Genomic DNA, 143,610 nt, shown 5'->3' with positions numbered 1-143,610 from the left:
TTTTATTACATCACATACATTGTGATAGTATGCTGTATATTATTATTATTCCTTTTTTTCATAACCAAGTGCTATCATGGTTAAGTAGTTATGATCAAGTTGAATTACTTTGGTTAAGAAAATGTCAGAAAATAGTGAAAGTGCAGTTTCTTTTTCAAAAGGCAGAAGACAAAGATTAAACCAGATTTGGAATCAGAGCAATTGATTGTAAAATCTGAAATCTATCAATGGGTATGACAAATCAACTAACTGATTCAACAATTCATTGTTTCAATGAAGACGTGCAAAAAACAACGCATCTGAAAAAACCCTTTGCTTTGCTATGTAAAACCTGTACATGGATGTACAGTATTCATTCGTGTGTGTGTCTTATTACCACAGGTGATGAAGGTCTCCAGCAGCTGCTCTTTGGTCAGGCTTTCCTCCACCTCCACCCTCACCACGTCACAGCCGAGCCCCCCCGCCTCCTGCTTGGACTGGGAGACGGAAAGAGAGAGAGGGGAGGGGCGAGATGAGCGACGAGATAGAGAGAGAGGCGAGGAGGAAGCACATCTCCATGGAAACAAAAGGAAATCTACTACTACTACTACTACTGTATGCGCAGAGTAAAGTGGAGCAGGAGGAGAATTTGAATGAGTACAAAGGGCTCTTCTTCTGCCGAAGGGAATCACGATGCTGCTTCACTCTCCTTTGTTTCTCCTACTGTCGCACAGCAGCCAGTTTATTAGGAACGTGCAGTCCTGAAATAATCCTCCCCTCATGAAGGTTACGACGTTTGTGTTCATTAAACTCTGTGATCGTAATGTAATGTTCCTATTATGTCACACCACTCTACACATTGTAATACATGTGAACAGCACCACAAACAACTCTTAACTACACATTATCACCTTCATGAAGGATTATTATGTTAGAATATTAGTGTTAGTTAGGTCTCCCCCCCACAGATACTGGGTGTAAAGTCTTTTTTTAAAGAGGACAATGGCAATAAAAAAATGTTTTTACATTCTTTTGAAAATGTATATGAGAACCATCTTGATCATCTTGTCATGTAATCGAGAAAAAAAGGGTATTTCTTCATCTGTTCATATCAGATTTCTGTGCCTGTGTGAGGCCGTTATCATGGTAACACCTCAGGCCGAGCACTGCAGTGATTCTATCAGCTTTTTTATGAAAACACAACCACTGACTGCTATCAGTGTAAATTATGAAATTGGTGATATAGTTTATTACGAGTCCCTGACCTGTGGATGTACTTTACTGAAGCAGGACTATGTTTCATCATGTTGCGGTGATATAGAATCTACCAGTTAATTTGTATCTTATATTGAACAACAGCTGCTCTGCACATTATTGTATATAGTGTTTGTAGTTGTTATTGCATAGTATTTAGTATCTGATTTACTTTAGATCCTGTTTCTATTCCACTTTTATGTTTCTTTTATGTTTCTTTCAAAATCAATAAAGGTTCATCTTATAATAGTGAGGTCTGCCTTTTGCATGAAGTTTCTGTTTCATTGCATCACTATGTGTTCTGGGAACACAAACAATAAAGAAAAACTTTCCAAAAAGTCAGAGTCTACAGTTTATATACTATGCTATACAAAGAGGCTTTGTGCAACATGAGCTGTGTTGAGACATTTGGACTACGGCAGTTTTCAGAGTTCAGAGAAAATGTCCAGCAAATTGGGTCTGAACAGTTTGTCTGCCGTTCACGTGTGGCGAGCGCAGCAGGAGATTGTCCGAGACAGACGCTGTCACGAGAGCAGGAACATTACCAGAACATTCAGGCGAGGGCTGGCGCCTGGGTCGAGCGGCCACTCGCTCGCCGTGATTCTACCGGAAATGTTCCTGTCGTATTCTCACATGGGCTCACGCTGACATTTTCTGGAAATTCTACTGGGGAGTTGGCAGGAAAGTTTTCCGGAAATGTCCACAGCAACATTTGCAGACACTTACAGGCCCTCCAGAGAAGTTCAGGAAAATGTCAGCGCATGTCTGAAAGCAGCTTTTGAGAAATGTTCCTCAACTGGAGGGTCAGACGGAGCGTTACTCTGTTCAAACGCTGCATGCTGCGGACTTCTGGGCCCTGTGTGTTCGCTGGTGGGACGCACCTTGATGCAGTGAGCGACCAGCCCGGCGACGTACTCCTGACAGCTGCCCTCCAGCCCGTGGAAGATGAGGTTGCCGTATTGTTCCACCTGGACACAGGAAGAGACGCAGGTGGACGAGGACACGTGTTAGTACTAGTGAGAATAAATAGTGATGATGAAAAGCTCTTTGAGGGCCATCAATTAAACACTTCAATTAAACCTGTAGCTTCACTGACAGGCATCGTTAGGATTTTTTTTACTATTTATCTTTAGCTTTGCTAACGTGTAATGTGCATCTGTGATCTTCTGTGACATATTACAGCTTCACGGGCAAATAAAAAAAAAATGGAATAAATGTATAAATGGATTCATTAATTGTCCTGTGGCTGTCGCCTGCCGCAGCAGCAATCTCTGCTGTGAAACGAAGTGTCCCCGTCAGATCAGACTCTTGAGTCATTGCAGATTGAAGAATCATTTCACTGCCAAAGACCTCATTCAGTCGTGGACAGTGAGACGTTGGGACATTTACAGGCGCTGCTGCGTAAAAACCTCCGCCCTGACGTTCCTCAGTGTCTCAGTGTGTCGGGATCTGCGCTCGTGGTCGGCCGTGTTGCTCTTGTTTAATGTAAGTGGAGCAGTGGAGCTGTTAGAAAACAGCCCTGTAACACCCCCTCCCACACCGCTTCCTTTCATCTGTCCATCACTTCATCTCTCTCCTCCTCTTTCTCTTATCATTCTCCTGCTGCAGTCCTCTGGCTTCCTCCCGGGTTTTTTTCAACATCTTACTCATCTAATCCCTTGCAGTCCTTTGTGTGTGTGTGTGTGTGTGTGTGTGTGTGTTTGCCTGAATGTGTGTGATTTATACCAGGCGGACGTAGTTGTGCAGCAGCGGCAGAGGGAAGAGAGATTCCAGGGCCAACTCATCGAGACACGACTCCGACAGACCTGTCAAAGAAAAGAAAAAAAAACACGCACAATAAATCCTCGGTGTCCTCGAGCTCGGTGTCATCAGCTGTCAGTCAGTTCAGAGAAGGAGGACACAGAGGAACCTGAGTCTTTAACTCCACAGGTTCAACGGCGCATAACAGCAGTACGCCCCTCAGATGCTTCTCAGCAAACGGATTACAGCATAGAAAACATAAGCACCGAATCGATATTGACAATTAATGAGCAGAATGAGCGGTCAGTGGGGTTATTTAAACTCTTAATAGCTTTTAAAGCTTTATATCTGTGAGTAGGAGGAATTACAGCTATGAGACACACACACACACACACGCAGCCATTTTCTTATACACTAATTCTCAATTAAATCCATTTTGAGACAATAATTACTTAATGTATCTATTATGGCTGTCACAGCCGTCAGATAGAGAATTTGAGTGAGAGACAGTTAAACAGGCAGAGAGTGATAAATGAAGCGCCGGGTGTTTGCTGGCTCGACGCCAACGTGTCGACGTTCGGCAGAAGGACGGGCAGGTCGACACGGACCTAGGAGTCAGGACAACACACACACAAATAAGAACAACCTCACGGCTACACACAGATGCTCCCTCGCTCACCTCACGAGAGGTGTTCCGTGGTAAAGAGGTCAGATAGACGGAGAGAAAACGAGTTACACCGAGTCAAAGACAGAGGTAGAGACAGAGATGATTGAGAGGAAGAGAGATGGCTGCTGCTGCTCACCCTGATTCCCCCCCCGACTCGCTGAGATGAGAAATAAAGCATCTCAAGGAACGGAGGGAACAACGCAGAAGCAGCAGTCAGACAGTAAGAGAGATTATTCCAATATCTACAGAGAGAGACAGTCTTCTGATGTGACTCCATCATCATCATCACCGTCCAACACTGGGATGTGACACACAGTTCTGCTTCAATGTCAACAACACTCAGGGGAGCGCACACCTCTGCCATACATCTGATGTTTCGCATTACGAAACCAAACATTTGCTAAGAAATTGATGGACATGTCGAAAAACGACAGGTCTCGCCATGTTGAGAAAAACTCCCTGACAGATTCCCCCCTCACCCATCCCTCCACCAAGTTTGGTGCAAATCACTGACACAAGACTGATATGAAGATAAGATAAGAAGAAGATACATTATAACACATATTGATGCTGCCTATGATCTGTGATCTGCGTGTGAGCGAGGAGCGCAGCTGCAGTGTTGAGGTCCTGCTCGTACACGTGCTTCGACCTTATTGACTCAGTTGTCAATAAGGACGTTTTTATGACTGATTAACAGCTAACTGGTCAAAGTCATGAACACTTGAACGTACATCAGTACAGAACAGAAACCACCTCCTATGTGCTCACATGGAGGAGGCCGAGTGTGTGAGCTATACTGCGGCCAGCCACCAGGGGGCGATCCAGACGCTTTGGCAACAAACTGGTTCAGTAAATTCTTTTATTTCATTCTGTTCCAATATTACTGGAAACCATCTTATCATAGAGCGGATCGTTCTGAAAGCAGTGCAGTGACTCTTCAGCATTACTGTAAACTGCCGTGGGTGAACTGATTTGGTTTGGTGTGTGTAAGGACAACTTGGCTACACGCGTGACGAACAGCAGCTCTGCAAGTCGTTCCTAAATTGAACACTTGGTTGTGACTGTGTCGTCCAACGGTCGTGATTTGGCTCCTGCACATTAACGGTGGTCCGTCTTCTTCTTGCCTCACATTTTTAAATTGCTCCGCTGCTCTCCACGACCTGTGTAAGCCGTGGAGAGCAGCTCCACATGTGGCTGCCTCGTGTGCCATCCGATTTATACAACAACAGTTGCTGACCTCACGATTCAAGGTTGAGTCAACACATCCAATGTTATTCATGCCTTCGTCATCACTATGGGCCTGTGACGTTTACTCTGTCGACATTGAGTCGACCTTCATCCGAACACTGAACATCTCACAGGCATCAACACATGGATTACTAAAACAATATCATAATAACATAGATGTAATCCATGTCATGAGTGAAACTGTTGTGTATTGATTCCTATTTACGTCAGATTAAGACTGAACATTTAGTAAAATGTACCTTTTTATGTAGAAAAGTCCTGGCTTGAACTTTCAGCAGGCAGATCATATTACACTGGCGGACTCAGGCACGAAGAAAATTTGATAATGTGTCTTACTGAGTGCCCCTCTAGTGGAGAAAACGTGATGCAGTGCCCTATAAGGTGCCCTTACAATGGTCTAAATTTGACATTCCCTATAAGGGTGCCCTTCCAATGGAAAAGGGTGCCATTATGAAGTGCCCTATATGCCGCCCACTACATGAAAGTACCCTAAAGGGTCTCCTTTCCAGTAGAGAAAATGGGATTCAGTGCTGTATACGGTTCTCCTACAGGTGAGAAAACATGATGAAGTGCCCAATTTGGTGCTAGTCTAATGGAGAAGTGGCCCTCCAGTGGATAACATGTGATGCAGTGCTGTAAAGGGAGTCCCTACATGTGGTGACGTATTGGTCAGGGTTTCCCATACATTTGAGAGACAGTGGCCATAGTCTCATTCGTTGCGCCATTTCATCATACTTGATGCAGTATAACCTTTTACGAGTTGGTGGGGCCCCATGTCGTGCAGCAGGTGCCATTTTTTTCCGCCACTGTCCTAGTACATGACTTCCTGCTCCACAGATGCATCCAAGCCGACTCTCTGTCAACAACTGATGTTTGCTCTTGGTGGCGGTGGCTGGCTCGGCTGCCAGTTCTGTACCTTTGAGCCGGATGGTGATGCACTGGCTGAGAGGCTTCCTGACCAGGTCCCAGGGGGATAAGGGCGGCTCCTCACCAGGCAGCCACTCGGTGTCTCCTGGAAGAGCAAAGAGACAGAGGCAGACATGTTAGGATGGTGAGACACGAGCACACCAGCTGTACACACACTCGGTGTCTGAAGCAGTCTGGAGTCCCCAAGAAGTCTCGAGTGGCCGCTACCTGAGACCAAGTCATCAAGGCTGAACACACACACACACACACACACACACACACACACACACACACACACACACACACACACACACACACACACACACACACACACACACACACACACACACACACACACACACACACACAAAGAATACTGTATGGTATACATACAGTACATGCATAAAATAAAGGATATGAATAAATTATAGGCACCACAATCAATAATTAATCTGCATGTATAATGTAGTATATAGACATAAAGCACACATCTGTAACTAGTCATTTGAATCGCCTCGCCTTCTGCCAGAGAGTCATCCAAAACTTAAAAAAATACTATATTCATCCACACAATAAAAAATCCACAATATGTGAGGCTGGAGAAACGGTACAGTTTTCCTCGCTGGATCTAATGAGGACGCGATCATACTGTAAGAGGTGTTGTACTGTTGCTTTTTACGATTACAAATATGTTTCCTGGAAGATGAGCAGCGTTTTTCTTTTGTTACATTGTAACGCCTCCAACAGCAAACACCTACATGTGACCCTATAGTAACACGTCAACTCTTTTTAGTCGTCCGGCGGAGAAGTGTTTGTTCCTGCCTTCCCACTACCACTTGAACTGGCCTCGCAACAACCACATAACTTTGACAAATTAACGTAAAGCACGGATGAGATTTTTTTTGGAGGTTTTGTACAACACAGCTATCAGTCTAAAGCCGTCAGCATCACACGACCAGTGGAAGAAACCACGGTAGTCGTGGTTACGTCATCACTCTCCTCACACGACGACAGTGGCCTACCGCTCCCATCCTGTTTGCTTAGTGACTCACGACGGCAGTGTGTTGCACAGAAACATGCTGCACCAAACTGTTTGCATCATCTACTTCCCTGTTTCCCGATGTGGTGTTACAATCGTTGCACTACACCTGCGGACTCCAGACTCGGCACAATTTGATCTGGTCTGGTCCACCAGACAGGTCGTACAAACTCATGACAGCGGTTCTATGTTCTCATTGAATGCAACGGCAGACCAACATGTCCGACAGGGAGAGTCCTTCTTGTCAACAGAGACAACCTCACGCAGGCGAGTTACAACGACATCAGTCGTGAAACGTAAAAGAGTTTTGACTCTGTCAGCTTTGTTGTGTAGACGGTGACGCTGGGGAAATGAAAGATCTTCTGTAGTCGCAGGGAGGAAGAGTTCAGTGAAGGGGCCGTTCACCTCCTGTGTGCTGACGTTCAGCTTTTTCTTTTGTCTTTTAACAAGTGTGCTGCGAATCCACTGACGCACCTTTGATTCCCACCCCCCCAAGAGAAACCGTTGAGGAGAGAGGTGGAGGTTCTGCTCCCTAATTGGACGTCCAACTTTAAGTGAACATTCACTTCACAGCTAAGTTTGCTCTGTCGTAGCAAGCAACTGCTGCGCGAGTGCAACGGAGCAGGAGAACTCGTGCTGCCGGACGTCGCAGGTTATATTCCCACCAGAATATTTTGTGTGTTTTAAGTATAAACATATTTATCCTGTAAAATAAAATTACCAATATGTCTGTGAATGGCCCATACCGGCTGTTATTATCTGCCAACTGATATATGTCTGGTTCAACTATTAATTTCATTAGTAATTAATCAGCTAATTGTATATATTTTTTTCAGCATTTTTGTTTATAAAAACTGCTAATTGTCTTTCTGTTCTCTGTAACATTTTTTAAGTTTTATCACCTTTATGTTCCATGCCGCATTGTCATGTTGGCCTGGTCACTGTTGAACAACTGATTTTTAACCAAAGTGACTGACATCATGGCAAAATAAAGTAAATCATCAATATTAAAATTGATGCTTAATCTAAACTAATTCTATTCACTATGTGGTTAAGCACCAGTTAAAAGAAGAAACATGTCAGTGCTGTAAGGAGGCTGCCATTAAACTGTGTGGATTCCCAACAGAAGTACAGTCCTGCAACACACACAGATGAGAAAGTGTGAAATCTATGCAGACGTGCGGAGGCAAATGAGGCCCGTGTGCAGACACAAAGCCAGACACCAAAGAGCGTCTGATCCCGGCTGAGGACAGACAGTTTCTCCTAAACTGGCTTCTTCCTCCCCCTCCGTCACCCATTCCTCCCCTGCCTCATCTCATCCATTATGCATTCCTCCTCTGCAAGTGCCTGCTTTCATCATCATCCCAAAAAACAAACACACACACACACACACACACACCAGGCCTGTTCCTTGTTACATGTGAGAACAGTAACAGTGTGAAAGAGACAGTGAACGTACAACGCTGAGCTGCAACACACGCACACAAACACACAGGAGGGACGAATGCAGAGAAAGGAACTGCCACTGACATTTGAGGCAGAGGACATTGATTTCCTTTATTATCAGTCTGGGACTCAGACCGACCTGCACTGCACTGCACACACACACACACACACACACACACACACACACACACACACACACACACACACACACACACACACACACACACACACACACACACACACACACACACACACACACACACACACACACACACACACACACACACACACACACACACACACACACACACACACACCTCAAACCCTAAACCAACCTCACTCTGACCACCAGAAAAACAGAGGCAACATATACACTCTCCACATGTTCCAATAGATTAATTATTAAAAGTGTGTGTGTCAGTCGTGTGCGTGTTACATCAGCAAACAAAAGCATTACTGAACAGGCCGATCAGGCAAAGGCCAGGGGCCCAAAGAGAAATCTGCAGCCTATATAATAATAGCCTATATATAATAAATCTTATATTCCTTCATATAACAACTGCACAGCAAACAGAGACAAGTGTAAGATTAGATTAGAATATTGTGTACACAACCCAGTGATGTAAAAACATTAACTGTGGAATATCAAGCCTTAATTACATATCTTTGCCATAATGGTTTGGTAACAACATTTTAGGAATCATTGCCAATTTTTAACATATGTATCAGCCCATATTATTGGTGTTAGAAAAATGTTCTACTCCCAAATATCGTTATCGGCATGGCCCCCCAAAAATCCACACTGTTTGCTCTCTACATTTAAACATTTCTCAAAAATGTAGTCCTTCTGATTATTATCTTCAATGAAAGGCTAAATAGCTGTCGGTAGGCAACAGACATAGAAAAAAGAGGTAGGAGCGCTGTTACAGTTATGCAACTTTAACTTTTAATTGTTGACATTGCCCTGACTGATTAAGCTCAGCCTCTCCTTAACGACAAGGACGTCCTCTGGTTTCTGTCAGCTAAGCAGAAACTATGTTTAATACAAACACAACATCGATCTCGTCTTTGTCAAATTTATGAAACAACAGCAAAAGTACAGGAAAAACTGAACACAACCGGCTGCTGCCGCTGCCTGAGAGCTGTGGACCTCCAATATGGCCACTGCAGGCGGCCTGACGTGACCTTCAATAGGCTTCTATATGCCACCGTCCATCAATTTAAAACTACTAACACTGACTACAAGCACAGGCGCTGACAACGTGAACCTGCAGTTAAACAAAGAGGGACTCCTGCCAACACGCGACACCTTGTCCTCCTCCGTGTCACATTCAGGTGTCACTAAATGAGAGAAGGAAAACATGAGCTGCTCTGACGTAAAGCACCGCCATCCGTCCTCTTCTGCCGACTGTGAGGTAACCGGTGAACAAGATGGACGAGAGGGAAAAGAAGGAAGGATGGAAGAAGAGAGGTGAGGCTAGAGCAGAGGGAGGGACTATCAGAAAAGAGGGTATGAGGGTGGAGGGTGTAGGAAGGGCGTGACGACATGAACGAAAAAGAAAAAGTGGTAAAAGGAAAGGATGTAACGGAAAAATGGGGGTAGAGATAGAGGAAAACAAGGGTGAAACAACGAGGCAGGGGAGGGGGCAATGAGAAAAAAAAAAGTTTAGTCACCGATTAGGATGGAGGAAATACTGGTGGGGCCGAGGCCCAGCAGGGGGCGTTGCACCTGCGCCTCCTCCCTGGCCATCTGACCATCTCCACAGAGGACGTGGAGGTGGGAGGTGAAGGCGTGGCTGAGGGCGGAGCCCAGCTGGGCCCAGCGCATCGACCGCTCAACCGACACTCGGCACAGCACAGACGGGCTGCTGGTGCCCCACTTCGCCTCCTCCTCCAGGGCCTCCACAGGACACATGGCCCCCACTCCTCCCCCACCCGAACACTGGAGACGCACCAGGACACGGTACGAGTCTGGACGGGGTGAGGAGCAGAGAAAAGGACAGGGTCGTCAGTACCATGACATGGTTTGAGATATAATAATGTCATAGTAGGAGCAGTGATTTATTATTGAACCTGACACTTTATAGGCCTGGGGCCAATCAAGGGATTCTTCTCAATGAGTCAGTTTAAGCAGTCACAGGCGGGCGGAGTTAATCTATTACAATATTAAAAAGAAAGAAAAAAAACATTCGGAAAAGTCAAACCAGATGAGTAAAAAGTCACATCACACCAAACCAATCAGAACTTCCTTGGGACAGATAATGACACGGAAACTGACGTTACAGTATCAGATCTTCCACTGGGTAACTTTCAGAAAATGTGTAAACCATCAGTGTAATAATAGTTTCACAGCTAAATTGATGCATTACTTAACGTGTATAGTATGAAAACTTGAGAGGCTTGACCAGTGCTTCAGTGAATGTGTGCACATAACAAACACAGGATTATTAGTATAGATGATTGACAGGTTACAAACCACTGCTCCCTGGTTTATATTGGGAACATTGACAACCTTCCTACCAACTGCTCAGTGTGGGACTACGCTCAGCAGCAATGTTCCAAAATTATTAACCATAACCAGGGCTCAGAGGAGAACTCATCTTTAGGACACACGCACACACACACACACACACACACACACACACACACACACACACACACACACACACACACACACACACACACACACACACACACACACACACACACACACACACACACACACACACACACACACACACACACACACACACACACACACACGGACACACACACGGACACACGGACACACACACACACACACACGGACACACACACACACACACACACGGACACGGCCACTCACGGAGGTTTTCAAGTAGATCTTTGCAGTCGTCAGTTGCCACGTCATGAATGGTGCGATTACACTTGTCTCTCCTCTCGATGTCCTGTTCACTGTGGCTGCACAGCACCTCCAGACACTCCTACACACACAAACACACACATTAAGATCAGAATTACAAAACAGTATGAGAACAAGGATTTTCTGTTACTTGTTGCATGTGTACAACACCACTTTGAACTCAAGGGTGTGTAACCACACGCAAATTATTTCTGCAACACGAGCTCTCGAGTGTTATGAAAGCATGTATCAATAAGTGGTGCTCATTTATATTCCAGTCAGACGCTCGGTCTAGTGTGGCCTGGTGTCTCCGGCATTCGTTTGAGCCAAGCGGGACGTTTTGCTGAAGTGTCACTGAGAGCTGGTGCACGGCAAATAAATACATAGAATAATGTACACATTTAAAAAACTATCGAGTATACACATGCATAATAACAGTAGAATAACAGTGAAAGTGATTGAGGTTAATGCTGCTAACCTTTAATGCTAAAGTGGCTATTTACACATCCAGCAGCCAGGGACCGACATTAGCGTCATGGACAGTCGACTTTCTGTGCGTCTGTCTAATTCAGTCCAGTGGGTTTTGCACAGTTGCACAGTGCAGTAACTGTGGTTACGAACCCGTGAGCGACCCCTTTGCACATCAAACAATATAATTAGTTCATTCGTTTTTTTCACCTTGAGGCCCAGGGCAGCAGCCATGTGTGCAGCCGTCCATCCGTCACTGTTGGCCTGGTTCAGCAGGGCGGCAGGCAGTGCCAGGCTGCCAGAGGGGTCAGAGGTCAAAGTGGGGTCACCCTGAGGCGGGCGGTGGAGGAGCAGGAGGCGCAGCGTGTCCACGTGACTGGAGCGCACCGCCGCATGGAGAGCAGTGCAGCCGTCCTGCAGCGACACACGGGAGAGAAAACTGTCGGACCGAAGCTCACTCTTCTATTGGAGGTAGTTTACAGCTTCACCTTCAGATGAGGGCGCCACAAGTTTACATTTTTTAATTTGTCTGTAGGGTATGTTTTTACCTATGATGTATTATACCTCCTCACCATGCTTGCACAACACATAAGCAATATATATAATGAATTCTTATGAGTTATGGCTGTGTGTTTTATGAGGTTTGACCACCACATTTTAATGGAGTCATACTTGAGTCAAAGTACATGTTTGTGCCAGATGTAATGAAACTCCCGCCTCCGGACGTTACTGATAGATCCCACTCTCAAAGTGATTTCTGGACTTGTGACCTATAAGGACTGTCCACTCATGTCCCATGCAGGTTCACACTGGGGCTTAGTGGGATCATCCATCTGTCTGCCAACTTTACCCAATAAAACAATTAATAATTTGCTCTATAAATATTGGTCAATAAAGTCATGAAAAATGACCTCCCACGGTCGAATTGAACACAAACCGTTATATTAAAATGATCTGGTTTTAGTTGATGGACAACACCCATCCTGTAAAGACTAAGGGTTTACTGTAACAGGACTATGAAAAACAACAAATATTATTTTTTTTGGAAGCTGGAACCAGTGAATTTTTTACTTGAAGGAGTTACGAAAATAGACACTTGATTTAGCAGTTGCTTGTTGCAGACAAACATTCAGTCAGTCAACTAATAAAGAAATAAAGAAAGCAATTAGCCACATTAATACCCAGAGTGTTTGAAAGGAGCGGATCATTTTAAAATGATTCAATCTCAGTTTGATGTCTTGCTGCTGTTGGAGGAAAGTGCTCATCTGCAGTTTACAGTTTTTAACATCCAACGTGACAATCATAAATTCTCAGACGGAAAAATAGTAACTGACACTAATGGGTCCTCACTGCACTGTGTACTCTTTTAACCCGGCTCAGAGCGCCCGCTCCGTCTTGAATCGTTACCTTTGACCCAACACACTGGCCAACATTTTCTGCCGTCTAAAAATACTCTCTGCGCTGAAGAGGTGGGACATGCTATGGAGACTCTGGCAGCCCTCTGGCTCAGCAGGAGCAAACCGGGCTAAATGTAGAACAAAGCAGGTAACTAAATATAGGGGGCGGGGGGGGGGGGGGGGGGGGGCAGCTGTCGCTGCAAATAACAGCCACCTATGGTTACCATGGAGACCCAGGAAGCCCTTACATCAATGAGCTCGCACCAAGTGGAGACGGACGAGGAGTGATAGTGACGTGGCAATTTTGTAGTATAGGTATAGTCTCAAACTGAAAACTTTAATAAACAATCGAATGTAGATATGTAGGGAAAATGAGCAATCTTTTTTTTTCAAATTAGAAATATAGGTTATAATAAGTATATAGTTGGTTAACATTATCTACTCATATAAGATGCCTTTGAACTCATCTGGAAAATATTGATTCAATAAACTGCATTTCCTGAGGATTAAATCTCCTGCGGCACCAGAGCAGACTTACCGTGGTGGTGCACGAGCGATCGGCTCCGGCACTCAGCAGGACCCGGACGCAGTCCAGTCGTCCTGCCTCACAGGCCAGATAGAGGGGGGTCTGCCCCCCCTCCGCCGCAGGCACATCCACAGCAGCTCCTGCGGCCAGCAGCGCCTGCACACAGCTGGAGGGAGGAGGGGGAAGTTAGCAATGTACAGTATACTGTATATGAAAACATCTATACAAACAAGGCATTAACCCATATACACACGAGGACGACATGCACACTGAGATCAGTCCAGTATATTGGCCTGTTGGTGGATATTATTGATTGATAGTGTTTGTTAATTCTTGTATTGAAAGGTTGGAGTAATAAGAAAACACACTTTCACACATCTGCTGTGACAATGACTTACTTACATTTTCATTTAATTTCACTGATCAAGACATTTTTTACCTAGTTAATATGTTGGCAGTTGGCAAAGAAACAGGGGTGCAGTAATATATGTTTTATGAAGTATGTTTATAAATCCTCTTTATTTATGATAAGTTTCATACATTTTGTTGTATTTGTGTTTTCAGTTATAACTTGTTATCTTTATTACGTCTTAGTTTGAAATGAACTGTTTAATAATAACACTCTGATAATCTTTGAATTTTTGTTTTGTTTTTTTAGGAGTAACTTCAATACATTTCTACAACAGCAAGGAATCTTTCCAATAACACACATTTCTAAGCCCATATATCAGATTTACATAATTATTTTGGTATAGATATTGGTTTTGCCTTAAAGCATTGTTCATGTCAGGCTCCAATACAAGCATGCATGTTTTATACGTACACACCTGCACTCTACATGTATATATGCATACTTAGAGACGACGAAATAAGGGGCAGCGAGTAAACATACGCACACGTTAAAGTGTACACCACCTGCTCAGAGACAAGGGAAGACACCAGTCAGCCCCGAAGCAGAGAAGGACTGCAGCCCAGATCATGTGATGAAAACTGATCCTGTCCGCGAACACGACCACCGAAAAAATCAGTGAACCCCATTAAATAAACTCTCAGTAAGAGTGAGTGAGTGTGTGTATGTGTGTGTGTGTGTGTGTGTGTGTGTGTGTGTGTGTGTGTGTGTGTGTGTGTGTTTCTCGGCATACCTTTGGATATCCCCCCTCTATAAATATCACTGTGATCAGATATTACAACACTGCACATTCCCCAGCTGGTCCTGGGCATCTTGATGTTTGGCAAGCGCGTGCACACACGCACACACGCACACACGCACACACGCACACCAATACATGAGGATCAATACCAATGATCAGAACAACAGTATATGTATTGTGGGGGCAGATGTTTCCCTCATTGTTAATAATTAATGGTGCAAGCCTGGATGATGTTTAAGGAGGAGAAACGACTGATCGGCAGAAACGGAGGCTGCAAACATTAAGAGCAGCCACCCAGTCCCAGTGCTGAACTGGGGGGGGGGGTTCAGTGGAAATTCGCCACACGTGACGAGGAACTAGTCTCAACCTGTGACCAGTGCGCAGAGCCATCGGGGGGCTCAGCTCAAAGCGGCGCGGTGACGGTGCCCGGCAGACATGCTGCCATTGCTTTTTGGCACTGAAACCCTACATGGTTAGCAGCAGGGTCATATTTCACACATGGGAGGGTCCAGCTGTGCTCGTCTCACTGCAAAATATGTGACGTGACTCGTCAGTTGAAAACACAAACTGCTGACGACCATATCAGAAGCTCCGACCAAAGGGATCAGTGTGCCCCACAGCGTTCAAATGGATTTGGGGGTTAAGACTTGTGTTTTGTCAGACAGGAAACAGGTTAGATGATTAATGGGTGAATTAATAAAAAAGGCAATACATTTTTTTTATCAATTAATTGATGTTAATTATTGAGTCAAGACTTCAACACTTATTTGTTTGAGCTTCTTAAATGTGACGATGAGGATGTGATTTTCTCAGTTGAGTATCATTGTGAACTAAATATCAAAGCCCTTAATGATCAGGCTCCATCATATCTTACAGAGCTCATAGTGACCTCACTGTGTAAAGGGCCTTGACATAATGAATTTGGGGTTTTGGCGCTTTACAAATAACATTTTAATTGATCATCTGGGGCAACTTTTTATTTTACAGACTACACTTTTGATACAACTAATTGATACAAAACTAGACTGAAGTGTGGCTGTGAATAGATGAGAGTTGAGGTTGGGCACAAAGAAATTATGGTTACGTTTCAATAAACCTTCAGGGTTATGACTGTAAAGCACGGTGTGTGTGTGTGTGTGTGTGTGTGTGTGTGTGTGTGTGTGTGTGTGTGTCTGCGCTCACCTGCTGTGGCCGTGGGCGGCGGCAAAGTGTAAAGACGTGAATCCATTTTCATCTGAAGCATCAGCAGGCAATCCCGAAAACAGCAGCAGCTTCACACACTCTGACAGAGAAAGGGCGGGGAAGGGGAGACTATGAAGCAGCAGAGGACACATGAATACACATTGTAACGGTATAAAACCTAATCTAAAATATCCAATCATCAACATCATTAGCACTACTACAACACCGCAGGGCAGAAGGCTAAAAACATACCCTACGGAGCAGAGCAACCAGTTTATCTTGTTGCCACGGATACTGATGCTGATGTAATAGTGATGGTATTGTCGGCAAAAACCTCACATCACATACGCTGCCATTATCAAACATCATTTTAGAAAAGCTACTTGAATGTTTTATTGAGTCATAAATGTTCAAACTCAGCCACACAAAGCATTTTGTCATAGCGGGTTTCAAACATGATCAAGCACAAGAACAGCGACATTTTAGCAAATTTTTTAATTTTTTTCAATAACCATCTTTGCCTTCCACTACTACATTTCCCATGAGCCCACAGAAGGGGTCTTGTTGTTGAAAGTCTACTCGCCGCTACAACATTAGAGAATCCATTCATATTAGAACATGGACAGAAAAGCCCCATTATAATGTTACAGACGGTGATGAAAGAGCGATTTGATGAGAATTGACGGTGAACATTGAAAACCAGTGGAACAGAGGCTACACCAGCAGTGGAGCAGGGCTTCAGCTCTCCACTGCTCGGGCACGGAACGTATTCTGTGTACGAGTGGGACGCAACGATTGCACAGCACATCAAGTGCTGAGGGCCCGTTAGAGAAGCAGTACATCACGTCTCAGCAGGAGCGGCTTGGTATATTCTCTTTGCTGTGTCAAGTACATCACTGTGTCGTTATGAGAGGGTTTGTGCAATGTTCTGTTTTCAGATCTTCATCGTCGGCCTCTTGTGGTAAACGTGGCTCTCACAATTGGATCAGATGAGGCGAAAAAAGATAAGCAAGGGGCAATGAAATATTGATGGGAGGACGACTACAGCCTGTGGGTGGGTGTGTGTGTGTGTGTGTGTGTGTGTGTGTGTGTGTGTGTGTGTGTGTGTGTGTGTTTGTGTGTGTGTCTGTGTGTGTCTGTGTGTGTGTGTGTGTGTGTGTGTGTGTGTGTGTTTGTGTGTGTTTGTGTGTGTGTCTGTGTGTGTGTGTGTGTGTGTGTGTGTGTGTCCTGTCTGCGTGGACCCACCTGCAAGCTTTGCGTACAGCTGTCCTTCAGCTGCATTAGTCATGTTCATGGATCAACACTCCTCAACTGACAGTGTTACTAAACGTCTCAGCAGGGAAGCACACGGTGATTGACCTGCAGTGCGTACACGTTTACGTTTGCGTGCGTGTGTGCGTGTGTGTGTGTGTGTGATACATCTGCATGCATTCATTATTTTGGGTGCGTGCGTAGCCCTCCATCTTATTTAGTGGCAGCCAACATAATGGGATCAGGCCCGGCTCCTGCAATTACAGCACGTTTATCTGCACCAGCTCTTTGTCCTCTCACTGCATCTTCTTAGAGCCTGACCCATGTTGGATCTTTGGGGCCGATGCCGATATTAAATAGCCCGGCACCCAGACGAATTCTAGGAGCTCATTTAAATTTGATCTGCCAGAACAGGATCTGGATCCCCTCCATTGGGAAGGGGTTTCCCCCCCGGCAGAAAACTTGCCTGTCCAATCACAACAGATAAATGGGCGGGGTTTATACCGTGACGCAGACGAAAGCGACTTTTGTAAACAACCATGTCAGGCGCTGATGAACGAGCATTTGACTAAAAGTACAGATATCTTCCCATAAAAACGGCAACACTAGAGAGGTCCTCATTTGAGTATCAGTCTGGCTATGCCAGGCTAGACATTAAATATATGAGTAAAAGGTTTCCAATATTGATCATCCGATATTCTTCATACATATGGTGGAGCTAATTTCAACACATGATACATCGACATATTACAATCTGTATATATATAACAAACTGATCATATGTTGTATGTCTACAGTAGATGTAAAGGACATGTGCAGTAGTGTGCAAAGATTCGGGCACCCACAGGAAGATTGCATGTTTTGTTCGTTTGCGCAGTGAAATGGTAAAAAATACAACCCCTGCAATAAACAGACACTACAGACACACTGTCACTTTTTATCCATGTAAATAAATAAGTGGACCTCACAGCCCCCTGACCCGAACATTACTGTGGGTAGATCTTAAACAAGGCGTGTGAGCAGGACAGAATCTGTCAGAACTTTAAGTGCATCTACATGAAGGGTGGGTGAATTATTCCTAAATCAAGAATGGAAACGTGAAAATTGTGTGATTGCTGCAGGGGTTTTATTTCACCCCTTTCCCTTCTGTCCCCGCATCCTTTTTATTTTTCCGATATAATCTGCCCCCTACGTCGGGGGGGGGGGGTCCAAGTTCAAATGTTTCCTTCGCCTCATGAGTCTGAATACATCACCTAGTGGTTCCTCATACATATGTAGCAGATGCTTAATCTTTGACCGACTGTTCCTCGCTGGAGCATACACTATGAAGTCAAGCTGCATGACAGAGGATATCATAAAGCGGCTGTTAAATTCAAAATTTTTTTTAAAAAGAAGCAGTTGGCAGGGAGATTCTGTGGTTACAATCTGTGTTAAAACTGAAATATCAAATGTTTGAAGTCCGGAATATCAATGTTCATCTAGAAGGGTTATTTTGAAACCCAAGATCACCCACAGTGAGGCAGCAACTAAATTATAAAAACAAGAACAACTAATATCTCCTTTGTGGAGGCTTATCATGCCTTTTCAGTTCTTCACTTTCCTCTAGTGTGGCATATAGGTTTTTTTGTGTATGTAAAAGGTTTGCAAAGATAAAAAAGCCCAAAGTCCGCAGTAAACCAAGCTCCTCTCGCTGACGGAAAGTACTGAACCTGAAGCTCCCCGAACAGCTTGTCAGTAGTCGGGCCAATACTTCCGTAACGGAAGTGCATAAGGAACGTCTAGCGGCTAGTCTGACACGCCCCCGACAAAGCCAGGTAAAGCGAGAGCGGAGACCGACACTTCCTGCACGCGCTGGAAGCGATTGACCACTCACAAGAGAGTGGGGCATTTGGCAGACTGGAGCTAAAGCCAAGTGTTTCAGACAGAAGGTGAGAAGAGGGCCGCAGCAATGAAGCGCATGGAGAAAGTGATGTGCTTACTGAACATTAGAGCATGTAATCCTTGTCAAGCAATAAGCCAAACCTTCTATCTTCTGTCTTTCACTGAAACAAACAGAGCAGCTGGTTATTCTTCCGTAATGTTCTGCTTTATATTCACACCGGTTTACACAGTCACACCCGAGGAGAAGGTTCCTTCTGTTGGGCCGTATTCACATGCAGCTCTGGTTGTTTGACGGAGGGGAGAGCATCACAGAGCCAGTGTGTTTGCAGCAGTCGGTTCAAACTCGTGGGCCTTTTTATGCAGTGTGTGTGCAGGAGAGAATAATATATTTGAATCTCTAATGGTATCTATGACGACGCAATTCTCAGGGATGTGTTTGTGGAAACACACACTGTACGAACTGAAGCAAATGACAGGTTCAATGCCCGTGGCAGATGAATTGTAAACATAACTGCTGTTATGGAAAATGATCATGTGTAACTTATTTGTTTATAAAACTACAATAAATGTGCAGCTTACATTTAACTGTGTGTGTGTGTGTGTGTGTGTGTGTGTGTGTGTGTGTGTGTGTGTGTGTGTGTGTGTGTGTGTGTGTGTGTCTGTGTGTGTGTGTACACATATACATCATACCTTGTATTTATGGATTGACTTTACAATTAATATAATGGCGGTGTCTTATTATAGTAAGGAATTCATCATGTATTATTCATTCATGCTTATCAGACATGCTTCACTGAACAATCAATCCTGTGTGAACCCTTTGTTTGTATTTAGGTGAATCACCTTCTGTTTTATCAATCAATCAATAATCAATAAGAGATCCTCTGGGTGTTTCCTTGACCACCGCTCTTTGACAATCAATCAACTAGCCAACCAATGACAGGCTGTCTGTTCTCAGTGGGTCAACCAATGCTTTTATATGTGGATACAACTCTGAGAATGAATCCATCTAACTTCATAACAATATGATATCTATGCTACTGACATTACGCATATGTCAGCCACTGGCAGGTATGACTTGATACAACTGGACGCGTCAAACAAAGATCCAAGATGTCCTATTTCAATGCTTTGGTTTATATATTAAATTTGAAATAGCCACGGCAACAATACACTTCCTAAATGTTTAATTAGCAGATAATAACTCTGACAATTAACCAAAGCATCTGATAAAATGACAAAGCTTGAACATTCATAGACATCTGATGAGCAGAGTTCAGGGCAGAACAGTGAGTGTTCAGGTGGACCTGCTAAACCCAATGTGTCATCTGAATTCAAAAAGGCAGCTGAGATTTAACGAGTCACCGATGTTTTAACTATTTGCTTGACCAGCATTTAGTTTAAGTTTTGTCTGTTGGGGGGAAAAGGAAAAAACGGATGTTTACCCTGCGGATAGCGGGATACACGCATACAGTTGACTCATGCGGAGCAGGGCCAGTGTTAAGGCGAGGTCTGCCTGCTGCTCACAACTGAACGCTTGTGGTGTGAGCGCACTTAGTGAAAGTGGCATCCACATGGTTTGTGTTTAATCCAGCTAGACAGTATAAAACTTCATGGATTTTTTAACAGGACACTGGCGCAGGCAGTCGGTGATGCCGATATTTAGACAGACTGTGACAGACATGTCATTTCCCCCCCCCCCCAAAATTTTTTTAGCTCATCTTATAAAATATCCATTAGGTGTTACCTTTTAATTCTGGAGGGTAAACTTCACCCATATGACTTCAGTGTCCTCCGTGGCCCTGTAACTACAGCCCTGCCTGTGTTAGTAAAATGATCCCACAGCAACTGCTTGTCCACGTCTACTCTCACCAAAGCTGATGCAGTGTTGATGAATTGTCAGTTACCTGTGTGTCCGTTCTGAGCAGCAGCAAACAAGGCAGAGGTTTGGTTGTGGTTGTGGTAGTGGTGGAGGTCTTGGTCAAGATGAGTGGGCTCGTTCTCCATGGCGGTGGTGGTAGAGGTGATGTTGGTGGAGGTGGTGGTTGTAGTAGTAGTGGTGGTGGTGGTAGTGGTGGTCGGGTCGGGTTGGTTAAGCAGCATTGACAATAAAGTGACATTTCCCTGGGAAGCAGCTTGGAGGAGCAGGGGGCGCCCGCCGTCCAGGGCAGCAGGCCCACCGCCACTTAGTGAGGAGACTACGGAGGGACACCAGCCTGCAGGGGGAAGGAGGAGCAGGAGCAGCACAGGTTAAACTAGGAGGAGGAGGAGCCGGAGGAAGAGGAAGCCACTAGAAGTGCTGAGCATGGGAGAGTAAGGGTTTCAGAAAAAGAGGTGGACGGGTTGAAAGGGAAGGAGAGCAAACTTCAGATCCATTCAGACAGACTCTTTTGTCTGAACAGCAGGCGTGAGCGAGGTTAGAGTTGTAGTCAAACCATACACATCAGTGGTTGAATCAACACCAGTGGACGGCTGCTTGTCTAATGAGCACCAGCTCATGTTGAGCAGCAAACCCACTTCTGTTGTTTCATTCCGGTGAAGGTTGTACATTTTCAACAGTGGGAAATGTGTAAGACGTCTTCAGTGTTTCTATTTGATCAACTAGTTCAGTTGCTAAAAAAAAAAAAAAGATGAGTGGGTTTGAATTACTAATATTTAACTGCATTAGTGGAGGAAGTATTTAGAGTTATTACTCAAGTAAACCACCACATTGTAAAAATACTCCATTGCAAGTAGTTTGTCCTGAATTTAATTAATTAAAAAAAAATGCACAATGCAGTATAATAGCCCATATGGGGCATACTGTACTATTATATAATTATTATTAGGGCCCGAGCTCCACTGACAAAGTCAGAGCGAAGACCTATGAAATTGAGTGAATTATTATTAATATTATTATTGATTAATGTTTAAACAGAAATTTACTCTTATGGTTGGTTGCAGTCATTTTACCTTTGGTGTATAGGACTGCCACTAATAATTATTTTCATTAGGGATTAACCTCCTGACCCCAAACAACTTTTCTCATCCAATTTGCCAAGTTTAATCCAAATTGGATGAGAAAAGAAAAAAGTATAACGTAAAAGCAGCACATTTTCACATGAAGAACTAAAATGAGTTGACAATTAATTTCCAGTCGACTAATGTTGAGAAAAAAGGCTAACCCAGCAGCGGGGTCGGCAGAGTTTAAGAGGAAACCACATCACATAAGTATTCAAAAGTTGCATAAAGAATATCTTTGGTTATTTAAGTTATCTTAGTCCTAAGTCAGAACAGGACAGGACATCCCAAACTCAAGCCAGATGTTAACAGTCTTGATGCGTTTCATTAAAACCAGATTTTATATATATATATATATATACACACACACTGAATAATATACTGTATTACTCAGTAGTAGCAGTATTTAAACTTTGGAATTTGCTTATTTTTTCCCTGTCCTGGAAAAAGCAACTTGAATGCAAAGCTTTTCCAGGTGTTGCTCGCGATGCAAGAAGCCTTAAATAGCCCTTCATATAAAATGCCTGGAATTTAATCAACATGCTGCAGCCTGGACAAAAGAGTCTGTCATCGCATCGGATTATCAGCCTTCAAACCACAAACAGTGATCCACATTTTTCACACAGTTCACAAATACCAATATTCACATTATCTAGTAGGATACTGTTTCCACTATACAGCATCGCTATAAATGATTAAGCACAACAGACACACAAACAGATGAAGTCAAAAAAGCCTTGAATCAAAAAAACCCAATCATTTTGCTATAACTGTCAAACCGTTGCAGCCGAGGAGAGAGAGGTGTCATGCTAGAGTCTAGAGGTGCTGCATTTAACCATGGCTTCATGTGGCTGGTTCTAAATTGGGAAAGTTAAAAATGACAAAGGCAGAATTTCAGTGCAGACATTAGTCTCTGACTGGAAAAAGAGAGACACAAAAGAGAGTAAAGGAAAAGTCTCGGGGACAAGGGTTATGCCAGCCCTTGTGGTTGCGCCCCCCCCCCCACCCACCCACTACGTCTGAGCGGGAGGTGGTGGGGAAGTGGAAAAGTGCAAAGGCTACAAAACTTTTGTATGGCTGCTGACAGGTGAGATTGTGGTCTGGATTATAATTGTGATAAATGTGTCTGGGAAACCGCAGAATTTCCCCCAAAGTACTTCAGATTTGTACCACAGAAGACGTGTACGAGGGAGAGGCGCTGCAGTCAAATGCAATGAAATTCTAAAGCTTTGCAATTGTATTTTTCCTCAGGATCAGTGTGCAGTAACAAAAACATTGTTATTTCAGTCTGACCGGGACTTAAACTGCACCTTCAGATCAGTTCTATCGTGATGGTAAAATCTGGCAAAATCCACAAGCGGCGTATTTTGCATGCAAAAGAACAGGAATTTCAAAAATGCAAACATGTTTTGTCACAGGTGTATTTTGAGGATAATTCCAGTTTATAACATTTTGGTTTTGATGTCAAAGTTTCACCATCGTTCCTTTCAGATATTATAACTCCAAAACACAGACTGGGCGAGAAACACAAGTTGTTACACTACGGCAGATTATTTGGAGGAAACAGTAGATTCATTTTGGGTTGACCTTTGTCATTGCTTACCTGGGTGTTTGTTAGACTGCCCGTGTCTCTTTGCCCTCACCAAGTCCCTGATCGGGTTTTAACATTACTCACAGTAAGAACAACGTCGCTGTAACTAATCGCACACCCCTGACGTAGGAAATGATACCCAAGGTGAAATAAACTGGCATTATTCTTCAACCATTTCTACACAGTACAACCGAGCAAAGCACTACACGCACTTCACAAGGTCAATATGAATGCTACCATTTACATAAAAAAAATGACTGAATCACATACAGAGTGCTGTCAATGACTCGGCGGGCGGAGCGGACAGACGCTCTGAGGGACAAGTTAATGGAAGCTGAGACAGGGAGAGGAAGAGGTAGTGGGAGCGGGGGCGTGGCATGCTACGAGAGGATGGTGACGGGTGAGGGAAGGAGAGAGCAGCCTCTGGCACCAGCTTCAGAGAGGACAGGGGTTACTGGTCGGAAGGCCCAACTGATCCGAGTGTACGAGAGAGGGGGAATGTCTAGTTTGCCTCAACCTCACCCTGACATGCGCCTTCTGCTGTGACACATCACACGTGTTAGCGACATGTTGTCAATGTCCGCGGCTCATACGATCGACGCGGCTCAAGTGACAACATGGGAGGTGAAGGTCGCCCAGAGGGAGGGCACATTAAGGGCAGGGGAAAGAGAGATGAGCAGAGAGAGAAGTGCAGTGGGAGACACTGGATCTCAAGTAAACTGAATTGACCCGTGTGCAAAGCGGCACTGCATTCCTGTGGGCAGACCGGTTTCCCTGTGACCTGATCACTATGCTAGGCTAGCGCCGTGGAAAGACAGTCAAAGAGAAGAGGCAGCGGGGAGGACTGAAGGGAGACGGAGCGTGGGGGAGCCCCTTTACCTGATGCTGTTGCCAGGGGGCTGCCTGCTGAGGCACAGGGGCTACGGGAGGATGGAGCACTAATGGAAGAGGGGGTGGAGGGGGGGTTTATGGAGGACGGGCTACTGACAGTGATGGCAGGGCTGAGGACGGGGGGGCACTCTGCACATGCTGCTGCCGGCTGCCGCTGCGGGCCCCGGCCAGGGCCCGGGGAGCGCGAGGGGGGGCAGGCACCCACCTGAGAGGCCGTCAGGGCTGGGACCAGGTCCAGGGCGGGTTTGGGCGGCAGCTGGGGTGTGGCCGGTTTCAGGCCCGCCCCAGGGGAGCGGCTGCTGTCCCCCACCACCTTGATGGGCGGATGAGGAGGAGAGGGGGTCTGGGAAAGCCCTGGCTTTTTGGGAGGGATGGGGGGGGGGTTTCCCCGGTCGATCCTGGCCACAGTGGGCGACTTGAGGCCGATAGGGTGGCTCAGGCGGCCGGGAAAAGGACCTCCCTCTGAGGCGGAGTGGGGCAGGCCTGGGCGCAGGGGTCCAGCACCTCCTACTGGAGGGCTGGTGAAGCGCGAGAGAACCTGCGTGACTGTGTGACGGGCTTGCTGCTTGGCTGCAAAGTTGTCACGGTTGGTGGGGGAGAGGTCACGGGCTGGAGGACTCTGGGACGCCGTGCCGTTTTGGTCCTGTTCCTGGAACTTGTAGCGGGCCGCTTGGACACGGGGGCTGACCCCGCTCGGTACGCCGTGGGGTACTTGGCCCTCTGAGCCATTCTCTGTCTGTGTCAGTCCTCCTGAGCTGCTGTGGACGATACCCCGGCCGGACGTCTTTGGCAGGCTCAGGCCCACATAGTTGGCAGGGGTTGGTTTGACTGGTATAGAGAGGGGGGTCTTCCTGGAACCTTCCAACTCAGTGGGGGGCAGGTCCGTTTGGCAAGATGCTGTTTGAGAGCTGATGGGCTCCGTGGCTACAGAAACCGACGTCAGAGCTTTAGGTGTGGGTGGTGTGCTGGTGGCAGCAGCAGGTTGGGCGGCGGCAGCCTCCTGGGCTTCGCCCTGTTCAGTCCTGAGCTGCTCCACCTGCTGCCGCAGGCTCTGGCTCTCACCCTCCTCGCGGCCCAGCTTGGCACGCAGCTGCTCCCGCTCGGTGTCGAACTCCGACAGCTGTTTCTCCATCTTGGCCTCCATCTGCTGGCTACGCTGCCGCTCGGTGCTGAGCTCCTCCTGCAACCGGCCAGAGGTGCGACTCTCCTCGTCCAGGCGAGCCTGGAGGTCGTCAAAGCGCTGCGACTCCTCTACCACCCGCGTGGCGAGCTGCTTGCACTCTCGCACTAACATCATGACGATGTGCTTGTTCTTCTCACGTTCGTCTTTGAGCTGCGCTGTCAGCTTGCGGTGTTCCTGCTCCAGACTCTGGAGCTGAAGTTTCTCCATCTCCAGCTGGAAGAAAGAAACAGACGCAAAGTCAAGCTACAGCATAGAGCAATAGCAACGTTTCCCAAATACACACAAACATGGGGAACAGGGAGACCATACATTGGCTTTAGTTATCTCCGTTGGACTTGGTAAACTAAAAAAACAACCCTTGTGCTGAAAATATTAGTTAGATAATCATTGACAGTTCATGGTCCACGATTTTCATGATCATTTTTTTTTTATAGCTACAGTGGAGCACTTGCTTGTTCCAGCTTCTTCACTGCAAGAGGAATCTTGTCTTCTTTTTTTAGATTAATTAATTGCATTTTTTTGAGGGGATGGCATCAGGTGTATAAGAAAATTATTATAACTCAACATTTTTAGAAAACATTAAATATACCCCCTCCCACCAAAGACCAAGCATTTACCATTGAAAAAAATTAAGTAAAAAAGGAGAAAAAGAACAGGTTGGAAATCTCAATATTACTTTTAGATATTAATTTACATTTGCTTTAACCATGTTAATAATGTCTTGACTTACTGCAATAACAGAGAAATGTTTCATGCATGCCTTAAGTATAGTGATCTACATATAACCACAGCATCCATATCATCCAAATTATAATTCATACAGGGCTGCACGGTGGTGTAGTGGTTGGCACTTTCGCCTCACAGCAAGAAGGATCTGGGTTTGAGTCCCTGTTCAAACCAACCAGGGCCTTTCTGTGTGGAGTTTGCATGTTCTCCCCGTGTATGCGTGGGTTCTCTCTGGGTTCTCCGGCTTCCTCCCACATGCAGAATGGGGTTAGGTTCACTGGAGACTCTAAATTGACCGTAGGTGTGAATGTGAGAGTGAGTGGTTGTCCGTCTCTGTATGTGGCCCTGTGATAGGCTGGCGACCTGTCCAGGGTGAACCCCGCCTCTCGCCCAATGTCAGCTGGGATTGGCTCCAGCCCCCCCGCGACCCTTAAATGGATAAAGCGGTAGACGATGGATGGATAATTCATACATGTGGCCTTAGTCGTAGGGAAGCACCATGAGACGATCACAATAAGACGATGAGCAGCTATCACAAGGAAAAAAGTCTCTGGTAAACGTGGATCAGACGTTTAGGGTTAGGGTAAGACATTTATGAAACATCATCACATCCTCTATCATGAATGATGAAGAAGGCGAAGACCTCCAAAGTAATGACATTCCTCTGAGAGCAAAAAGACAACTGAAAGCAACACCGTGTAGTTGCCTTGATGTGAGGCTTTTAGTCGGACACTCCGAAAATAGCTACCCCTGCACCAGGTGGGACCTCCGCCCCTGTGACTACAGAGATTATGTGAAAGAAGAATTTGGTGCAGAACCTTGAACAGTATTAAACTCAGACAGGCACACGACGAGGAGGGGTTGACACCTTCTCCCACCAGTTGTCGTCCAGCCCTTCACTCAACACCTTCTCCCAGACACACTTAATGTGATTAAGAGTGTGGTCCTTAAAAGATAACATTTGGTTATATATCCTCGAGATAAGTCTTCCAGATGTCAGGGGAGTTTCAAAGAGACTGAGCATAACTGTCTGTCTATGACAGAGGGCATAGTGAGTTTTGGATTTTTGAGAAATGGCATACCATTTAAATATCACCAAAATATTTCAGTCCACCTCTGTTCCACTGCCCAAAATTAGCATCAAACTTTGCAGGGAAACACAAATCCTTACTACAAATGAGTCTCAGCAGTGAAAGATCTAAAAAAGGGGAGGGGGGTTTACCAAACGACTGAAATTGCTAACATGAATCTACTTCCCTCCCGTTTTCAAACACAGTCCACTAGCAATCAATCAAACTGCCACCGGCACAGTCTGAACATGCTGTACGAGCTCCGTGGACCTCGCATGTATCTGTCAAACATCTTATATCTCTGACAGGCATATTTCACACGTATCATTTGCTACCCTCGAGCCCCTTGTCACACCCACAACCTCCTACTTACTGCAAATCTTCGTCCTGAAAACATCACCCATAGTCTGATTAACACAGAATTTTTTCTTCGATATAGTCATTTTTGCAGTGTTGGACAGACAACTCAACTGCTTGGATTCTTGAGCAATGCATCCCTAATCTGAATACTGAGTCACCTGTTAGTCATGAAGCTAAAACAAGCCAGACAGTATCAACAAATCTGATTAAAATAAAAATGAGATTGGTTTAAATCAATTAAACAGACAGGAAAGTTAGATGGATAAGCAGAAGACCCTTTAATTATCCACGGGGTGGCTTAGGGAAAGAGTCAAATGTATCTATTCACAGTGACTGAGTATCTTCATACGGTTGAATTTCGATGAGTGGTCAAAGCCGAAGCTTCTATATCTGGAGTGTTGCTGCTATTGTTGGCTCAGCGCTGGCTTCGCAGAGGGTGAAAGGGCTTAACTGCGGCTCCGCAACCATTTGCTCATCGCCCTAACAAGCCCCGAAACAAAAGAGTCGACACAACGCCAACCCCGTCTTACACGAGACGGCCGCCCGTCACCGCCACCCCCCGCCCTTCCCCGCTGTCCTCCTCCAACTCCTCCACCTCCCCTGTTGTAAACCATCAGGGAGTACGTGTCACCACCAGCTGATGCCGAGGAGGAGCGAGGGGTCTGAGAGCGGGGGGGGGGCAGCGTCGAGGGAACGCCAGTTGCTGCTCAAAAGGAGGTGCTACGCCGAGGTGCTAATTGGGTGAGGATTATGACTGTTGTAAGGCGGCCTAATGCCGCCGAAGAACAAATTCAGGGATGCTGTGAAGGTGATTACACAATAGGCAACAGACATTGCTTGTGTGCAATTAAGTACAGAAAAGGCCACCAGTGATGACACGATGACCCAAGTGCTGGAAAAGCTTTTGAAATTCTGTCCACTACTTTGTTGTTGAAAATGGGGTCAGTATGCTTTAACACAAACGTCTAAACTGAGCAAACAGGTTTTTTCGCGGCGTTATCGTTGGGCTGCGTTGTCTGAATGCAGAATTAGGATCCAAAATCATAATGTGTTCCTTAGAAAAAACCTCTTCTGAGAAGGTTGTCGTCGTTTGATGGGTTCATCCAGCACCATGAAGTTGTTAACCTTCCTCAATGTGTGTGCAATGATAGAGACAGCAAAGCTTGTGTGTGACAAAAGTGTCAACCATAAACCTAAGCTCAGTCTGCTGTCATCCTCTGGAACTGTTTTTTGTGGAGATGACTTGGAGTCACCTCAGGTACCATTGTTGCTCCCTGGACAATAAAGCAGCCGATCCAGCTTTTGTGGAGAATTGGTGATGAGAGAACCCCGAGTGCCACGTAAGGAAAAGGGAATTTCAGCACCGGTGGTCTCTAAACTTTGCTTCCAAATTCCGCCTGACAACACAACGTCAACACCACTTTGGCAGCATGTTTACCCACAAAACTGACAAGTACAACATTTCTTCCTCGCCGGTGTGAGCGCTGGTGCTTGGACGCGGCGGGGGCTCCCTCCGAAATTCATGACTGATTCATGGCGGACGAGATGAGGGCGTGGGGGTGTCTTCATTGTGCCCACAAACCGATTCAGAGTGTTACGTACAAATGCCCGCCTGCCTTCAGCTTGCCTAAGACCTCATGGATAATTCAACAACTCACTCACCAGAGGATGACAAGAGTGGAAACGGACGGAGGGGGGATAAAGATAGCACCGGCAATCCGAGTGAAATTCACTCTACCCAGCAACCAGAAGATCCCTCTAAGTACGCTGAGCCCGAGTCTGTCAGCAGTGTCGGTTTGTTGTTTTGTCATTGTTCTATGTAATTATCCCGATGAGTCATTTATATCCCGTTGTTAAAAGTTTAGGTGCGACTGTGCAATCAGTGGTGACACTTGTTTTGTGCGCAAGAGGGCAAACCGCTGTTTTGTGGTGGCTGCCTCGGGTTTGCACAGATGTTTAGGGTCAAAGGAAGCAAAACCTCCCAAGGTCAAGGTTGGTTTCCATAGCTATGTTTCTGGTCATTGTTGTGGAAATGACTATGGGTTTCCTTTTAGTTTTTACCAAACCAAACATCTGGGGAAGGAAGTTCTGAATAACACTGAAAACATAAGTCAGCTCACCATCATCCCTGTCCACACCGATGAAAATACTGTCAGCCTTTAAAAGCTGAAAAACTTGTAATTGTTGGCATCAACCAAAATGTGGCATTTTCCATATCACAACACCTTGACTGTCACAGAAATGTATGTGATATCACGCATTGATGTTACTCAGATTCAAGAAAAAAATTCTTAATGTGTGGTCAATATCATGTCATCATGAACAAAACCAAATCCTGGGGGAAAATGGATGGACATGGTTTGAAAACAGTGTTTCCAAAATGATCACAGACCTAATTTGATACTGGTTCAACAGCGCACTTAAATCAGATCAGACAAACATAAAAGACATGATATACAACACGGCTTAGTGTCTTTTTTTAGCTTCTGGATACAGGATACAAGATACAAGCACAGCATAACACCATCCTCTTCGTCTAGTATGAAGAAATTGGAATTGTCTCTGTGAATGGTTCTGCAACCTTGGTGGATTTTTGATTTCCATGGGGCGGAGTAAACAGTGGCAGAACCAAATGCCTCTGGAATCTTTTGGATGATCCTATGATTAATCAGCAATGCATCATTTGATGCCTCAACAAACCACTCATTTTCTAAGTGCAGAAAACAGTTTCAGCTCATTTAATACCGTCGCCACAGCCGATTGAACAGACGTCTCCTTATCAGCGGCAGCCCTCTTTGTGGACGGAAACGCTTCCGCGGCGCTGCTCTGTGTCAAACCCAAACCATTTCAGATAAATGGTTGTGATTGGCCTCAGTGTTTCGGGGCAGATGGTAATGCGTCTGAACAGTTGGAGGGTACGACTCATCAGTCCTCGTGTATAGACACGAGCCCGGTCAGGTTTTAGTCTAGAACTATTTGAGCCGTGAACAGTCCAAACTGCACAATTCCTCCAAGTGACACGTGTAGCGGTGTCGACTGACGAGTGCCCATGGGACCAAATATCGAAAAAGCATCAAGCATTAAAATTTGCATCAAATAGTTTTTGACAGATTCTTGGGCCCTTAAGTTATTACATGATCTTATTTCCTGATTCTCTCAGATCAAACTACAATATACTGTATGTTACATTGGCAAACCTCGAACACATATTTTTGTTAAAATAAAAAGACAATACATGTCTTTATGCCCCAGAGTAAGGTAATTGAGAGTGAAAACTCAGAGTAAAATGATAAGAGGATGCACAACTGAAACTGTACAATCACATTTTATGGATGGAAGCAAAAACAACCTTAAGACACATTCAGTCCCAAAATCTATTTAACCAGCTTTCCTGTCAAACCAGGCAACTCTGAACTCTCCTGTCATAGCTCCTCATCCTCCGTGTGTGTGTGTGTGACTATGAAGCTTCCATTTGGCTCAAAACTAAATCATCTCTGTTATTCTTACAGAGTTCATGTACAGGACACACACACACTATTTTCTTTATTACTCATCCACATTCATTCTGCCAGCCTCAAATCCAAACACTTTGAGAGGAGGGGAGAGAGAAGGGGGGACAAAAGCCATAGCAGACATCTGGCTACTATGGCGCATAATCCAAAAGAGACCCGGGACAAACACACATACACACACACATATAGTCAACCAACTGAAATAGATATGACAATAGAAAATAGGAATTGAGCTCACACAATATACACACACTGCTATTCCTACAGTCCAGGTTCGGTTCATATAATAGCCATTCATACAGCCAAACACGAATACTCACAGACAGGCATGCCATTTTCTCTTTCCCACATCTTTCTGCAGCCACAGAGATTTGGGCCGAGCGTAAATAAACACAATCTGGTCAAACGGGAGATGACGTAAACACGAGCCATATCCCATTTCTCCCTCACTTCCTCTGAAGACTGACTCACAGCAGTTACTCTGAACTGGTATAACACACAAGGAGATACATGCAAATGAATTTCGACCTGGTTCAACACAGAGGGAAATGTGTCAGCTGTTTGATTAAATCTGGTGATTCCCCCACTTTTACCAGCAGTTCATAATCTATCTTCTGCTTACGGCAGGATACCTCAAACACTAATGACAGAATTCCTACTAGCTTCATCTGCACTTTAAGATTAATTCCGAAGGCAAGAAAGTCAAACACAATGGGATTGGTGTTGATAGGCAAATGGTGCGTTCAGGGGCCAGAAGTATGACATGGAAATGCCAACGTAAAATATGAACACTGATAATTGGCACTTCATTACCTGTCTTTACTTCACTTGTTTATTACGTGAGTGTGGAACTTCAGTTTAGCTGAAAAGTGCTCGTTAGTTTTTGGTCCCTTCTTTATTAAATGTTGTTTTGACAGCATGCTGCAGTTTTCAGTCGGACTAAATTCAGCTTCCTTTCTCTTTGCTGGTTGAAGAGACTACAATATTGTTTTCCATGACACAAAGGGTAAAAGATAATAGCGCAATGTTCTTCTGGGGAATGAAACGTTCCCATCGCACCAATACAGGTGATACTCTAGTTTCACTTTCAGGTCTCTGTTCCACCACTAACAGAACCCCCCCCCCCCTCCTGCTCCCTGGCATCTTACCCTCTTCTGGCGGCTCTCGGCGGCAGCCAGCTGGGCGGACATACGCTCCTGCATCTTCCTGCAGTGCGCCATGACGGCCTCCAGGACGGAGATGGGGCTGGAGCCCATGGGCCGCCGCTCTGCGGCTCCTCCGGGGACGCCGCATTCAAAGTCCCGCTGAAGTGCCAAGAAGGGGTCGGTCAGGCTGTAGTGTCCGTATCGCTCCTGGAGGAACACCTCCTTCCTCTGAGCCTGGGGAGAGAGGAGGGGAGACGGACAACATCATTTACGTGTTCACTCTGTGACTCCATCCTAACCCCAGTTAGATCATCGATTCTTCAAATCTGAATCACCACATCAAACTAGAATGGTCACACTTTGTGAGTTAGATCGTTTCAAAACCACTTCTGATATTTTATAGGTATGTTTCAGTGGGCGTGTATCAGCGGTCCTTATGGAGGTTTCTGTGTTGACGTATCACAGTGTAGTTTTTCATTCTTGTTACTATAGACTTATTTTATTAGTCTGACATTTCCTTAAATGTTAAACACCCTCAGTAAGTGTCCCCTGACAACAATCAAATAATGACAGCGCATGCGCATATTTATGGTCATAATAAGGCTAATAATGGTGAGACTTCTCAGCTTCCCAGCCCCTGCCTAAGCCTCGGGCCTCTCCTACTCCCTCCTCTGTCCTGTGGTCCAGCCCCTGAGCCCCCCCACCCCCACCCCCACCACTGACCGCCGTGAGCCCGCCTGCCTGACTCCACAACCACTCAGCCCCGCGGCAGGCACGGCTGCTCTCGGGTTACACGACGAGACGGAGATGGGAGATAGCGTCGCCTGAGCTGGCGCGGAGGTGAGAGCAGCGGGCTTGCGGTGTCATTACAGTGTAGTGTTCAACAGGGCGATCGCGGCCAGGCCACGTACCGTGGGTTGGTCCAAGGCCTGAAACTGAGCACCTGCCAAATGCTTTTTTTTTTTTAAATCCTTTCGTGGGGGATTTAACTCTGCAAATGTCCACCACGGCTGAGAAATTCTTCAACTGCACAGCTGCAACTTCAAATGTTCACCATTCATCTTCCGGCCTCGACTTCCAAGAGAATGTAAACAGAGTGAGCTTGTGATGCTTTCTGATCAGCATGTGGACAGAGCTGCATTCTCACCAAAGTTCAGAAGCAAACAAATATACCTCTTATCATTTTAGCTTTTCCCTTCTTTTAATGGTTAAATAAAAGTGATGTGAAGCGGCGTCATGACTCAGGTAACTGGGTGAAGGTTCCCATCAGTCCCATGTGGGGAGACACAGTAGGTGTGACACCAAGTTTGAACAAAAAAGAAAAGAAAAGGGAGACAAAGATAGACGGACAAAGGAAGTTGGCAAAAACAGATCCAGTGTTTGGGTCAAAAAAGAACGTTTAACTTCAAAACTCTCCATCCACAGTTCTGGTGTAGATTTGTTCTATATTTTAGGTGTATTATTTAAATTACTCCGATTTTAATATTATTCACTATAATGTCCTATTTAGTTTAACTTTAGGTCTTACCTCATCTTTTTTTAAGTTTTTAGCCAGATCCAATGTCTGAGTCACACTCTGACCTGTAATTTGATTGGTTTAATATTTTTGTCTATTCTCATTGGTTAAATAAAATAAAATAAATAAATACATTTTATTTATAGTGCCCTTTTCATCAAAAGATCTCAAAGGGCTATTGGTTGATCCCCCGGCAACACGTACTCTGTGTCTGGACCACTCCACACTCCACAAGAATGGAGTGTAAACAATAAATAATTACACCTATATACAGTAAAGGCCTGAATACTATATTTTTCTTTTTTTTTTTACTTAGAAGATGCATGTTAGACACTCTAACCAGTACATTTTCATGACCCTGGTTTGGGATCATGATGACATTCACAACCGTCCATCATCCTCAATGTCGATTCACAGATCCTGTGAGGAAGCTGCCGTTGAAGTCCAGCGTTACTCAAACTGCTGCCTCAAGCAGAAGCTTCCTGCGTAGAGTTACGGGAACATTAGCCCTCTCGAAAACCTGCCCTTAATCACGCCGACCACAACCAGATGACCACTCGCAGTAATCCAACGGTCAGATAATACCCGACCAATACCCCACTTGGCCGCAGTGCAGCAGCTGCACGGACACCGAACACTCCGACCATAAGTGGTGGTGAGGGAGAGTAATTCAGACTGGGGAAAAGGCAGAAAACCTCCAGACAAATTCCATGCACGCAGACATGTCGAGTTAAGAGAAGGAGAGGGTGGTATGGAAACACACTGATAAAGAAAACACTTTATTGCATTGATTTAAAATTGACTCTACCGAGTCGACTCTTGTCAAGGCCAAATACTTGTTACATCTCTACATTCTCTTTCACAAAGCAGGGCGCGGGCGAGTAAATAACGGTTTGTCTGGAAAGAGTCGTGATTCACATCTATCAGCAACAGATGGTTGGTGAGGGAGGAATATTTAATAACTGGGCGAGAGACATTTAAATTAAATGTGGAGGCGAGGGAAAGACAAAGCGCGAGAGGCTGAGGGAGCGACAGCAGGGACGGAGAGGAGCGGCCGGCAGGAAGGTGTTGCGGGAGGCTTTGCCAGAGAAGGGGAAGAGTCAAGTTTTACAATGCAATACAATACACATTTCAAGGGCACATCCAAAGAGCACAGGAGCACCAAGACTGATGGTGCCGCCCGAGAAGACCGAGTCGGCGCTCGATGCTGATGTTCTGGCTGTGAGAAGGGGCCAACATAAACACACCACAGAGGGAAGATGGAATCGAATTGAGTGTGTGTGTGTGTGTGTGTGTGTGTGCGTGCGTGCGTGCGTGCGTGCGTGCGTGCGTGCGTGCGTGCGTGCGTGCGTGCGTCGACAGTCAACCATTTATCACTTTAGGAACAGTTGAAACTACACTCGAGGAGTTGTTGCCCGCACCAAATACAACCCCAGCCAGTCGACGTCAGGAACTCGAGGGCTGCAAATAAACCTTTCGCGGTCAAATAATCAATCTTTTGCTACAAAAATGTCAAAAAACGCTGTAAAAAGTCCGCTACACTTCCCAAGTTGGTGCCTTCAAATTACTTGTTTTATCCCACCAACTGTTCAAACCCCCGGAAATTGATGATTGATTCTGTCAAGAAACCAAGAAAAACTGCAAATCATCACAAACGAGCGGCGTAAACCAATTAATGGTGTCCTTGAAGGCACCATCGGAACCATCTGAGAGCGGTGATCTGCAAAGCTCCCGTGTAAATAATCAAGAGCGACGTAAGGCCGTCTTTTACATCGCCCTCCAACTCTTTTAGGATCTGCCTGTAAATATTTACAGAGCCAGAACCCGTTACAGCTCAGTGAGCCGGCCGCGGCTCTACTTCCACATCCGGATCGTTACTTATCCCACTGAAGGGGTTTGAGTGTGTTACTTGATGTGTATTCACGAAAGATAAAACATTCTTTTCCCCCAAATACAATTTCTCGTTTTCTTTTGTTAAGCAATGTTGATGATTAAAATAATTAGAAAATGTCATTCGAGCTGCAAATATTATATAGATCGGAAATCAACGTTCCAAAAATATTTATACCGCCAGTCTTCGCTTCTCAAACGAGAGTATTTGATGGTTTTCATTGTCTGCGCTGCCGCCAATGGATTTCTATTGGCCTCTCGTTTCTCTTTCTTACATTACTGCAAAACTGACATATGAGGTCAGTGTCATCGTTTGTTAATATTTTACAAAATAATATTTTACTAAACCTTTTATTTTTAAAAAAGCGAGTTCCAATCTTTCCTAACTTCACTCTTTTGGACTCTCTCTTCATGCTTGGAGCTCTGGGGAGGTGTGATGATATCTCCTGGCTTTGAGCCTCAGGGTCAGGGGTCACCCTATTACATCATCTTGGTCTAGGGCCAGAGGAGCTCGGTCCTTTGAGACCCGATCAGCTGTCGGACCCTCGGCTCTATTGATCCCATAGATCCATCGGATGTCATTAGAGCAGAGGCTCTAGAGTGAGAGAAAAAACTCACTAGCATTACAATTCATATTTCTGATGTTTGAAATGAGATGGGATGTAATATCTAAACCGTAAATGTCCATGTTTCACTTACAGTGCGAACCTCAGCCGAGCACATTCGAGCTCCAGCCATCACCATTTAATGCACTTTAAAGAAGATGTTCATCCACTGGTTCGGGAGGGGGGGGTTAATGTCAGTGTATTTACAAGAGGAGAAACAGTCACTCGACAGTATTTACAAGTGCAGCAGTGGTGGAGGGCTCGGAGTGAGATCTCAGTCAGTATTATTAGCATCAACCTTTACAGGCATGCACTCAGTGGTTGAGAGGGTTCAGGGACCACAGCCAGAGAGAGAGAGAGCAGAGAGAGGGTGATTGACGACTGCGAGAGAAGATGGAAGAAGGTAGAGGTGGGATGAGAAGGGTGGAGAAATGACAAATGGCATCTGTCCTACTATGCATGGTAGGACAGAAGCAACCATTTATAAATATCAGATGAGAGAGAAGTCAGAGACAGAGCGGCGATGCTGTGGGGGGAAAAAGACAACTGGGCCAAAGAAGGGCCCCTGAGGAAAATGAACAAGCTGAGGGTACTCCAAACTTTACATGGCAGAGAAAAGAGCACCATTTAATACGTTCAAGTGTCTCATTTAGCTCTATTCATTGACTGTGTGAACATCTCGTCAGCAGCCGGCAGCCAATCCAGCCGCAAAATTCACCACGGCAAACAGAGGAGCTGTTCATGTCCATAAAAAACACACACACCAGCAACCACTGAATGGAAAGAGAGGGACGAGCCTGAGGGTGCTCAATTCAAGTGTCTGATGCTCGAGATGTTTCCAAAAGGCAGAAGGTTAGGGGTGACGGAAGGAAATGGAAAATGTGGGGATCATGGAAAACAGAGTGGCTGACAAGGACTGCAGTAGCTGTTGTTGAAGCGAACCTCACAGCCCAAAATAATTAGAGGTACACTGGTTTTGGCCAGATAAATTAAAGATGAAAAGAAAAGACTCTTTTCTTCTCGTTTTGTATCCCGCCGGATGCAGGAAGACGGCCGTAGCATGACATGAATGCGCTCTAATCGGTCCCAACAAACGCTCTAGATGAATCCTGACATCAGCTCAGCGTCTCTCTCTGCCAACTGTTCATCACAGAACTGCTTTGTTTGCTTTCTAAAAAATGTACTGAGTGTAAGACGTGAACACCCCCGTCCGAGCTCTGTACAAACATCCTGAATCCCTACAGAGGAGTGTCTGAAGATTTCAAGTTGTCCAGGTCACGAGACGCAAGTGATGTTCATCCAAGACAGTCGACCGATCCAAAGCGAGTCCAGTTGCCATATGTACTCAGAGAGCTACTGCAAGACCTTTACCTTCAGCGCCAGGTTGAAAAAACAATGAACTGATTAGTACATTGGATGATTTCCAAGATCAAGTTTGACCATCAATTCATAGTTTCAATCTTCTATTCTTCCATCTTTGCTTTTACCGGACAATACACAAGTAGACATGCAACAAATACCCTTGGCTGGAACTGAACCAAGAATTCTTATTTATTCAATTGATCTGGGATAGGTTGAGACGAAACATTTAGATGAATTGAAAGGATAATTAACAGATGGATAACAATGAAAACAAGTCTTAGTTGAACCTCAAATCAACAACAAAACTAGTTGATATTAGGCCTGGGACGCCAAACAACTAGATTAACGGCCATAGTTTAAAAAGGAAGAAGAGAAAATCAAACAACAACAATGGCGGCAGCAAGTGATACCACCGGCAGCGGCAGCAGCGCAAGCTGCAGCACGAACACCAAACGAACAAACCAAAAAACACGACCGGCTCTGGGTCGGCTTGGAAAGGTTTGGGCGCGAAGGTGGCGAGCGGCTCCGGCAGCGAGCTTTACAGCGCCCCCTCGCCCGGACCTCGCCGCTTCCCGGGGCCGTGGACTTGGTACTCGCTGCGCCTTCAAATCCAAATTGTGGTATTGTGATGTATTGTTCTGGTAACATCTGTATGCATCTACAGTAAAAGATGGATATAATGGTGTCCTGTTAATAATGATCCATTTATTCAGTGTAACATCCTGCAGTCTGCAGTGAGCAGTGGTTCAGTAGAATTTGATGAAAGTAAACGGAACCGGCAGAGAGCCTGGAGGAGCACAATCCCAGCTGCTGAGGCTGCAGCGGTTTCTCCTGCAAATAGTCCTAAGTGGTGCCCGTTCCCAGCCGCAGGGCTTCTAATCAACACTTCCTGTCAGCTGCCGGTCACGTCTGTGCCGCGGCTCGCCGGGAGGACGGCCGCGTCAATACATCGACCTCTCCCTCTGCGGGCTCTCGTTTCAGTATAGCACGGGGTCGAGGCAGTGTTGTCGACGGCACCGCGTCCCGTCCGTCCTCTCTACCTTCAGGCTGAAGTAGCTCCGACCTCCGTGATCTCTTTTCGGGACCGATGCAGTGTGTGACAACAGGGCTCGGTGCCTTGCTCAATGAAATTTGGCATTGGCACATTCAGACGAGCTCTGAACTTTGGGATTGACGGCTGTTCTTTTCAGTTCAGTGTTTCATATCGTGACTTTTATTATGAGGGATGGATGTAATCACGAAAGAATTTCACAATCAAACAAATGATGTTCTTCAAACGCCGTTGGACCCAGAATGGATCACAGTTTGCCACATTCAGGATTTGACAGAAAAGCGTTGAAGGACTTAAAGATATGACAACAACCATATAACCACAGGAAATGATTCCTTTTTTTGGACAAAAAAATTTGGACAACAGGGATTTGTAAAATAAAAACAAAAGATTATATCACAAAAATATGATTTCATATTGACCTAAACTTGAAAAGCCTATGCTTAAAAAGGAACAAAAAAAGGAAACAGGGATTTCTTGAGGCCAGCAACTGTGTCCCAGAAACTAAAATTGGTACGTTCCTGGGTTAATAAAGAAGGCTTGTGGGTTTCTGGGAGATGTCACGCAGCTGAAAGTCCCCAAATTAGAAAGTGAAAAACCCCTTGACGAATACAGGGAGAAATGCAGTGAACCCTCTATTTATCGTGCTGAATTTACAGACGTGCACTTTGCCTCGCGGCGTCTTCTGACGTACTCACAACCACAATCCTGTGCCAAGAAGAAATGAATGAAAAAAAGATTAGACCTCGGAGCATCGACGGCTCAGCGGCTCCTTCCAGTGGTAGCCGACCTGATTTACGTTCCCACCCCCGAGTCGCTTCCTCGTTGACTCCAATCTCCATTTGGTTTTTCTGGGTCAGAGTAGAGACGCGCTGGCGAACCGCATCGAACGAGGGGCCAATTAGAGACGCCACTGACTGAAGGTAAGGATCCTTCTCTGGTCTCCGGAGATATGGAAGACCCAGAATCACAGGAGGGCCCTTCAGTGGATATGTGTGTGTGTGTGTGTGTGTGCGTGTGTGTGTGTGTGTGTGTGTGTGTGTGTGTGTGTGTGTGTGTGTGTCAGCAGGGGTGTATCTTCCCTTGATGCACTGTCCTGAGGCCCCTCTGTCACTCACACAAACGCGCCGATTAACTCATTTCTGCTTCGCCCCTTCACTTCGATCATCCCAAATTATCAGTGGACGAGCTGCGATGTGGCAGTGACATTTAAACCCAGCAGAGGGTGACACGCTGGACACATGAGATGGACAAGGTGACACCGACAGCTCAGAAGTAAATGAAGAAAAGAAAAGGTCCTCAACCATGACGATAGGTCTCCTCGGGGAAACAGTCACAGCAGTTGACAAAAACGCAAACGGTGACATTTCACTGCACTATCTTGCCTCTTTATGTACATTTAGGCTTACAATTTACAGTTAATCACTTAATTCTTTTTTCTGATAATTCGATTCATTGCTCAGTCTCTAAATGTCAAAAATAGTGAAAAGGGCCCGTTGCATTTCATTCAATGTCTTGAAGGTGCTTGTATTTTTCAACCAGCTGTTCAAGTTGACTTTAACAAAGTCCTTTGTAAGTGGCTGTACCAATAAACAGGAAAAGCTCCTTGATAAGAAGATTAGAAACTTTCAATTATGAAATAAAAATAACACATGATGGGGGTTTTGCTAGCCTGGGATTTAGACGTATTCTGGGAGCTCATTTAGTTTGCTCTTCCAGAATACATCTGGATCTCCTCCATGGGGAAGTGACTTCCCTCCTGCAGAAAACTTGCCGGTCCAATCACAACCAGTTATCTGATAATGGGCGGGGTTTATACCACGACGCGCAGAGAAGCGAATTGTGTAAACAACCAAGGCTGTCGCGGATGAACGAGCATCAATAGGTGATTTACCGTAGTATAAGGTCCATTAAAAAATGTTGGTTGTGATGCTGAGCGCTGGAATTAAATTAAGTGTGAGGCCAAACTGATTCTAAAAATCGGTGCATCAAGCCTGTTTTTCAGATTTGACAGAGTGATGTCTTTGGGAGCTTGCACACATTTTGGCCCAACTGCTGCATTTGGCATTAAGAGTTTACAAAGTACCATAATTGTGTCCTTTGTGCGACTGCTGAGCCTGCTGGTACACATCAGCAGGTCAAACCACAGTTACTAACTTCCAGTTGTGTGGAGAAACCCTCTCCCCCTCGTCAGCTCCCGAACCCCCTGCCCTGAAAGACGGGGACATTGCTATATGGCTGCCCACATAAATCTCAATCGGTATCTAGAGTGGTGATGGTTGTCTGTTACTGTAACTCTGAATCAGAGAGCTATCCTAGCAGCGAGTGAGGGGGAGCGTATGACACTCGATGACCTGCAATCATGAGGGATTTCACTTTGCTGGGGGGAAATCAATATGCGCAAAAAAGATTTGATCTGACAAAGAGAAACAGATAACAGAGGGTGAGCCACGGATGGGGGCGTGCGGAGGACGTTCAGCATAAATTAGAGATAAAAGGGAGGAATATGGGTTCAGAGGGAGAGAGAGGAGGAAGAGTGAGAGAGAGAGAGAGAGAGAGAGAGAGACGGGGGGGAGAGAGATAGAGAGAGAGAGAGGAGGAAGAGTGAGAGAGAGAGAGAGAGAGAGAGAGAGAGAGAGACGGGGGGGAGAGAGATAGAGAGAGAGAGAGGAGGAAGAGTGAGAGAGAGAGAGAGAGAGAGAGAGAGAGGGGGAAGAGTGAGAGAGAGAGAGAGAGAGAGAGAGAGAGAGAGACGGGGGAGAGAGAGTGAGAGAGAGAGAGAGAGAGAGAGAGAGAGGAGGAAGAGAGAGAGAGAGAGAGAGAGAGAGAGAGGGGGAGGATAAAAGGGAAAGATGAGAAAGGGTGAAAACCAGCAGAACAGACGATTCCTGCCTCCTCTGCTCGGCTGCCTTCACACAGGGCGACAACCTGCCCTCGTACTTGTGCAATGCAAGGCCATGTTCAACGTGTCACCAAGACTGAACTGAAATGATCTTTTTAATCACCCAAAACTCGACCACAACAGAGGGGATGTTGAATTCCATCTTCTCCCGAAGGCCACGGTCGGGAGGTTAATTCAATTCAATTTTATTTGTATAGCGCCATATCACAACATACATTGTCTCAAGGCACTTTACATAGTGAGGTCAATATTACAATATTACAGGGAAAACCCAACAAATCCCACAATGAGCAAAGCACTCGGTTACGGTTGGGAATTCCTGACTGGAGGTGGAGTGAAAAGCCTTTTAACTCAACGCAGGGCCGCAGCCGACTGAGAAACTGTGTGTGCTATATTCACCTTATGAATCAAGGTAGTGCAAAATAGAACAGTGACAAGACAGGGAGGAGTCTGTTGCAATTTCTCTTGATTACAGCGTCTTTATTTCGCTGTTTTTAATAAAGCTCATGTTTAGAGCTACATAAATACCAAGTCATTATGAATTTGTGTTTTGATGCTGAATAATTATGGAGTTTAAAGGGTTCGTTAAAGACCGGAGCCTGTCCCTGCATCTCTTACTGTGCACATCATGACAAAAAGACCTGGAGCTGATTCTTTGTCTTGCTGATTTTCTGATTGAAAAAAAAAACGTTATGTGCGCCACAAAATCATCTTCAATATTTACATATCAAAACTTCCTTCAACCTGCTTCACAATAAAAGTCATCATCATTTCTTTGCTTCAAGGCTTTTACTGTGAAAGGGGATGTGGAACTTCCGGATGCTCCAGAATTTAAGACCATAGCAACTCAAAAAAACAGAAAAATAACAATTTGCCAATCTCAAATAATGCACTGTATGCTGTTTCTGTATTCCCTCTGTTCAGTATGTTCAGTATTGACAGACAAGCTAAACACAGAGCGCTTTCAGCAGCGTCGGAAAAGTACTATTGATGCGTCCCCAACAACAAATGTGTCACCTACTGGGAGACAGTTGTTTGTTCTTTTGTCTTACAACTGGTTTATATGAAGTCTGCGAGAGAAGGAACACGAACACACACGAACACACACGAACACACACGAACACACACACACACACACACACACACACACACCAATGATACTTTGTGGTCGCACTGCACAAACTGAAACCACAGTCTAAGTGAAATGTACAAATCAGTGGATGCTTGCGGCGTCACGTCTGCAGACCATTTCATTTGACCGGCCACAGTGGGAGCGATTCCAAAATCCATCACTCAATTTATATCTCTGCGATCGGTTGCGAGGGGTGGGGGGATGAGGGCGGGGGGTTAGACTGCCCGGGGCGTCTGTGTCGTCAGCAGGGTCAGAGTCCTGACATTACACTGACATCAGTGAGGAAGCAGGCCGTTCTTATGTAACAGACCCGGCAGGGGAGACTACACCATCAACAGGACCGGCAAGGTGAGCTCATTTTACTGTACAGTGGTCGGACTTTAAAACAACACATGCCACGGCAAAGAATTGAGTGATGCTTTCATAAAAAGTATCTATCTCTCGCAAGATAGTTTGATAGATTGTTACATTAAAGAGAAATAATTAATTAATTATATAAAGAGAATTTAACCAATAAACTGTAGGAATTCATTTTTTTTTTAAAGGGTTTTAGGGCTGAAATTATATGTCGATTCATCAATTAGCTGATAATATTGATTGAGGTCATTTTTATCTTTTATTCTTGATTAATCAAGAAAATAATGTATATAATATAAAATGAGTACAGCTTGACACGTCTGGTATCTCCACCAGAATTCAAAATAACTTCTGTGGATTTTAAAAAAATGGGAAGGAAGAGGGGCAAGGTGTGACCGACAAAATATAAAAAATATAAAATAAAGGGGGAAGATCCCTTTCTCAACTCAGAAGTATCAGCATTTATTTCCTGAAGGCAGACAGAGTACAAACGCACACATGCACTCAAACACCTCGACTGTTGACTGATGTGTTACTATGCAGAGTAGAGGCTGTGGGAGGCCAGAAGTGGTCATATGTTTTTTACCCAGAATCCCACTCTCCACTCATGTTTAATGAGCTTGGGCATCAATGAAATTTTGATGAAGCCCAAGGTACTGTATGCACGAACACACGCACGCACACACCAAAATACAAGCACACTCAGGGGGCAGAAAACAGACACACACACACACACACACACACACACACACACACACACACACACACACACACACACACACACACACACACACACACACACACACACACACACACACACACACACACACACACACACACACACACACACACATTCCCGCAGCTGAGTTATCTGCTGTGTGAGACAGTAGCTTACGATCTGATGATAAGTAATCCTCATGTGAATGAGCACAGAGACCCACTTTATGTGGTCATGTGATGTTTCATCACCGCACACCGAGTCCCCTCGTGCCCACACAGACGCACTTAACCGATGAAAATCACAACGCCACATTCCCAGGACTTCCTCGCCCTCCCCTCCTAAATCTCTCCCTCACTAACAATAGCATCCCCAATAAATCAGGACCATTTCAGGGCTCCGATGAGGCGCTGGACGCCAGCCAATCGCCCGCTGACAGGGGAGACGGAGCTTCCTCCTTCACCGCAGCCTCTGAAGAATTTGAAACCTGCAAGGAAATCCAATTTTCTCAGGGCTTGTTAAACATGGGCTGGTCATGGTCTTTCAATGGCTCCAGCCTTGGGAGGATTTCATTTGTCTGTGTTTCAGGAGAGCTGCAGTATCCCATGATGGTCCGAACTGCTGTTAACGGGGATTTTCCACCCTGAGGTGAAGTCAGGGATGGGAACGAAAACACAGCATAATTGGCGTTTTGTGTGTATCAAGTGCAAAGTTCGTGATAAACTGCCGCTATTTTTTACAGCTGAATTGACGAGGTTGGGGATAAAGCTCTTTTTAGATTTTGTGTGTTGGCGCAATTAGTTCAGTTCAACAGACAAAAATAAATCCCACCCGTGTACTCAGTCTGACTGTCTGAAAAAGCTACTAGTTTGTAGAAGACCATCCAAACAAAGCAGAGCACAAGGGGCTCATATTGTTTTCCTTTTTATTTCTGATATTTGGATCTACATAAGTAAGTTCCTTACTTAGACAAACAGTTGAACTTTTTCTTTCAAAGAGTTAAGCCGGGGGGGGGGGGGGGGGGCGGCACTTGGCTTAGCTTAGCACAAAAGACTGGAAATGGGGGGAAACAGCCTCTGTCCATACTGATGGGTGAGCTTTAGTGATGTAGAAGCACTGGGGACCCTGATTAAAGGCTTAATGAGGAGTGAGGCTAAAAGAGTGTCGGCTGCAGCTTCATACAGGTTTGTTAATACAATCTTATCTTGCTCTAAAAAATGAAGCAAATAAGTGTTTGGTTTGGTTTAATAATGATGTACTGGGGGCGGCAGTTTGGAAAATAAATAAAGTGTTCAACGCAAACGTGTCAAGACAACAGAAGCGTTCAAAGAAAATTCGCTGATATTTCAAATTTGAATGGCTGCGAATAAAAGCTACTGAAGAACCCACAAAGCACGACTTGGAATTCCCAAAAAAATTAATCTTAATGCATATCTCCTGTGCGGACTCACCACCACACACAAACACACACACACACACACACACACACACACACACACACACACACACACACACACACACACACACACACACACACACACACACACACACACACACACACACACACACACACACACACACACACACACACACACACACACACACACACACACAGATTTAAAGCCCACGAGCTTTGCAATCCCTCAGCGAAATGCAAATATTCTTTCTGAAGACATAATGCAGGACAGAGCACTTCCATGAAAACACAGAGGACAACACATCAGAGCAAGCACACAAACATGTAGTCTAGTTGACACACACACACACACACACACACACACACACACACACACACACACACACACACACACACACACACACACACACACACACACACACACACACACACACACACACACACACACACACACACACACACACACACACACACACACACACACACAGCATGACTTGCAGCTGTGTGGAGGGGCCCGGCCGCCCAGTACACTCAGCTCCTTGCAGACTATTTTTATCCATAATGCCACAGTAAACCAACACAGGCCTGCTGCTTGATTAAACCTCATAGTGCCTGTGGGCAGAGGCACAAAAAGCCCCCCAACATCTGATAGGGCCGCAAGTGTGTTTATTTCTTACTTTGTGTGTGTGTGTGTGTGTGTGTGTGTGTGTGTGTGTGTGTGTGTGTGTGTGTGTGTGTGTGTGTGTGTCTCAGAGTTTGTGGAGCAGGCATGCGCATGCATATCTATTTTTCGGATTAAATGTTTGACAGCACTTTATGTCCAGCTGATTTAACCTCATGCTGGGAGGAAAAATATCTGTAAGCACAATCTCTCTCACACACACACAAACATGTGAGGATGTTTTATCACTGGTTCATGGATGAATACAAAATTTTAGGATCCAACCAATTAAGAGCGACGGGCACGCACAGACACACACACCTCGGTATATGTCAACACTGGTGCACTAGGCCTGAATGTGTGTATTACCACCTGCTTGGCAGGAGAGGTGAGATGAAATAGGCCGAAGTACAAGCCAAAGGAACTGTGTCCAACTGCTCCTCTGATATCACATCAGTTGAAAAACACAGAGCTCAGCAACCCTGACCCACCCACACCCACACACCCACACACACACACACACACACACACACACACACACACACACACACACACACACACACACACACACACACACACACACACACAGAGAGACAAATATAGACTGAAAAACAACACTGCGATGCTCCAAGTAGGAAAAAACAAATTGTTTGTCAAAGGGCAAAAGCAGTGGGTAAATGCTGAGCGTTCACCATTTTGTCAGACATTACTGATTAAAAAAAGTGCAAATGTGATGTTATTACAGAAAGGTTGGAATGAAAATGGGCAGGGTGGAGAAGAAACCGGAGTAAAAGAGTGACATGCAAGGAAGGGGAAGGATGGAATTTCAGGGGCCTTCGCTCAGAGACCGTTTCCAACTCTCAAGTCTTTAGGTATTAAGACCAAGTCAGCCCGACTGACGGGTCATTAAGATGCCCGTTCCACGCAGCCGCTGAATTACGAGTCAGAGTAAAGAGCAGCGGCGCATCGTGGGCCGAAGACGGAGATAATGTCCCAGCGACACTTAAGCCATCGCCCACTCAAGTTAAATTAGGCAGGTTGTGAGCGTGGGCATTAGTGTGGTTTTTAAATTCAGAGTTCAGAAGCGTTCCCCTTTATCCATTTCTTTTTCTGGTACATCTATGACTTGTAAGGCAGGACGTGGTGTTACAGCTGACGGCAACATTTGAACAAAATTCACTGGCATACATATGGATTTGTTAACTCCGGATCATGTGCACTTATGAAAATAAGGTTTAATGCTCAAACAGAGTGTGATTTTCACTCCCCCTGTCTTCGTGTGTCCCTTTAAGAAAAAATAAAAACTAGTCCATCACTCCTCCGCATGTTCATTAGATCACAATTTTCCTTCCAGCCGCTCAGAAAATGTCACACACAAAGGGAATATTCAACCGATACTATTGATTAGCCCAAAGTCGCCTCTAAAGGGCAATGAGCAGGCTAACACAGACTAACAGGGAAGCTATAGGGACACATTTAATCCCAAGGCACAGCTGCTGCAGTCATTAACAATCATTGCACAGAAATTAATACATTTTGCCTCATTAAAAAAACGTCTCAATTCACATTGCCTCACTAGAAGAGGCCACAGTAGAATATACTTCAATTACAAGATTACAGAGAAGAATCAGAGTGACAGTGACGCTCCCTGTCATACTGAAACGAAAAGGGTCGGATAAAGGAGGAGAACAAGAGGTTATAAGAGTCAGCAGAGAGGAAACTGAGTGGGGGGAGGTGAACCCCATCGACGAAGGCATCGTGGTGGAAACGGAGCGGTACAAAAAAAGGCATCGGCTCGGCCGTAAAACTGGTTTAAACGTCTTCTCCGGTGTTTTCGGCGCGAAGGAAAACTATCAGCTCTGTGTTTGACATTGAAATCGCTCTGAAGGTTCATTAGAGGTATAAAAAGACAGGAACAGTTGTGTTCCTTATCGACTGATCTATGAGAAAGTCCCTTGGAGATGCCACAAAGCCCAAGGTGATGGGTGTTATTCCTTTCAGACCCTACACAGAGATTTTCAATATACAACAACAGAAAACGGAAAATCTTATTTTGAGATCATGGATCTGGATTATCATACTTTCTTGCCTTATTAACTAAATAAATCCATATTATTACTCGACCTATCACTCCAGCACTAACTTGATGCTCTAAACACCACTGATACTGATGTAAAGTACATTTTCTTAGCTGTCTCTTGAATAGCCACTGGATCATTGATGCCTGCAGCTCTACACGAAGAGTGGCTTTAGCTCCTCCAGTATGATAAAAAGATAATTCGAACCCCAAGTATGTAAGCAAAGATCCTGAGGTGACTTCTGATTTCCACCAGTAACCCGTAAAGAGCACTTAACACCCTTTCTTTTGCCAATGAGCATTTTAAAAGTGTTTTATCCAATTCTGGGATCAAACTCCTCAAAACTTGTCAGTGTGGACCGATGTTTACAACCCATTTATTTTCCAGTTTGACCAACAACCATGTGTTTGTGCAGAGAAATGGTGAATCAGAATTTTTACGCAACTGAGCTTTTCCCCGTCCAGCCCCCGCAGCCAGGACCCAAACCCACCCTGGCACCTTGGCCCGGTCCTGCCAGGCGGCCGGTTGGGTCACTGGCAGGGCCGAAGCAGCAGGTACGCCCTTTAATCTGTGTCCGCCGTGTAGAGAAGTGCCGGCACCCTCTGACTGCGGTTACTCTCAGCCCAAGCACCGTCGCGGACCCAGAGTCTGCAGGTTTTCGTTCCCACAATGCACCACACTGGCTGACTCCGCTGATGAGCACGTCTTCATCCCGGGAGGAGGAACTACTTAGTGGAATGAGCTGCACAGAATAAAATCCTGCTCACAGTCGGGCCTAAAGGGCATCAGCATGAGAAACGCTTCTTCCGAGAACAGAAACATATCCCTGGTATAGCAACACCCAGATTTGACATAGCAACACCTAAGCAACACCAAGAATGTAATGTAAAAAATCGAATTTAATGCTAATGATTATTATTTCATTGACTTTTGGCAAAAACATAAAACCTCGCATAGTGTGACCACGACGTAGTGTGGCGACAGCGGTCAGGGGTCCTGACTGATACATTTATCCTAATAAATCAGCAGAAACGACCGCAAAGTAGAGCAACGGAGACAGACAACCTGGCCGTTCTCCCTGTGGGAGGTGACGGAGCAAAACGGTGAGGATCAGAGTCGCTGGGAGCCGGATTGGGACGAAGAACAGGTGCCCACAGGGCCCGCATCATGTGACGACAACCCGCAGCAGCCCTTTACCCCGTCACAGAGGGGGGGGTCCATTAATGCACCATACCTAAGTGTTTGGTTCTCACTTGGGGCGCACACTATCAATATCTGCACTGACAGAAAAAAATGAAACTGAGAATATAAACCCTGCTTTGTTCGGTCCCGACAGGTGGGACCTGCTGTCCCTCGTCAGCCACAAAATGCCCGGCGACTAGAAGCTGCGGACACAGAAAAGTCCAATTTCCCCCACGCAGAAAGCTTGTTTTCTGCCGATCCGACCAGAAATTGCTGTCAAGGGCGAGAAATGTCTAGACAAAGCGGTGGCTGTGTTGCAGCAGGAACACTCTCTTCACCCACATCAGTCCCGACCTCCAGCCCACCACCCAGGGCAGAGCACTCTGGCTCACCCAGAACAGGACGGCACCAGGAGCACACTTGCAAGCAGCATGAAAGCGGAGACGGGGGGAGGCTGTTTGCTAGCGGGCCGTTGTCTAGGAGAGGGATGGCGAATATGAGAGCAAAAAATGCACATGGAGTGCACTGCAGTAGCTGCTGAATGCTTGTAAATTTAATTGCTTGGGCTCGAATGCATTACTGCGAAGCCAACTGGGAGACAGTAAGTCGCGCTGGAGAGAGGCGCAATCGATTAATGGCAGAGGGGGGGTGGCTCACACCGACTCAACTCAAACCTTAAACACTCGGGACCATCAGCATCGGATATGAGCATAACCTATTGTGAATATGCAACAAACTGTACAGTTTCCCGACATTTATGTAGATGTTAACCTTTGAGTCGCTTTCACACCGACAATTCTCTGCCAGGTTACACGCGTTGCTCGGGTCAGTAGGGATTTATGGGTGCTGTATCAAATATGGTTATCACAGCAAATGACATGCACAGCATTCAAATGAGTTACTGGTCTATAAATAAGGTTCTATTATCAACTGGAGTCAGGATTAAAGCAAATACATTTTGGAATTGGAAGAGACTAATTGTGGTGTATGAGATCAATTATTTTAGGAGCACGGTACCAAGGGGACGGGCAGGATTCAGGGTTAATATAACTAATTTGTGGATTTCGGGGTAAACAAGAGGTATAATTTGCTAATTATCAATAACAATAACCGGTATTTTGGCCATAGATCAAAGTGTGTGAAAAAAGGATCACAAAAAAGATAACACTACATGCCGAGAGGGACATGAATTTTTTTTAATCTTTTACCACATTTTAAATCAATCCATCAAAAAGGTGTCAAGACATTTCACTCAAAACCACAACTGTCAACCAAAGTGAGCGGGACTCATCCTCAGGGGATAATGAATGTCTGTAAAAGATGTATTACAAGTCCATCCAATAGTCACCCAGACCAAATTCTTTGAACCGACTGAGCGACCAACCAACAAACCTACACATCCTCGGGGCCGTCTCTCTTATCTCACTCTAACATTCTGTGATCGCTTGGCATCAGCCAACAATCCCACGCCCATCCTCATCTTTGCCCGAAACAGCCCTCTCTTTTTTTTTTGTGTAATGACTCAGACGTTCTTTGACATTTCGATCGGAGCGTCTCTTCCACTCACAGTCTCTCACTCGCCTCCTCCTGTCATTCACACATTGAGACATCGGCCGCCATCTTTCCGTCACCATCTCACGCCGTAGCTCGAGCAACCTGCTTCCTGACAAGACACTCGGTGACGCGCGCTCGGTGCTCTCGGACTCTCTGCAGCAGGTGGCTGGTTCGTTGCTTGGCTCAAGGGCACTGAAGCAAGGATGAGCCAAAAAGAACCCGGAAACCTTTCGCAGAACCCTCGCTTCCTTTTCCCGTCTATTTTTAAGACTCCACCAATGGAAAGAAGTGAAAGATCAGGGTTGAAAAAACATTAAAAGTGACTAATCTGTTGGCAAATTTTCAAATCTTGTTGTAAATGTAAATGACACTGCAGTCATGAAAACTCTCCCGTGTCACACCCTTGGAACTGCTGGTGTTGATGCATCTAAAAGTTCAAACCGCTCCTCCCATACACCGGTCATTGTCGTCATGAAGGGAATGTAGCACCCTCTTTTGCTTTAACTGAAAACGATTATCATGCAGTGATATTGTGTATTTTTAAGCTTGGTGCTCTACAATGGTCCTTGGAAATGCTTTCAGCTAAGCTTTTACTTTGGAAGAAAGGCGTCCTCATCCTGTTTTGTGCGATAAAGCAATACAGAGACACCACCTTAGAATGTGAAATAGAGCAGAAGCTGAAAAGGCTTATTAATAATCATGATAATTATAGCCTGGCTAATACTGACATTTTGAGGCGCAGCCCAATTGAAACCATTTAGATTTTTAAAAAATTTAGTCAGAATCTACTAAATCTAAATGTGAAGTTATTAAAGGAGACATATTATCCGACGAAACCATTAAAATGAGGTCGTTGGTCGATTCACTGCTTGTGCATGCGTATTGTCACGTTTCTCCTGGAATTCTAAAGATGGCCGGCCATCGAGGTAACGTAACATTCAATGCATTTTCCATGATTTTATACTGATTTTAATGCAGCATTTATCTCCAATCAGGTTAGGGTTCGTTGTCATTTCAGACTAAAGTGAACATCAAGTGAAAAGGGTCATTAAATATGTTATATTGTGATTATGTATCAATTGCTGCTTTTCTCCTTTCTACCACAGCTAATAGCAGCAAAGATCTGCATCTGTTGAGTTCTTGCAGCTGGAAAACTCCCACGCTCCTCTCCGCTGCCTCTGGCCACATCAGCATCATCAGCAGCAGGAGAGAAGCAGGTTAACAGGCTGAACAGAGAACGACATGTTGTATTTGATGTAGAACGACGGAGAAGAGAGAAGAGCTGAAAAGACGGAAATCATTACAGCGAGGTCTCTCATATTGTTTCTTTCTGCTGGACACCATCTCTGCCGCACGCACGAGTGTGACACTTACAGACACGCACAGCAGCCAGGTCCTCACATCAACTGACCGAGAGACCCTGAGAAAGACAGAGGTTGGAAGGAGACCGAGTGGAACAGAGAGACTGGCCACTGATTTACCTAGAGAAATATATAACTATATATGACTTTTATATCAGTGATATATATTCACTTAATAGGTTGATCGTGTTTAAACTAATGCAGTCTTTTACAACAGACCATCAATAAATCCCCCGTCGTGAAGGTTATACTGTTTATTCTTTTAATTTCAACTGGGTTTAAAACAAAAGGAAAGGAGAAAAGTAGATGATGCAAAGGCAAAACTCTCATTTTGTCATGGATCCAGCTTCTGAACCTCGAGGACTTACTGCTTTTCTCTTGTCTCTTAATATCTTTGGACAAAAGAAAAAGATGTTTAAAGATTACAAATTGAGTTCTGGGAAAACCAAGAAAAGAAATTTAAAACATTAAAATTGAGGAATGAGCGTCAAGAAATAAAATGTTCTGATTTTATGTTTGACCCAGAAACATAACACATACAGACGTGGGTCTCGACTTCACAAGAACACCCCCAGCTACCAGTGAAAACCTGCTAGCAGAGCAAAGAGCTGATCACTGCCAGGGTGGAGGGTTCGACTCCCACCGGGGGCCGTCCCATTTTGAGATGTATGCACCGCAAGGCACGTTAGATAAAAGCTCCACTAAGAGGCATATGTCGTATAATTAAGTAAAGAATGGAGAAAGAGAGAGACTGAAGAGTGAAATGTGGGCCTATGGGGGGGGGTGTTACAGTGTGGCTGAGAGCGAGGATTAAGAGAGAAAGAGAGAGAGGGAGGGATGGCTGCTATGACCTACTTCTTGAGCACTTCACCAATCGCCTCATTTCACAGCCAAGACTTTTTTTTTTTTTTTTGCACAAGACACACACACGCAGCATGTACATGCAAAACATACACACAGACTGGATTAACACACGGGAGATCCGTGGACTGAGATGCACACAATTTGTGGACCGCAGAGCACATGAAGAATCCAAAGACCAGTTTCACATGCAGCAAAGCATTAGAGACATGAAGATGCAGTCAAACAGGCTGAAACAAAGACGTTCTTCCAGGCGCACACTCACATGCGGAGCAAGAGGAAAGGGTAAATCATGTAAAAGCCTTCAAGGTCGGACATAGAAATGCTTTTCAACGGAGACCAGTTTTGACCAGTGAGTCTTAGTTTGGGCAAATGGAGCCTAAAAACACACGTCCTTATACAATTATATCCACGAGAAGACCAACACATACACACAATAATGTTAAAAATATTACTACAATGAAGGCCATGAAATATTAGCCATACAACTGACATCATGCAGTATGAGACAGCCTCATAAACAGAGTTGGAAAAATTCCACTATCTCGTCAGAACCAAACCGAAACCAAACCCGTCAATGTAAAATTCGATAGGTTTTTCCTCAGCATTAGTCTGTATACATGTTCTAATGGCTCTGCCCATGATAGCCTGTCCATTGTTTCTCATCACTGTCTTCATCACTTTTTATCGGTCGGTTAATCTCTGTCTTTGAATCAACATTCCAAAATCACTAAATATTCAGTTTGCAGTTGGACATGACAAATGGAATTACAAACTTCTGAGACACTGTGAGCAGCAAATGTTTAGAACCTGAGGTTGAAAATGGAATAAATCATCTAATGAATTGTCGACTAATCATTGCTGCTTTAGTTTTCTTCCTCGAGCAAAAATGTCCCTACCCAAAAAAATCCTACTCCACGTGGTTCATACTATTTTCGGCACTTACATTTATTAGACATCAACTCTTAATTGAGTAATCCCAAAAATATAAATGCCAAATTTATCAATCATTTAAAGGAGGTCCTACATCCATTTTACATGCGCACACACTCAGACTTGCTCTTTCAACTCTGAGACAGTCCACCCCCCTGGGAGAGAACCCGTCTTCTGGGTTGACTGACAGCACTTCACAAACCAACCCCAGCATAAGACAGAAAAGAAAAAAGGACTGTCATAAGAAATGGGCTCTCCGGAGACGTCTGGGCGATACCACCTTCCCACAACTGGGGGGTGTTGGTGGTGAAGATGGACTCGGAGTCCTCATTCCTAAGTGGCATGTCAGTGGGAGGCAGTGAAACATGAGCTGGTGAGCCTGTGAGGGAGGGTCCAGGTTGGGGGGTCTGGTTGCTAGGCAGCCAACCGCTCAGAACAGGATGCTGATTGGCCTGTATGTGTGCGCGCCTGCGTGCGTGCGTGCTCTAAAGAAAGGGCACACCCAAGAAATGTGCACCTGATTTTTAAAAATGGAAATGAGAAAAAAGAGGAGAAAAGAGACAGAAACATGTACACTAGTTGTCTTTTAAACCCCGGCTGAATGTACATTCACATTTTCAGGCATTATACACACTGGTGGTTATTGTGTAGTGTGTTTAACCCATTTGTTTTTAGTTCAAATGTCTAAAAGTTCAGATTTATTGACAATAGTGCTCCTGAAGGACAATGATGCCTCCCACAAATGATGGGTCAGGTGGGGGGGGTGATAATATTGCTCAGTATTTTGGTCGGTTTGGAAAGAGAGAGAAACAATTCCCTTGTTTTCTACGGTCACAATTTTGGAACACATTACTGACCTCCTCGAGGAGGCTCTGTGAAGCATCCTCCTCTATGTGGAAACAAATAAATAAAACTGAAACTGCAGCTCTGGGAGCTGCACTGTGATTTTTAATATATTTCGGATTAAACGCGCGGCCCGGAGAGAGGGAAGAGATGCAGCAAGAGGAGGACCGAAATTCAAAGATTCCAGTGGAAGGAGAGAGATGGCAAGACAGTAATGATGAGTAATGAGCTGCCACAGAGTCCGTCCTCAGAGATAAGAACACAGGTAGAAACAACGAAGCAGCGAGCGACACAGTAAGAGAGCGCAGGATGTCCACAATGTAGAATATTCACAGGAACAAAAAGAGACAAACCGATACAGAAGAAGCCCGAAAGTGTTGAGTGTGTACGTGTATGTGTGTGTATTGAGGGGCGATATGTAAAGCCATAGCAACAGGGCATGCCTGAAATAGCTAGATGGTCGGAGATAACGTGACACTGGAGGAAGCCTGATGGCTCTGGGCATGTGTTGTGTTGTGCCAAGCATGTTTGAGCCCGGTGGTGACAGGAGCTTCATGGGCTCCCTTAGTCATATGGCAGATCACATGACTCCCCAGCACGCCTGTCGCCAGTGGGCAGAAACGCAGGCAGCCCAATCAGTGATTAATCAACTAATAACTAATAACTAACAAATTGCTGCAGCCCTGCAAGAGCGCCGTGCAAACATACGGGCATCATGGGAGGTATGACTATGTGGCAGCATCAATTTGGTTACTCTTTCCACAGTTATTGACTCCACTCAAATATATGAAAGTACTTCACATTTAGCTCATAGCTTGTCATATTGGTCCCTGGCTTCAATATAACTTTGCTATTGGGACTTGAGAAAAACACACTACTTGGAAAACAAACAACTTAGTCATGCACCAAAACAGACTGTAAGAAAATAACTGTCTGCCGTGTACAGCGTCAGGCTCATAGAGAGACAAGAGACTCTTAAAGGTGACATACTTTGCAAAAATCACTTTTTCAGTGTTTGTGCACATAACTGTTTGTATCTGTGGAGCCTGCCGGCCCACAAACTGTGAAAAAAGACCACCCTGTGGTTTATCCTGAGCTGGCTTCACCCTACAGCCTGGCTCTGAACAACTGGTTCAGATTTCTCTCCCACTGTGATGTCACAGTTGAACTCTTTTGTGGTAACCCCGCCTGCAATCTGAGAATCTCTACTCTCTTTTCTACACATTTTGAAATCGGTTGACCAATCACAACAGACTGGGCCAGCTGGCCAATTAGGGCAGACTGGGGTTTTACCATGAGGGGGGGCTAAAATAAATCCAGGCGTTTTATGGTGAGGGTGAAAAGAGGAGCTGCAGGAATGGGCAGTATGAGGACACCGATGCCTTTTCTGAACATAAGAGCATGTAAACCTTTTCAAGTGGTAACACACATCAAAAGTATGAACCTGAATATGAGCAGAATATGTCACCTTTAAGATCTAAGTGAACGCACTAACACTCTCTAAGAACTTGTCATCAACTAGTCTAACGAGGCAATAAGCTGCTTTTTCATTGCCCCCCCCCCCATTGATCATGATGGTCCTCGCCGTGTCATTTTCACAAAAGCACAGGCAGGCGTCCAATCTGGACACCGCCGTCTGTCCAATAACTCTCCCCCGCTGAGCCTGACAAGAACATAACTGCCCACCAGTCAGAAACCATTTCACACTGTTCAACCGTCCAGGATGGCTCGTGCCTCGGGCACACTACACGCTTTTCAGAGTCTTTGATCACTGTACCATTCATACTGCACGACGTGCTATCTTGTAATCGCAGGCTTGAAGTCGTTGTTGTTCGCTGTTCACACTACGTGACTCATCGGCGACAGGGGTTCACAAACTACACAATCCTTCACGGGGAGAAATGTCTCCAAAGTACTTCTGGCCCGAAAACACACACCAGAAGAGACACAGGGCCGACCATTCACGTCGTGAAGTCTTGATGTCAGATCGTCTGTCTCCGAAAGTCACAGTAAGGGTGCAGCTTCAAGCTTTGGGAAGCCAGATTTTGTTCCCATGCACTGGGCTACAAAAAGGCCGACAGCAGTCACCTACCAGTGCCCCTGGTGGCTGGTGTATTATTTTTTAAATGCAATGACCTTGACATGTATGGCTTCCATTCTGTGTGCGGCATCAAAGCTGAACAGCCTGTAAGCACAGTGTCTTTGTGAATCAACTTCTTTGTGTTCTTTTGGCTCTCAGATGTATCCACTTGGACTCAGGCTGCTGCTCAACCGTCGCTCAGTCACAAACTACCGCTTGTAAAGGAGTGAAGGCAGCTACATCGGTTTAGAAATGGACCTTGTACCTGTGGCTTCTCGATACAGATGAAACAGTTTCAGCTTCACGCTATGAGACTTGGGTAAAGTTGCTCTCGGCGCGGAAGAAGACGTGATGTCGCTGTCATTGGGCTAATCCGCCCGCGGCCTCCTTTCTTTGTCTCCAGGATGAAACCCGATACGGCAGCTCAGCCAGCTTTAGCCACACGCCAATTAATCTGCAGCGCCAAAGCCTCTTAATAACAGCCAAACGCCACAAACTGTCGCCGCGGTTGTGCCAAGTCATGGACGTTTGACTCACAAGCCATCGGTGTGGAAGTCTGATCTAAAACTGTCAGGGCTGAGGCTTCCCCCCCTTGTGTGGCTCATGTAAGTCAGCCACTGTAGTGTGTTTTGTTAATGCAGGCTAATGAGGCTGGTAAGTTTGATTTGTGATTTGATTTTAGAAGGGGGGGGGGGGGGTTTTCCAGTGAAATTGATTGCTCCGAAGCTGGTGGACAGACGATGCTTTTATTCGGGCTACTCGGGGGGAGCTGGGGAGAGAAGTGAAAAGCGAATGGATGGGGGAGTTGGATTAATCCTCTCTGTCACACTGTCCCTCTTCGTCAGACACGACGCCGGGCCTCCATTTTTCACTCTCTCTTTCTGCATCTCACCCGCCCTCGATCGTCTTCGCTCTGATTGAAACCGACGATCGGGGCCTCTCACTCTGGATCTATCTTTCTTAACTGGGTCTTTTATTTTTTCATCTCCCCCTTCTTCATGCCCTGCTCCTCCTCCTGTCTGACTCGGTCTCCCTCCCTCTCTCCCTCTCTCTGAACGGGGCTTATCTGCAACAGAACAAGCCGGCTCATTGTGTTTTTGCAAAGCCATGAGGGCGGCAGAGGGGAGGCTTATTTTATTGAAACCTGGATAGGATATCCATCCGCAGGGGAAATGTGGCCTGCAGGGACTCTAAAAAAGATGGGTGAAGTGGCGGTGAGGGCGGAAGAGAAAAACAACCAATACCCGCGGCAACACAGCGGGACGGGGAAGAGGTGACATTGGGACGAAGACTACAGGAAAGTCAAAGAAAGGGAGACGGCAGAAATAATAGATGAGGAAAGGTAGATTGACTGGAATAAATAAAGGGGAGGAAGTACGCTGCAAACTGAGAAGGTTCATATTACTGTCTGAATTCCAGCAAAACTGAAGACTGCAAAGTCACACAATAGGCTCAATATCGGGAAAACTGAACAAAACGTGTGCAGATTGAGAACCTGTCAACAGCTAAAGAAAAACACAACACGACAAGGAATGGCTATGGAGGGCCGCCGCACGACCAAAAGGTCACCGGTTCGATCGCTACAACGTGTAATCAGTGTTTTGGGTGCAACAGAGCAAGACACTTTGTGTCCTTTCAGAGAATCATCTACCAAGCCCCAAAAGAAAACTGAAGCATTTCATCTGAGCGTCCCTGTTCCCTCCCGGAGCCCTAACACGGTGACCAAATTGCAGGGTAAAAAAGGGCCTCGTTTAAAAGAAAAATCTGAGAAGACAGCCTTAAAGTAGAGCGTGGACAAGCTGAGCCGACCTCAATACAGAACTGCACGGAGCGAGGGACTTGCAAGGGACTGTTCAGAAATAACTCTGAATTCCTGCCCCTGCAAAGAACCAGCGACCTCCAACACGAGGGAACACAGAGTTATCATCTGTGCAACATCAGTATTCTGTAGCCACAGTCAGTTTATTAGGAACACCTGCCAAAGCTAAGGTCTCATACAGTCTAATACAACAGCCTTGCAATAAAGAAGATTATGCTATTCAGTTTTCATTCAGTGTTAACTGCATGATCAGGACCTGTCATCCTATCACAAATGCACTTCGACAGTACCACAAAGTACATTTCGCAAAGATGATCGTGGAGGTCAGTCAACCCCGCTTTCACAGAGTTCCGACACAAACTCTGAAACCTTCACAAGAAAGATTTCTTACGGGGCCGTTGTATCAGACTGCACTGGTAAATATGCGTGTTCAAAATGGACACAAATATAGACAATGTTCATATACTGGAAGGTGGAAATAGATTCATGCTATACAACTTTACAGCAACTTATCGGTTGTTTCATTCACAGAGTGCTATAACCACAGTATAATGGCATGTCGTCCATTCTGTCCACACTGTAAGCATAAGTTCTCTGTATGTGTCAATCCATTTTACTCTGTAAAATGATGTGCACATGCAGAGCACTGTAAGATTTGAAGACATTTCATTAACATTATTGCTTTAGTTTCTAGCTGGAGCTATTACATTCATTATTGATTAATGGAGATTCAATTGCTTTGTCTGTCAGAAAATAATGAATACTGCATATTATTGTTGTTCCACAATCCAAATAGAAGCATTAAAATGAAATGTATTATTATTATTATTATTATAAATGTCTTGGAATACAAACACAAACATATCCAGTTACTTTCATGTAAGACAAAGATGAGCGTCAAAGCTCAAAACATTTGAGAAGCTGCAACCAGTGAATGTTTGACAATTTTTGCAGTAAATGGGACTTCAGTAATTTGTATATTTTCTGACGACTGGCAGCACTCAATCAGCTAATCGTTGAAACTCTACTGTGTTTTGAAAAGTGTGATATTGTGTCTTATATTCTTCAAACCACTGCGACATACATATTATGGCGCAAACAAGTCCAAAAAAAAGGAATCTTACAGTTAACAAGAAAGAAAACCTTGTGCATCCATCTCAGCTGATAGGGCTAGAAGCCAATAACATTACAGAACAGATAAAACTTCAGCACAATGGGAGCCAACCAACTGAAATGGCTGGTTGAGCAGACTAACCACCGTCGAAATACCCTCAATACATTGATCAACAGTGTTCACAAGGAGCCGGTGCCCAAAATGTTCCTTATTTCTCAAGCTTCAAGAGTTTCACCAGCTAATAAAAAAACGAGTTGACCTCAAGCAGCACCTTCCCCCCGTTAGTTTTCAACAGTCACTAAAGAACAGCAGGAGCTTCAGTCATCTCTTTATTACTAAGCAGGTGGTGCCGGATGGAGACAAGGATTTGATCACACTGGCCTTTCTGGCAGGAAACAGAGCGTTAACCAGTCAGCTCCCATCCAACAAAGGCAATTAGAGAGACTGCTTATCAGCGGGTAATTACAGAGGGAAGAAAGAAACAGTGGGGCAGAGTCTTTCAGCATGGACACACAATTGTTCTGCATATTTCTGGGACAGAGCCACCGACTCAGATTTTGTGATATCGTATTAATTTAGCAGCTTTCATCACCATTCATCTTGCATTACAGCGAGTGACGCCAACTCGGTTCTGGGTCACAATTACAGCTAATCGTCTCATCTCAAGCCGTTTCACAAAGGCAGTCTGTTCTGAACGGGTTGTGTTCAATTAACCTGGTGGCAGTGGTTTAACTGGGAAGTGTTGTCCGGACTCACCCTCAGGGCCTCTATGACCAGGTCTCGGGCCTCCAGCTCTCCCTCCATGATGCTCAGCAGGGTGAGCAGCTCCGGCTTGCTCAGGTTATCCATGTTGAACTCACATTTCTGCAACACAGACCAAAGAAAGGCATGTCAGAATAATAACAACTGTTCATGTTTTTTTATGTTTAAGTTTTAAGGTATCAAACGTTGAAGGATAGGTCCACAATGTGTCTGACATACTAATTCAGTGCACACCTTAGCACGGAAACTGGTTTCCTAATGTGCTTGCTCTTAAATGAAAACCTAAGTGTTGATGGTCTTTTGTCCTGGAGTCATTATCGACCCCAGTCACCAGTTAATAAAGACGGATTTCAGCAGCGACGTGCGCACACAGACAAGGGGTAGAAAGCGTCCCAAAATGAACAAGGGCTTAGGAGGAGATCAACATGAGAAGTCGTTTTTGTGCCTAAAACGGCATGAATTGCAAAGGTAATGGGTGGGAAATGTTCATTATCCCGAGAAGTAAAACCGGCTTGTTAGCTCACAGAGCGGAATGAACCTAAGCTCAAACCATCTGGTCACAGTTTTGCATTTCATGAAGCCTGTGGAGGGTTTCACAGTGAAACTGCAGAAATAAACAGCAGTTCTCGGGTCAGACGGCTCCCACTATGTGTTTGATTAATGAATATTCTGTGCTTGGCGTGATTTGAGTTCCTAGGATGAGGATCGGTTACAATCAACTGGGAAGCAGACGATTACTTTGAGAGTAGAAAGCAGGATTGTCATACATGCTAATGTTACAAATAGGTTAACCACCGTGGTTTTAAAAAAAAAAGTATTGATTCACCCATAACACCTCCTATTTGACGGGTTTCCAGCAGCTGCTTTCTGTCCAAATAGTGAAAATGATAATAAGTTTTAACGTGGAAATGTTTTTGGGGGGGGGGCATTTAATTCTTGAGTAAACAAGGATTTAGAAAATATTTGCAAATTGCAAATCTATGTTGATTACAACAGTTGACCACAATCTTGTGACCTGCTACCCAATCAATTTTATCCCAGAATACGCATGCGCCCAGTAAAGTCTGTAAATAAGATTTTTACTGAAGAAATATTTTGAAGGTCACAGTCCATCACTATGCAAGCGTAGCATTTAGAAATCACTGAAAGTGTCCCAACTCATCACTCTCCATTTTACCTATAATTAACACCAATTTAAAAGGTTCCATCCCCTCATACCTCTTCAGAGATGGATTGGAAATTAAAGTTGCATAGATTTCTGTAACCCAAAAACAATGAGTTACAAACAGCAAGTTGCCACACAAAGGTGGACTCTCTCCGATTGTGGTTCAGGATGACAAATTGAGGTATGCTGACGTTGACTAGAAAAAAGTCGACTCATTAGTTAGTTTCAAAGATATTTCACATCGGAACAAAAGAAGTAAGACTGTCAAACCAGCTTTGGGCGGTCATTGATCTACTAGCCAAACAAAAAACCTTAAAGCCATGACACAAGGGTATATATAAAGAAACCTCTTTATAAATTCAATGCTTTTTATTTTTATATATAACCGACTGCTTTCAGACCTTTGACCGTGTAACACAAAAATCTGGCTATGAAGCTAAAAGCAAAAATTGCACAATCTATGTTGCCCCCACTTTAAGTAGACTTTGGGAAAAAGTTGCTTCCATGACTAAAGCACCACTTACTCCCAGTCTCCAACTGGTCTTGTTAAATGCTGCCCTCAAATTAGGCTAGATGTCCAGCTACCTCCAAGCCATTAAGTTCTAATTACATTTAGCGAGGTCATTAGACACCTATTTGGTCAGTAGCGACTGCAGGGCTCACGCGGGGAGATGACTGTAATTGGGACTGACCAGACCACTTCATGCTTCCCTTCATGTCAGTTAAAACCTTTCTTCCGGCCTCCTTTAAAAAGCAAAATGGCTGTGTTGCCTCGGTCTAGTCCACTTTACAGAACAAGGCGTGACTTATTTTTAGGTTAAGTCAATTTCATCACCAACAGTCTGACAGTCAGTCGGACTGGGAATCATGTTGTGCTATTACACAGGACATGTGTAGAACTAGAAATGGGGGGGGATTTTTTCTGGGGGGGTGCTAATTTGATTGTGTTCTTTAATGCGTCATTTATTCCATCTGCCTCTGAAACTCAGATGCAACTCACACAATGAACACATTACAATCAAATCATTTACTTAATTATAAACGGTATAAAAGGCTATCTAATTTCAAGTTAAAAATAAGTCCTAAGTGTGATGGTTTGTGGAAAAAAAGTTTGAACTACCTCAAAACATACAAAGCAGAATACTATGACTTTCTGTATATACAGTAGACTATTACTTGAGGTTTACTTTTAACCAGGGAGGATTTACTGGGGTTTTTTGGTATTTCATGTCTATAATAATTTCAAGATTTGGCGGTTTCAGATGAACCCAAATGTACTTTTGGTTGGACATTTGGATATTTGAAAGGGGACTTTGCAGTAATTTTTGGCAGTTTTTTGGCCAGGTGGTTAACTGAGAAAATAAATGGTAGGTTAATTGAATAATAAAATAAGAATTACTTGCAGCCATAATTTTGTTTTTGATTTGAGGAACAAAAAGTCTAGGAAAAGTAAATGAGGGACGGTTGAGTGGCTAACTCAAAACATGAGGTAAGTGACATAAGCTTAGCCTTTCTACCAATAAGATGTCAAATTTAACGATCTCCCAAGAGGCATTTTGTCTCGAAGACATCCTTATTTTGGTCCTATTCAGAGTGAGCTTCCTGTGGTATCCCGTTCACATCTCTAAACATCACGGCGGCATCTGGTTAGTCGACATTCCAAAGCCGAGCGTCAAATTGTTGTGTCAAGGAACATTGACGGGCATTGTCCTTATTCACAGCAAACACCTAAGTGACCTAAATGAGTGAAATTCTTGGCTGGACAGCCAAAAAAAATGACGTAACCCCGTCGCCAATTACCACGTTGGCGACTACTGCTGCAATCTGCTGGGAAAGCCACATCCAGCTGCATTCCCAATATCTGGAAGCTTTCTCACCAGGCGCTTTGTTCCATGAAGCTTTAACAAACCAAAGAGGCAAATGGAGGAAGTGCAGAAATGCGCTGCACATCAGGCAGATTGCTACCTGCTCTTTCTGGCGAAATTCAGTTGTTCGCCGGCCACTTACGCTTGATTTACAGGCCTACATCAAAACCTCCGCCAAGATAATTCCATTTCAGCAATGACTCACACATCTGCAGAGGTCCCTCGTGCAGAGTGTGACTTTGAACAGGCCGGTCTGAGTTTTTTTCAACAAGCTGCTACCTTCGATGTGTCCTTCACACGCTCCTGGGAAATATTTATTTCACCGCAAAGGGGGAAAAGTTCATGCTCAAACAACTGGAACAGTGGTCATAAATCCATATGAAAAAACAGGCCAAAGCTCTCTCCTCAAAAAGCTTTTCTTCAGAAATGTGATGTTTTAGCCAGAAAAGCTTTCTCAAGACAGGTGCTGACACATCCCATGTTTTATGCCCCCCCCCCCAAAAAACCCAGCTTTTATCAAAGGACGTTTTGTGGCTGGCCACACCAATATGGACCTTCTTCTTTTCAGAAAATGGTCTGGAAAGTCTTGCGTCAATCACGTTTTAGTTTAGGCAAACTCCGTTTTTGGTCTGGTGCCATCCTGGAAGTAAAAGCTGGAGAGATTCCGAGGCATCGATTCATTGGCTTCGAGCCTTCCATTTGATCCAGAAGCCCCCTTCTTCCCGGCAGCATTTTCACCACTCCAGAGAATGAGAGGACTCTTGATGGACAGCAACCTGAGCCACACTATTGTCATGGAGCCTTGGGTGGTGGGTAAGGTCAGGTGAGGGGAGGGTGGGGGTGGGGGCTAGAGTGGACTGCCACTCCCTCTCTGGCATTTCAGCACAGTGAGCAGGTGAGGGAAGCAAACACTAATCCGTTCCATGAGCCGTGAGCTGTGCGCCAAGGGCACGAGCAGCCTGGCCGGCGTTCAGAGGCTCGCTGTTAGCCCTGGTCCACTTAATAAGGCCCATGTCATTTCACCCGGAGCCACAAGGGACGGGAGCTGCTCGCTCTGTGAAAGTTCCCTCGCCGTGCACTGCTGGCAAACGCCTCATTACGCCTGTGGGTCGCACACAAACTCATGTCCTGCTACCGCGAGCACTAAACTGCACAATATGAAAGCCTGTAAATAAACACCTCGGAGATCTTTTGGACCACTGCTTACAAGGAAAACGCCACCGCAAGTTCGGGGAAATTATAGCAAAAAAAGTTTTCCTTTGCTTCTTTTCATATCTTACAATGCAGATAGTTTTTGGGTTCAATTGTCTATGTTTTGCAATAGCGGTCTCACAATGTTTCTATAGAGCCTATTTCTAACGATCTGTTGCAACGTCTTTGCCAGCCGTCCACACTACTCCAGAGTTTTTGAGCGCATGAAATTGGGAACTTTGGAAATGCTCTGGGCCCCATTTTATTTCGAAAACTCCAGAGCTGCGTTGTAGTATGGACGGGCAAAAACGTTTGGGAATGATGACACAGTCATTAGCATCCACTTCCTGATTGGTTCTTACCAGTCACACAACTTGACTCCCAGCTAAAACGTTGTAAAAACGTACTTTCAGAACTAGTTTCACCTCGTAGGCGGTTGAAGGAAAGCTATTCCTGCTCTTACTTTTCACCACCGTTGTTTCTCATTCGTCATATATGATACTGTAACTATGCAACCAACTGCAAAGTAGACAATCTGCTCCCTGTTCACGCCGATACGCACATGCTCAGTGTACGTGAATGGTCGCGAGGCATGCACTGTCGGGTGTGTTAGTATGCACAGGGATTAAAACTGACGCAGAAAGCTAAAACGCTAGCAGGGACGGATATCCTTATAGTTTCAAAACACAGTTTTAAAACTTTAACGTATTCATATGAGTCTAGGCTTATTCCACTCTGTTGACCTCTCCGGCTTGTTTACAGGGTTTACCATCTCCAACGTGCCACCACAAACCATATAACCACTGATGAGCACTCTCAGAAGTCCATTTCACAATAAGCCGACCCAAACACTAAAAACAAAGTTTGAAGATGGGGTTGCACTGGACAAACCAGGGTCTATTTTTTCATCATCCCGGTCTGTTACGGGAACATTCTATATGAACTTCATTTAAATACTTCTTAAGGGGTCTAATGGGACAATCAGGCAGCAAATTTATTAGACTTGTCTAGAATGGAAAAGAGGGAAAATGTGAAATTTGTTAACCTTCCTTTCCATTGTAATCCTTTGTCCTTTGTAAAGATTGCAAACGCCCACTTCCCAAAGACTCACCAACCACGCATGCCGTGCAAAGCATTTTCGATGCACAACAGATTCAAACCAATACTTGGAGGAGTGCAGCTCACTTTAGTTTCACCTCAAATAAAGATTTTATTACGTCAACGAGAGGTTTGTTTACGATCATCTCACTGCCCGTGTTTCCGCTCTAGCTGGACTCCCTTGTCCTCAGTTCTCATCACTTCACGTGGTTTAAGAAAGATAAACGTGAACTGCAACAGCAAAAGAAAGAAGCAGGCCATTTTAGCTTTAACTTCTGTTATGCACACGGTGACTGTCACACTAGCATGTGCTATGGTAAATGAGTGGGAGGTGACCAGCGGAGTGCCTTTCACTGACCTCTGACCCCTCTCTGGACTCTGGAGGACCGGCCCTCCAGAGTCCTCGCGAACAAGAAACTTCCCCCCACCAGGGGTCAACAACGGAGGGTCTGACATGGTTGAGCAAAGAGCAAAGTGCTTTATTTAACCATGGCAGGCACGGCGGTGGTGGTGGTGGGGGGCAGGGCACGGAGGCGGAAGCCCCCTTTCGTCGGCTGGAGCCAGGAGAAGGAAGAGTGCGCTGGCAGAGTGACGGGCGAGCCGAGGAGGCTGCCTGGCTCCCATGTCTCCGGAGCACCTGTTCGCCTCGCCGCTAAATGTAAAGTAGCCTCGAGGCAGTTCTGAGCGTCCCTGACACGGTACTCCTAGCTATGCCCGCTGAGTCACTGAAATTAAGACCAATTTAGAAAGGTGTCTGGTGAACAGGGCATCCACCCCCTCCTCCAACGGGCCGCCTCTGCCCCTCCATCCACCCCCGCGGCTCTTCTCCCACCTCTCTCTGTACGATCTCCGCAGCTCACCGGCTCAACCCACCCCCACTATCGCCCACCCGCCCACCTCGGGGACCGTGGTTCTTGCTGTTCTATTCCAGCCACTCCAAACGTTTCAAACCGGCCGACCTCTTCAATCCAATGCTCCGAACGAGTACCTTTTCTTTTGATGTTATATCACTGGATGTTGTACAATAAAACACAATGAGGGCAGGAACAGTGCCGGGAAGGCACCGATGTCCCATTTTGCGATAGTCGTCAGGTCAACAACAGCAGCCGGACAGGTAGCATCATGGAGCCAGCTGCAGGAGGGGAAGGGACGGATCAATTTGAACTGAGGGGTTGGCGAGCCAATGCCACGGCAACCCGTGAGAAATCACAACTAGGTGTGTGTGTGTGTGTGTGTGTGTGAGTAAACATGTGAAGCTCAACAAAGGGGCACTTCAACAGATACACTGTGTTGACTTGACTTGTCTCGTCTCGACCCGGCCTCCGGCCTGACAATCGGACGCAAACCTGTGGAAGATCAGTTCACAGAAGGATGGAGGACTCGCGTAGAGCTGACTGGCGGACGACAGAATCAGGACCCAATCAGCTCCACAGGGCCGGCTGAGATCATTTGAAAAATAAATTAATATATTAAATATATATTTATTTTTTAAAAATGAATGGTGGAATGAAATGTTGTCACCTCTAAGGGGGGGGGGGGGGGGTGACATCAACCACGGGGGAAGCTTCTATATTCCCAGATGAGAGTGTGGTGCGTGTCCGTGCGTATCGGCCCGCTGACTGAACCGCGCGCGAGCTCCAACCTTCTCTGCGCGCGCACACAATAACACTAACACAATAACACAACAACACAATAACACAACAACACAATAACACAACAACACAACAACACACTACCAGCTGCGCGATGGACGAGAGGCGGAACAAAAGAACGCGTCGCGCTGCTCGACGTGACACGAACGCGCACCGTCGTGCCCGGGTCCCGGGTCCCGGGGAGGGGGGTTCCACGGAAGCCTTGCGGCCCCTGTGTCGCCCCCAGCCCCGGCAGGAGGAACCCCCTTGTTGTTCCTCCAGACGTCGTCGCGAGTCTCCCGCCGCCCGCCGCCGTTGCTTCGCGAGACATGGATGCGCACCGCGCTTCTCCCACTTTCCGCCACTTTCCCCCGCGAAAGCCACGCGGACGAAGCCCCCCCCCCCGCGACTTACCGTGTCGACACTTCCCAGCACGGCGGCTGCCAGTGTCTGCACCGGCGGCGGCTGCTCTCCGCTGGCTCCCTCCGACGCCATCTTCGTACTGGAGCGGTCTGCTGGAGCGAGGGCGCATCCGGCACTCGTTAACTATTGCGCTGCTGATGGCAAATCCCACTGCGGGCGGCCATTGAAGGGGATAAAAAGGAAGAAAAGAAAAGGGGGGGGGGGGGGTTGACGGACTGGGGGAAGTGTGATGAAGTGGGGAGGACAGGTCTCCGTCCGCCGTGCAAAGCCTCCACAGCCGAGTGGTGAGACGGGGGCGAGCGCGCGGCCGCGTAGGCGTGGACCGACCGACCGACGCGGAGGAATCCAGATGCAGCCCCGGTGCGGTGCGGTGCGGTGCGGTGCGGGCGGACTGATTGACGGCAGCATTTGTCGGGGCCCCGGTCGCTGGAACACTTTGGCACAACGTATTGTCCCCCAAACAGCGGGGCCAGGGACCCCCAGGGGTCTGCGCAGCAGTACAGTGACAAAACACAAAAAACACACACTGATAAATAGCATTTTTATGACAAATACACTATTTTGGGATTTCTTTAATTAAAAGGCGATTGGTTTTGCAAATCCCATTAAATGTAAGCATGCGCAACTTCATGCAAGGCAGTAACCAACATTTTTGAAAAACCTGAGGTCAAGAGCCCCCAGCCCCCCAAAAAAATGAATAAATAAGGACTTTTGAAATTGCATTTGATGCTCTTCTATAGATGCTGTCTGTTTCCAGACAAGGAGCAAGAGGCACACGCAAAGTAACGTTAAAACAGCATTTCCACAGTGGGAAAAAAAAATGATCCAAAGTAACTATTACCCCTAGATTTCTGCCAGAGTAAATGTGCAGCAGAATAACTTCAAAATAAAAGAGCTCATCGTGCACAATGACCCATGTCAGTGTTATTGTATGTAAATGATATCTAGCGGTATAGGAATAGTATTGCTGGTACATTGTTATGCCATCTGCAGGTTGATGCTGGTCAAGGCATCGGATTGGCAAGAAATAGTAAACTGTTTGAATCACATATAGTGATATAAAAAGTCAACATTTCAAGTCCCCTTGAAATGTTGTGAAGTAGAAGCATAAAGTAGCACAAAATGAAAATAAATCAGTACCAAAAAGTTGTAGCGAGGTACAGTACACTAACTTCACAGTTTGTCACCGTGTCCGTGTTTTTGTTTAAACTCCTCACAGCTTCTTCGCAACTGCACTAAATCAATCGTATAGATCCGTGTCAAACAATCTCACCGGGTTTGCGTGGCCAAGTACTCGGACGAGGTCTTACAGAGGTCTGCGTATGTCTCATGAAGGGAGGAAGAAAAAAAGAGGAAAAATTCAGCATTTTTAGACAGATTGCTGTTTATTTTGGACAGTTGCACTTCCATTTCTGCTAACATCCCGGTTATTGGTCCTCCTCCAAGGGGGTTTGAATGCCTTCACTCCATGTCACTTTGAGCAAAAATGTGTGTCAAATAGATCCAATGTGATCTGAGTATGAAAAGAACGTATGTGGGCAGATTATGTAGGTTTAAATGGCTCTCTCAGAAAACACAACAACCATTAAAAAGGCCTGAAATATGCCCTCACTTCCGTTGGCCATCTTATTTGACTGCAAACAAATTGGAACCACACAGCGGATCAAAAGCCCAATGTTAATCTTACACGAGTCGATGCGCCGAATTCAAATCTCTCTGCTCTGGGTCTGTTTATCCCAGTAACGCAGAGAGAGGATGGGGCCCCTCTCAACTCCCAGATGTGGCGTTTAGGATTAACGGACGCTGATCCATCCTGGTCATCCAGAATGAGGTTATTAAGTCTCTATTTGGGTCAAATGTTGCACGATCGATGTTCACTGGTGACAGTGAGCGCTTGGCCGTGGGTTGGCTTGACGGATGTGCGATGTTTCTTCCCTCACCTGAGAGGTAACATGTGGTAAACGTATATATCTTTCTAGAAAATCTACAGTTTTTAAGCTTAAAGGGATTACATCTTTCTCTGAGGGTTAAACAAACCCTCTGGAAAATGTCTCAGGCCATGTTGGACAGACTCAGAAGTCCACCCTTGTTAGAATAAGAATAAAAAAAAGCTTTTTCCCTTTTTGGAAGAGCAGCTGAAATCTTTGATCTGCGAGGGTTTCATCCAACAACAGCTGTATTGTTGCAGCAAATGTAAAAGAACAAAGACAGTTGGATTCACAGTTGTGAAGAGAAATACATCTGTTTTCAGTGCAAACAGCTCACTAATGACTTGGTGGTACATTGACATTAGATGTGATGTATGTGATTCAGATGTGATTGCTTCTACCCCACAATGCTTTCAAATTGTCCTTTTTTACACACACACACACTTTACATTGTATCGGCCACTCACATTTTGGTGATGCACGGGGGGATATCAGATGTGAATCCCTGTCTCTTTCCCACAGAGATCTTTTTGTTTTTCTGTCTCGTCATGTGTCAAACCCCAAACTCGTGTCTAAATCTCAGTGAGATCAGCGGAGACGGAGCTGTCATGTGGAGATAATCCCCCCTCCCCTCCTCTGACAGGAAGCTCGTCATTAGCCGCTGCTTATGGGGGCCTCCGGAGATGTAGCACCGGCTCCTGAGTTGAAACTGGCTGTAACTTTTGAAAGAAACAACTTCTCCCTGAGATTCTCTCATTCGGTGAGAGAATCTCATTCTGTTTTGCCGAAGAAGTTGTGAGAAAGAGGTTTCCTGTGCAACAGTGCTATAGGGATGGCACAGGAGGAGAGGAGGCGGAGGAAAAGTGCGAGCCATGACCCTTCACTGACCCCAGTACATGTCCTGTGGCAGTGCTGCATTCTGGTCTTTTCTCCCGCTGCTGTGAATGTGGAAGTTGGTCTCTGACTGGGTGTGGACTCGGACAGTCTGTCCTATCCCCTTTTCCTAACCATTTTTTCCTTGTCCCCAATGGAAAACATCATGAGGTCAAGGAAAGGTGCAAAGGAGGAGTCATAGGACTTGGGAAAAGCCGACAGCGGTGGTTTTGTATTATGTAACATAGTGACGTCGTTGCCGGGCATTTCCTTAACCAATGCCATTGACCCCTCGGACGAGTTTCCATCCTTCTGGGCACTATGCAAATTCAACACGCGCTGACTTGACAACTTGACATACAGTAGGCCATTCATCGCATTTTTGTCAGCGTCTCGTCGCCGCCACGTGTATTGTTTGACGCCTGTGCAACACTGCAGGTTTCCATAGCAATAGTGTCGGCAGTTCTTGGCAGCCGCCGAAGTCGGTCCCGCGCAGAGCATGAAACATAAATGAGCAGCCCGAGCTGGAGAAACAAGCAGGCACGCACATGTCTATTGTTTGATGTCACGCACAACACAGCAGACGTGTCGGCCACAGTTACGGTTACGGCTTATCTATGTTTATCCCCTGCATTCTGGTCATTGGGTGATGGAGTCAGCTGAGCATATTTGCTGCCTTGGTCTTTTTAATGCAATCTGTTGCTGTGGCTGGAATAATGCCATGACTGCTCCCCCCTTCAGCTTTCCATCTCACTCTCATATTTGCATTATAATCCCAAGTGCTCAGAGTGTCAGTGACCATTTGATCTATTTGCGTCCACCGATGCAAACTGTGCTGTCAAGAAGCAGCCAAAGAGAGCCACTGTTTGCTCACCAGATTCAAACCGAATGCTGACTCAGTGCCGAATGTGACAAATCATGTTTGCTGTAATTGGCCTGACCGGTCGGGGCGACCACAGGCCCTCGCAAGGGAGACGAGGCAGAGGGTTTATGGGTAACCTTGCCTCCAAATGAGTCTCTGGAATGAAGTTACGACCTGAGGAACATCTGTGACAAAGAGTGTGAAAGCATGTGAATGCTAATATGAGTAAGTCCCATGCACATGATGAACATGGGATTCAGCACAGGGCGAATTATCACAGCGAGGGGGAGTTTTTTACCTCCAGGGGGTTCTATATTTGGTCTCATTTATAAGCACACAGGCAGAATTAGCTTTTTCTAAAGGATATCATTCAAATAAAACAAACCATATCTATATTCTAACATTGCTGTGGTGGAAGTCATCCGATCTTTCACATAATCAGACAAAAAAACATCAGTATCACAGTGTAAAATTACACAATTTAGTTGAAGTATCAAAAGTAAAAGTGTGCATGCCGTCGTGGTCGTAGCTGTGGAGGGGAAATTAAAACTTCACCTCACTTTTTTGTCGGCTATTTTAAAAGGGGACACGACTGAAATCGGTGTGAGAGCACCAACTGTGAATTGACCTGGTGAAGAAGCTTCCACGCGGGGGAGAACGGAGGAGCCAGTGTGACAGAAGCCAGGCAGTGTCACACTGTCGCATTTCCGTGTCCGCTCCACCGGTAACACTTTTGTTAATCAAAACTTACAACTCAAAGTGTAAATCAAGTGAAAGGCAGTGTGGCACCGCCCCTGTCTCTCCTACTGGAAGCTTCTTCCACAGGGGTTTTGACCAGGGGAGTCACATGGGTCATCTACAGAATCATAATAAAGCGCCTGTCCGCTGCCAGGGCCCTGTGCCGGGGGAGTGAGCAGGGATGGAGGACGGAGCTTTCTCCAGGGCTGCTCCCAGGCTGTGGAACTCCCTCCCCCAAGAGATCCGTGACTCCGACTCCCTCACAACCTTTCAGTCACGCCTTAAAACCCACCTCTTCTCCTCTGCATACCCCTAGCCCCCCCCCATTACACTTTCTTCTTTTCTGTTTTTTCTTTTTCTTGTTTTGTCTTGTTTTGTATGAGCGCTTTGGGTACTTGACTTTTATAAATCCAATATATTATTATTATCATTATTATTATTATTATTATTATTATTATTATTATTATTATTATTATTATTATTATTATTATTATTATTATTATTATTATTATTATAACAGAAAAGAGAAAAAGGAATGCGACCGGAGACACCACCATTGGGTGTCAGGAAGCAGGGCCCAGAATCCCCCCCCCCCCAGCCTGTGTAGGGATACTTGGCTCAAATGACCCACCCTTTGTCGAGGCACACAGCAGGCACAACGACTCCCTTTTTGTGGACGGGGGACGTGTCCAACTGAGAGGGCAGCCGGGCGGCCGGGCGGCCATCACTGGGCCCTGTGTGCTGGGGCTCTGAAGCCGGGCCGGGCCGGCGGGCAACCAGGAAAGAAAAAGGGAAACGAGCGGGACGGCAAGCCCCGGTCGGATCCCGTGTCCTGGCTGCCGCTTTGAAACGGGAGGACATGGAGGGTCTCGATACAGGGACTCCACTGACGGAGAGAAAGGACGTGGAGGGAAGGATGAGGAGGAGGAGAAGGGAAACTGGGATCTGGGCCACGTCTCCGTCTGATTCTCCCTGAGGGGCTGCCAGTAGCTGAACGAGGCCTCTATTCACTCACTATCCCTGCTGATCTGAAGCCCCCCCCCCCCCCCCAGCTCTAACCTCACTCCCTCTCCATGTCCTCCCTTCACTTGCTCCCTCACACTGTCTCTCTCTGTTTCACCACCATCCCACGGTTGTGTGGCAGGTGCTTCTACTAAATAGTGAAAGGTTGCAGTCACTGTTCTTGGTCTTCATTCCAAGGATCCACCCATGCTGTCAAACCAACCAGAGAGGAAACGTATAAATGGCGTCGTTGGATTTTGAAAGTGACAACAGTGAAGTGTGCCTTTGTAGAAGTAAAGTAATTCAACGTCACATAAGATACAAATTATTATTCCAATCAAAGTATTTTTCAATAGCGTGGGACATTTTAACAGAAATGTGTATCCTTTACCTTACCAACTAATGATCACACTAATAAATCTCAGTAATGGAAAGCAACAAAACTCCTTCACTCGTCTACTTTTTTTACTTTTGAGGCAGAGAGGGATTGTTGGAGTCTGATTGTTGTTAACATTGTCAACATTGACCTACTTTACTGTTGTGACGTTTAAGAGCTACTTAATGGCATCAGTAATGAGTAATTCACTACCATAACTGTAACTACTATAACTTCAGTCAATTTGTGAACACAGGACTTTTATTTGTGATGAATAATTTTCACACCACTATACTTACCTACACGCTTACCTGTGTCCCACTTTGCACTGGGTTTAGTCTCCACACGAATAAAGCCCAATGTGACAGCGTTCCAAGGTATTCCTTGGTATCCATCTCTTTGTTCTGGGGGATGTTAAGAACTAGCAGCACGTACCCACAGTGCACTGAGGGCTTCGTCGGCGTCCTTCTTTTGAGATATTGTTTACACATTTCAGAAGAGTGGTCGGAATACACACTGATGCAACCAGCATCTTCAGACACTCGCCTTGATATTTCATTAATCTGAAGAAGAGAAAAAGGACGGTGAACGTTTGAAGAGGAGGAGACTTCCAACAGAAGCAGCCTCAGGGGGAGGGGTGGTAATCTGCCTCGATCACTTGGGGGCCCCCGAGAGAGGGGAGAGGTGGGATGAGATCAGAAGTAAGCCTGGATTTAGAAAGTGAGGTGATCACCGGGATTACATAACAGCATGAGCTCTTTAATGTATACGATGGAGCTTTGGGCCACTCCGGTTCGACCAGCGTATGGTTCGGGGTCACAACCCCGATACTTGGCACGCGGCATCAGGGAGGAATGGCACCCTTGTTAAGAACCTGCTCCGACTTCAGATGCCAAGATGAGTCATTCTAGAAACTTGATGACTTCAGCCTGTCATCCCCTCCAGCACCTTCTCCGTCCTGAACGTTCACTGTCATCTACAGGTTCTGCCCAAGTGTTGCCCTTGTTGAACGCCAATGACATCTTACATTGCAAACACTGACAGACCACTGCGGCTGCTTCAAGTAGTTATTATACAATATTATATCATTATATATTTTTACGTAATTATACAGTTATTAACATCATTACTATACCAAACTAAACTACCATTTGCAACAACTGGTAGTACTATTGTCAGTACTACGACTACAACCATAACAGCTCCCACTACAGACACTACTATGACCAAGTCAATGTTATTTTTATCTGGATTATGCGCGTGACCGTTTCAGAATGTCAGTTTTCCATGAAGTAGCTCGACAAAACCTTGAAATACTTGAGTGTATGCCTGTTGTATTAAGGGGGGGCTCCAAGACAAAGTTCATTTCAAGAATATGCTACTCAAACTTTGGATGAAAACAATATTTGTTCAAAGATTAGTATAAAACAGCAACAGAAAGTCTGTTACATAGTGAAGCCGAGTACCAGACAGGGAGAGAAAACTGCTCCGACTAGTAATAATGGAGGGGATACTGTCTTTTTAACCTTTAATACAAGAACGTAAAAAAAACCAAAACGTTTTATTATCTATTGGAGACGAAAAGTCCGGATGCCGCCGTCTCTGCTGCTTTGATTTTGACCCTTGCTTTGTTTATGCGCAATATAAAATCACTATAATATCCCTTTAGCCAACTTTGTTTCTTCAGTTTGGAAAAGACAACAAATTGGTCTCATCAAACAGACTTTATGTATAATTTGAAGTCTGATTCTGGAAATTATTTGATGTGGGGTTTTTTTTTTGGTTTCTTTAGTTGATTTTTGTAATATTGTTCTAAAATGCAACTGCGTGCAGGATCTGGTATGTATTAATTATTTAAATTTGCGGTGTTTTATACGCTCACTGGGCACACTGTACTCGTAGGTGCGATTATAACACAAAAAATATGATTTATTTCTAATTATTATTATTACTGATTATACAGAACTCCCCTGCTAATAATAAATGCCACAAGGCTCTTAGGAAGTTTCCTCCTGCTCATTTCACTCAACTACTGCTCATATCACAGAAGCATGTACTATATCGAGTACTGCATAAGACATACAGTGGTAGTGGCTGGGGAGGTGGAGAGGATCGTCCACATCCAGAAGGTCGGTGGTTCGATCCCGCTTCCCCGGTCAGCATGCCGAAATGTGTTTGGGCAAGGCACTTCAGCCTAGATTGCCTTGTGCGATCATCTCACACACTTTCACCAAAAGTAATATAGTTTTGAGATTTTTTTAATTTCAACTCTATCTCATTCAAATATGTATAAAATCAATAAAAGATTTTTTTATAAATCTTTCAACAGATGACACAAGCCAAATCCTCCTTATCCAGCAGGATGTATTCAGTCTGATTTCTTCTAATATTGATTTAACCCGGGGCATTTTGCTGAGATGTCCTCTGTCCATGAATAAACGGCTATACACTCACGTAGATGCACACATTCACTGTCTGATCGTTTATGAATGATATGAAGTTAAGCCTTTCGTGATGAGCCAGCATGACGGCAAACAAACAACCGCAAAACAAGGAAATAGCTCCTTTTTTTCATATCTGTTATTTTTGTGTTTGAGGATTAAAGGGTGTACATTAGGATTATTTCATGTGTTAAACTCTGTCAGAAGGAATGATACACTTTTCAGAATTAAAGATGCCAAAAGGTACATATCAAATGTCTTGGCTTAATGGCTTAAAAGAATAAAATAATACTGCATAAGTAATTGAAGCTGTGGGTCGGTCAGAACTGTGGGACTGTGTCGCCTCCCAGTGGACAATAACTGTACAACAACGTGTACGAATAAGTGTTGAATGTTGAAATTACCCGGAAATCAGAATCTGTTTTAATGTAAATAATTCTGAATCATGTATACCTATCATAGATATGTAAATTAATAAATAATTAGAGTGCATACCTCAGCCAAAGCCCAACAGTTCCCTGAAATTCAATCAAGCCGCATCAAATTGCACACATTCATATTCAGTCGCCTGAATGTGCCTGATTTTTTCATCAAGATCCATGATTTATTCTCTGAGATATCGGTGAAAATAGATTTTTTTTTGTAATGGCCAAGTCAGCGTTCAGGCCTTTATTCGCAGGAACCTGTTGGAGGACACGTCCCGTCAAAGCAGATGTGCTTGGCGCCTGGGGCCTCAGTCAGTCCACTTCCTTTTTGAGTAATAACAGAAGGAGAAGATCGAATTAGACCCACATCATGTTTGGATTTATATCTGATGTGTTTATTTTCAAAAAAACGAGTCACATACCCTCCATTAGGTTGTAGATGAGGCAGTACTCCTTTGGACTGTTGACGGTGGAATCATTTGAAACGGAAGTGACCTGTGTAGGAATACAATACACCATTTAATGTGCATTCAAATGTTGGATGCACATTTATGTGTGGCCTGGTTTACTGTGCAGCGGCGTCTGGTTGTCGTGCCTGCCAGAATTCTGCAGGAGTTTTTTTCCCCTGAAGATTTCAAGTCAAAGTCGATTTCCCTCGTTTTGTTGCTGGCGGGTGACGTGTGCTGGACTCTAATGTTGGGGGCCAACTCCTCCAAAATCTAAAAAAAACCACACAAAATGGTAACCTTCCCGACCTGGATCGGCTCATTTTCAATCTGCAGCATGTAGCAGCGTTTGGAAACTGACGTTGATTCTTTGTTTCCCAGAGTAGAAAGGGAACATGTTTTATTACCATAACTTCACAGTTATGTATGGGCAATAAGTCACACTTAGATGCTTCAAGACGAGGAAAAAAACTCCAGGGATAATAGTTCAACAGCTAAAATATTTGGCTCTAGATCTGAATGCATCCTTGCCAAATCTAAATCATTTCTCCTCATTAGAAATACTAGTCTTAGATTGGAGGAGTGCTATTTTTATGTCACAATTTGTATTATCAATAAACACTTTGCTGACCAACTTTCCGTTTTACATTGCAATGAGACGAGTTGTGCTTAAGGTGAGTGTTATTGAGTTTCCAGTAGCCTCCTCATTGTGTTACATTCTTAGTTTTAGGTGTTAGGTCAGCCTCAGCTCTTTTACAAAATGAGAAGGGGTCTTTCCCCTTCATCACATCATCCTGACATTGGATGGCGTGACAGAGGATTTAACTCAAAATCCACCAAAGAAGTCTAAAATACAAATAATTGGAGGGAAGAAGCACAAAATAATTAAAAACTTTGTGTCCTATGTGTTCATTTGATCAGTTGAAAAATTCAAATATTCATAAATCGTCACATCGCACAACCTCAAGCTTGTCTGACAAAGAAGTCCAGACCAGCAGCCCCCACGGCTCCACTGGACTCACTGAATCCAGGTACCATAAGATGCTGAGGGACAGGTTGTCATGGTGATGGACAGCAGCGGCGGCGGCGTGGCCGAGGTGAGGAGTAGAGGTCTAGAGTTCATCTCGGGTTGAGTCTGGCGTCTTCGGGAGAAGAGTGGCCCGTCTCTTCTTTAAGTCCTTCGGTCTGCTGGCTCATCACAGGAAGACAAAGAGGCTGATTGTGAAAACACCCTCAGGGAAATGATGTTAACAGTGATTCGGGTTTCTTCAGGCAAACTCATGACCACCAGACCACATTTTGAACAGCCGTGACGGGACATGGCACATACAGATGAGTTTGCAAAGGTCTTTCCTTTTTGCACTCAACCTAGTTTTTTCTGTCATGGAAATGGGAGAAATCTGTGTTCTTCAACCCGTGCCCATTTTTTCATGGTGACAAACGGCCAATGGTCTTCGACGTGGTTGAGTCCGAGCTTCTGAATCCAAATTGAGTCTCTGAATTTACACTGTCATTTTGATACTTTAAAGTTTATGTACGTTTTCACAAATGCGTTGAGAAACATGGCAAAACATGAGTTTTCTTATTTTCTTGTTCAGTTATATATATTGTCAACAACAACAACAACGCGAAAGGTCAGAGGAGAGCGGTGGGACAGGTTGGATGAATCGGGGATGGTGGGTTCAGAATTTGGCATCAACAGCATGAATCCATGGACCCGAGCTGCCTTGTGTCAACAGACCAGGCTTCGTACTGCAGAAGGTTTTGTTTCCACACATGCTGCGCCCTGCTACTATCAATCCGTCATGGTTTGACTGCCACACCGAATCGGAGCATCTGTCGGGCGCGTCGAGAGTTAAATAAGCGAGAGATCGCAACCGCTTTGAAAACAACTTGAGAACAAAACAGGGTCACTCAGTGAGACCGGCTGACGGGTTGCTCTTGTCCTGCATAGTTTCCAACAGGATTTGTACAACCAAACTAAAACGATGTCATCAGAATTGTTTGCTTCGGGTCGGACCTCTGGACATGGAAATGGCAACAATATGATCCATTTTCTTCTACTTATCCCGTCAAAATTGAGTTATTACCTTCATCTGACTTTCTGACATCAGTTCTACAATAATAAAATATTATATATAAGTATAAGTGTATAATTTCTGCTCACAATTTCTCATTTGTCAGAAAAGAAAGTCAATGTGCAGCTCAGGGCTGTCTTCATGAAGTCATAAATATAATGCCTGTTGTATCGCTTCATGACTTCTGATGCTGGAAGTGAGCCCAGACGTTAAAGCCACAAGGATGTGGAAGCTGTTGATGTATCACGAAGGGACATTTACACAGGATTTAATCTGGTTGGGATGTATTTGAATACAGGGCAAGGTAAAGGTACAGTAAAGACGTGGCCGTGCCCTTGTGGACGACTCATTTTGCCTTCATATGAAGAAAATCAGAACATACTTCTGGTATTACACCGGTTTACTGGTTTCTTTTCCAGAGTTGCCCACACTGAACTTTACACCATCACAGTGCTTCAGAGATTTCATATCAAAGCCCTTTCTGATTCCTTTTTTTCCGAGGATGCAGCTTATTGTGTTTTTGTGTGACAGAATATTCTGCTGAATATTTCTTCATCCATTGGTTACCACTTCTACCACTACTACAACTAGTACTACTACTGCAACTACTATTTATCTGCTCATCACTTTTCTCAATCCAGATTACAAAGTGCCCTACTAGGCGGAATTTAAAACAAATTAGTCATTATCTAATCATAGTTGTACCATGTAATGGTAAATGGACTGTATTTATATTGTGCTTTTCTAGTCTTATCGACCACTCAAAGCACAAGTCACATTCACACAGCGGATTCTATTTACTGCGCTTTTTCTCTCATATTCACACACTGCTGGAAGGGCCGGCCCTAGGACATAAAGGGGGCCCTAATCCGAATTTGATCTCAGTTCGCTTATGCCTTGGGCCGGCCCTGGTTAGGTGTCTTGGCCAAGGACACTTCGGCATGCTGACTGACCTTCTGGTAAGTGGACTTTTTTTTTTATTCACATAAAATCAGCCACGGCTCTCCAATAAAAGTTTGATTGACTGATCAGCCGACCTGATTTCCTCAGGCAGAGTGTTCCAGAGCCTCAGGACCCTGACTGCAAATGCTCTGTACCTTTTGTTTTCAGCCGGGTCTTCCCAAGGATCTATGAGATGGTGAGTAGTAAACTAAAAGGTCAGATACATAACAAGGAGATGAGCCTGAAAAGTGTTCAGTAAAATCAATTCTGTAACATAGGGAGCCAGTTTTAAGAGGCTAAAATGGCAGTGATGGGGTCACGTCTCTTGGTTCTTGTTAAAGGCCTGGCAGCTGAGTTGTGTTTTGGATTCAGGCAGCTTTAAAGGCTGTCCCATGATAAAATCAAGATTGAATGTCCTCTGCTAATTCAGTATGTCCCCATTGATCACTTGATCCCAGAGCAATTAGGATGTTCATTCTAGAACAGTATCAGCATTAAAATACTCAAAGTGTTGGAATTTAGTTCAGCCCCCTGCTCCTGTTTTAAGTCTATCAGGTGACGGATATCAAAGGAAAAACAAATCCAAATGTGAAACACAGTATTGGGAATGTCATGTTCCATTTCTTCGATAGATCCCTCTCAACCTACACACTGGAATTTAAAAAAAAAAAGGCTCATTACCTTTTGATATTCTCAGCGTCTGCCATACAAAACATCTCCATCCGATGTCACGCTTTCTGTGTGCAGGCGGTGAGGGGCGCGAGTGGTGACGATAACAGCGACGCTGAAGGAGACCCGACTGTCACAGAGCAGCTGGAGAAAGCCAACGAGAATCTCAGTAAGGCACAGTGAAATGCATCGTACTCAAACAACACAAACTATATATCTATATTTAAAATCCATATTTAGAGATGAGTTATACAAGTCAAATCAAGTCAAGTCAACTTTATTGTCAATGTCTGCAATATGTTCCAGACATACAGAGGAATCGAAAATCCATTTCTCTCCGACCCACGGCACAATAAGTACAAAAAATAAGATAAGTAATATGTACAATAAATGCATTCTAAATAGTGCAAAAGCAAAAGTAAGGCAAAACCCAACGGTACAGAAAAAATTATAGAAAGTGAAAATATGCGATGGAAAGGAAATACTGTACAGGATGTGAAATATACAGGAAACTAAATAAATTGAAGAAATTGAAAATGTGCAAATGTATTACGGTTGAAACCATCACTTTCAGGTCCTCAGTCCCATCAGGCACTCTAGACATCACAGTGTGACAGTGGACCTAAATGTGATGATCTTCAGACGAGCTCTGATCTAATAAGGAACGTCATTATGTGTATCATAAAGTGTGTATAGGTCTGAGTAATGGCTGAGAGTGTGCTTGTTAGTAAGATTTTACATTGACTATGTGCAGCATGCTCCGAGCGTGGACATGGGATGTCTTCACTTCTAGGGAAGAAGATTCAAGTGTACAGGTCAAGGTCAAATTTGTGTGAGTTCATGGTGCGGTGTATAAACTCTTGCGTAGCTCTGTTCATTATCGAAAGCTCCTCGCAGCATGCAGAGGGCCTCGATCCAGATCTGTAATAAACAGTGTCTGAGCTGCCGCAGGGCCCGACCGGGACGGTATCCAGATCATTGGGGACATCGCCGTGTCTCGCCTGCCCAACCTGAGGAACGCCGACCCCTGCGTCCACCGTGGATTCATGTGGCCCAAATCCCATGACGGCAAGGTTTACGTTCCCTATGTCATCGCTAATACTTCCTGTAAGTACCCCCATAGGTTCCCCGCAGACTGTGGGCCGGAAAAATGTTGGTTTGCATTTGGTCAAACGTTACTGCCGACGTTTACGCTATGATCTACTGGATACAGAGCTGGAGTTCATAACAAGACATTTCATGTTCAAAATCCTGTCAGGTAGTTCCTGCTAAGTGTTAGTATCCCGGGGAGCACTGACTTGTGAAGTTTTGGTTGCACAACTATGGTATTATTCTGGCATGTATGCAGAGCTCAGAAGTAATGGTGGATTCACTTTTAAAAGATCTGTAAAAGTTAGAATCCATACACTTCTAATCTGTATCTTCCTTATGGCCAACAAATATCACACACGACCATGAATTGATCCGACTAACAAGTATGTGTTGAGTTTTTATCCAAAGCCTGGTCTTATTACTCTGCAGCACAGAGCTGCACTGTTGTTCACAAACAGAGCAGAGCACCAAATGTGAATTGATTCGCTGCTGAAAAATAGTTCCCAACAACTTCCCTATTTACCCCCGTTTTAAAAAACGTTTGCAAAGAAAACACCCCACGGTGACCAGATGTGTTAAGACCACAGATGACGTTTTTATGTATTAATACGCTGACTGACATATTGGTGTTTTCATGGATGCAGCTAAATTAAAGAACGATGCCTCTCTCAGCCTTCCTTCAGTCCCTGAAAGGGTGCGTTACTCGGCCTTTGACCCCCACGATGCGTCACTGACACGTCAGTAAGGGACCACGCTCCAGCGTGACCTGTTTTGGATCTAATGCGGGGGCTTTCTGTGCTGCACCATCGTCCCTGCAGATGCTACTCCTACGTGGGTCGCCAGGGTAATGGCCAGGCCGTGTCTCTGAGCCGTCCGGGCTGCGTTTACCACGGAGCCCCGGGGCTTCAACCATGAGCAGTGCCGCTCTGACAGGGACCAGCACATCCGGGTCCTGCCCTGAGAAAACAGGGCCCTCGCAGCTTTTGTTCTGCTAAATCAAAGGTGACCTGCTCCTCAAATCCATCTCTGACGCAATTGAGCTTTTCATGCCAAACAACAACTGATTGACAACAGATCTGTGCATCACAGATAAATCCATTTCATTATTTTTGATTTCTTTATGATTTGATGACAAAGCTGAATTACCTCAAGTTCCGTTTCAATCACTTATTTTTCTTTCCTGAACAATCACAACGTGGCTCAATGTAATTCTTTGTTCACTGCGTTCACATTTCATACTGCGACCACAATAATGTATGTCGAGTGACAAATGATCTAGTCATTTTATCAGCACTTCAGATTTCACTTTGACAACCTACAATGCTTGTTATAGAGGCGACTTCTGAACATCATACAAAATTGGTTGAATCAGCTCCACCTTGACCTCATATCAGCAATAGATACACAATATTATGCAATTATTTACGTTACACTTCATATTCTACACTTCTGATGGGTGCCATTCAGCATGTTGAATGCTTCATTTGCTGACCTTTGACACTTCACGGGACTAATATGACTCGATGAACCTACCTGTGAGTAGAGCATCTGAATGCTTCTTCCACTGCTGCAGGTCAGGAGCACAACTTCAGAAAGATCAACACCCCGTATGACTACAACTCCATCGTGCACTATGGCAGGTCAGTATCACAACGAAGACCCACCGACTTCACGTGAAATTCTCCATCTAACCTGCGGCGTGGTTCGTCTGCGTGGTGCTCAGTGTCTGCCCTCCGGGGGTTATGGAAAGACTGAAGACAGTATGAAATCATGTTAATGAGTTCTATAATGTGTTTGGGCTGCACTGATACCACAGCCAACAGCAGGTTGATTTTAAAATGAGCATGTAATTGTTTGTGATAATTCATTCACAAAACTGACAGATTCATATACATATAATAACTTATATATCTGTATAGTCTGCATTTCTGGTAACATGAAGGAGTATGTAAACGGTAAATGGACTGTATTTATGTAGCGCTTTTCTAGTGTTATCAGCCACTTTAATCACCTTTTTTTTTACTGAACAAGTCACAGAGGGAATTTAGGGTTTAGTGTCTCATCCAAGGAAACTTTTCAGCGTGCGGTCTGCGGGAATCGAAACACGACCTTCCAGTTTGTGGACGTCCTCTCTACGTGGGACTGAGATAAAGTAAACTACAGTGTGTGTGTGTGTGTGTGTGTGTGTGTGTGTGTGTGTGTGTGTGTTCAGGGTAACGGTGTGGCTCGTTTATGGAATAAGAGATTCCGGGTTTAGGTACGATGCACAATACCTGTCAGTCGGATTGATTCGTTGATGGTTTTAATGTTTTCATTGGATTCTTTGGCACTAACCCTTTCAGGACCAGAGACGTGTATATGAGATCACATCAAAGTACTCACCGACTCTGGTCGTGTGTCATCCCGTCTTCCAGGCTGGCTTTCTCCAAAGACAACTACCACCCCACCATTGCGGCTGTTCCCGACGCCAGTGCTGTGTTCGGCACGGCCAGGCAGAGGAGCCAGAACGACCTCGACCGCATCAACCTGCTGTACTGCGCCAACTAGTTACACATTCACTGCTGTCAAGTGCGGTGGATGCGGAGGTCTGTTGAGGACATTACCATTTGTGATGAATCGTTTACGATAACGATGCAGATGATTGTTCATTGGTAAATGCAATTCCATGACAGATGCCTTTAAGTATCCATTTCACTATACTCTGTTTCCTCCCAATCACGGAAAGTCAATGATTCATGTTCATGAAAGATTTTCCCAGTTTGCTCAAAGGTGGTGGGAATCGCACTTCCAATTCACTTTTATCACTTTAACCAATAACTATTCCTCTAAAACATATTTGCTGATTGTCCGCTCATGTTCATGCATAAACTTTATTGACTCATCTACCTGATTTATTTGCGACCATTTGAAATTCATCACTTAACAGTACAAAGAGATTATTGTCAAAATGTACAGAGATTGACCAAACGGGAAAAAAATTACTTCATTCAGGAAAAAACAGAGACACTGTGAGCGCTGTATCATATTACTGGATTATTTTAAGGGCGCGTCAATATTTAATAGTATTTTACTGTAGGTAGTTGAGGTATTTATCTATGTCAACTTATCATATTTGATCTGTTCTCTCTGAAATGCAGCGAAGTAGAACTCTATAGTAACATAAGATGGAAATACTCATTTAAGGGGTCTGCAATGACGTACGGCACACAGACCATGTTGTTGTTCGGCACGCCTCTCACTCTCTGTGTCATAACTTATATCATCCTCGATGAGGAGCCCATCAGATGTCAAAAGTAGGATTACAGGCCGGCGTCATATGGAGGACCAAAGACAGATCTTTTTCTTTTCTCAAAATCAAATGGAAAAAAATCTTGACATAACCAAGCTCCTTGTGAAATTACAATTCCACCTTTTCATTTCCCACGACAGGCCCGCATTCTGCCCAAGTGACAGAAGTGTCTACAAGTGCACGACGAAAGAAACAAGGCTTCAAACATGAGGCTTGCTTGTCAATTTAATGTCCTGAACTGTTTTAAAGAGTGGGAAACGATCCTCAGTGTTTTAAACGGCTGCTTTGATGTCGGATCTGGGATCATGTTGTCAGGGCTGGTTTCACCACCTAGTCGGGGGAAATAACAGATTTTCTCATTGCGCAGCCAAAAACATGGTATGTATGTTTAGCAACAATAGTATAGTGTGTAATGTGCATATGAAACTCAAGTGAATTGCACACCTCTTACTGTTTAACACTTGTACAGCCTGTTCAGTCTGGCGATGTCATTCTTGCTCATCTCGGTGGACGTGCCAAATTCAACATTAGCGTTGGGGATGGGCACCATGGTGGGCTTATTGTTCCCAGAGAAGGCGTATCTGAAATTATGTTGGGTTTGTGTATTAAAAAGCGTGGGTTTGTCAGCTTGTTCCCACAGTGTGGACATCTTGACCATGTCAACCATGCAATACATTTTTACTTTGATCATAATTGTGCATGAGTGAGACCAAAGCTCTGCAATCAATAGAAGGTCCTTCCAACAACGACAGCACAGAGATGTGTGAATGAACACCGTCGGTCAATGATTAGCTGCTGAAGTAACAGACGCTGGTACCTGTGGTACTGCATGACAGAGTTGTAGTCGTACGGAGTGTTCAGGTTCAGCGTGTCGATCTTGTCGAAGGCGTACTCCCAACCTGAGAGATGGAGAGGCACACACAGGGTCAGGAAAAAGTCAAGACCTGTCCCTCACTGTGTCCGTTTAGACCCATGAACTTTAGATGTTAGTTTTAGGGCTCGAAATTTTGAAACTTGTGAGATTAACCAATAGCAAGCCGTCTTGACAGCGATGAGCCGGAGAGTCTAGAATGCAGGAAGCTCACATAGCAATCTGTTGTGCCACTCGTTTTTACTCAACCTCCTCTATTTCTATTTCACAAAAATACACAGATTCATTTCATGGGGCCCCTTTCTGTTGTGGACGGACCAAGGTCACTGTGATCTCATGTCCCTCCCATTGACGCGTTATATCAGAAACAACTGGAGGGTTCTTCGCTACATCTGGCACAAATGATTATTTGAACTCAAAGATGAACTGATCAGAATGTGTTAGGTCAAAGGTCAAAGTCAGTTTCCCCGCAAAACATATTTTGGGCAACAACTGAAGCAAATTATCAAAGCAAGCTACCTGAAATATCACATCATCATTTAATTGCAAAATGATGGTTTCATAAAGTACATTAGATGAATTGGTAATCAAAATAATTATTAGTTGCGTCCCTAAATGTAAACGTTAGCGGCGCTGACCCGACTGGATGTTCTCCCACAGGATGCGGATGTGCTGGTCCCTGTCGGAGCGACACTGCTCATGGTGGAAGCCGAGGGCGTGGAGCAGCTCGTGCTGGACGGTGTTGTGGTAGAGGCAGCCCTGGCGGTCCAGAGACACGGACTGGGCAGAACCACGGCGGCCGACGTACGAGTAGCAGCTGCATGGGATTTAACAGAAAAATGAGCGATGATCGAAGCACGCAGGGACAGATTAGTGGTTCAAATTGCTTTTCCGTTGGACTCACTTCAATCCTCTAAATGTAATAAATGTCTCCGCTGTTATTGTCTGATATTGCCATCCACGTGAAAAATGATATGAGGGAAATATTAGTTTATGTAATTTAGGATTTTAAAGGGACAGGGTGAAATATTTAGGAGAAATGACTGACAGAAATTGAATATTTTGTCCATAACTGTATGCAGCAAAATGGTATTCTCTATGGTTTGACTTTGAGCTAGTGCTGTGGGGTCGCTCCATGTGGATTGCTCTTCCTCCTCCTCCTCCTCTCCCTCCTAGCTGGCATTAGCACGCAAAGCGGCTAATTAAAGTTGTCAATAAAACTCTACTGTTATAAACAGTAGGAAACAGCAATGTTCACGATCTGACATTGTAGCTATGACCTACAGTTTCATACATAGTGAATTTTTCTGGTGAAGTTTCCAGTAATATATCAATTTGCCCTCATCACTCGACTCAACTCTCGACGTAGTTGTAGAACAGGACGCAACTTCGCCACCAGATGGCGCCAAAAATCACACTGTAGCTTTAAGGTGTAATTTTTGTACTTTTCTGGTGGTAAAGTTGCAAACCGCAACCACCTGAGCACCCGACAGGAGACATTTTATGGTGGCGCACAGCTTATTCCATTTCTGGTTTCCCGCAGCGCTGGAGTAGCAAACATGGCGACTTATATGGAGGTGGGGTCCCCCTAATGTTACTATATTTAACTCATTCAAAGTTAACGAAAAAACATTGGTTCTTTGTTGCAGGTGATTATACATATATGAACACACAATTATGGACAATATATTCAATTTCTGTGTATACATTCTTCTAAATATTACACACTGTAGCTTTAACTCATTCATCAATAATCTGGGACTGTTTATGTGTAATCTGAGAAGTTGTTTTAAATTATATATCTGGCCCTGAAATAAGACTTCATGGTGAAATGAAGCAAGGCCTGTGCTTAAAAAATAGTAAGCCTTCTGAATGCGAAAGAGATGTAATTGGCATGAACAATACCGTGTGACAAAAGTATTTTTCAAAGCTTAAACATATTTAATTGAATTGTTGTATAAAAATACACAGCCATATCTATTATCAATATTTCATAATTCACGCGCACGCACACACACACTCACACACACACACACACACACACAGATTTCTTACCCATTGTGGGACTGGATGCTCAGGTAGTCTCTCTGGCCGGTTCTTTGTGTGAAGCGAATGCATGAGACGTCGTGGAAGGACTGCAGCCCTCGCTCGATGATGGAGCGCTCACGGGAAGCTGAGAGGACACGTGCAGATGAGAGACGACATACTGTACATGTACAATACATACTCATACATACTCATACATATTTGTAAATGTTTTCTGAGTGTGTTCAGTATTTTGCAGCTTCTGTCTCGACACTAATCTCTACTCACCAGGGAAAGTTTGGATTTTGCTGGATAAAAATTGATTAGATTAAAACTAAATCATGAGAAGAAATTGGAAAATTCTAAAGGATAATGGTTTAAAAAAGGGAAGAATTGAGAAGACATGCTGTATCGGTTTTCAATGATAATGGGCCGACAAGAGTCAGAGACGGGCCTGGTTTTTTACTTTCCCTCCAATTTTATATTTCTCATTAGTTTACTTTTTTAATGTTTGTTTTATAATGATTTGCGGTAACGTGTCATCTGAAAACTTTAACTACAAGAAAAGTGAAAAGATCCTATCGGATACCAATGGACTGTTGAGAGTTCTTATTACTATAACTACAAGATGACTTAAAAAAGATGGAATAATAATAATAAATTAATATCAAAATTTAACCAACCATACAGGATACAGGGTTGGCTGTGTCAAAACATCCCAGAAAAAAGTGAATTTTTACAAAGACTTCAACCCACTTGGTCAGAGACAATGAAAAAAAGCTGCTGGTCTACACAACAAGTAATAGAGAAATGATGTATTCAAAATTATAATTGTTTTGTAGAGAGAGGATACCTGATATCCAACAACAATAAATATACTACACAGATTCCACCTTCAATATTATTATTTTTTGCATCAGATGTGTAGATATAGTTATTTTATAGAATAGCTTATATATAGAATATATATATATATATATATGTTATAATAGAAGCTGTCGCTTTTATCTCCACAAGTTAGATGCTTTATCACAAACTCCGGTCACTTACAGTAATGTGAGGCGATGGTGTATGGCACGTAGACATTTCCATCAGCAGACCTGGACCACAGGCAGCCGCGCGATGTGCACTGATCTGCGTTTCTCTCACTCACACTGTCATAGGCGATGTCATCCATGACAAAGGGCTCTTCTTCTGTACGCACTGTTGGGGGAGAATGTCAAAGGCTCAATCTGGCTGTACTGAATGAATCAGTTCATCTTTTATGATTATATCAATATGCTACAGGAGGGTTTGACCGAGATTAAAGATTGATCCTGTGTCTAATCTGATTATGATTACAAGTTAAGACTGACTTCAGTGATGTTTGAAAACTCAGGTTTTTTCGGAGAAGTTGAAGTTAAAGTCTTTTCTCCTTATTTCTTTTTAGTTTAGTTAAGCTTACTCTAGTCATTTTCATACAAATCAAATACAGATACACATGTAAATAAGTAATAAAGAAATAAGTAAGTACAAGAATAAATTGACCAAAATCTATTAACATATGTATAAAACATATCCCCAAAAGTCTCTCACAAAGATTCATACACACAGTTGTGGTCATCCCGCAGTTTTTTTGTTTGTTATGTCCTTTTCAAAACTGTCCCTCAGGTGAAATCTCTGTATTTGATTTAAGTCCACGTATTGAAACTGTCACTATATTGATATTTTATTTTACACTCTCACTTGTTATTTGTCTACATGGGAGCGTGAATTCACTCCTCAAATGTCATGGCAGCCTAACTATTATTTATTATCATGACCTAGTGCATGTGCACATTTGACATGTAGGCCAGGAGGTGGCGATAGAGGGACGTTCATGCAGCATGAATATCCACAGCAAACTTTCATGTCAGTGTTTGAATTACAACACTGGATTCCAAATATTCAAGAGAAGTGATATTTTTCTTTCTTCTCTGCTAACGTGCCCCGCCTCACATTAATCTTGTTTACTCTCCTGGACATAATAATAGAAACGTCGACTCAAGCATTCGCACAAAGGTTGTTCACGTACTTCTGGACATTTATGTAGCTGATAATTACATCGGTCAAAAAAATGTGAATTTTGCAGATGTTAAATTCTGTATGAAACAAAACTCCTCATGTTGAATTTGCGCCACTGGTCGCTGATCTGCCCACAGCTTTTTCACAGGAAGCAACACAGCAAGGAAACTATTTCATTCCCAGTGTTCCTCTGCACAGACATTCCCGCTTAATTTACACAAAAGATTGCACAATGAAGTTGAGGAACACTCATAAAGCGATTGTTTAAATCCGCTGAAAGACTTCTTGTCACCAGGCGAACTGAAAAACTCAGCGTGTCTATGCAAACAGGATGTTCAGCAGTATCGTCCTACAGACGATAGATGAAACTGTCAAAAATTATCATTGTCTGACTACTAGCGGGATGAGTGACATAACCAGATCCTTCTAGCGGGCCAATAATAATCCACACTGAGAGTTTGAGCCTGTCAAGTTTCTTACCAACATCCTTGTTGGCCTTCCACAGGAGCTCAGCGACGGACAGATCCTAGATCAGGGAGAAGACACAACTCGTTCGTGAGGACGCTTATGAAAATGACGTGTATTTCCAGGTGCTGAAGGAACCCAGATCACTGTGCTGAGTGGCGACTCTTTCTGGTTGCTTTTGTCTATTTGTGATTGTTTTTGTCTTTGTGTGGAGTTTTTCCTATTTGACCCCCTTCCCACCGACATGGAACGGGCTCTGTTCTGGTTTACGCACCTCATTTCGAACTGATTCGAGCCCTTTCACTCTTTGCCGGAACCAAAATGAAATGCAGGTGATATATTTTTCATATTTGCGGTGGGAATCAGTGGGCTTGTCACATTCTACCAGTTTGGAAAGAAAGGATGAAGGAGGCAACAATGTAGAAGACAAGTGAGAAATTTGTCAAAATGAAACATGTTCAGTAATCTACTGACAAATACAGCGTCTGTAATAACACTTCCAACACGCAGAGGTAATCAATCCTTTCTTTGTAAATCAAAACTGGAGGAAATGGGGCTGGTTCACGAGGTAGAACCGAGAATTCCTGAACTGAACCGGTTCAAAATTCAGAGCTAATTCGGTGGAAAAGGGGAAAACTCAGTTCATTGTGTCTTTTAGTGACTTTTTCTTACTCATTTAGAGTCTTTCATCAGCATAATGCATGATTTACATTTTTTCCATGTCCTTTTCTTTTAAGTCCAATGTAATAAGACATTAATCAAGGACTGAAGTTTGTTAGTGTGATATTTGACTCCTTCTCATGCCGTTATCAAATAAAAAGATATTTATATATATTTCACCAGCATGATTGTAGTGTCTATTTATTCATATGTTTAATTTAGAATGCTTTGGGTTTTCATACATCTTGATATGCAGCTACATGGGGTCCAAATATCATTACAAATATTTAACCATAAAATTAAAAGTTTCTTGAATCTTCCATCAAACGTATTATATACATGTTCCCTTTTCATTGGATTTAACATAAAATCAAACAACAGTTGTTTAGTGTTCTGGGGGTTTGTATTGGGATTTTAAAAGCTTAAAGAGAACGGATCCACGATGACAGAATTATCTTGATGTCACTGAGGAAAAATAGGAGAAAAAATCCAGCATTTTACCACAAATGTAATCCTTATTTTATCTTTATGTCCAAATGGTGATTCTTCATTTTGAACACATTTCCTCACCTTCTCTTCAGCCCGGGAGCAGTCGGAGGCCACGAGGAGGATCAGGAGGCCGAGTGTGCACTTCAACAGAGCCATGTCAGCAGGTGAACAGTGTTAACACCTGGATCCTGCTGCAGCGCCCGTTTATAAGCGACAGTATATCTGCTAACTCCTGAAAAAAAAAATAATACACCTCTTTGCTCAGCGATAAGATGCACTTTGCCTTGGAAACATGCTGCCCATTCCCACCATAACCGAAATAAAACCTGCTTTGGGTAGCAAAGAACGTACTGGCCCTTGTGAGAGTGTTGGCCCTGAGGACACCTGGTCCTGGACTACCTGTTGAATAAAGGATAAAACTCAGATGAACTTCTCCATTATTGTTATTTTCAGCAAATTGTTTCTTTTTCGAGGATATGTCAAAATGTTGTTTGGAGAAGATCACAGATTTGGCAATCTTTACCCATATATATATTATTCAATACTACCCTCTCATAACGGAAGACAATTTTACCGAGAACCTTTTTTTTTCTTTCAGAAAAGGGCATCCATACCAAATCCTACATACAGGCAATATAGTATTTTTCAGACTAACCTAAAGATTTTTTACCTGACTTATTTTATCAATTTGACTCAATATGATTAAATATTAAAACAATCTCATAATTTTGCCCTGGTGTAAAATGTTCTGTCGAGACAATGAGTGTTTAACCCAGCAACAAGACTGGGCATTGCATAGGATGGAAAGTGCTTCAAGTTGAACCTCTCTATCAGACATTTTGAAGTTGTCAGGTCAAAAAGAAAACGTTGAAGAAAAAAGGAAAGAAAAGTGCTAGTGGACGGGGCTTCTTCCCACTGGTAAATAAGGAACTAATTCCAGGGTGGAGTTTATATATCAAAGAAATAACAAATGACAAACTGCAGCGTTAGGCAGTTTCACTTATTTATTCTATATAACCTCAAGGTCACGACTCCCTGTTGTGGCTAGTGAGTTCCAATGAAAGTGGAAAAACTTCATCGGTCGGCCCAGACACACATTCTTTACTAGAAGTCGTCTCAAAATCTGATTTCAAATAATCACGGCAGCCAAACCTCTCCTGGGACTCTTTTCTCCAACTCTGCATTGCAAATACAAGCCCAGTTTTGCGAAATAGAAAATGATACGGGCACAGTTGTGATATACTGTTCAGCCTTCTGTGTCCCCTTGGTGTGGCAGAGACGTTGATACCAAATTCCTTTAAAACTTAATTTTATGCATCATGGCTTATTGGGAAATGGGCATTTTCAGTGCAGGGAATGTACAGAAGCAGGCAGGTGAGTATGCTGTTTGTTTATTTCATCTTTCCATATAGCACACATACAGCTCTGAAATTATTTTGCCCAAATTCATCTGCCTCAGAGGACACATTTATTGCTTCAAAGACGTCGCAAAACCACAGATCTGCGTGAGCTTCCTCTACATCAGATCTCTTTCAGCAGGAGGCCGTAGGGGCGGATGGCCCTGTCCACCATCTCCTGCTCCTCTGCGTCAGAGGTTCCCTGCGGGATGGGGATCAGCCAGTACCTGTCGTTGTAGTATTTCTTTCTGTACTCTGGGTTAATACGATTCTGCAGGATCACTTTGTACTTCTTGCCATTCGTGCTGGAGGTGAATGTTTTGGCGTAGTGGATCGCCTCAGACATGTCCGGGGTCGAATAAATCCCCCTGCCATACACCTGCCCTGAGCCTGGCTGTGAAACACAAGCATAATCGACATTTATAGTATAACAGTGACTGTATTACAATACGATCTTTCGAATATTACATTGTTTTAGGTCTATAAATAGTATTCACATCGTGGTCTTTTTCTTCTTACTCTTTCGCTTTCAATGTTTTTGTGATGGTTTGCAAATACATTTTAGCCTTAAAAAGCATTGTTATTACTGTCTAGAATAAATGTTATCACTGTCTAGAGACACTGAAAACTGAACTGGAGCCAGTCAAGCTCTTCAGGGGAAGTTAAATCTAAAACTCAAAAGGACGTTATGTCTTCGAGCAGCACACATTGGATCACATCCACCTCCTTTGAAATGGAAAGAAGGCAGAAATGAATAAGATGTTGACATTTATTGTGTAACTCATCAATGCAGTTACTGGGGTGTGATGGTGCAATTCTACTGGATTCACACTGGTAATAATCCGCATATAATCAAACCTTGTAGTGGTCTCCGATGATGCCCTCAGCACCTTTCTTTGATGTCCCGTGGTAGGACACGGGCCACTCCCCTGGACAGGACTGGGTGCTCCGGTATGTGGTTCCCAGCCAGGTGTTTCCACAGTACTTGTCCAGGACCTGAGACAAAGTATTTGAGCTGTTTTGGTTGGTTTCTGACTACGTAGCGATGTTAGTTAACTCTGTGTCTGTCTGTTCATTGTTCATGTGGCAGCACAAAAAAGGTCTGAAGAGATTTGCACCAAACTTGTTGGAGGGTTGGGACATGAGCCAGAGAAGAACCGATTAAATTCTGTTATGGTTCTGGTTAAAACACCTTACTCCTCCCCCCCACATTAAGATTCACTCACAGCGCCAAACATCACAAGAACAATTCCAGCCACCTCTGCATTTCTTATGAGGATGAGGAAATGTGACTGAATATTGTAGATGTGGTCAGACGGACTCTCTAATCAGACCATGTGATGTCTGGTAAAGATTTAACCATTTACAGGCCAGTTATGAAGTACTTGCTGTTTCACAGACATTGTATATGACAGGCCAAGTACCTGTCATTCAACAAAAAACAAAAACCTTTAACTTCATTAAAGTCTTCAGATTACATTGGCAAAAAGTTTGAAAAAATTATATCCTTGGATGAGGTGAATGGAAATGGCAAAAAAAACCAACCCCAAATTTGCAGTGAATTAATAACAGCTGATTTTCTTGTTGGGTTAAGGGTATTTTTTTAAGTCTCTGCCTAATAAACATGCCTCGTGAATTTCATACATCTGGGGCATTTATTTCTTTTTAACTACCGGGGCCAACAAGTGGTTCAGTGTCAGTGTTTCCAGCTGAAGACAGTCAGGGACTTAGCAGACGAAGGAGCTCGATACTCACCTTGAGGCCAAAGCGGTACCAACCACACGGGCGCTCGTACTTCTCTCCGCCCCTCCAATAAGTCTCGCTGTCGGTCAGCTTGGTGAAATCATAGTCAAACTGCGGCGCAAAGAATTCTTCCTCATCGATGATGTGGTCCTTCTTTGGAACAGCCACCACGGCCAGCCTGGGGAAGCCATCTGCCGGTTCACTGCTCTCCAAGATGGCTTGGATGCGGTAGAAGCTGGATCTGGACACCTGGCTGTAGCGTGGGGGAAGGAGACGCCGTTTCAAAGCACATTAGCCGTCGTCATTCACATCTGAAATGTAACTAGATTGCACGTTCACAGCATTTTGTCCAAATACAAAAATGCATTTCCTAACCGTACCATTTTTCAAACTACCTTGTCAGGATTGAGGGTGACAAAGGCCACAGCTCCAATAATTATTTGTAATTATTTAATTAATAATAATAATTACCAGGTTTCATCTGCATCCAAGACAGAGGGGATGAGCTGCTTGATGAACAGCTGCTCCTGTCGTCCTTGAAGGATGCACACACCAGGTTGTGATCTCTGTTGCTGAACAGACGTCACATTGGCATTGCAGAGCACACCCAACGCCTCCAGTGCAATCCTTCTATCAACCATGTTTTAAGTCGGCTCTAGTTCTGCAGAGGCAACAAATTGTCTTCTTTGAAAGTAAAGTGTGAGGTTTCTAAAGTCCTGTCCTCTGGCTGGGTGCAACAAGGAAACCAGATGAACTGAACGTGGACCCGGAGCTCATATTTATACACGGGTCAAGATTGTGTAAGGCATGTTGCAACGGGTGTGGTAAATAAATCACTTTCACAGTAACTGCAAACAGGAAGAAGTAGTAAAAGACATAAAGGGACAGTTGATCGGTTACGTGCAAGTTGTGAACGAAATCTGGCCGTCCCAAGACGTTTGACCAGCAGTGTACATGTGCACAATCATAAAGTTACTTGTTGTATTTAGTGTGTACTATATAGAGTTAGAATGTGAGGAGCCGCAGTAGCACACCCACCAACTGCCGAAAGGAACAACAGCAGCAGCACTGGCACACCTCTGTCTGATTTATATCACTGTTCTCAATAATCTTGTTTCCTCATTGATCAGTGGATCGCTTCAGTGGAACTGTGAGTCACATGCTTACCGAGAACCTTAGACCAGAAGAGAAGACGTCAGACGACATGATGTGTCCGACCACTGAACTGATCGAGGCAGGAGGAGGTAGAGTTTTGTGGGCCTGTCTGGCCACATGCTGCCAAGCGGACCAGAGTGGTTGTGGTCTACATTGCTGTGATCTGTAGTCAATTCATATACTGAGTATTTAAGTATTCAGTATATGAATTGACCTTCAAGCTGCAAGTCTCCCTTCATCAGAACTGTTCATCTCATCATTTGAATGACAGCTTTGAACCGCGCCCTCACCACATCAGAGGTAGAGATCTGTGTTCCCATGAATTTCTCATTGTGCAACACCGAAGATTTTCCAGGAGAAACGGTCTGAAAATGTGCTCAGTTATAATAATAATGAATCACTGTAAGCCACATATATGTTATTTTAGTAAACTCCTACATAACCGTAGTTGTTTTAAATGACCGTTTTTAGGTTTGGCTTTGAGGGCTCAGAACAACACACAAACACGGGAACATCAGAGATGACAGTAGTGACACAAACAACATTTATTCAGACATTAATAAGAGCAGCGAGACAGAGACAATGAAAAGTACAATCAGGTGCAGAAAAACCTCAGCAACCTCTGAATATTTTCATAATTTAAAACATAAAAACTCTGATGCTGTAAAGACTAAACTGATAAAAAAACTTTACTGTTAGCCGGATTATTACTAGAGTTTCCGGAGACAGAAACCTGCGAAGTCCAGTTCTCTGCAGAGGCCGTCAGATCCAGGTCTTCAGGAGGATCTGGATCAGAAGGAGAGGTTGATGAGCAGAGCGTTGTTCTCCCTCTTGTCTTCAGGGCTCCACTTGATGAGCGGTGAGGAGAGGTCGATCAGCTGCGGAAACAAAAACAACAGAAATTGTAATTTGTCATTCCTAGCTTCTTCTTCTTCTTCTTCTTTTTGTATTTAACAAAAGTTAAATTGACTATTTTAATAATTACATATTACTTAATCTCCTCCAAATCAACTTGGGTAAAAACATTATCTAAATGGGGCCGACAGTGCATGGGGGTAATTCTAAAAAACTGTAGACAGAGCTGCACTATGAAAAGAGTTTATTCCTTATTCTACCCCCAAACACATAAGCAGTGTGGTCTCCTCAATTCATTTGACAAAAACAAATGTCCGTAAAAAAGTTCTTATGAAAGGTATATTTAAAAATAAGTTAAAAAAAAGGCATCTGTATGAGGCAAAGCTGTCTTGTTGTTTTTCTTATAGTTCTTTGACAGAGTTTATAGTATGTTCCTAACATCTATTGGTATTATGTGTAATTCTGATTAAGAAAATGCTAATTGTAACGGAGGTATTCCATGCAGTCAGAAAGTGAGCAGAGTTCAGTGAGGAGGTTCGACTCGTGGAATTTTTCCTCGTGACACTTTTGAATCAAAGGTGTGTGTTCTTAAACATGACAACGGGCTGAAGTGGATGATCAGATACATCCAGGGACACACATATGCCAAGATGACCAGCTAACCGGCAGTAATGTCACTAACAACATCACTTAAGGCTGCATCTCCACATCAATCTGAAATATGACAAACAATACATTGATTATCGATTTACATTAGCTTGCTACAGCGAATACTGAAATTAGAATGATGTCCTCTCTGTTCTGTTCGTGCCCTACACAGATTTATGGCAACACCAGCATCAGTCCATTAAAAAACACTTACAAATCCATTAATTAATGGATTTAAATATTATACCAACAGTTTTAAAGAGAATAAAAACCTTTAAAATTGAACAATTTTCCTTTAGGTATAAATCAAGTGGTGGAGTTCATAATATTTGGTCCGTTTTAAGGGGATTTACTAGGGTTGTACACAGTTGCACAACAGTCTTTCTTGATGCAAAGTCATCAATCACATCATCAAATTAACTCTGCCCATCAACTGCATCTTAAAGGGTTATCAGTATTTATAGATCCCTCTTATCTATAAATATTGGCAACGCAGGCAGGCGCGCACACACACACACACACACACACACACACACACACACACACACACACACACACACACACACACACACACACACACACACACACACACACACACACACACACACACACACACACACACACACACACACACACACACACACACACACACACACACACACACACACACACACACTTAAAATTCCATTAAGATATCTTCTTCACTGAACCATTATTCATAGGTACATTAACGTGATTTTTCTTGGGGCAGTGGAAACAGCTGTGAATAAAACACCGTCTTATGATCACATTTTAAAGTTTAATGAATTCAGTTGCTTTTTCTACAACAGCTTTTCTGAACTTTTACTCTGGAAAGAGCTGAGTGTGTCAGCCACATACTTTTGGACAACTTTGATAACTTTGATATGGTTATAGCATTGTCTGTGGACCAGGTGTGAGGTATTACCTGAGTTGTGGTGCAGGTCTTGCCGCCGGTCCGGATCAGGTCGGGGGTGTTGGTGAGGTCGATGAGCAGTTTCTCTTGAGGCTGTGGAGTAGGAGCTGGGAGATCCAAAAGGAGAACCTGAAGAGACAACAGAGAGTGATGAGGATCTGTGAGGCTTTGCTGAAAGATTTGGCTGACTGGATGAAAATTAAGATTTAATCAATGTTAAAAAAAAAAATTAAAAAATAAACTCTGAACCTGGTATTTCAGTTTTTGACAGAAGTAAGACTAAAATTTAGTTCCTGAAATTAATTCACAAAATCAGTGAAGGGACAAAGCTCACACTAACTTTCAGGAGTGTCACCAGCAAAGATTTTACACATCGCCAAAACTAAAAAAAATTGTGATGCTGCAACTAGACCAAAACCTCTGAGGAGTTTACAATGCAGATAACCTTTGTATTCATTCTAAAAAAAAATCCACTTGGGAATTAAATACTGACAAGGATGCAAAGTTCTCCAAATTTACAACTAATGCCATCACAGACATGGGGTAGGTGATGAAAACTGCTAAAATTGGTATCCCATGTTTTGTTTATGACTGTGACCTCTGACCTCCGGTGCCTTGCTGTTGATTTCCTCTGCAGTCTCCAGTTCGATCAGGTTACTATTGGGCTCTGATTGGACCTGACTCGGCGCCCCAGGGTCCATGCTCTCAGGCTGCTCGGGCTGTGAAGCGGCGCAGGGTGGGGCAGCAGGGGGCTGCTCCTCCTCCAGACAGAAGGGCTGGATGTCCGGGGCGTCGACAGGCTCCTCCTCTTGCATGTCTGCAGGTCCGGGGCTACATGGAAACATAAAAACAACAAAGGGATAAAAAAACAAAAAAACAGAGTGAGACCTCAGCATATGTTCTCATCGCACCTTTCTGTTGGTCAACAGCAGTTGGAAGTATCTCACCTGCAGCTGCTTTCCATCCTGGTAAAGCTGGGGGCGGGCTCTGCATTAGGGGTGGGTGGCAGCCTGAATGTCCGGGTCTGATTGGTGGGTGTGGGTGGGGGGATGCCAGACATCCTATGCCTCACTGGGGTGGGGAGGGCCGAGGGCCGACGCGCCTTCACCTGCAGGGTCCTGCAGCCCCCAGCAGAGGGCGTCAAAGGACCTGTGGAGGGCTTCTGAGGAAGACTGCGGGAGAGGAAGGTGATTACTGATGACAGCAGTGATCCGTCAGAAACCTCCAACACACAAAACTACAGATTTCAGACTGATGCAACAAAGAGTGCTGAATGTTGGATGATGTTCTAGGTGTTTTTTGTTGTATTTATCTGCAGTTTCACTCGTCACTGATAACGACGACGTAGTCGGGGCTAATAATCAGCTTTTTTTTTTTAGAATAAAAACTCTCTTGGGAGATTTCTTGCAAACAAGGTTATGTTTACTTACACAAGATTCGATCCAACACACCGAATTGCGATACAAGGCTACCTGTCCCCGTGTTATTAACAACTTACATAAGAGTAAAAAGAAGGATTTCACCAAGCAACACTAAGCAGTTATTTGAGGTATTTTTCTAAACCTGAATGATGTTAATGTACAGCTGATGGAACGTTCAAAGTGACGGTGGTGTTTTTTAGTATGACGTTACCCACCCGTCCAGGCTGCTCGCTGACACCAGTCTCTTTGGCTTCAGCATCTTTGAGATGTCTGGCGGTAAAAGACGACAAACACGGGTGTCAGAATCAAATACGGAAACTTGATTCAGTTAGAAAAGATTTCTTTAAAATCAAATCAGTCCTGAAGGTTAAGAGCAGCAGGGGATGTGCAGCCCATAAAAGGGGCCAAACTCTCAGATTAAATTTGGGCTAGCCCCTTCAAAAACATAATGCCATGGCTAGCTTTGACATATCAATAAAGTGCAAAGTACAGGGGGGGAAAGTAGATTAAAAATGAATATTTTCCATGACCACCCTTTGCCTTCTTCTCTGTATTTGGGCTTAGTCAAAGCAGCTCTGTTCTTAGTAATTAGCATGCTAAACAGAAGAATTGCATTGGAGCAAACTTTTGGGCCTCTGGTGATAACATGCTGCAGGGTGTGTTAACACTCCCCACAGAGTTTTGTTAGTCACAGTGTGGAGGAGGACTTTAGGCTTCAGGAGCACAATTCCTATTTTTTTTCTGTGAACATAAACAGAACAACACTTTTCTGAGGAACCTCCAAAATGATGAGGGAGTAGACGGACATTAAACTGACAGCTGTGACGTCCTCAGCATCTCTCACCATCTCCCTGTTGGATTCCTCTGTTTCCTCCGCTGGGTGTTGGTACCACCTGGGCCTCTGGTTTGGGTTTGGCCTTCAGTCCACTCTGTGGGCAGACCAAGGCGGTGGGGGGGACAGAGGCGGTCCTCTCCAAACTTCTCTTGGCGGGGGTCACCTGGAGGGTCGAGGCCTCGGCTCTCTTCAGCGGCGTGGACCTAATGGCTTTGATGCGCTCAGCCTCAGACAGCTTCCTGGCCTGGGCGGATAGCGAGCGCCGGCCACCGGCGGCGGAGGACGTTGGCTCTGCGGCGGCGTAGATGGTGGAGCGACGTGGTCTGCTTTGATTGGCCGGTCTGCTGATGTTGCCGGGAGCGGGGCCGGTGGAGCCACTTAGACTCCGGTTCAGAGAAGAGTTCAGTTTGCCTGAGTGGAGAAACAACATCAGCATCCCTGCATGTTCTGATTGGATGATGAGGGCAGAGTAGTTACAGTAGCTGGTTAGTCATTTGATGGTTAGTAAACTATTTAGCCGTGTATAAGATCCAGGGGAGCTCAGGCCCCTTCTTCAGCTAGCACCTTTTGATTTCGCTCACCTGCTTTCACTGGTCAAAGAGCATATGCGTAAATTTGGATAAAACTCACTTAGCACAACTTTAAATCTGGTGAGACTCAAGTTGAATCATGTAGCCACACAATTCTCGCAGCATTGGGGGTAATGCTTGCCGTGTTGTTTTGCGCTCCCGTAATATACGTGCGCATATTTTTAGTCTAAACAAACGCCATACAGGTGTCAAAGTATCTTTATCCTCAACTTAACAAGTCCTACTTGTTAAGTTGAGAAAGGCTCAGCAATGAAGAAGCCACTGCTCCGATTATGCCACTTTTGTAAATGGGACATTTCACATTCTTAAAATAAAGATCTCAATTGACCTAAGACAGCTGAAGTTTAACTGCAATATATATCAGGATTTGGCAGAACCTGAGTTTAAATGTATTTGGCTAAAGCCTAGTACACACTAGACTATTTTAGCCCGAATTCAGTGGCAAAACCCCCAGATCTGAGCCAAATCAGCTTTCGATCGGCAGTTGCCAATCGCTTTGAGAACTCTTCAAAGAAGTGATTTGAGAGGCTCGCCAACATGCCTCGACTAGATTTCTAACAGGGTAAAAATCTAAAGAAGGATCAGCCTCAACTACAGCCAATCAGAGCGCAGGACAACAGCGTAGTCAAAGTTTCTCCTGGTGAAAGATTGTGCAGTGTATGACTCACAACAACAGCAAATTGTCCAGTGTGAACTTGGTGTAAGGTGTACATAACGTTCAGACTAGGTGTTTATGAGTAAGATGGTAAAAATGAGCTGTGAGCAGTACCTTTAGCTGGGGACAGAGACATGCTGGAGTTAAAGCTGGACACTGAAGACGAGGATGAGGATGTGTTCCTCCTGTCTGCCACCCTCCTCTTCTGAAGGGGAGGAGCCTTCACACCTGACATGTTCCTAACAACATTCTGATGAATAAAATAAAACAAATTGCTGAAGAAGAGAAAAAATCACCAGTTTGATTAAATGAGTTGGCTGCACTGTTGGACTCCAGCCAACAGGTGGAGCCGTTTGGCCAGATTCCCATGGTGAACTGATCCGAGTTAATTTCGGCACCTTTGCGACAGAGGACAGATGTGTTACCTTGGTGGGTGGAGCCAGCGAACGTTTCCCCAGCAGGCTGGAGTTGAGGGAGGAGTCGCTGAGGTCAGAGGCCACACTCGTCGAATCGGAGAGTAGATCCTCATAAGACTCCGCCCTGCTTGAGGGACGAGAGGACGGCCTGGTCCAGCCTGCTACCATCTGAAGAAATCGAGCCAAGAGGCGACATTACAGATGACCAATAGGAGAAGAAATAAAACTGTTCTGTAACCATCTGTATCCTCTTAAAAAAAAAAAAAAAAAACTTTGTTCAAGGTCCTTTGAGTTGTTTTTCTGGAGCGTTCAATTGCGTCTTGGTAAAACATACAATCCATGGCGGTGGAATTTCACCTTTAATGTCAAATTGACACCATTCTACATGGCCTAATACTCTGATTCCCAGTATTTCTTGGGAAATTCTCCCATTTCCTACAAGCAGAAGCCTTCTCCAAATCATATTAACTCGACCTCATGAATGTGCTGCTGAAACACGTCTGTCTAGTTGGCAGTGTCTTTATTGCTGGAGCAGGACAGTATCAGAAAATTGAATATATGCATTATGAATTTATTCACAGTTTGGCGTTTAAAATCGAACTTGATTATGATTATTAAGTGTGAGAAAAGGGTGATATATTTCAGGGATGTGATATTTTAAAATCACAGGTAACCCCTGGTCATACACCAGAAATCAAACAATTGCAATTAATGGTGAAATTGTCCTTTTTACTATTTGGTTTGTGAGTGGTTTAAACAACTGAAGTGCTGGGAGGTGGATCTTGTTACCCTGTCACAGTTGGACCAGACTCTTCCCCTGCTAATCTAACTGGCTTTAGTTTAATATCTAATTATAATACGAAAGCAAATAAGAATATTTCACAAAATGACTTCTCAGGAGCTGACACTAAACCCAAGATACTGCACACACACACACACACACACGCAACCCAGGTACTTGCAGGCATCGGCAGCAATGCAATCATCTATCATTATTTATGGTGCAGATTCATTGTTTCACATAAAAAAAACAACATTGTTCCTACTTTGCTTGGTGGTTGTAGTCTGGTTTTCTCCACTCTGGTCTTGCTGGCTGAACAGGAAGTTGTTGGGGCAGCTGGTTTGCTCGGCAGCGCGATGCCAACACCCAGTGCAGCCTTTCCCCGCAGCGACATCCTGGTGGCCTGAGCCCTGGTCACAGCAACCGGGCTGGAGGTGATGTGTCTGGCAGTGGGGCGGATGGATGACACCGTAGGGGCAGGGCGAGCAGATGACGCCGCATTTGTGGCAGTGGTGTGCTTGGACGATGCTTTGTTGATGGCAGCGGGGCGGTTGGATAAGGTTGTGTTGACACTGCTTCCTCTCAGCAGGCGTCGCTGGACAGCAGGGGGCAGCTGCTTCATGGGACTGTCCTGCACACAGAAGGTCTGGCGTTTGATGGGGCTGAGCACACTGGCGGTGTTACCAAGCACGTCCAGTTTGGCCCCGGTGTCCTGGATGAACTCCTCCCTGCGGTTTGTGGCTTCTGTGGTCACACAGGTGTCCTCGCCATCCTGCGGGCTCGGCTCGGCACCCTGCAGCTGGGTGGCTAGTCTGTGGGCTTCATGACACACAGCGTCCAGCTGATCTCCAGTCAGCGGGCTCCAGCTCACCCGAGTGCCGCCACCGCCATCTTCGAGCCGAGACACCACGTTAACGGAGACGCACCTCTCTTTGTGGCTAACCGGACCTACGAACACCTCATCCTCATCTTCATCACCTTTGGAGCTGCAGAGAGAAACGTCACGGCTGAGAGGAACAGACAGATCGCAGCAATGATGAAAAAAAAAAAGCTCTCACAAATCAGAATTCCAGTTACGATATAATGTACTACTGTATGTATTCATAACACGGAATACAAAAAACAAATCCCACTGTGTTGCACACTGCCCTGGCCTGCCATAGGTGACGATGAGGAGCACAGTGGTCTGTGCAAATACTGGAATTAAAGGTTGGTTTAAAAATGACCTTTGATGATACTTTATTAGGAATACTTCGTACACCTGCTCATTCATGCAATTATCACATCAGCGGCAGCAGTATCGTGCATATAATCATTCAGACAGTTCAGGAGCTTCAGTTAATGTTCACATTAAACATCATGGTGGGAAAAATGTAGTCTCAGTGACTTTGAGCTAACATGGTTTCGGTGACCGGTGGGCTTGTTCTAGGTTCTCGTGTTTCTGAAACTGCGGATCTCCTGGGAGTTGGTACTCGTGAGGAGAAACAACAACAACCATCCAGTGAACTGCATTTCTACAGACAGGAACACCTCGTCAATGGGGTTCCCTCCTGCATGTTTACCATTTCAAAATTCCAGAGTTTTTCCAGAATAATATATCCTTCTTCTTGGTAGATTTTTCAGAAGATATTTGACATCCGAGTACAAATAGCAAGATGTTTAATACGTAAATATTATTATTTAAAATCCAACTGTTTACATATTACATTCTGACTGTGTAAGCCACGGTTTCTCCAGAAAGATGACTGTGATGTTGCATGTGCGGATTGATATTGAATTGATACTTCCAATTCTGACGTGACCTGTTCTAGGACTGATTCTCATAATAAAATATTGACATTTAAACATTTTATATTGCATTTTATCATCAACGGGGGAAACAACAGTACAAAGTAACTATCTATCATCAGGATGATCTAAATAATGCCTGGTTGATAAGAACTACTGATCCTTCCGCCGATCATAGTCATATACAAACTACCACTCAGTAGATACAGTAGTGGCTGTGGCAGGTACAGAGAGTGTGTCGCTATGGCGACGTTAATCACTAACCGTGGAAAATGATTCGGTAGACTACAGAGATTGAGACGTTAGTATTCTAGAATCTTTGGATTCACATCATGTCTGCAAAGACAAATATTTTCCCATGCCCTCTTTTCTTTCCCCCATACATTAACAGACCTGGAAAAATGACTAAAACCAAATTCCATCCCCAGGCCCAGGGGAGAGGACAGAGGAGAATGGCCTCACTGGTCGGAGTGAACAGAAAGGCTACAGTAAACTCAGATAACCACTCTTTACAAGGTGGATGAGTGAATGAACATTAGAAAGAAAGTTACACTTTTAACCAAAGCATTGATTTGACATAACTGGTGTTGACGTCACTCCTACGTTTACGACATGTATAATGTCTAGGGTATTTACACAAGAGTGTATTGTGTTCAAATGACAGTTGTGTTGGGCTGCAGTCCAGGGGGTCAAACTCCACAGGGCTGCTAACGGAAAACCGACATGTGCTCCTTACCTGGCAGGTGACAGAGAAACGTCGAAGTCAAATTTCTCATCGTGCAGAGAGAACAGATCTGTGCAGAGACACGAAACAGGGTTGAGAAAACACGTCAATGAGTCCCAGGAACAGCGTGTTAACAGGGAGCGTTAGCTCACCGCTGTTAGCTCGACAGTCCATCCCGCTGGTGGTTCTCCTCTGTGGGAAACGGGTCGACCCGGATCAGACCTGCAGTCACACAAACACTCAGCCCTGACATCGAACCACAACAAACCATATTTTACACGAGCGGAGTTTTAATAAACACGGACTGTAACCGTCACGCTAACGTTCACGTTAGCCTGCTGAGCACGTCAGCTCTCCCTTCAACATCAAGCAGAATGTTCTCCATTACACAGTTTGGTTCATTCCGGACTCGCGCCGACACATTTTCATTCCAGTAAAAGTTACAAACCTCAGGTAACTCTGAAACCTCACAAATCTTCTTTACTTGGCTCCGCATTCAAACTGCGACACGACAACACACGGATACGCAAACAATTCAAATCTGCTGCGCCCGTGGCCACGTGACTCACAGGCACTCAGCCATTGGTTGACGGGATATGACGAGGAAGCGAGGGGAGTTATGGGTATTGTGGTCCTTTAGGGTTAAACCCGTCACCTACAAGCTATTGTTAAAAAAGGTTTACATCTGATTTAAAAGTTTGATTCCCATTAAATAACTTCAAATGAAACTTCACAGATGTGATCTATCTCACTACAAAAAAGGAAACTTTTGTTGGATGTTTTCATCACAGTTTCTATTTGTATCAATAATCCCAATGTTTATATCATTCCTAAACGTCAGGACCAGACGAGAAGAGAAGCAGTAGACAACAATCACAGGATGATCTTATTGAAAATGATAAATATACATTTCTACTGTGTCATTAATAGAATTTCGGCTTAAGAAAGCGGAAACTTAGTCAGAAAAATAGAAGAATAGTGCAGACAATACAAAATTGCTTTGGTCAGTGATCCCTCTTATTTACACACATAGGTTTACATTTATTCTAAGTATATGTTATCAGAGTTATTCACTGATCTAATGTTCCTCTGGGTGCTGAGGTTATTTCGGACAGAGACAGCCTTTTTCCACCTGCACAATATTAGGAAAACTAGAAATCTCCTATTTCAAAAGAATACTGAAAAACCAGTCCATGCATTTATACCTCTTGACTGGAATACAGCAATTCATTATTTTCAGGATGTCCTCATAGGCCTGTGAGAAGCCTCCAATTAATTAAAAAATGCAGCAGCTTGAGTTTTGACAGGAACTAAAAAAAAGAGAGCGATCATATCTCTTCTGTGTTGGCATCTCTGCATTAGGTCCCATATTAAATGCATAATGAAATTCCAAATCCTGCTCCTCACCTATATAGCCCTTACTGATAGAGCTCCATCTTTTTCTTAAAGAGCTCGTAGTCATAGGACAATAACAAGCAGACTCACAGGAAATAAACAATGCGCACAACAGGCAAAAGAACACAAAAGGACAAAGCCTGTCCTAAATCAAAAGGTATACTGAAAAGTTAATTATGCAGGATCCCCTCTATACACTCATGAAGATAATGTCATTTATCTTAACATAATTTCATTGGAATGTATTACAATAAAGGCTCTGTACTAGGGACATACATTCAATCTAACCTGCCCTCTTTTTATATTGTCTTTTTATATCTTTTTTTACACAGATATGTGACCTGAAAACGGTATTATTGTTGGAAAGCTGATTTTAATTGTCTGTGATTTGTATGTTTTTGTGAAAGCACTTCTCTTCTGAAAGGTGCTATATAAACAAAATTATTATTATTATTATTATATTGGGAAATCTCTGTGACAAACTGCCAATAAAAGGGTCTAGTATGCTACACTTGCATGAAAACATAAACCTCCAACGAATTTACCGGTTGAATAAGATATCACACAATAAACGCAGTGAACTTTTAAATTTGATTATCCACGAAAAACGTTTATTTCTATTTTTAAATCGTGCCCTCACATTCTGTCAACTTTCGTCTGTCTATGATCCGGAACCAGCCAGGCGCCGTGGGGGTCTGGGGGTCAGCCGTGACTGACGACCCCTCCACTTCCCACCGCTGGTCGAGGCGACGGTTGGACGGTTGGACGGTTGGGGCTGGTGAGTTTTATGCTTTCGGGGGGGATATTTCATTCAACGTCGATAGCCATGGAGTTCACCTCCCCTCAGCTCGCGGCCTGTTTGAATTATTCTCACTTCCTCAAGTTCTTTGAGCAAACGACGAGGACAGTACGCGCTAACGGGCCGCTGGGCGCGCACCTGCGGTGATTAGGGATTGCTAGCACAGCAAGCTAACTGCAGCTAAGTTGCGCTTCACGCCGCAGACAGTGTTGAAAAGAAACCTCACGAACAACTTCAACATAGTCGAGCCAGTCGCTTCATCTTGTCTCTTCTTCTTCTCCCCCATCAATGGTACAATGCTCCAACTGGTTCCAGCGGTCCCCAGCTCACTGCCTCCGCTCCCGTCCCGGGGAGGTGCGCGGGGCCCCCCCCCATGTAGACTGCTGGTGAGTCAATTCTCTTTAGAGATCTGTTTGAATGAGCCCCCACCAACATGTCCGTCCATTGCATAGTGTTGTCTAGCTCAAGGACTCCAACATTGTCCAACATGAATATTCTGGAAGCAACAGGTGTCAAGGTGGTCACACATACACAAGTTATGCAAAAAACATTTTTATTTCATTTCATTCACATCTGTGTTTTTTTTTTTATATATATGCAAACGTGAAATTGATAATGGATAATTGAAAAACAAATCTTTCTAATTGCGCACAGTTCAACAGCGGTTTGTGATTCGGTTACACTTGCACCAGTCTGGTCATATTTGCCAGACCTCTTATTGGCACCTGTCAAAAACCTGCAATTAACAAATTAATTGTGAAAAGGCAAATCTGACTGCAGCCTTAAATTAAAAAAGAAAAAGGAAATACTTGCTATGGAGTCTTTTGAAACATGCATCTATGCAGAAGTGACACAATAATTCACCGAGCAGTGGTCATTTTGTTTCCTTTCTATGTTAGGCTTTCATATGTCCATATCTGTAACTAGACTTCTGACTCTTCAAAAGAAAATAAAAACCATCTTAACCTCTCACACATTGGCAAACGTTCATACACACAGCTTTGAATACACGCCGACAATAAAGTTTTCTATGCACCACTGTCAACTTAAAAGTTAAGAATAAACTTAAAAAAAAAAAAAAATCTGGCTTAGGAACATTTGTAAGAAAAATAATAAAATTTAATGCTTCCTGTGCAACCGATGCCCCGGACATATCCAGGCACAATTTGTGCTGGGTTACGCAATCACTCTGCAGGGATAGTGCCAACCTCTGTCTTCACTGCATCCACTAGAAAACTGAGCTCGTTGCACAGAGTCTCATAGCGGTACGCCATGCGGATTTGCGCCACGTTTGTCCGCCGAATGTCGTTGCCCCCTGGTCCGTCCTGTAGATAGTTCGAACCAATGAAGTGTTTCTTCTCCTGTGGGCCAAAAGGTAAACAAAAGGCTTTTTATTGGCAGACTGCCAGTTTTACAAAAATGTCAATCTGTGGGGTAATAAGGTAGAAGCGGGATGTAATAAAAAAACCTGTTGTACTATACCTGGTGTGAAAGGCCGCTCTGTAGCACGCTGTTCCGCGCTATCTCACACAAATCACAAGTGCTCAGCTTCCACAACTGGCCTGCGATGGCATACTCCTCCATCAGAGCCTCCTGAAAAAGGTTCAAATGAACATTTGGAATAAGGTGCCACCGGGAAAGTTTGAGAAATAATTTAAAGCTCAGGTAGAAAACCTTTTTTTTTAGCTAATTTCTATATGTGTAATTTTGGATTTTATGGCAGAAGACACATGAGTGCCTGTGGTTCTTACCTTGGTGTAGTGGAACTGCATGGGGTCATCGGTGGACAGTGACACACACAGGCCTTTTTGTAGAAACTCTCGCAGAGGGTTCTTGGAGTACTCCAGGAACAGGCTGTTATTGCTCAGTGGGGACATGGCGATCGGGACCTGGGCAAGGTAGTACAGGTACTGCAACACTGGACTCTGCAGAGGAGGCGGAGGAGATGTTGACCAAAGTAATATGAGTATTGGAATTTCCCTTTATGAGGTGTGTGTGTGTGTGTGTGTGTGTGTGTGTGTGTGTGTGTGTGTGTGTGCGTGCGCGTGCGCGTGCCAATCAGCCACAACACTAAAACTGGCATTAAATGGTTTTAATGTTGTGCCTGATCAGTGAAAATGTGTCAATGTATTCAACCTATGTTCAGTTCATGAATGCTCTTACAATGGCTCGTGCACAACAAGGGATAGATTATGAAAGTTCCTGTCAACAGCAACAGAAAATAATTTTGAATAAACAGCAGAATTGTGTAGCGGAGACAATCAGAGTTAGCCACCATGGCTGAACAGAAAATCCCACCTATAGAAATTCTGATTAAGTGATAAAGGAGAGACATTAAGTATAATTAAAGTGGAAATAAACAAATCTTTGTCTTAAACTTGTTGTTGTTAAAACTGGTTGCACAGTGTAATGGTGGTATATAAACGACACTTTTAGCTTACGAACCTCATGCTATCTCTCATTAGTACCAAAATGGTATTAATTACAGTCCCAATATTGGAACATAATATCACATATCTGTATTGGCACCCTAAGTTATCAAAATGTATCGACCTCTTAATTAAACCCTAGTGTAACATCACCTTCTTGAGGTTGAGTCCATGGGAGATGTTGTCAGCTGTGAGGAAGGCGGAGACCAGGTGGGTGATGGAACCAGCCTCACCACAGTGGGGACGGAACTGGAAGGTGTTCAGTCCTCTCTCCCTGGGGTAGGGCAAATATTAATACAGTGTAATACAGTGGTTAGGATATATGTAGCATTTCATAATATAAGCCTGGGGCTTCGGCTTCGTCCTTTTTTCGGTTATTGGCTTGAGGACTGTTTGTGAAATTGTATTAAATACTTTTTTGTCTCTTACAGAGTATGTAACCAAAAAAAGAATCAGCCTAATTCCTTTCAAGGTATTCAATACACTGCACATTACCAGATAGGACAAACTCTTCTGTAACACTGAGTAAATCATGCGTTTGTATTGGTACTTAAATCTCTGAGGAAAATGAATTTTCCTTCACTAACACACGGTAGTTTTATTTATCTGGTGGATCAGAGTCATGTAGCTGCATACAGTGCTACTTTAGCCCAGCCATACTCGTAGGATGTCTGAAGTGAATGGGTCACTTGTGGTCGTTTCACAGCATCTCTACTGAGTTAAGGGTTGTTATTTTTTGCAGTTTTGGCTGTATATACGACTAAGTCCAAAAGAGATCTGGTGGCCCAGAGTTATTAAAAAGAGTAACCCAAAAGCAATGCACTATGCCCCCTCTTACGGAACATTGTATCATCAGAATGCATATACTGTACCGCAAATGTTTGAATGATATATTTATTATGTAGAATAGCAATGTGACGATTTGTGTGCTAGTAGATTAAAACAGTTGAAATAGATTGTTTGTTTTTAAATCTAACCTGGGTGAAGACAAATTTATACATAAATGGAGATAATTCCAGCCGGAACTTGTTTGTCAGGCCTGTGATTAACTTGCAGCGTGTCCAGATCACCCCATGACCCATGTGTGCCTGGAAAATAGTGGAATATAATGTGGCAATGTACTTGACCATGAAGTCTTTCTATACCAGCAGTACTTACTTGCGCAAGTTGTTCAGCACCATGATGTTGGCGTACATGTAGAACAGGTAGTAGGTGTAGGGAGGGTTGTCGTCGGTAGTCCATGCCTCAGGCTTTGGGCTTTTGTAAGAGAACATGTGGTCACTGTGTTTGGACTCGTCATCCACACTGTCAAATCCTGTCACCTGCGGGAAAACTAAGCTCATTCAAGGACATACAGTATATGAAAAAGCAATGCATGTTTATTGTACAGAGTAGTAAGTGTCAGTGTACTAACATGTAGTTTAACAATAACTTTTACTGTTTGTCTGTTCCCAGAGATCTGAAGTTTTCACCCTGAAAGTTTCCTATTCATTATTGATTCCATCTATCATGAACGTACTTACATATTTTAAGAACACATGTATTTCTTTATGCTGCTGCGGATTGACCGTTGCCTCAAAGAGGGGGAGGAAAATGTTCTCCAGCATCTTTGCGAAGTTTGGTACTATTTTCTTTGACCTGAATATATCGCTGCAAGATAAAATAAAATCAAATTAGTAAATCAGTCAAACAACAAACATTTTAGCATTTGTTGGCTCATTTAGAACAGCTCAGTGAGTAATGGCATTTGAGTATGAATATGTATGAAACTGCCCTTCTTCTGCATGAAGAGCCAAAGTTTTGTCAACAGTGACATTAGAATTTATCTACTCAGGATTTTGTAAACTATGACGAAAAATTAGACACTTGGAATTTCATCTCTCAGCATTTAAAAGATAAAAAGAATATAACACTTAAGATGAATCATTGATACATCTTTAACCATATATAGGACCACATTTGTCTTATTGTAAGGAACCTGTGCCATCTCATAGTTGGCTTCTGCTCTGACCGAGAACTTACTAGATCCTGGGAACTTGGATCATCCATTTCATGTTGGTTGAGTGGACCTTGTGCTGGATGAACCATGTTGCCAGGCTCTCCCACTCACTGGGAGAGCGGCCGTAAATTGACAGACGGGGCTCGGCATGTTGGTACTTGCTCTCCTCCAGCTCTTTAGCTACTTCCTGAAACACACGCCAAACCACAGAAAGTTGGTGATGTCTCTTGATAAAGCGGAAGTAAGCATTATTAATCACTGGACTTGACAGATAAAATATAATTCTGTCATGTTTGTGCTATTTCTAAATGCTAACAAAGGAAGTGTTATTTATACTCCAAAGAAATAAAAAACTTCATTTACACGAGTAACATTTCAGTTGACTACCACCAGTGGGTGCAAGGCAACTACAACTTGTCTCACAAGATACACTAAGAGAAACCAAAAAAACAAAAAACACACAAATGCACATGCCACAGAAAATAGAACAATTCTACTTTTAATAATTACAGTAAAATAAATTAAATGCTCTATATAGTGTTGCTGTCTAGTTTTGTTGCAAATTTTTTTTTTTAATGCACTAATCTAATATGTATGATTGTTTTTTCAAACAGCTTGATGCTATTAAATGCTCTCTTGGTTTGTTTTGTGTGCTCTGATCCTGAAACAAAATCCAAGCTCAGCTTTAATTTCTATAGTTAACTGACAACCTGACTGGTGTTTTCCTGTGAAAAAGGGCCTATGAGACCAAACCCTGAGAAAACATTTTGGAAGAACGACGCAGGTTTTTAACATTACCAGTCTTTCTGTGGTGACAGTTAGCCAGCAGGCACAATACCATGAAGCTATCATACATTTCATTATTTCCACATAGCAAAATATTTTCAGTCAGAAGAGCATTTACTTAATATTCACATCATATAGGTGAGAGAAAAAATTGACCTGAAATAGAATGTGTTTTTTCTTTTTCTTTTTGGTCTACAATTGTCAAAAATCTATTTTGTAGTCACAGAAATAAATAGGTGGACCTCACGCCAGTGCAGTGCAGCACCTGGACAGTGTTTTGTGCAGTCTCTAGAGTTATTTTGTTGGTGTATTTTGGATTTAATAAATTAATAATGAGTTGGGCGAGACAAAGGTGCAATATTTTGTTAATATTTAATACACCAGACTATCTCTAATCTCCAGCACTTGCAATCATATTGTCCAGTCAACAGACACTGTGTGTGCCACTTCACGAAACTTTCAACCACCTGGTTGGGTGAGGAGAATAACTCAGTTTATAATCTGTTTATTTTCAAAAGCCCTGTGCCTGTGCAGAGTTGCGGACAAGGATGCGTTTCAGTAGTAGTGGTGTTGTACAAGAAAGATAGTTCTCCCCTGCTGGAGTCATAATTCTAGTGACAGCACAGCAGTGTGTATATTCTCAAAAAGGCAGATGGCTGTAACGTGCTTCCAGATTAATACAGTTAATATACATATAAAATTCCTCTAATAACTGACCCCTGTTTTTTTCTATATGTCAGACAGTAAGTTGAATCAAAACCAACAGTCTATTCTGAATTAAATTGTGAGATTTCTAATCATGAATATCTCTCTGATCCTTATCATTATTATTGGTTTGTTGAGTTTGTTGGCTGACACTCAATCTTTCCTCTACCCAAATTCAACCTGAGCTGAATATCTATTTAGACCACATGAATGAAAACACTGTCGTGCAGAACCACCTTAGAGTGATATATGAACTCGTACTACACCTTGATGAGACGTGCAAAGTATTCTCCATTGATGTAGTTGTCTGTTTTCAAGAAAATCTCCCTCAGTTCGCTGGCTCCCACAGGGTTGTACTTGGAGTTGAACTTGTCAAACCGGTGAAATGTTTGTCTTCCCTAGAAGAAAATAATTCGTGAGAGAGGATGAATCTTATTGATGATCACATTCTCATTCCAGCAGAGTGACTGTTTTGATTATTTTCAGATTACACACTGAAAGGACCTCGCATGGAACATTGAAAGTGATTGTGTAACACTGTATGAAATGCACGAACACTCATAATTGCATCCTTGTGTCAATTAGCACAGGTTAGTGAAATGTGCCGTTGTTATTTGGAAACAACAATTAAATCTTTGGCAGGTCATTATTTCCGAAGGTAAACGTGATAAAGGCTGCATCAGTATGGAAGGAATGATACTAGAAATTTGTAGTATTTTAACAACAAACTATTTCAATTGTTCTTACAGCGTGCACGTCCAGCGAGTCTACGGTGAGGTCGTACGGGTCCATGTGGAGCTTGTTGAAGACTTCCTTGAGAGTGATTTTCTGACCGCCTTTCTCCACAACCACTCGATCTGCCTCTGTATGGTATGTGGTCTTTATAAATTTCAGTAGATGCTTCTGGTTCATGCAAGCAGCAGCATGAATATGTGTGTCCACCTGTGTTGGACATAAAGGAATTTTATTGGACAAGTTATAATAGATCCATAAACATGAGTTTACTTAGAGCACTGAAGTTAGAAAAGGCTCTTTATCCCCAGCGCTCAGGTTGGAGCTGTGTCAGCTCAGGATTGACAAGTTACAATTTTTTTTGTACAGAGATAACTGGGGTAAAAAAACTTAACAACCAACCTTTCTGACGTTGTAGAAGTCTCTGTGTGAAACTCCTTTTAGCTCTTTTAGCTCTGCCATTTCATTCATCATTTCATGAAGGTAGAATTTGGAGGCCAAGAAGTTCAACCGTCTGTGACAGTAGGTTTTCCTATGAAGCAACACAACAGAAAATCAGCAGAACAAATACAAATTAGAACATATGCCATTTTTACAAAACTGCTTTAAAGGTCCACCCTGCCGACTTGGGTTGGCTATCGTTTGTGTTTTTGGTGATACCGGTGCTAAATTGATTCTAAATAAAACAGTACTGCTGCCTAAACGGTGCCAGAACCAATTTTTTTTTTCTCTTAAAAAAGCACAAATCATCAGTTGATGATAACAATGGCTTGTTTTTTTTGCTGAGGCATTAACTGTTTTTAATAGGCATTAATATTAACTGTAAACAGTTAACAATATACTTATATATTTAAATATACAAATACAAATATTTCATAACATCTCAACTGGACTACTGTAACGCTCTATACACCGTCATTGATCAATAACAGCTCCGCCGCCTGCAGTTGGTTCAGAACTCAGCCGCCCGACTCCTCACCTGCACAAAAAAGCGCGAACATATCACCCCGGTCCTCGCATCACTCCACTGGCTCCCCATCCGCTACCGCATTGATTTTAAACTTCTACTGACTGTTTACAAATCCCTCCATGGTCTGGCCCCCACGTACCTGTCTGATCTTCTCCACCACCACATCCCCTCTAGAGCACTACAGTCAGCTGACCAACTGTTGTTGGAAGTGCCCAGGTCCAGGTTAAAAACCAGGGGGGACAGAGCCTTTGCAGTAGCGGCCCCCAGACTCTGGAACTGCCTCCCCCTGCACATCCGTGCAGCCCAGTCTCTGAATATTTTTAAGTCCCATTTAAAGACCCACCTCTTTTCACTAGCCTTCGATTAGTGTCTCCTTTTTAAGTGCCAGTGCATAGTGTTCCCTGGTTACCTTTTAAATTTTCTTTTTGCTTTACTTTACCTATTATATTATTGTATTATTCTTTGTTTATTGCACTTAAGCACTTTTCTTGTGAAGCACTTTGGTGCGGCTCAGCCGTCTGTAAATGCGCTATAGAAATAAATTGACTTGACTTGACATATTTGGTCAAGCGGTTGTATTATAATTTGTATAGGCTGCCACAAGGGTGCTTTTCATAGCAACACCTGCTGATCAGTCAAACACGGTGCATCCCTCTGCTTTCAAATGTATCCGGTGCGTCGCCAGGTGCTTCATTTAGTCTGACATGTCCCTTCATTACACGTTATTGTTTCAAAACATTTGCTGCATGTCCTGTGGTGGAATCCTGGCTTGTGAAATACAGCCACACTTTCGACCATTTAACTTCAGGCATGTTGTTGTCTCATTGACTCATGTTGGAGTAGCTACTAGCTAAATGTAGGCTAATGTTACGTGCTGATGTAGAGAGTGTGTTGCCATCAGAGTTAAATGCAATGTTGACTAGGCACGTGTGGTGATGTTTATGTTGCCTGTAAGCAGGGCAACTTTCTCAGTAAATAGCTCAGACACCAAAATCTGTGTTGTGATCCGGCCGTTACCAAATCCCATTGCTGACTTTTTCGCTGCTCTAGGTGTACTGTCCTCACAGATCAGGAAAGGAAAAACTATTCACACTATATTGTAAAATATCAGTGGAAAAATTGTGGAAAATGTTCATTTGATCTAATGTGATTAAAGGGGCCATATTATGCTCCAGGCACCTCTTCAGCTGCCTCCACGTATATTTGGTTATCTGGGGTGTCTGCCAGCCCACGGAGAATGAAAAGAAAACAATGAGTCGTTGATTCGTGGTTTGGGTTGATCATGCAGACGGTCTGTAAACGAGCCATTCACAGCCCGGGCGTCAAGTGACGTAAGTTGACTCCTGCTACTGGGGCGACCACGCCCCCAACCTGAGCAGCACCTCCCCCCTTGAAGTGCGGAAAAACAGACCGCGTCTGCGCCATCATTTTCTCGCGGCTGCCGGCGGACCTCACGGCTGCCGGTGGAGCTCGCGTTTCACGGCTGCCGGCGGGCTCGGCCGGCCGGGATGTCCTTAACGTTCTATCGCCCAGCCCCTTGTGCTCTGTGTGTAATTATGGAGAACATGTTCGCTGGGCCTCCCGGGTCTCTACGTCGTGTATGTGCCCTGTTACGTGCGACTGTTGTCATGGCAGCGCAACGCCGTAGTTGCGCAGCAGACGCGGGGAGGAGCGAGGAGGAGCGAGGTGGAACACGAAGGGAGGGGGGCGAGAGTGAGCAGGAAATCGACCATAGTCTCTCAGGGCTGTTTATACAGAAAGAGGAGGGTGCTGTGGGGCTTGATCCTTGAGGTGTTTTGACATGGAATGGCAAAGACGTGGTGCACACACCTGAAAACCAATGTAACTTGTGTAAAAGGGGGCATAATATGGGCCCTTTAAGACTATTGAAAACATTGGTGTACTCACGTTGGACCATCAGCTATCATAGCGAGGACATGGCTCAGGTCTATGGCAAAGGTCTCAAGGTCAGGGTAAGGGAGGCTGTGCGGTTGCTGTTGTTTCAGGGCCTCTGCATTGTCGTAAACATTAACTATGCCATCCTTCATCTGCAGCTCATAATTCAGGTCCTCAGGAATACCCTCCATGGAATATGGGTCCTCCCCTTCATGAGGGAAAGGCCAGATGTCTACAGACGATGAGAGTAAATAAACAAAACGGCAAATAGGAATAATCATTCATTTAATCTGTAGACAATGATATGTAACCTAGTGTTACATGGCATAAATTTCTTAAGCACATTAGAAATCATCTAAGACTGTATAACAATACGGTGTTTCCCCTACCATTGAATTGGGAGCCCCACCCCGCCCCCCCCAACGGGAGCCCCAGCCCCACCTGAAACGTCAAATTGATGTGCAGTGATCTTTTCATCCTTAACAAGTTGGCTTTTTGTTGTGGTTTAAGCTTTAACCATCAACCATCTGGTTGTAACAGATGGCTCTCCAGAGTGTCTCATTGGATGTTGTCTATAAACGATGCCTGAATCTTAAAAACACAATTTTTGTATACCATATTTTAAAGGTTACTGAAGAACTTTGTGTACTCACTTACTAATAGATTAATTAACTATTTAAACACGGTTATACAGTAAATTTGTTGAATTAGAACTAAATATATATTTCTTTATTTCAGACCCAGACCCTAACCCCTAACCCTAACCCATATCACAATAGGAACACACAGAATATATAACATAAAAAACAAAATGCCAAAAAACTAATACAAAGCCCTCCACAGTGTTCAGTGTCTAACATACAGACATGTTCGCCTATGGTTCCACAGCCTGGAAGAAAATCTGACAGAACTGCGTACAGGGTTAGCCAGAACAGCGATTAAGTCGACTCAGATACCCTACAGATAAATCTATACATCAAGTTACGTAAAACAGCAGAGCAGGTAGGTACCCCGACACTGACAAACATATGGCATGCACTGGAGCTTCTTGGAGCTCTCAGCAGCAGCCTCATGCTGTCATTGTAAGCCACTATGAGTTTTCTAAGGCTGCCTTGCTTATAATGACACCACAGGTAGGCAGTATACAAAGGTGTACAATACGCTCTAAAGAGTGAGATCTTCACAGATACAGAGCACATGCTAAACTTACGACACAGCATGTTCGCTTGAGCATACAGCTTCCGACGCTGCCTATATATATCCTTGTCACCAGACAGGTCATTTGCAATAATATGGCCCAAAATGTAATCTCACTGCACACCCCAAGTGTAGTGCCAGACAGATAGAAGCCAGGGAAGGATGACTGTCTGTCTTATATACTACTGATAATCATAATCTTACTCTTTTTAGCATTGTAATTTATTTCAAAATCAGCACCATACTGTGTGCATGTTCTCATAAGCTGTTGGAGACCAGCACTATATGGGCTAAAAATTACCAGATCATCTGCGTACATAAGGTGATTGATTAGTGAGTCACCCACCCTACAACCTGTACCACCTGCATTTAAAATCAAAGACAAATCAGTCATGTACATATTAAAGAGAAGAGGAGACAGAATTCTGCCCTGGTGAACACCATCGGTCACTTGGAAGGGAACAGATGTTACATTCCCCCATCTCACTCTCATTGTCTGATGAGAGTATCAATAGACCAAGATTCTAATTAAAAAACCAGGGACCCCACTTTTAAACAATTTTTAAAATATTATCGCATGATTAACATGATCGAATGCTTTGGAAGCATCAATGAAGCACATGAATATTCTGGAATTTTGCCTATTATATTTCTCTATAATTTCCATTAGTGCAAAAATACATAAATCAGTGCCATGCTTTTGTTTAAAACCAAATTGGTTATCAGTAGACAGGACTTACCTCTCAAGTCTACACAGAAGAACTGTCTCCAGCACTTTGGACATAACACTGGCCAGTGCTATTGGCCTGTAATTATCTGAGCTGCTCAGCTTCCCCACTTTATCTTTAATAACTGGTACTAGCACAACAGAGAGCATAGAATCCGGTATATCTCCATGTACAAAAAAAACAGTGTAGCATATAGCCACCAGAGGACACAGTTTTTTACTGTAAGTATCGGCTGTGTATAAATACTCTTAAGAAAAACAATATCTTCTATTTGTCCCTTGTGGTTGCTGTTTGCTGGATTGTATTTAGCTAAGTGTCTGGAAAGTTCTCCCTGTCTGTAGTCCGGCTGACCTTGGCTCACACACTCTTCACTTCAACTCTGAAACACTAACAGTCAAGCACTTATCTTCCTGCCTTCCTGTTATGGAAACCTATTGCACTGACTCTATTGTGGGGAATTAGCAGGTATTTCAGGACTCCTCTGTTGTCACTGCTTTATGTGCTCTATGTCCGAATTGTTGTTCAGCTTGGATGTCAGAGTGCCATTCACACACCCTCCAAACTTCTCTGCATTTTGTTGTTATTTACCCAAATAAAAGTGTAATGTTGAGCTGGAGAAAATGACTAGATCAAGCAGGAACATACAGTTCATGCCCCTTATTTGGGCATGTAAGAGTAAAGTGTATCCAAAAAAAATTCAGTTTAATATGTACTGTTACTGGTAGTGTTAATAGGAGAGTTTTTTGGCCCACCTGGCAAGACCTCATCTTCCTCCCGCCACTTCTCATCTTTGGCAGCACGGAGGAATCGGGCAGCGGTCCTGGGGAAACGGTGATAGGCCAGCCTGGAGTACTTCTCTCTGATGAAAAGTGCCTTGAGGAGACTCTGTGCTGCTTGCTCATAATCCTCTACTGTGATCTGGAAATGTCATGGAAAGGTTTTCACTTTTTCAAAAACTCAAGGTGTTAAATTATAAATTTTTAACAGATTACCTGGGGAAGAATTAAACTAAAACAAGGGAGTCCTTCCATGGCCTTTAAGAATAGTAACAATACACTGAAACGATGTTACACAGTTAGATTCATGCTCCTTCAGCTCTTGCCTTCTAGTGATCGACCGATATATCGGCCGATATTTGCGTTTTTTTGTGTATCGGCATCGGCCGATGCGCGGCTGATACGTTCGCCTATAGTTTTTCCCGGCATTATTTACAGACAGGAGTCCTTGTTCTACCTCACCTGCTTTTACTATTTGTTAAATATTGTTTTTTTTAAGTTCAATAAATGTTCCATTTTTAAAATTGAGACTCGTAACATTTGTTATCATCATTGTGTAATTTTTATGATGTAAATTGAGGGAGCAAAAGTAGTATCGGCTCCAAAACGGTTTGGTAGGCCTTAAAAAATCCATATCGGTCGATCCCTATTGCCTTCTGATGGCTGACACCTGGCCGTACTGGAAGTCTTAAGCAGATTGCATTTCAACAACCACATAATTGGCAGCTTCAGCAGGATTCCCCAGCATTTCTGTCTTTTCTTGGTTGCAATTTTTTTAATTAGCTTATTGAGAGATCTGTTATTGTTTTAACAATTTTTTGGACTACTGTCAACACTGTACTGAGTTTGGGTAGGACACCTGTAGGCCAGGAATCTAAAAATTGTTACATTTTGTATTCTGGTATGAAATGTCCACTGGACATCCCTCTTCTAGTTGTTGAGAGCTTATTTATGTGCAGCCATTTGTTTTATTGACAGTACCCGTTTTGATCGCATAGAGGTTTGTGAAGCAACGTAACATGTTCCTATCGCGCATAATTGTGCATCAACGTGCTGTATTGTTAATCCTGTTTACCCCTGCACAGTAATCTCCGCTGATGGTAACTCTCTGGAAGTCTGGGAAGCCCTCAGGGAGACCTGGCTCAGCGGTGACTGCTGAGAGCTTCGGGGAAGCCGAAGACGGGTCCCAGTCACCACTGATGGGTAACTGTGAGGATACCGACTGCGAGCGCTTCAGCATGAAACTCTTCTTCCTAGTATTACAGAAGAAAGGAAAGAGTGTCCGCTCAATGTCTACTGGAAAACTATGAGCCAAAGACTGGGCAGAAAGAGAGGCATATTTGATCAAATATATTTCAATTTCCTACCTCCTAGCAGACTCTTCAGATTGCTGCTCAGCGATCTCCCTCTGCAGCGCCCTCTCCCTGATCTCATGCAGACCGATGGGACAGTCTTCCGGCACGGTGAACAGCGCCATGGTTTCCTTGGTGTCTTCCTCCTTCAGGGCCGAGGCATAAACCTTCTCTGCGATGAGACGAACCCTCTCCTCCACCTCGCTCATTGAAATTCTTGGGAAGAGTCTTGGCAATTCTGGGAAAGTCAAGAAACGTGACTTTAAGTGAGTCCTTGTTCGTCTTGGCAAAGAGAGTTTGGCATTAAAGGGTATCCTGGAAGAAAGTGAATATTATAATTCCTAATTTGCAATTATATCAGTGATAATGGGCACATTATCACTGATAATTTTGAGTCGCCTACAGTGAATGCTGGGTTATGCCCAATTGAAATTCCTTGTCAGCTCTCCTGTTGGTGACAGGTCCACTTAGTTTTATAGTAGGTGTTTACGCTGATGGAGTGGAGAAAGTTCACAACAGGGAGACTGGTATTTGCCTGCTGAGAACTGCATTCTTGTTGTAGGAACACATACAGCTAAGGCTAGTGTTACACTTCTCCGCATCTGCAACAACACACATGGTCCACATGGCTACAATGCTACAAGTGTAACAGCTTTGCATCCTCCAAGCTGACTAGAAAAAAATGAGAACAACCCCAGGTATGTGGTGTTAACAGCTGCCTTGTCTGCATTGTCGTATAATTGAGCCCTTAAGTGGAAACTACTTATGTGTTCTGTCTGCCTGAATGGTAAAACCTTTGTTTTCTTTTATGGCCCACCGGGCCACAGATGTAGCGGTTCACTATGAAACTGTGGCAGGCCCCCACAGTCTGTCATTAATGTTGAAACAGTAATATGTGGACTGAAAACATGGATAACAATTTCAATGTGAGCATTTGATTTTGGAATCAGACATCTCATAAATCTGATGAAATATGGCAGCACTTAAAGAAGACATAACATGTTAGTTGTGGCAGCAAGTAAAAATACCAGCAAGGTAAACACGAGACCCACAAATATGAGTTTGAGGTTTGGGCTAAGCGATGAACTTGGCACGTTTTTTTAACTCACATCAGTAAACGTCTTGAGTGGCTGACTTGTGTTTCAGTGCTGACTAAATGTTGTGCAAGTGTGTCAGGCAAGGTACAGTAAACACAGTTAATCACTGTCCCGGGTATCCTGGCAGTGTGACCTCCCAACACCTCGTGGGGAGTAAGGGTCAGCCTTTCTGGGACCACACAGTACTGGGAATGGAATGCATCACAGAGAAAAACTGAAAATGTGATGAGACCTCGCTTCCACAGTCTCTCTGTTTATGTGGCTTTGTTTAGTTTGTGTGCAATCATAGTGACCAAACCAAGAGTATGACATGACCATGCGATTTAGGTTCTATATAATGGATGAGTTTGTTGACTGATGTAAGAACCTAGTTTGACAGTGGATTGTCACTGAAGTTTTATTGCATTTCAAGGTGTTTTGTTGTTGCCGCTTCTTGCCATGGTCCTTGCATTTTTGCAAGTACAATTGTATGAACAGTCCCAAAGAATCTGTAGATATGTAAGTATCCTGATGGTTCAAAGGCAACACAATCATGTTTATTTGTGTCGACCAGATTCTCTTGTATACCCATGGCATGAACTCTGGTCCTATTTTTAAACTTGACCCTGTGAATTCAGATGTTTATCAGACCAGATGAAGGACATTCGAGTTGTCTTTTAATCTCCACGGTCTCAAAACTATGGTTGCTATCCAACATGCCAACATTAGTAGAGATGTTATTCTAATCAACATGTCATCACTGTTACCAATAATAAGGATGATGTTGCAGTCAGCGTAAGACCCTTCACCAGTTCCGCATCCATCCCTCTGGAGGTATTTGAATCAACAAGTACAGGACAGAATATGGAGTACTATCGTATCAAATAGCAAACTTCTGTGCTGGGCACTCCCCCTCATCAAGTGGTTTACATGCAACTGTATCCGTTTGACAACTCTACTTGATCATTTGACACCTTCAAAAGTGACATTTTTAACCTTTGCCCCCCATTTGCACACAATGGGAAGACAGCATGTCTATTCCCATAGCACTAAGTCATCCCTGATGAGCCCCTCAGCACGTGCACACTCTCTACTGGAGCAGCTGAGCAGCCTCTAGACCTTGACCCACATTCTCCCAATAGAAACCTGACCTTTACAAGGCAGTCTGAGCATGTTGGAAGTCTCTTTTAACATTAGGTTTTTTTTTTGATAGAAGAATAAACCTTTTATGTTGCCTGACGTATAGTAATTCACAATACTCACTTTTTATCACATTTTTTCTCCCTCTGTTTCAGCTTTCACTTTTCAACTAGCTAAAAGCTGATATATTATCTTATTACCAGAAAGTGAATCGTTAATCAAATCTCGCCGCCTTTGTGCCTCAGACCATAGACACTGAATGAACTCACTAGCGGAAGCTCTGTCTCTTACCTTCTGCAGTGATTCGGGCCATGTTTTTCTCTCTCAGTCTCTGCCTGTTGAGTCAACTATTTCAGCCTTCACGCGTTTGCTTCTGTCTCTTCTTGACTCTAGCTCTTAGCTTTGCACCACTTCTTTCTGCCACTCGATGTCTGGTCTTACAGAACACTTTGAAGTGTTGCTGAAGCCTCTCAGTGCTGTCAAAACTGTCCTCTGGTGTGGGGTCTGTATCTGTCTTGTATCTACGATGCGTCTCTGCTTTCTTTTCACTCCTGAATGCCGCAGTCAGGCTTTGCTCTGCTGTTTATGAGGTCTGGTGTCTGTATGTATAATGCAGCTGCTAGTTGTTGCTGTCTTGAGTGTCCCCCTCTCTCTATTTTAGGCTGTTGAGAGCGTCATGGCAACAGGGGCTGCTAATCCAAGCTGGTATGTCACAACTGGCTGCTAACATGTGAGCAGCTGTCTGTGAGATGGGGCAATAAGACGGGCATGGAACACTGTGGTGCTGTAGGAAGTATTAAAGTACAGGAAACAAAGTATGTCGTCTCAGAAAATTGAGAGCCAAACACACTGAGTTTGTTTGCATTTAAAGAATTAAAAAGATTATTTGAACGTTAACAGTAAAAAAAAATGTACTGCTGAAATTGCTATCAAAATACATTTGTAGATAAATACAAATTTGCATGCTTAAGCTAGCATAAAAATGTGTCAAGGGATTTATTCCATGTACAGCAAATGCTTTATTTAACTTCTAATGTGGTTAATTCATCTTTTCATCTGCTTGGCAAATACTTTGGATAGGTAGGTGTTGCTCTGACATGAGTGCAGAGGAATGTAAAGAAACCTAATTACTCTTTAACTTTGTATCTTTGTATCCAAATGAACTCTCTCCAAAGTCTGACTGAAACTGAAGGCAAAATATACTGAAAGACAGAAAGGTAGTAGTAAAACTAAAATGTCTACAGGTAAACTTGTGTCCCCTTCCTCGGACTTTGATGTATACAGTAACTGTAAGATGATGTGCTTACAAACATCTCTTGCTAGTCTGTCTAGTCAGTTTCTCCTGGTCTGTCTTGTGTCACGCTTGCTAGCCACTTCCAGGGATGTGTTCTCTGGCTTTGTGTTTAATGAAAGAGAGGGTGAAATACAACTACGTATTACATGTGATAAATGCCAACGGGCAACAATGTCTGTAAACAGCAGCTCAGAAAGCGTTTGGCACCTGAACATGCATTTACTGTATATTATCATGTATGAAATGAAACGTCTGCTTCCCTGCAGCAACCTCTGTAGTGACCAGTCCAGAGAGCGGATCTTTTTCACAGCAGCTATTTGACATGAAATAGAAGGTAAACCTAGATGTTGCTAATCACATTCCTTAAGGCTCTGTACCTAAACAGAGCAGAATGTTCATGTCAACAGCATTACTGGTTAAGCTGCTATTTCCTGTCAGGATGGCTGCTGTGAAAAAGGTCTATCTAATATCTATCTAACATGATGGCACTACTCATAGGTGCACATAATGGAAAAAAACCAATAGATTATCTAATCTTTCAGTCAAGGTTTAGTTAAAACTCTGGACTAATGCAAGGTTGTAAAGCAATGGGTTGACAATGGCTTTTGATTGAATGTTGAATTTAAAATTACCAGGCAGCTGTTATTATTTAAAAAAAATATATATATATTTTCTATATATCACTGTAGATATTCCCTCATCTTAAGATTCTAAAAATATTCTATTCAATAAATAGTTTGTTCTGTTCTGTATGGGTCGACTTTATTCTTAGACTGACATGTGAGCAAACAGTTTTAAAGGAGGGAGGATGATACAGTAGGTGGAGCACTGAGGTGTCAGGTGAGGCCGTGTGGCAATAGCAAAAGGTTTACTCATGGCTCAAGAGTCAGGAAGGAGGGCCCCACGGAGATCAGGGCTGACTGCTTAGATGTGGAAATAAAATAAAGTGAAGTGTTCCAGACTTGGCACGATGGAAATCAAGGTGGTCGCAATCCACACAGACCGAGAAAAACAAAATTGCCAAGTCATCTTGCAAGCAGACGTCAGATAAGAAACACCAATCATATGAGTCAAATGAGACAGTAGGTCAGAGTTGGACTTAGATATCATTCCTAGTTGCATTGAAAAAGTCTTGTATCAAACTTGGCATAAGCCGGAGGAACCCTGTACAACTCCATCCTATGGGAAATAAGCTCTGTTTAGCCTATTCGTTGAAGTATGTACTCACCTTTTCCAAAGCATGGTGTAGACTGCTGCTTACACAGAGGCGTGTCCCTTTTTTTCATTTTTATCTGTTTGACCTAGAGGAAACAAAGCTTCAATTAGGCCAGTATTTCAGAGGTTATGTCTAAGTTAGCTGGTAGATTTCCACATCTATATAACTGAAGTAAAGTAGTGAATAAGTGTCTCCATAGTGAGACCATACCATGTTAACGCCACAGTCCTGCACTACTGTCACGAAATTCTTTGTAATTAGCTTGAGGGTTCCTTTGAGTTCTTTTGTGAAAAACATTGGATAGGCATTTTTTTTAGAACCTTATATCCTTTAAACTTTTAAGTTGACATTTTTGTTGGCATTCAACTAGTGGTGTGTTTTTGATATTGTGCCCATAGCCAATATTGATGCTAGCTGTTGTTGTTGAATGCTAATAAAATATTTGTTTCAGCTTGGCTGTATTAGAGGTTGTAAGATTTTATTGCAGGAACATGTTAACACTGAACTTAGACTATTGACAGAAAACATCAGTATCATATTGCAGCTTCTCAGGAAGTACATTAAAATAAATCATGTCTGGCTTAGAACAGTGGAACAGAAACATATCAGCTTCAGGAAGCTGGTAAATCCACAGCTCCATATTTAGGTCAAGTTTGGCAGGTGACGAGGTTCAGGTTCTGAAGAGAAGCCAAGTGCTTTATTCAGTGCAGGTGGAAAGTGTGAGTGAGAATGTTTGATGTGGCAGCAGTGTTAATTTGTCAAAATTGCATAGTATTTACATAGCTCTTGCCCACAAAACATCTGTTTTTAATGATGGAGATCAAAGTGCAGTTGAGGTCTCCTCTTAAAACACACGTACAAATACGCATGCAGTGGCAGGGGTTATGCCAAAATATATATAAATATGCCATAAATGTGCATGTTTAAGCGTCAATAAAAGCCGTTATTTGTATTTGCTGAGTTGAATGAACATTTGTGTTTGTGATAAGTGGACATAGAGGACCAAACTGCAATGCGAGTGCCCAGTGCTTGCCCAGTTTGGGAACTATTGCGTTTCTCTCTATAATCTTCTAAGGTCGTGGCCCTATGATGAAAACTGCATTGAGATAATGAATGTTGTGCTTTGGTGTTATACAAATAAGATCTGTCCCTTTGATATCATTGTAATAATCCTGGAATGAACAAGGTTCTGCAAAGCCATTATTATATTGATTGCTGCAATTGAAAAAAAAGTAACAAGCATGAAATTTGGTTGGTCCATATGATATAGAAACCCTTGCAGTTAACTTTCACAACTATGCATGTAATGTCATTGCAATATCAGTCCAGTTTTTTGGGCTTCAAGTTGTCATTAATAAACCATTGGGCACCACATCGTACTTTTTGACACAAACTACAATTTATTGCAATTATGACTTTTCAATGGCCGATGTCAGTTTTTTGGAGGAGGTATACAACACTTGTCTGAGTTCAAGGAGTGGCACAGGCAAAAAAAGGCTGGTAGTTGGTTACGAGAGGGTCGTTTGAGCTTGTTGTGGAATTTCCAGTTTTTTTTCCTGTTAGTGCGCCAGGTCTTTTGCATGTCAACAGGGACTGCACTGATAGTGTTAGGTGTCAGTGAATCGACAACATCAGTGTGAATAGGTTTTACAATTCCCTGAACTGCAGGTAAAAATGTCAGAAACACCAATCATATGAGTCAAATGAGACAGTAGGTCAGAGTTGGACTTAGATATCATTCCTAGTTGCATTGAAAAAGTCTTGTATCAAACTTGGCATAAGCCGGAGGAACCCTGTACAACTCCATCCTACGGGAAATAAGCTCTGTTTAGCCTATTCGTTGAAGTATGTACTCACCTTTTCCAAAGCATGGTGTAGACTGCTGCTTACACAGAGGCGTGTCCCTTTTTTTCATTTTTCTTTTCAATGGCCGATGTCAGTTTTTTGGAGGAGGTATACAACACTTGTCTGAGTTCAAGGAGTGGCACAGGCAAAAAAAGGCTGGTAGTTGGTTACGAGAGGGTCGTTTGAGCTTGTTGTGGAATTTCCAGTTTTTTGTCAAAAAAAATGTCAGAGCATAAGTGGAAGCTCGGGTAAGAGCAGGGTTAGTAGAGAAGGGTTAGTTGGCTAGAACTTGTTCTTACAGGTTGTCAGGATGTCCTCGCCTTGGAATGAGTCATCTCTATCCAGAGGATGCCAAAAGCATGGAATGTAAACATGAAGATATTTGAAGATGGAGGTAACACAAGCAGACTTTGCACTTTGACCAGTTTCTGTTTCCACCCAGTATAAGGACTCACGCATGCACTGTATGGCCAATTAACATAGTTGATTATATTACAAACAATAACTGTTCAGCAGCGAAGGGACCCTCCATACTAGTGATATGCTCCAACACATTGACTTTTTATTATATTTAATATACTATTTATTTCTTATCCTCAAAGCCAAATTGACTGTTTGCCACTTCGTCCAGTCAGGAAAAAGGTACGGAGTTTGAGGAATCGACTCGTGGCTCTGCTTCAACCGCGCGAGAAGCTGAAGTCGGCCGACCCAAATTTCTGACGTCAGATATTTATCGGAACGTTCGCTCCCCCCTGTACACTGCAAGACAAACGACGCACGACGAAGCTGAAAATCGTCTGACTCCAAAAAGAGTCGTACGACTCAGATATCGGGGCAAAAATGGCCTTAAATCGTACAGTGTATGCCCGGATTAAGAGGAGTACAACAACACCCAGCAACCTCTTGGTGTAAGTTAGCAGTGTTAACCACAGAATTAACTGTCACTCAACTACAACTTGAAGTAATATTATTCTTTTAAGATTAGACCTCTACATGCATGAAATTCTGGAAAACTAATAATATAGCGCTGAAAACATCTACTACTTTTCAGAAATAATTAGCATCTTTACTGTAAAGTATCTTAACTGTTGTGAACATATTTTTGTCAACAGACACTAGCATACAAAGCAGGGGAAGTGCAAGAAAATAAGCAATGGATTAGCAGTGATTAAGTATAATCACTCTTAACACTACTGTTAAGTATACAGTATAACGTCCCTGGGGAGTCAAGGTTGTGCAGGATGTATTGCAGTCCCATATTGACAGCATCATCCGCCGACCTGTTTACCCTGTAGGCAAACTGCAGGGAGTCCAGCAGGGGTCCTGTTATGTCCTTCAGGTGGCTCAACACCAGTCTTTCAAAGGATTTCATGACCACATACGTCAGGGCGACAGCTTCTTTTGGCTACCCTGATCTCCTTTGTCAGCTTGTTCCTGGCCTGCTTATACAGGTCCCAGTCCCCACTACTGTAGGCTTCCTCTTTGGCTTGACACAGAGCAGCATAACAAGGTGAGAGTTTAAAACAGACACAAAGCACAATTGTGACAGTGGTGTACTTACTAACTGTGTGGTGCACGATGTTTACTCCTCTTGGTACTGTAGAAACCCTTGTCAGGTTTCACGGGACAGAAGAAAAGTTCTACAAGAAAAACTTTTAAGAGTGCAGACACAAAGCCAGCTTATTCTTTCATTGCCAGTGTGAAACTGTGTAGAGGGAGCACCAGTGACTCGGCTAAAGATAAGTTTCAGGAAGTGATTTGCATCAGTTCACTAGAGGAAATGCAAGAGGAAGCTTGTATTTGTACCACAACTTCACAACAATATCACATTTTCAATAGCATGGGAACAATTTATGCAGACTTCTCTTTGTATATCTTGCTGTACATTGTCCATGCTTAATCTCACTTCTTATTAGAGGATATGATTTCACAAAAGAATGTATTGGATGATATTTACATTTACATGGAATTTTTTTTCAAGTTAAAAGTGAAGGCTACAATTGTAGAATCAAGTGTTTAATTCATACATTTTTGCCTTGACATTTACATTGCTGTAACACAGGTTCTTTCACCTTGGCGGGGTAGTCTTGGCACAGGGGCCTGAGGCAGTCTGACGTTGAAAGACCCAAAACACAAACTACATCCCTGGTGCAGTTTTGTACAGGGTGTGTAGGGTAGGTAGTGCTACCTGATCAAAACTATGCAGTTGTTTTGACAAGGTAAATCCCAGCTCAGTCTCAGTTATGTTTTGAATTTCAATTTACTATTCTTGTGCAGTTCTTTTCATGTAGAGAAATAATAATAATTATAATACATTTCATTTATAGAGTGTGGGGTTGGGGTTCATTATTCATAAAGAAAAACATACTTAGAATTGCTTTTCTGGAAATCGTTTTGTCCGTGAATGCTGATCAAATTTATATGAGGATCATCTGTGTAGGCTGAGGCCATAGGGGATTTTTGATAGGTGGAATAAGGCTTACAACGCCACCATCTGGACAGTGAATGTGGTGCAGTGCAATCTCATTGCCCCTGGAGAGCTAGGATTTTTTCCCCCAATACCGGCTCTTTAAATTTTCTATAGTTACAATATTGCTTGAAAAGAAATATTATTTGATATAATTACAATTATTACAATAATTGAAAAATTCAAAATAGAGTTTGGTGGCCTTGTTGTATTTCAATATGTTGCCACAATGTTTTCAATATTTCCTCCCTCCTGTAAAGGCACAAAATTATAACATTTGTATTATGCTCTGAGACATGGTCAATGTAACATCTGCAGATTAGACCTGTACAACATACAGGAGAAATCCTCTATGTTTTCTGACTGAACATTTTCCGAGTAGTGTGGTGGTGCTCGTTGGAAAAACACCAGGCATGCAGTGAGTTTTTTTGTTTTATTTTTTTGCTCATGTGTCCCATTTCTAGGGGTGATTATCTCCATTCATAGACAGTTTGTCTAATTATGGACTTATCAATATCAAAAAAATTCGTGCAATGTCACATCAGCGGATGCTTAGGTAGCTTTCTCACACACCTCCAGTCTTGTTTCATTGACTAAAAGTGCAGATTTGCTACTTCCAGAAAGTTATCTTTTGTTGAGGCCATCAGCCTCTGGGTTTACTTTTCCAACCTCATTTTATCTGTCATTTGATTGAATAAAAGCTTGTTAAACATACTTTACATGTTTACATATTTTACAGTTTGATATATAAATGCATGTCATTCCAAGGGTTCACTTACTACCTCTTGCCTCTGCATATCTAAATATAAGCCAATGTCGGGCCTGTACTGAGTAGGAGACATCAGGAATTTGTAAGGGGTTCCAATATCTTCCATTTGGCATAAAAATTTATGACATGAAAAGGTGACTTGTGGCCTTATGCGTATGATGAATTGATCAGTTGACCCAGATAGTTGAAGTGAGCTACCTTCATGTTGTTTTAGGCACTGTGCTGGATGTTGTTGAAAAAAACCCCATTATATTTCATCTAAGTTGCATTTTACAGATGGAAAGAGAATGAAAAAGCGTAAAACAGCATTTTATTCAAGATACAATTAATAAAAATAAATATATTTCATTTGACGGAATTGGAAAATGTCTTGATTTAATTTTCTCAAAATTATTTTAAACCATTAGTTTATATAATAATGTACTTCTAATTCTAATTGGGGTGATTTGACGTTTTAAAGAAAAATTAACAGATTTATGGTGAAATTTTACATGTCAGGGCAGTGTGACCAGTGTGCATACTATCAGTGGAGGTCAAATTCCATAGTTGATATCTTTATCTAGTCCTCATCTGAGTGTTGCTGAAGTGAAGCCTACCGGTCTTTTCTCTCGATTCATCAAAACATTATCTTTGCCAAAACATAGTTAATTTTGTTGAAATGCCATTAATACACAATTTTAGGAGCATGTTGGAGACAAATTTAATTTTAGAATGTGTTGCTTTAACACATTGCATATGATAAAATGTTTTCCTTTTTAGAATATCTTGGACAATACAACTCAACTCAACGAATAATTCACTAGCCCGGCCACACACTCATAAGACTGAGTAAACAGAGGGAGAACACACACAGGGTGAAACAGAATAGAGAGAAACAAACACAAATGACAGTTAAACACAGTCAAATGTTGTTGTTGTTTTCTTCTTTGGGTTGGGGGCGCCCCCTCAAGGCAGTGGTAGGAGAAACACTGGTTTGTATTTTTGTGTTTGTGTGAAGACTCAACTTGTGTTGGTAGTCCAGCCAAAAGAGTTTTACAGTCCTCCAGTCTGCAGGAGAGGAACGCATAGAGCATTTTTTCCGGAGGCTGCTTGAGATATGACTCCTCAAATCTTGGATATATTGTTTAAGTGATAGAAAGCGGCCTTGCTCTGTTACTTGCAAAAACTTTGAACGTGAACATGAACTATGACTCCAAGGCCCTTGATCTGCCCACTGTGTTTTAACCACAACATCAACTGCACATTACCATCATAAAATTACATTTGACATATACATTATGTTGCCTATGAGCCTCTCAACACTCGGAGAAGGATGCACAAGCAAGTTCTTTAATATTAGGCCAAATATGTTCAAGTTCAAATTCTTTTCATTGTTGCATTCATACATTTATTTAATAAAACGAAGGACATCGCAGCCAGCTGAAAACGATTACTATTCCTGACGTTTGCCACAACCATAACTTAAATCATGTTATACCTTTTCAAGTGGTAATTTATTACATTCATATAAGCAGATGGATCAAATCAAAGGCTTTGAAGAAAACATTAGCACAGTAAGTGCTCTGTTGGAGCAGCACTGATTTTGAAACAGTTGGCCCAGTATTAGTAATAGAGTATGTAGCTTGCTGTAAAGCTAGATGGCAGCACAACACTTAAGCATTAGCTCAACAGTCCTTCTACATCATAGCAGGAAAAGCCTCCATCATTTTCCAAGGCTTCTCAAGTCTGGCCAAAAACTAACTGACCCCTTTGCTTGTGAGTTGCCATTTGTAACTTTGAGCATTCAAAAAAATCCAATTCAAAATCTCTAACATGATTGATATCCAGTAAATGATAATCATCATATTGTAATCATCACACAAATGTAAAGACAAGTGGTACACCCCTAACTCAGTGATAATACACTTAAATCACACACAGGACAAGATAACTATATACACAGCTAAGATGCATCAGATACTTCACTGAAGTTTGAAAAAAGAAGTATAATATGTATTTTTTTGGCTGTATAAAAATATAATTGTATTATATATGTACGGTAGCTTTATATATCCTAATATACAAGCTGATAATGACATATTTTTAACTATGCATAGGCTTGGTACATATGGTATAAATTGCACTTCACCACATTCAGTTCACTTGTGAGGGCATCTGAATTTGACAGTTTGGGGTCCAGTAATGGCAGTTTCTTTAGGAAAGAAATCCTCCCCCGCTGTGGCCTCGGCTCCTTATCTCTTCATGGGTATTTCTGAGAAGATCTTAAAGAATTGTCTTCTATCTCAGCTGTCAAGCTCATTTTTGATGCTGAAGAAGAAACATACATTATTGTTGAGTCCCAAAGGTCTGACTTGAAATCATCCATAAATCACCCACTCGTTCAGACCCACTGAAAGCTGCAGGTAAGTATGCACATGCAAGCTTTTAAGTATCCCAAGCTTTCTCTGATTGGCCGTACAGACGTAGCAGCCGTTCTTTCTGCACATCTAGTTGTAAATCTTTGGAATAAAACCTCTGAGGGGACTTATCTTCATCTGCTGTGAGCAAAAAAAAACCAACAGGGAATCTCCTATGCCCTCTATGCATTTGTTAGGCCATTGAGCATGTTCTTTGGTGTCTGTGGACTCGCTGACCAGCTTCAGTGCCCCGTCCTTGTCTTACTGTCTGGAGGACAAGTTCAGTGACATCAAGGAGTGAGCGGCGGCGGCGGCGCCGCCCATAGCCTTCCGAGCCAATCTTGTTCTCTGGGGCAATGGGCTCTCTTTGGTCATTGTTAATCTTATGCAGTATGTGGAGTAGGTCATGGTATACACATGTGCCTAAGACGCAGCTGGATGGTTTGGATGATGCTGACCTCCTGGGTCTGCTATTTAACCCAAAGCTGGAAAAGGAAACAACATATATCAGTTCCTATTTTCAGACTGCTTTTTAAGGTTGATACATTTTTAAGGTTGATACATTAATCCTTGGCAGGGTTTAATTCCAAATTGTCATCAGGATTTATATGACTTAACAGTTCAATAGAGGATAAATCATCCACAGTCTTATGTTACACGCCCCTGAAAAATATCTTTTCTCTCATGGTTGACATTACTTTTTGAATTTTAACTCCTGTAGAATCAGGTGGCATCTGCAGCACCCACAGTGCTTTGGGGGTCTCCTGGAAGCCTAATGGTTTCCCACTATATAACTCTGAGACCACTGGTTCGATTCCATCTTTGGAGCTTTGTTGCTTTTCTTACTCTTTTATTGTTTCACATCTATCTCTAACTTTCAGCAATAAAATGAGGGCAAATAATCCCCCCAAAGTGCAGCTTTCCTTGTTACCTTAATGGAGTTGAGACAGTTTTTTCATTCTTGCCCTGCTGCGGTCCAACATGGATGTCAGAGTATTGCTCGTTAGCTGTGACTAAGCTGTTTCCCAAGTCTCTCTTCATACGGCTCTGCAGCCATACTTTAAACCTGCAACAGAGAGAAAAGGCGTCAATAGAAGGAACTGGCACTAATTCAAAATCAAATTGTAGGGTACAGACATGAAATGATGATATAAGAGTATGACAGTATTACACATCCAACCACATTATGAGATTATTTCATTTGATGCCAATGTTGCTCAAGTTGTATAAAGAACACAGTTATCCTTAAGGCAAAAGAATCTTAATTTGTTTCCAGAAAATTTCATTTGATTCTTGAGGAGTAAAAACTCAGCTTGGTGTGTATATTGACCAACATGCTGATCACAGATGTATTGTATCAGTATACAGGCAGACTACTAGAGATTGCTCTAGAAAAAATCAAAAGACACCTTTGAGGTAATTTAGAAACGGTGTTTCTATTAATGTTTTTTCCTCCAGAGAAAACTGACAAGTTTATTTTTCAATTGAAATTTATATTTTCATCTTCTCTTCTACTAACTGACTTTATACATATCTTGTCATAAGGACGAGCACCTGATTTGGATGCCAAAAGAGGGAACAACAAGACTTTTTTTCAATGAACACAATGTTCCCACACTGCTTTCTAATCCGACTGCTGACCTTTTTTTCTGGCTAGAGTTGAGCTCCCCAGTGGCACCTTTTACTAGTGGCAGGACCATGGTGAAAACACAGCAGCAGATGACGGTGTGCAGGGCTAATCTCATTTTGGCTGGAAGCTGTCAATAGTAAAGATACAGAAATGGAATTTTTGAGCTGAAAATCTTCCACAAGTGGTGATTGATAAGTTTAAGACTAATTGGACACTCGTGCTTTGTTAATTACAAAACAATATTAATGGCTTTGTAAGGCATGAAATTAGTACACCCAACATCACCGACTATCCTTCAAACTCTACCCCAAATTTCACAAGGCTTTAATTTACAATCATAAATACTCAATAAGTCTTTAAAAATAATTTTAAACTTAGAGTAAAGTTGTGGAAAAAGTCACTTACCTCAGGCTCTTGCTTGTAACTTGATGTAGAAAATTATGGCACACATTCAAGTGTTTTGTGTACTATTTTGGAGAGTTTGGTGTATTTTTTTTCCAAGGCTGTAAAGAGTTTACCATGAGTTGAAGTCTGAAGTTTACACTGCTAACATGAGGGGCTTTATAGAGGGAGGGAGGGAGCTGTACCTGAATGCCAGACCCAGTGGGAGGGACTGTGGGACAGTTCATGGCAACTCCGTCTACCCCACATGTAGACCGTCAAACTAAAAACATGCAGATAAAGATTATAATCGAGTCAGCAATCCGAAAAACACTGTGACTAATGCTAATTTAAACAGACTCCCTTAAATCTTAAATTTGATTTATTACACCCCCTTACTTTGACAAAGTGCTGAAGGAATGGCATTTTTGCAGATCAGAATTTTTTATATTGACCTAAGTAATATATAATGGTTTATTCTTGGCTGTGCAAAAGTCATTTAACGTTTCAATTAATGTTTTTTCTCTTCAAACATTTTCCTGTTCACTGGTGGTTTTGGGGTTGGGATAGTTTCATTGGCCATGCATGGTTTGAGACAGTTAAGTTGGTTGCAAATGCTGTTATAGCTGAAATATTTCTAAAAATGTGTTTAAGATGGCTCTGTGGAAGTCCAGGTTAGCCATCTGTGATTTTAAACAGCTACAAGGGGCTAAGTATATTTAAATTAGCAGTGTTGTTATGGTGACTGCATGCACTGTGAAAATTAAGAAGGAACACATGCTTTATACTGAACTTTTGCAACTCCAGATGATGGCTGTAATCACTCTGAGTGGTACTTATATCCACCAGTAGTTAGTTCCAGGCATTTTAAACACAGGCAGAGTTTTCTGCATGTGTAAAGATTAACCACATATTAAGGTCTTCCACGCTAGCTACAATGGACTTTCTTTTAGATGTTAGAAAGATACATTAGAAGCTCAAAGATAAAGTTAAGAGGGTTAAGAGTTTTTTATTTTTTATTTAAGTGTCTAGAGATTGTGCCCAAAGTAATCCCAACCTTTAATCTATAGTTTTACAAATACTTTTTTAAAAATCTGTATGTCTTACTGTCTCAAAGTAGATCTTACTGTATCTCTGCCTTAGACTTGTAGGGGCAAGGTCAGATGGACATGTTGTCTTCAAGATGTGTACAATTGAGAATAGGGCTGCAGTGCAACATCAGAAAATGGTGGCAAATGATAACCACAGAATTGCTTATCAACAGAGTAAAGCCCAAAGATATTTGATTTACAATGATCTAAAACAGAGAAAGACAGCAGGATCCAGAGAATGTCTGGCATTTGCTTGATAAATGTCTTTAATGACAATTATCAAAATAGTTTGCAGTGAATATCCTGTCAGTCAAATAATCAACATGAGAGCAGTCCAGAAAGTCTGGTTAAATGTTTGGGAAGAATGTCCAATATCACATCCAAAACTCTTCAACTACACTTTTGATCTTTCTTTATTGATTATTTTAATCACTGCGATCATCTTGAATATGAAGAAATGTTGAATAGTTAATGGAGGCCTTTGTGGTCTCAAATGACAGGGTTTTAACTGGCGCAACAGGAATTTGTATGAGTGTAAGCTTGTGAGGTTTGTTTGGATAGCTGCTGTTTGTTTACATTTTTACTTAAAATTTGAGGTCAATTTTATGATAAATAATAAATGTTAGTCAGTATTTTTTCATAAATATCTTTATCGCAAATTTCCTTGAAATATCGTGATATAATTTTGAGGATATATCGGCCTCCCCTAATTAGGACATTGTGTAGTTGATCACTTCCAATTAGTTTTTACAAGTGATGATAGATGTTTGAACTGTATGTGTTCTCCTGGGAGGTGAGAAATGGTCACATGTTCAGCATCGATACATACTTATCCTAGCCTATGATATGTTACCATCACGATTACTTTTGGAAACAACAATTCAGCGAAAACCAGAATATCTTTATGGATACATTTATATTTTGAAAATATATTTTTGTTTATTTATTTATTTATTTTTAATATCACAAGCTGCTGTGTCACGTGTGCACCAAATGTTTATGCAAAAAGCAGAATGTTTTTGTTAAAAAAAGCCAAGATCGCAACAATACCTACTATTATTACGCTTTTTCATCTTTTTTTGTTTTAGAACTTAATCTGCTGTTCTAAACCTAAAAATTACCCTTTGTTTTACCTGAAATCTAGTCTTGTTGTACTTCTTCCTGCATGTTGTTGGTATTGGGTTGTATTTTTAATTAAATCAAATAACAAACAGACATCACAGGCCCTATAGAGCATACAACTTTAGTCATCAGGCTGTGAGGGCTTTTTGAAGGGATCTTTTGGAAAATGGGCACTAGACCTGAAAACCAATGAGTAATCATGTTCACAGCTTCAGCAAAGCCGTATGTTATTTCTGGCAAAGGTGAGCCTGAATTTACAAGGCATGTCCTGACCTGCATCTTAGAGAAACTGGAGAGAACACAGGTTACATTAGTTGTTTATGCAGTCATGTTATTTTTCTTGACTAATAATGTAGCGTAAACACAATGTGTGGCTTGAGGTTTTTAATTAATCCTCAATCCCTATTATCAATCGCTATCTTTTTATTTTTTTTAAGTACATGATGGTCGACAGAACAGATTTAGTCCATCGCTAAGGCAAATTGGAATTTGACATTTAACATTAAATGTTAGCAGTTTAAAGTTTATTTTGATATAAAATATAAACAAGTGCAAAGCCTTAACATATTTACATATTAAATAAAACCTATCCACACTACAATGATTTAACACTACATAACAATTTCAGTGCTTAATTTAGCAAAACACTCCAGCTGAATCTGCTCTTTGCATAATATTTCCACTCTCTAAATGTGACCAGAATTTGATTTCTCCACATGGATCAGGGTAGTACTGATTAAACGGGATGACAGTCACCAAATGGTCCAATCTGTGAGTTACCTGTCAGTCTGTATGACTTAATTTGTACAGCTCTTGGTTCATTTAGTAAAAAGTCAGTTAACAGGAACCAAAACCAGAACTAAATGGCAACAATGTGTAATTGTTACCCTTGGTCCAGACAAAATTAGTATCAAAGTGACCTTACAAATTGCTTGAATCTATGGCCTAACATTAATTGATTTGCAAAAATAATGCCTGTTGCTGAAAGTTCACAGAATAAAAGTAATCAACCCTCTTCCCAGTTCGCTCAAAACCTTTTGCATTCATCTTGTGTTGACGTGCATATAGCTGATGTAATCTCAGCCAACATTACAACCACAACCACCACCACAGTCATCATCCTCATCACGTCCAAAAGCTACAGCTACATTTCTAGCACCTGTGCCAGTGTCAGGTCTGTTTTGATATGAGTTTATAAAACCTAGTCACACACAAAGGTTTAATGGGTCAATTGAAGAAGTTATGCATTTGGGTGCCTTAAATAGATACTCACAATGCTGTCATGGCAACAATACAGCACTGTTCACAAGCCAAAAGATGATTCAGGGATCTTTGTTTTAACACAACCCGGTCAAGTTCTTAAATGGGTTTCTCTTGGCATGCCGATGCCATGTCTCATGCAGCAGAATTTCATAAAAACATATTGCAAGTGTGTAATTGTTGTAATAGTGGCTTTTGTCTTACATACATCAGAAAGCATGACAGTGAGGTGTTTGGTTAGGGTACGATTTGGTTAAACTGCGGTTGATTTCCACAGGCAGGGACCAGTAGAGCTAATGTGAGCTCAATGTTGGCACTCACTTAGTGATATTATTAGACATTCATTGTCTATTAATAGTTCTAGATTAAGTTATGTGTTGTAATTGCTACTGAGATAAAGGAGTAGGAGTTATGAGGATCTAATGACCTCTCTTCTTCTCTTTTATGTAATACGTAATAATAAGTTTCTGCTAATGCATTAATTTACAAGGATTCCTCTTTTCCTCATTTCCAAACAATGGAAAATGCCGGTGTGCATTGTTTTTTGTGGAAAAATAGATATTCATAGATATATCAGATATTTACCATTTACAGATGGATATCTGTATATCCCTATATTTTTAATGGTTTTGATAAAACGTTTGGCACCAATTACAAGTGAATGGACAGTCAATTACAGAAAGAGAAGTGTGTGTTGCAAGCCATAAACAGCTGCATCTATAACGTGCCTCCCCTGCTCCCAGAGAGAGAGAGAGAGAGAGAAAGACTGAGGAGTTTTGCTCAGCACACGAGGAAGAAATCAAAATCATAAATATTATTTAATATCTATTATGTTGGGGGTGTGAATCAAATTGTTACTGCAGCACAATAGAAAGAAATCAGGAATGATTTAAGAGGCACTGGATTATTTACACAATATCATCATATGTGTATTTTATCATAATTCATACAGTTTTATTGATCCCCCTGTAGGGGAAATTCAAAATCGACACAGCAGAACAAAAGTGTAGCAGCGCAGGGGAACATGTAATAATAAAATAGAGTGAAATAGAAACAGAATCTAAGATAAAATAGAAATACTATGATTTTGGAGTGGATTGAGTCTTAGAATGTTGGTGCGGTGGTGTTTGTTGTCTAATTTCTAGTTCCTCTCTCATTGTGACTAAAAGCAGAACTGTGTGTGTTTTGCAAGGTGCTGCAGCATTTTAGAGCGAGCTGATTTGTATAAGTGCATTCACAACCCAACGAAAGAAAATTTGCACTCTAAATCTAAGCAATCTAAAAACCCCTCTTGAAATGCTTTGGATTTTGTTCAGCAGACTTTGAAATTGTGGAACCTCAATAAAAGTTTTATGCAGGATATGTAAGCTGGCCTGCCATTCAGCACCAGCGTCCTGAGGGCACATCTCAAAAATATGCTCCCAAACAAGCATCGCCTGATGCCCGGAACTCCACCCGGACAACCCTGTCTCGACTCGTGTTTGACACCACAATATGTGATATAGCATATTTAGATCTTTTAGATTAATACGTGCTGACAATACAATGGCATATTAAGTTGCTGTGAACTGTAGTGTAAACTCACAAATTCTAAGCAGAAGGCAGATGATAATGGGCCTCATGCAAAAACATTTCAAGTTTGACATTTGAATGGAATTCACTTCGCATTCTATCTGAACAGATTCTTATTGTCTGCCTCGGAAGTTGAATATATTCATCGTTCCCCAAGGTTAAAAAGAAGACAGTCAACAGGTAAACTGAGGCTTCTTTTCAGGGAACTCGGTGTATTGAAAAAATTGGTAAGGTGACTAGGGGAGCTGGAAAACAACATATTCCCCCCCTAAAAATATTTAGAATTGGCTCACAATCACAGGCTATACAATGAATGTTTTAAGCACAAATATGCATTGACTGTGTCAGGGGACTTTTCCCCTACTTGGGTTCAGAGTTGGCAGTTAATCTTTAAGTTTTCTCAAGATCTCATCTAAATGTTGCTGTTCCTGCCCAGTGTGAGTCAGATTTACACCATGTGGGACCTGAGTCATGAGAAGTTTGCCATGGTAAAATCAGAACATAAACTCAGAGCAATGTCTCAACAGTTGCCCTGAGAGGCTAGTTCATCGGAGCTGGATGTGGCAAGGCACAAGCTTTAGTCAGAATATAAACTAAACCTGTGCTAAGTGATACATGTGCAGAGTCCAGCTATCCTCCACAATGTTGTGACTAAAGTTTCCACTTGGCATGATCTAAAGATAGGGCACTTGATCATACCTTGATATTTCTGGAGTCTTTTTATTTTTTATTCTGTACAAACAGTATAACTTTAAATACTTTGTTTTGCACGCCTTGAAACAGGAATGTCACAATGCTGTCCTTAGTGGCAGGACCCCCAAACGGTTAGGAAGACAGTCTTGTGTGGTCTATGACAGTATGGCCTCTGTGTGTTGTTTATGATAAGTACATAAACATCTTAAACATGGATGTGATGGATTTTTGGGACATTCTGAAACTTTCCAAATGTGAGGGAGTTGTTGAGTATAGTGGGGCCTTTGATGATATTGGTTATATGGATTTTGTGCCCAACTAATCTGAATAAGGCAAAGCTCTTGACTTGTCTTTTTATCTACACAGAAATGAAATGAGGAACAGTCGTGCCCTCCAGTTCAGAGACTTGGAGACTGCACTAAGGACAAGGAGCACCGAAGCTGCTCAGATGTCCAGTGGTAGCTCAGTGTCTTGTCAAGACACTAAATCATTGTCACTCGTCTGTGCGTTTCAACAGTCCCTTATGATCACTAGCCCTGGATGGTGACCCAAAATAAATGGTTTTACATAGAGGCGCAGACATTTTTTTTTTCAGTTGTAGGATGTTAAACAGGGCCTGGAGCTTGGAGACCAAAAAGCCATCTGAGGTGCTCCAGGTATCTGCCTCATGCCTCCATGTGGGAACTCAAGTTGAGGGAGATCCTTTTGTTCTAACTGTTGCAGGCTTGCCATAAATTAGGGGGGAATTAAATAGCATATTGAAATTATACATTTAGCTGTGGCAGAAAAGTTGGTGTAGTAATAAAAGCAAAATGTGACAAAGTAGAGTGGAAACAGACTTGGCAAATAAATCATTAATCAAATATCCACTGAAGCTTCTGCCTCACTGGAGAGAAGAGAAATTGTAGCAGACTCCAGAGCTTGACGCTTGAGCACATCAGTCAATCAAATGTTATTCATGAATGCATTTATCTATTTAAACTCACAGATCTGAGTGTGTTATCTTGTAGTTTGTCACACAAGCAGGTTGTTTGGCTTGCTCTGGGATCAAATTGCTCTACTGAAGCCCATTGTTTCATTATAGAGCTGCGTGCAGTGCTCTTTGTCCAGCTGTCACTCGCTCGTTCTCAAACTGAACCGTCCCCCTGTTGTTGCCCCAAACACACCCCAAGGCCGATCAGCTCCAAAAGTTAAGCATCTAGAGGTTACCCACCAAGCAATATTCCCACCAGTGGTGACTGCTTACAATTAATTACCACTTGCACTGATTAGCGATTACATCTGATGCGCAACTCCGACCAATATCCCTGCCGCCAAGTGCAGTCAGGAAGCAGTCAGTACTGCGAGTCCTACCGTATTATCTACCGGCGTTGGAGGAGGAACTGGTGTCCCTGCCGATGGCCACAGTCAACGTTACTTCATCACCCTCCTCATCCATCTCCTCCATCTGAATAATCACTAATAGGCTACATACTTTGCAATTGGGCTCCAAAAATCAATGTCACTCGAATTTGGCATGGCATGCAATTTGGTCAAATGTATGTTTGTAGCAAAACAACATGATAGGTCAAGAGGGCATGCAATAGGTTAAGCTGATAGTGAGTGCCCTCTGCTGGATCACGAGGAAAACTACTTCAGACAGAATGATGCACTTCTAGACTGAATATTTTGAATTCAAACAGGTACATACCCCCCAAGCCCCCACGTTAGAATTTCATATAAAAAGCCCAACTTCAACTATGTTGCTAGCTTACCATCGTTATCTTATCATCAATCTCACTACGAGTTAGCGTTATTGTGGTTTCCACTTTGACAAGGAAATGACATGATTTGTATTTATTTATCTATTTTCCCCCAGTGGACAACTTTGGTCCAGCACATATAATATAATAATTATAATAACTTTAATTCACACCTATGAAATGCTTGCTCTTTGAATATGTAATCTTGTTGTACCAACTTCTATGTTGGTTAAGTTTAAAGACAATTAGAGAATTGGTACCACCAACTTTTAAGCTGAATGTGCTCAACTCTCAGTATTCACATAACGGCAGTTGAAGGAAATATGCATTCATTTGCATTCAGTATTTTGACTGCCTGCACATTTGGTTAAAATTTGTGCTACATTCATATTTCTTTAAAAAGCAACCCCTTTCTGCTATATTAAACGACA

General features: G+C 43.2%; 7 protein-coding genes and 2 long non-coding RNA genes across 17 annotated transcripts in view; 3 read left to right on the top strand and 6 right to left on the bottom strand.

Annotated features, from left to right (window-relative positions):
- Positions 1-1,486, top strand: part of LOC124850101 — a 3,454-nt gene extending 1,968 nt beyond the window's left edge. Inside the window, exon 2 of the long non-coding RNA XR_007030941.1 lies at positions 1-1,486. This exon is cut by the window's left edge and continues 1,358 nt beyond it. This is a non-coding gene — a long non-coding RNA (uncharacterized LOC124850101).
- Positions 1-68,395, bottom strand: part of cttnbp2 (cortactin binding protein 2) — a 76,492-nt gene extending 8,097 nt beyond the window's left edge. For 2 of the 3 annotated variants that reach the window (XM_047333001.1, XM_047333002.1), the window contains exons 1-14: positions 68,057-68,395; positions 60,687-60,794; positions 32,498-32,728; positions 24,487-25,894; positions 20,924-21,232; positions 15,885-15,984; positions 13,564-13,717; positions 11,839-12,042; positions 11,125-11,242; positions 9,954-10,250; positions 5,805-5,900; positions 2,959-3,038; positions 2,115-2,201; positions 377-476 (exon numbers count right to left, since the gene is read on the bottom strand). In XM_047333001.1, coding sequence (XP_047188957.1) covers positions 377-476; positions 2,115-2,201; positions 2,959-3,038; positions 5,805-5,900; positions 9,954-10,250; positions 11,125-11,242; positions 11,839-12,042; positions 13,564-13,717; positions 15,885-15,984; positions 20,924-21,232; positions 24,487-25,894; positions 32,498-32,728; positions 60,687-60,794; positions 68,057-68,137 — 3,373 coding nt within the window. In that variant the 5' untranslated portion in view covers positions 68,138-68,395. The remainder of the gene's footprint in view (positions 1-376; positions 477-2,114; positions 2,202-2,958; positions 3,039-5,804; positions 5,901-9,953; positions 10,251-11,124; positions 11,243-11,838; positions 12,043-13,563; positions 13,718-15,884; positions 15,985-20,923; positions 21,233-24,486; positions 25,895-32,497; positions 32,729-60,686; positions 60,795-68,056) is intronic. The other variant, XM_035641488.2, reaches the window with a different exon arrangement.
- Positions 68,396-78,217: 9,822 nt separating this feature from the next.
- Positions 78,218-84,484, top strand: LOC124850123 (high choriolytic enzyme 1-like). Its single transcript, XM_047333330.1, has 6 exons — positions 78,218-78,253; positions 80,924-81,014; positions 81,797-81,968; positions 82,756-82,808; positions 83,481-83,577; positions 84,352-84,484. The coding sequence occupies exons 1-6, from the start codon at positions 78,218-78,220 to the stop codon at positions 84,482-84,484; spliced, it is 582 nt and encodes a 193-aa protein (XP_047189286.1).
- A 949-nt stretch (positions 84,485-85,433) lies between these two features.
- LOC118315683 (high choriolytic enzyme 1) lies at positions 85,434-92,447 on the bottom strand. The gene is made up of 9 exons (XM_035643151.2): positions 92,131-92,447; positions 91,861-92,011; positions 90,646-90,691; positions 89,173-89,325; positions 88,153-88,270; positions 86,736-86,914; positions 86,044-86,125; positions 85,671-85,807; positions 85,434-85,556 (listed from the first exon to the last, which is right to left on the bottom strand). The coding sequence occupies exons 2-8, from the start codon at positions 91,933-91,935 to the stop codon at positions 85,681-85,683; spliced, it is 780 nt and encodes a 259-aa protein (XP_035499044.1). The 5' UTR covers positions 91,936-92,011; positions 92,131-92,447; the 3' UTR covers positions 85,434-85,556; positions 85,671-85,680.
- A 318-nt stretch (positions 92,448-92,765) lies between these two features.
- Positions 92,766-95,692, bottom strand: LOC118315681. Of its 2 annotated transcripts, XM_035643150.2 has the most exons (5): positions 95,391-95,692; positions 94,932-95,172; positions 94,035-94,172; positions 93,564-93,570; positions 92,766-93,083 (listed from the first exon to the last, which is right to left on the bottom strand). In XM_035643150.2, exons 1-5 carry the CDS (start codon positions 95,558-95,560, stop codon positions 92,917-92,919), a joined length of 723 nt encoding a protein of 240 aa, XP_035499043.2. In that variant the 5' UTR covers positions 95,561-95,692; the 3' UTR covers positions 92,766-92,916. The 2 variants fall into 2 exon arrangements, with proteins under 2 accessions (XP_035499043.2, XP_035499042.2); XM_035643149.2 differs by lacking the exon at positions 92,766-93,083 and having other exon boundaries at positions 93,155-93,570; positions 95,391-95,687.
- A 903-nt stretch (positions 95,693-96,595) lies between these two features.
- gtse1 (G-2 and S-phase expressed 1) lies at positions 96,596-106,307 on the bottom strand. The gene is made up of 12 exons (XM_035641555.2): positions 106,170-106,307; positions 105,874-105,943; positions 105,734-105,791; positions 103,475-104,195; positions 102,438-102,596; positions 102,127-102,262; positions 100,777-101,178; positions 100,148-100,202; positions 99,459-99,683; positions 99,117-99,342; positions 98,524-98,640; positions 96,596-96,952 (listed from the first exon to the last, which is right to left on the bottom strand). Exons 2-12 carry the CDS (start codon positions 105,893-105,895, stop codon positions 96,866-96,868), a joined length of 2,208 nt encoding a protein of 735 aa, XP_035497448.2. The 5' UTR covers positions 105,896-105,943; positions 106,170-106,307; the 3' UTR covers positions 96,596-96,865.
- Positions 106,308-107,719: 1,412 nt separating this feature from the next.
- On the top strand, positions 107,720-142,185 carry LOC118314846. 2 transcript variants are annotated; one of them, XR_004794732.2, is made up of 4 exons: positions 107,720-107,894; positions 108,231-108,301; positions 114,584-114,704; positions 141,804-142,185. It is a non-coding gene; the product is annotated as an uncharacterized LOC118314846 (long non-coding RNA). The 2 variants fall into 2 exon arrangements; XR_004794731.2 differs by lacking the exon at positions 141,804-142,185 and having other exon boundaries at positions 114,584-114,736.
- On the bottom strand, positions 108,452-129,775 carry ampd3b (adenosine monophosphate deaminase 3b). 5 transcript variants are annotated; one of them, XM_035641550.2, is made up of 16 exons: positions 128,069-129,775; positions 126,224-126,296; positions 121,501-121,723; positions 121,209-121,386; positions 120,110-120,275; positions 117,445-117,664; positions 114,969-115,098; positions 114,582-114,776; positions 114,101-114,232; positions 112,367-112,530; positions 111,868-111,994; positions 111,503-111,666; positions 110,498-110,618; positions 109,667-109,840; positions 109,398-109,508; positions 108,452-109,276 (listed from the first exon to the last, which is right to left on the bottom strand). In XM_035641550.2, exons 2-16 carry the CDS (start codon positions 126,279-126,281, stop codon positions 109,100-109,102), a joined length of 2,340 nt encoding a protein of 779 aa, XP_035497443.1. In that variant the 5' UTR covers positions 126,282-126,296; positions 128,069-129,775; the 3' UTR covers positions 108,452-109,099. The 5 variants fall into 5 exon arrangements, with proteins under 5 accessions (XP_035497443.1, XP_047188973.1, XP_035497445.1 ...); XM_047333017.1 differs by having other exon boundaries at positions 129,618-129,775; XM_035641552.2 differs by having other exon boundaries at positions 129,622-129,775.
- On the bottom strand, positions 132,657-135,838 carry admb (adrenomedullin b). Its single transcript, XM_035641557.1, has 4 exons — positions 135,724-135,838; positions 135,330-135,445; positions 134,620-134,754; positions 132,657-134,173 (listed from the first exon to the last, which is right to left on the bottom strand). Exons 2-4 carry the CDS (start codon positions 135,431-135,433, stop codon positions 133,882-133,884), a joined length of 531 nt encoding a protein of 176 aa, XP_035497450.1. The 5' UTR covers positions 135,434-135,445; positions 135,724-135,838; the 3' UTR covers positions 132,657-133,881.
- Positions 142,186-143,610: the final 1,425 nt, after the last annotated feature.

This window comes from Scophthalmus maximus, chromosome 7 (assembly GCF_022379125.1).
Source record: "Scophthalmus maximus strain ysfricsl-2021 chromosome 7, ASM2237912v1, whole genome shotgun sequence".
NCBI classification, from domain to species: Eukaryota; Metazoa; Chordata; class Actinopteri; order Pleuronectiformes; family Scophthalmidae; genus Scophthalmus; species Scophthalmus maximus.
Note: the sequence above shows the minus strand (reverse complement) of the source record. Positions and strands in the feature narration are given on the sequence as shown.

Excerpts from the sequence above, each read along its gene's own strand:
- LOC124850123 (XM_047333330.1), top strand. The coding sequence starts at position 78,218 with ATGGTGATGGACAGCAGCGGCGGCGGCGTGGCCGAG. Across the intron at positions 81,015-81,796 it reads GAAAGCCAACGAGAATCTCA|GGCCCGACCGGGACGGTATC; the intron begins GTAAGGCACAGT and ends GAGCTGCCGCAG. Across the intron at positions 82,809-83,480 it reads CCAGGCCGTGTCTCTGAGCC|AGCATCTGAATGCTTCTTCC; the intron begins GTCCGGGCTGCG and ends ACCTGTGAGTAG.
- LOC118315683 (XM_035643151.2), bottom strand. The coding sequence starts at position 91,935 with ATGGCTCTGTTGAAGTGCACACTCGGCCTCCTGATCCTCCTCGTGGCC. Across the intron at positions 90,692-91,860 it reads GCTCCCGGGCTGAAGAGAAG|GATCTGTCCGTCGCTGAGCT; the intron begins GTGAGGAAATGT and ends TCCCTGATCTAG. Across the intron at positions 88,271-89,172 it reads CACCATCGCCTCACATTACT|CTTCCCGTGAGCGCTCCATC; the intron begins GTAAGTGACCGG and ends GTGTCCTCTCAG.
- LOC118315681 (XM_035643149.2), bottom strand. The coding sequence starts at position 95,560 with ATGGTTGATAGAAGGATTGCACTGGAGGCGTTGGGTGTGCTCTGCAAT. Across the intron at positions 94,173-94,931 it reads GGTACCGCTTTGGCCTCAAG|GTCCTGGACAAGTACTGTGG; the intron begins GTGAGTATCGAG and ends ACTTTGTCTCAG. Across the intron at positions 93,571-94,034 it reads TCATCGGAGACCACTACAAG|CCAGGCTCAGGGCAGGTGTA; the intron begins GTTTGATTATAT and ends TGTGTTTCACAG.
- gtse1 (XM_035641555.2), bottom strand. The coding sequence starts at position 105,895 with ATGGACTGTCGAGCTAACAGCG. Across the intron at positions 102,597-103,474 it reads GACTACAACCACCAAGCAAA|ATGGTAGCAGGCTGGACCAG; the intron begins GTAGGAACAATG and ends CGATTTCTTCAG. Across the intron at positions 96,953-98,523 it reads AGACCTGCACCACAACTCAG|CTGATCGACCTCTCCTCACC; the intron begins GTAATACCTCAC and ends TTGTTTCCGCAG.
- ampd3b (XM_035641550.2), bottom strand. The coding sequence starts at position 126,281 with ATGAAAAAAAGGGACACGCCTCTGTGTAAGCAGCAGTCTACACCATGC. Across the intron at positions 121,724-126,223 it reads TACACCATGCTTTGGAAAAG|AATTGCCAAGACTCTTCCCA; the intron begins GTGAGTACATAC and ends TGACTTTCCCAG. Across the intron at positions 120,276-121,208 it reads GCGGAGATTACTGTGCAGGG|ATCACAGTAGAGGATTATGA; the intron begins GTAAACAGGATT and ends TGACATTTCCAG.
- admb (XM_035641557.1), bottom strand. The coding sequence starts at position 135,433 with ATGAGATTAGCCCTGCACACCGTCATCTGCTGCTGTGTTTTCACCATG. Across the intron at positions 134,755-135,329 it reads AACTCTAGCCAGAAAAAAAG|GTTTAAAGTATGGCTGCAGA; the intron begins GTCAGCAGTCGG and ends TCTCTGTTGCAG. Across the intron at positions 134,174-134,619 it reads ACTGTCTCAACTCCATTAAG|CTTTGGGTTAAATAGCAGAC; the intron begins GTAACAAGGAAA and ends TTCCTTTTCCAG.